The sequence below is a fragment of the Osmia lignaria genome, unplaced genomic scaffold (genome assembly GCF_051020975.1).
Source record: "Osmia lignaria lignaria isolate PbOS001 unplaced genomic scaffold, iyOsmLign1 scaffold0005, whole genome shotgun sequence".
In the NCBI taxonomy this organism is placed as follows: domain Eukaryota; kingdom Metazoa; phylum Arthropoda; class Insecta; order Hymenoptera; family Megachilidae; genus Osmia; species Osmia lignaria.
In genome coordinates this window covers 12,251,429-12,395,607 of record NW_027478162.1, presented here as the reverse complement: position 1 = coordinate 12,395,607, position 144,179 = coordinate 12,251,429, and positions in this window count along the sequence as shown.

Here is a 144,179-nt window from a genome sequence, read left to right as displayed (position 1 = left end):
GTAGGAAACCTAATTTTCTACAGAAAAAGGTCTCTTAACATTTTGCCGTAGCTCTCTTCGTTTCCGAGATATTTGCAGATTTATCTCAAGGGCAGGGGCCTGACGGACATATTTCGAGATATTTCTTCTTCTTGTTGTTCTTCTTCTGCACAGCTAAGCTGGAAGTGGCATTTGCAGCTCGCAATAGTGCAGAGTTATCTCAAAGAAAGGGGCCACGGTGTTTCTGTATCTCTATTATGTTGGTGCGGCTTCGGAACTTTTAAATATCTTGATATATCTCGAGAACTACGCATCTGATCAAAAAATATCATAGAACATAAAAAGTAGGAAACTTAATTCTCTACAAAAAAGGTCTCTTAACATTTTGCCATAGCTCGCTTCGTTTCCGAGATATTTGCAGATTTATCTCAAGGGAAGGGGCCTAACGGACATATTTCGAGATATTTCTTCTTCTTGTTGTTCTTCTTCTGCACAGCTAAACTGGAAGTGGCATTTCCAGCTCGCAATAGTGCAGAGTTATCTCAAAGAAAGGGGCCACGGTGTTTCTGTATCTCTATTATGTTGGTGCGGCTTCGGAACTTTTAAATATCTTGATATATCTCGAGAACTACGCATCTGATCAAAAAATGTCATACAACGTAAAAAGTAGGAAACTTAATTCTCTACAAAAAAGGTCTCTTAACATTTTGCCATAGCTCTCTTCGTTTCCGAGATATTTCCAGATTTATCTCAAGGGAAGGGGCCTGACGGACATATTTCGAGATATTTCTTCTTCTTGTTGTTCTTCTTCTGCACAGCTAAGCTGGAAGTGGCATTTGCAGCTCGCAATAGTGCAGAGTTATCTCAAAGAAAGGGGCCACGGTGTTTCTGTATCTCTATTATGTTGGTGCGGCTTCGGAACTTTTAAATATCTTGATATATCTCGAGAACTACGCATCTGATCAAAAAATATCATAGAACATGAAAAGTAGGAAACTTAATTCTCTACAAAAAAGGTCTCTTAACATTTTGCCATAGCTCTCTTCGTTTCCGAGATATTTGCAGATTTATCTCAAGGGAAGGGGCCTGACGGACATATTTCGAGATATTTCTTCTTCTTGTTGTTCTTCTTCTGCACAGCTAAGCTGGAAGTGGCATTTGCAGCTCGCAATAGTGCAGAGTTATCTCAAAGAAAGGGGCCACGGTGTTTCTGTATCTCTATTATGTTGGTGCGGCTTCGGAACTTTTAAATATCTTGATATATCTCGAGAACTACGCATCTGATCAAAAAATATCATAGAACATAAAAAGTAGGAAACTTAATTCTCTACAAAAAAGGTCTCTTAACATTTTGCCATAGCTCGCTTCGTTTCCGAGATATTTGCAGATTTATCTCAAGGGAAGGGGCCTAACGGACATATTTCGAGATATTTCTTCTTCTTGTTGTTCTTCTTCTGCACGGCTAAACTGGAAGTGGTATTTCCAGCTCGCAATAGTGCAGAGTCATCTCAAAGAAAGGGGCCACGGTGTTTCTGTATCTCTATTATGTTGGTGCGGCTTCGGAACTTTTAAATATCTCGATATATCTCGAAAACTACGCTTCTGATCAAAAAATATCATAGAACATAAATTGTAGGAAACATAATTCTCGACAAAAAAGGTCTCTTAACATTTTGCCATAGCTCTCTTCGTTTCCGAGATATTTGGAGATTTATCTCAAGGGACGGGGGCCTGACGGACATATTTCGAGATATTTCTTCTTCTTGTTGTTCTTCTTCTGCACAGCTAAGCTGGAAGTGGCATTTGCAGCTCGCAATAGTGCAGAGTTATCTCAAAGAAAGGGGCCACGGTGTTTCTGTATCTCTATTATGTTGGTGCGGCTTCGGAACTTTTAAATATCTTGATATATCTCGAGAACTACGCATCTGATCAAAAAATATCATAGAACATAAAAAGTAGGAAACCTCATTTTCTACAAAAAAGGTCGCTTAACATTTTGCCGTAGCTCGCTTCGTTTCCGAGATATTTGCAGATTTATCTCAAGGGAAGGGGCCTGACGGACATATTTCGAGATATTTCTTCTTCTTGTTGTTCTTCTTCTGCACAGCTAAGCTGGAAGTGGCATTTGCGGCTCGTACTAGTGCAGAGTTATCTCAAAGAAAGGAGCCACGGTGTTTCTGTATCTCTATTATGTTGGTGCGGCTTCGGCACTTTTAAATATCTTGATATATCTCGAGAACTACGCATCTGATCAAAAAATATCATAGAACATGAAAAGTAGGAAACTTAATTCTCTACAAAAAAGGTCTCTTAACATTTTGCCATAGCTCTCTTCGTTTCCGAGATATTTGCAGATTTATCTCAAGGGAAGGGGCCTGACGGACATATTTCGAGATATTTCTTCTTCTTGTTGTTCTTCTTCTGCACAGCTAAGCTGGAAGTGGCATTTGCAGCTCGCAATAGTGCAGAGTTATCTCAAAGAAAGGGGCCACGGTGTTTCTGTATCTCTATTATGTTGGTGCGGCTTCGGAACTTTTAAATATCTTGATATATCTCGAGAACTACGCATCTGATCAAAAAATGTCATACAACGTAAAAAGTAGGAAACTTAATTCTCTACAAAAAAGGTCTCTTAACATTTTGCCATAGCTCTCTTCGTTTCCGAGATATTTCCAGATTTATCTCAAGGGAAGGGGCCTGACGGTCATATTTCGAGATATTTCTTCTTCTTATTGTTCTTCTTCTGCACAGCTAAGCTGGAAGTGGCATTTGCAGCTCGCAATAGTGCAGAGTTATCTCAAAGAAAGGGGCCACGGTGTTTCTGTATCTCTATTATGTTGGTGCGGCTTCGGAACTTTTAAATATCTTGATATATCTCGAGAACTACGCATCTGATCAAAAAATATCATAGAACATGAAAAGTAGGAAACTTAATTCTCTACAAAAAAGGTCTCTTAACATTTTGCCATAGCTCTCTTCGTTTCCGAGATATTTGCAGATTTATCTCAAGGGAAGGGGCCTGACGGACATATTTCGAGATATTTCTTCTTCTTGTTGTTCTTCTTCTGCACAGCTAAGCTGGAAGTGGCATTTGCAGCTCGCAATAGTGCAGAGTTATCTCAAAGAAAGGGGCCACGGTGTTTCTGTATCTCTATTATGTTGGTGCGGCTTCGGAACTTTTAAATATCTTGATATATCTCGAGAACTACGCATCTGATCAAAAAATATCATAGTACATAAAAAGTAGGAAACTTAATTCTCTACAAAAAAGGTCTCTTAACATTTTGCCATAGCTCTCTTCGTTTCCGAGATATTTGCAGATTTATCTCAAGGGAAGGGGCCTGACGGACATATTTCGAAATATTTCTTATTCTTGTTGTTCTTCTTCTGCACAGCTAAGCTGGAAGTGGCATTTGCAGGTCGCAATAGTGCAGAGTTATCTCAAAGAGAGGGGCCACGGTGTTTCTGTATCTCTATTATGTTGGTGCGGCTTCGGAACTTTCAAATATCTTGATATATCTCGAGAACTACGCATCTGATCAAAAAATATCGTAGAACATAAAAAGTAGGAAACCTAATTTTCTACAAAAAAGGTCTCTTAACATTTTGCCGTAGCTCTCTTCGTTTCCGAGATATTTGCAGATTTATCTCAAGGGAAGGGGCCTGACGGACATATTTCGAGATATTTCTTCTTCTTGTTGTTCTTCTTCTGCACAGCTAAGCTGGAAGTGGCATTTGCAGGTCGCAATAGTGCAGAGTTATCTCAAAGAGAGGGGCCACGGTGTTTCTGTATCTCTATTATGTTGGTGCGGCTTCGGAACTTTCAAATATCTTGATATATCTCGAGAACTACGCATCTGATCAAAAAATATCGTAGAACATAAAAAGTAGGAAACCTAATTTTCTACAAAAAAGGTCTCTTAACATTTTGCCGTAGCTCTCTTCGTTTCCGAGATATTTGCAGATTTATCTCAAGGGAAGGGGCCTGACGGACATATTTCGAGATATTTCTTCTTCTTGTTGTTCTTCTTCTGCACAGCTAAGCTGGAAGTGGCATTTGCAGCTCGCAATAGTGCAGAGTTATCTCAAAGAAAGGGGCCACGGTGTTTCTGTATCTCTATTATGTTGGTGCGGCTTCGGAACTTTTAAATATCTTGATATATCTCGAGAACTACGCATCTGATCAAAAAATATCATAGAACATAAAAAGTAGGAAACTTAATTCTCTACAAAAAAGGTCTCTTAACATTTTGCCATAGCTCGCTTCGTTTCCGAGATATTTGCAGATTTATCTCAAGGGAAGGGGCCTAACGGACATATTTCGAGATATTTCTTCTTCTTGTTGTTCTTCTTCTGCACAGCTAAACTGGAAGTGGTATTTCCAGCTCGCAATAGTGCAGAGTCATCTCAAAGAAAGGGGCCACGGTGTTTCTGTATCTCTATTATGTTGGTGCGGCTTCGGAACTTTTAAATATCTCGATATATCTCGAAAACTACGCTTCTGATCAAAAAATATCATAGAACATAAATTGTAGGAAACATAATTCTCGACAAAAAAGGTCTCTTAACATTTTGCCATAGCTCTCTTCGTTTCCGAGATATTTGCAGATTTATCTCAAGGGAAGGGGCCTGACGGACATATTTCGAGATATTTCTTCTTCTTGTTGTTCTTCTTCTGCACAGCTAAGCTGGAAGTGGCATTTGCGGCTCGTACTAGTGCAGAGTTATCTCAAAGAAAGGAGCCACGGTGTTTCTGTATCTCTATTATGTTGGTGCGGCTTCGGCACTTTTAAATATCTTGATATATCTCGAGAACTACGCATCTGATCAAAAAATATCATAGAACATGAAAAGTAGGAAACTTAATTCTCTACAAAAAAGGTCTCTTAACATTTTGCCATAGCTCTCTTCGTTTCCGAGATATTTGCAGATTTATCTCAAGGGAAGGGGCCTGACGGACATATTTCGAGATATTTCTTCTTCTTGTTGTTCTTCTTCTGCACAGCTAAGCTGGAAGTGGCATTTGCAGCTCGCAATAGTGCAGAGTTATCTCAAAGAAAGGGGCCACGGTGTTTCTGTATCTCTATTATGTTGGTGCGGCTTCGGAACTTTTAAATATCTTGATATATCTCGAGAACTACGCATCTGATCAAAAAATGTCATACAACGTAAAAAGTAGGAAACTTAATTCTCTACAAAAAAGGTCTCTTAACATTTTGCCATAGCTCTCTTCGTTTCCGAGATATTTCCAGATTTATCTCAAGGGAAGGGGCCTGACGGACATATTTCGAGATATTTCTTCTTCTTATTGTTCTTCTTCTGCACAGCTAAGCTGGAAGTGGCATTTGCAGCTCGCAATAGTGCAGAGTTATCTCAAAGAAAGGGGCCACGGTGTTTCTGTATCTCTATTATGTTGGTGCGGCTTCGGAACTTTTAAATATCTTGATATATCTCGAGAACTACGCATCTGATCAAAAAATATCATAGAACATGAAAAGTAGGAAACTTAATTCTCTACAAAAAAGGTCTCTTAACATTTTGCCATAGCTCTCTTCGTTTCCGAGATATTTGCAGATTTATCTCAAGGGAAGGGGCCTGACGGACATATTTCGAGATATTTCTTCTTCTTGTTGTTCTTCTTCTGCACAGCTAAGCTGGAAGTGGCATTTGCAGCTCGCAATAGTGCAGAGTTATCTCAAAGAAAGGGGCCACGGTGTTTCTGTATCTCTATTATGTTGGTGCGGCTTCGGAACTTTTAAATATCTTGATATATCTCGAGAACTACGCATCTGATCAAAAAATATCATAGTACATAAAAAGTAGGAAACTTAATTCTCTACAAAAAAGGTCTCTTAACATTTTGCCATAGCTCTCTTCGTTTCCGAGATATTTGCAGATTTATCTCAAGGGAAGGGGCCTGACGGACATATTTCGAAATATTTCTTATTCTTGTTGTTCTTCTTCTGCACAGCTAAGCTGGAAGTGGCATTTGCAGGTCGCAATAGTGCAGAGTTATCTCAAAGAGAGGGGCCACGGTGTTTCTGTATCTCTATTATGTTGGTGCGGCTTCGGAACTTTCAAATATCTTGATATATCTCGAGAACTACGCATCTGATCAAAAAATATCATAGAACATAAAAAGTAGGAAACCTAATTTTCTACAAAAAAGGTCTCTTAACATTTTGCCGTAGCTCTCTTCGTTTCCGAGATATTTGCAGATTTATCTCAAGGGAAGGGGCCTGACGGACATATTTCGAGATATTTCTTCTTCTTGTTGTTCTTCTTCTGCACAGCTAAGCTGGAAGTGGCATTTGCAGCTCGCAATAGTGCAGAGTTATCTCAAAGAAAGGGGCCACGGTGTTTCTGTATCTCTATTATGTTGGTGCGGCTTCGGAACTTTTAAATATCTTGATATATCTCGAGAACTACGCATCTGATCAAAAAATATCATAGAACATAAAAAGTAGGAAACTTAATTCTCTACAAAAAAGGTCTCTTAAAATTTTGCCATAGCTCGCTTCGTTTCCGAGATATTTGCAGATTTATCTCAAGGGAAGGGGCCTAACGGACATATTTCGAGATATTTCTTCTTCTTGTTGTTCTTCTTCTGCACAGCTAAGCTGGAAGTGGCATTTGCAGCTCGCAATAGTGCAGAGTTATCTCAAAGAAAGGGGCCACGGTGTTTCTGTATCTCTATTATGTTGGTGCGGCTTCGGAACTTTTAAATATCTTGATATATCTCGAGAACTACGCATCTGATCAAAAAATATCATAGAACATGAAAAGTAGGAAACTTAATTCTCTACAAAAAAGGTCTCTTAACATTTTGCCATAGCTCTCTTCGTTTCCGAGATATTTGCAGATTTATCTCAAGGGAAGGGGCCTGACGGACATATTTCGAGATATTTCTTCTTCTTGTTGTTCTTCTTCTGCACAGCTAAGCTGGAAGTGGCATTTGCAGCTCGCAATAGTGCAGAGTTATCTCAAAGAAAGGGGCCACGGTGTTTCTGTATCTCTATTATGTTGGTGCGGCTTCGGAACTTTTAAATATCTTGATATATCTCGAGAACTACGCATCTGATCAAAAAATATCATAGAACATAGAAAGTAGGAAACTTAATTCTCTACAAAAAAGGTCTCTTAACATTTTGCCATAGCTCGCTTCGTTTCCGAGATATTTGCAGATTTATCTCAAGGGAAGGGGCCTAACGGACATATTTCGAGATATTTCTTCTTCTTGTTGTTCTTCTTCTGCACAGCTAAACTGGAAGTGGTATTTCCAGCTCGCAATAGTGCAGAGTCATCTCAAAGAAAGGGGCCACGGTGTTTCTGTATCTCTATTATGTTGGTGCGGCTTCGGAACTTTTAAATATCTCGATATATCTCGAAAACTACGCTTCTGATCAAAAAATATCATAGAACATAAATTGTAGGAAACATAATTCTCGACAAAAAAGGTCTCTTAACATTTTGCCATAGCTCTCTTCGTTTCCGAGATATTTGGAGATTTATCTCAAGGGACGGGGGCCTGACGGACATATTTCGAGATATTTCTTCTTCTTGTTGTTCTTCTTCTGCACAGCTAAGCTGGAAGTGGCATTTGCAGCTCGCAATAGTGCAGAGTTATCTCAAAGAAAGGGGCCACGGTGTTTCTGTATCTCTATTATGTTGGTGCGGCTTCGGAACTTTTAAATATCTTGATATATCTCGAGAACTACGCATCTGATCAAAAAATATCATAGAACATAAAAAGTAGGAAACCTCATTTTCTACAAAAAAGGTCGCTTAACATTTTGCCGTAGCTCGCTTCGTTTCCGAGATATTTGCAGATTTATCTCAAGGGAAGGGGCCTGACGGACATATTTCGAGATATTTCTTCTTCTTGTTGTTCTTCTTCTGCACAGCTAAGCTGGAAGTGGCATTTGCGGCTCGTACTAGTGCAGAGTTATCTCAAAGAAAGGAGCCACGGTGTTTCTGTATCTCTATTATGTTGGTGCGGCTTTGGCACTTTTAAATATCTTGATATATCTCGAGAACTACGCATCTGATCAAAAAATATCATAGAACATGAAAAGTAGGAAACTTAATTCTCTACAAAAAAGGTCTCTTAACATTTTGCCATAGCTCTCTTCGTTTCCGAGATATTTGCAGATTTATCTCAAGGGAAGGGGCCTGACGGACATATTTCGAGATATTTCTTCTTCTTGTTGTTCTTCTTCTGCACAGCTAAGCTGGAAGTGGCATTTGCAGCTCGCAATAGTGCAGAGTTATCTCAAAGAAAGGGGCCACGGTGTTTCTGTATCTCTATTATGTTGGTGCGGCTTCGGAACTTTTAAATATCTTGATATATCTCGAGAACTACGCATCTGATCAAAAAATATCATAGAACATAAAAAGTAGGAAACTTAATTCTCTACAAAAAAGGTCTCTTAACATTTTGCCATAGCTCGCTTCGTTTCCGAGATATTTGCAGATATATCTCAAGGGAAGGGGCCTAACGGACATATTTCGAGATATTTCTTCTTCTTGTTGTTCTTCTTCTGCACAGCTAAACTGGAAGTGGCATTTCCAGCTCGCAATAGTGCAGAGTCATCTCAAAGAAAGGGGCCACGGTGTTTCTGTATCTCTATTATGTTGGTGCGGCTTCGGAACTTTTAAATATCTCGATATATCTCGAAAACTACGCTTCTGATCAAAAAATATCAGAGAACCTAAATTGTAGGAAACATAATTCTCTACAAAAAAGGTCTCTTAACATTTTGCCATAGCTCGCTTCGTTTCCGAGATATTTGCAGATTTATCTCAAGGGAAGGGTCCTGACGGACATATTTCGAGATATTTCTTCTTCTTGTTGTTCTTCTTCTGCACAGCTAAACTGGAAGTGGCATTTCCAGCTCGCAATCGTGCAGAGTTATCTCAAAGAGAGGGGCCACGGTGTTTCTGTATCTCTATTATGTTGGTGCGGCTTCGGAACTTTTAAATATCTTGATATATCTCGAGAACTACGCATCTGATCAAAAAATATCATAGAACATAAAAAGTAGGAAACCTAATTTTCTACAAAAAAGGTCTCTTAACATTTTGCCGTAGCTCGCTTCGTTTCCGAGATATTTGCAGATTTATCTCAAGGGAACGGGCCTGACGGACATATTTCGAAATATTTCTTATTCTTGTTGTTCTTCTTCTGCACAGCTAAGCTGGAAGTGGCATTTGCGGCTCGCACTAGTGCAGAGTTAGCTCAAAGGAAGGGGCCACGGTGTTTCTGTATCTCTATTATGTTGGTGCGGCTTCGGAACTTTTAAATATCTTGATATATCTCGAGAACTACGCATCTGATCAAAAAATATCATAGAACATAAAAAGTAGGAAACTTAATTCTCTACAAAAAAGGTCTCTTAACATTTTGCCATAGCTCGCTTCGTTTCCGCGATATTTGCAGATTTATCTCAAGGGAAGGGGCCTAACGGACATATTTCGAGATATTTCTTCTTCTTGTTGTTCTTCTTCTGCACAGCTAAACTGGAAGTGGTATTTCCAGCTCGCAATAGTGCAGAGTCATCTCAAAGAAAGGGGCCACGGTGTTTCTGTATCTCTATTATGTTGGTGCGGCTTCGGAACTTTTAAATATCTTGATATATCTCGAGAACTACGCATCTGATCAAAAAATATCATAGTACATAAAAAGTAGGAAACTTAATTCTCTACAAAAAAGGTCTCTTAACATTTTGCCATAGCTCTCTTCGTTTCCGAGACATTTCCAGATTTATCTCAAGGGAAGGGGCCTGACGGACATATTTCGAGATATTTCTTCTTCTTGTTGTTCTTCTTCTGCACAGCTAAGCTGGAAGTGGCATTTGCTGCTCGCAATAGTGCAGAGTTATCTCAAAGAAAGGGGCCACGGTGTTTCTGTATCTCTATTATGTTGGTGCGGCTTCGGAACTTTTAAATATCTTGATATATCTCGAGAACTACGCATCTGATCAAAAAATATCATAGAACATGAAAAGTAGGAAACTTAATTCTCTACAAAAAAGGTCTCTTAACATTTTGCCATAGCTCTCTTCGTTTCCGAGATATTTGCAGATTTATCTCAAGGGAAGGGGCCTGACGGATATATTTCGAGATATTTCTTCTTCTTGTTGTTCTTCTTCTGCACAGCTAAGCTGGAAGTGGCATTTGCAGCTCGCAATAGTGCAGAGTTATCTCAAAGAAAGGGGCCACGGTGTTTCTGTATCTCTATTATGTTGGTGCGGCTTCGGAACTATTAAATATCTTGATATATCTCGAGAACTACGCATCTGATCAAAAAATATCATAGAACATAAAAAGTAGGAAACTTAATTCTCTACAAAAAAGGTCTCTTAACATTTTGCCATAGCTCGCTTCGTTTCCGAGATATTTGCAGATTTATCTCAAGGGAAGGGGCCTAACGGACATATTTCGAGATATTTCTTCTTCTTGTTGTTCTTCTTCTGCACAGCTAAGCTGGAAGTGGCATTTCCAGCTCGCAATAGTGCAGAGTCATCTCAAAGAAAGGGGCCACGGTGTTTCTGTATCTCTATTATGTTGGTGCGGCTTCGGAACTTTTAAATATCTTGATATATCTCGAGAACTACGCATCTGATCAAAAAATATCATAGAACATAAAAAGTAGGAAACCTAATTCTCTACAAAAAAGGTCTCTTAACATTTTGCCATAGCTCGCTTCGTTTCCGAGATATTTGCAGATTTATCTCAAGGGAAGGGGCCTGACGGACATATTTCGAGATATTTCTTCTTCTTGTTGTTCTTCTTCTGCACAGCTAAACTGGAAGTGGCATTTCCAGCTCGCAATCGTGCAGAGTTATCTCAAAGAGAGGGGCCACGGTGTTTCTGTATCTCTATTATCTTGGTGCCGCTTCGGAACTTTTAAATATCTGGATATATCTCGAGAACTACGCATCTGATCAAAAAATATCATAGAACATAAAAAGTAGGAAACTTAATTCTCTACAAAAAAGGTCTCTTAACATTTTGCCATAGCTCGCTTCGTTTCCGAGATATTTGCAGATTTATCTCAAGGGAAGGGGCCTGAGGGACATATTTCGAGATGTTTCTTCTTCTTGTTGTTCTTCTTCTGCACAGCTAAGCTGGAAGTGGCATTTGCAGCTCGCAATAGTGCAGAGTTATCTCAAAGAAAGGGGCCACGGTGTTTCTGTATCTCTATTATGTTGGTGCGGCTTCGGAACTTTTAAATATCTTGATATATCTCGAGAACAACGCATCTGATCAAAAAATATCATAGAACATAAAAAGTAGGAAACCTCATTTTCTACAAAAAAGGTCGCTTAACATTTTGCCGTAGCTCGCTTCGTTTCCGAGATATTTGCAGATTTATCTCAAGGGAAGGGGCCTGACGGACATATTTCGAAATATTTCTTATTCTTGTTGTTCTTCTTCTGCACAGCTAAGCTGGAAGTGGCATTTGCAGGTCGCAATAGTGCAGAGTTATCTCAAAGAAAGGGGCCACGGTGTTTCTGTATCTCTATTATGTTGGTGCGGCTTCGGAACTTTTAAATATCTCGATATATCTCGAAAACTACGCTTCTGATCAAAAAATATCAGAGAACCTAAATTGTAGGAAACATAATTCTCTACAAAAAAGTTCTCTTAACATTTTGCCATAGCTCGCTTCGTTTCCGAGATATTTGCAGATTTATCTCAAGGGAAGGGTCCTGACGGACATATTTCGAGATATTTCTTCTTCTTGTTGTTCTTCTTCTGCACAGCTAAACTGGAAGTGGCATTTCCAGCTCGCAATCGTGCAGAGTTATCTCAAAGAGAGGGGCCACGGTGTTTCTGTATCTCTATTATGTTGGTGCGGCTTCGGAACTTTTAAATATCTTGATATATCTCGAGAACTACGCATCTGATCAAAAAATATCATAGAACATAAAAAGTAGGAAACCTAATTTTCTACAAAAAAGGTCTCTTAACATTTTGCCGTAGCTCGCTTCGTTTCCGAGATATTTGCAGATTTATCTCAAGGGAACGGGCCTGACGGACATATTTCGAAATATTTCTTATTCTTGTTGTTCTTCTTCTGCACAGCTAAGCTGGAAGTGGCATTTGCAGCTCGCAATAGTGCAGAGTTATCTCAAAGAAAGGGGCCACGGTGTTTCTGTACCTCTATTATGTTGGTGCAGCTTCGGAGCTTTTAAATATCTTGATATATCTCGAGAACTACGCATCTGATCAAAAAATATCATAGAACATAAAAAGTAGGAAACTTAATTCTCTACAAAAAAGGTCTCTTAACATTTTGCCATAGCTCGCTTCGTTTCCGAGATATTTGCAGATTTATCTCAAGGGAAGGGGCCTGACGGACATATTTCGAGATATTTCTTCTTCTTGTTGTTCTTCTTCTGCACAGCTAAGCTGGAAGTGGCATTTGCGGCTCGCACTAGTGCAGAGTTAGCTCAAAGGAAGGGGCCACGGTGTTTCTGTATCTCTATTATGTTGGTGCGGCTTCGGAACTTTTAAATATCTTGATATATCTCGAGAACTACGCCTCTGATCGAAAAATATCATAGAACATAAAAAGTAGGAAACCTAATTTTCTACAAAAAAGGTCTCTTAACATTTTGCCGTAGCTCGCTTCGTTTCCGAGATATATGCAGATTTAGCTCAAGGGAAGGGGCCTGACGGACATATTCCGAGATATTTCTTCTTCTTGTTGTTCCTCTTCTGCACAGCTAAGCTGGAAGTGGCATTTGCAGGTCGCAATAGTGCAGAGTTATCGCAAAGAAAGGGGCCACGGTGTTTCTGTATCTCTATTATGTTGGTGCGGCTTCGGAACTTTTAAATATCTCGATATATCTCGAAAACTACGCTTCTGATCAAAAAATATCAGAGAACCGAAATTGTAGGAAACATAATTCTCTACAAAAAAGGTCTCTTAACATTTTGCCATAGCTCGCTTCGTTTCCGAGATATTTGCAGATTTATCTCAAGGGAAGGGTCCTGACGGACATATTTCGAGATATTTCTTCTTCTTGTTGTTCTTCTTCTGCACAGCTAAACTGGAAGTGGCATTTCCAGCTCGCAATCGTGCAGAGTTATCTCAAAGAGAGGGGCCACGGTGTTTCTGTATCTCTATTATGTTGGTGCGGCTTCGGAACTTTTAAATATCTTGATATATCTCGAGAACTACGCCTCTGATCGAAAAATATCATAGAACATAAAAAGTAGGAAACTTAATTCTCTACAAAAAAGGTCTCTTAACATTTTGCCATAGCTCGCTTCGTTTCCGAGATATTTGCAGATTTATCTCAAGGGAAGGGGCCTGACGGACATATTTCGAGATATTTCTTCTTCTTGTTGTTCTTCTTCTGCACAGCTAAGCTGGAAGTGGCATTTGCAGCTCGCAATAGTGCAGAGTTATCTCAAAGAAAGGGGCCACGGTGTTTCTGTATCTCTATTATGTTGGTGCGGCTTCGGAACTTTTAAATATCTTCATATATCTCGAGAACTACGCATCTGATCAAAAAATATCGTAGAACATAAAAAGTAGGAAACTTAATTCTCTACAAATAAGGTCTCTTAACATTTTGCCATAGCTCGCTTAGTTTCCGAGATATTTGCAGATTTATCTCAAGGGAAGGGGCCTGAGGGACATATTTCGAGATGTTTCTTCTTCTTGTTGTTCTTCTTCTGCACAGCTAAGCTGGAAGTGGCATTTGCAGCTCGCAATAGTGCAGAGTTACCTCAAAGAAAGGGGCCACGGTGTTTCTGTATCTCTATTATGTTCGTGCCGCTTCGGAACTTTTAAATATCTGGATATATCTCGAGAACTACGCATCTGATCAAAAAATATCATAGAACATAAAAAGTAGGAAACTTAATTCTCTACAAAAAAGGTCTCTTAACATTTTGCCATATCTCCCTTCGTTTCCGAGATATTTGCAGATTTATCTCAAGGGAAGGGGCCTGACGGACATATTTCGAGATATTTCTTCTTCTTGTTGTTCTTCTTCTGCACAGCTAAGCTGGAAGTGGCATTTGCAGCTCGCAGTAGTGCAGAGTTATCTCAAAGAAAGGGGCCACGGTGTTTCTGTATCTCTATTATGTTGGTGCGGCTTCGGAACTTTTAAATATCTTGATATATCTCGAGAACTACGCATCTGATCAAAAAATATCGTAGAACACAAAAAGTAGGAAACTTAATTCTCTACAAATAAGGTCTCTTAACATTTTGCCATAGCTCGCTTGGTTTCCGAGATATTTGCAGATTTATCTCAAGGGAAGGGGCCTGAGGGACATATTTCGAGATGTTTCTTCTTCTTGTTGTTCTTCTTCTGCACAGCTAAGCTGGAAGTGGCATTTGCAGCTCGCAATAGTGCAGAGTTATCTCAAAGAAAGGGGCCACGGTGTTTCTGTATCTCTATTATGTTGGTGCGGCTTCGGAACTTTTAAATATCTTGATATATCTCGAGAACAACGCATCTGATCAAAAAATATCATAGAACATAAAAAGTAGGAAACCTCATTTTCTACAAAAAAGGTCGCTTAACATTTTGCCGTAGCTCGCTTCGTTTCCGAGATATTTGCAGATTTATCTCAAGGGAAGGGGCCTGACGGACATATTTCGAAATATTTCTTATTCTTGTTGTTCTTCTTCTGCACAGCTAAGCTGGAAGTGGCATTTGCAGGTCGCAATAGTGCAGAGTTATCTCAAAGAAAGGGGCCACGGTGTTTCTGTATCTCTATTATGTTGGTGCGGCTTCGGAACTTTTAAATATCTCGATATATCTCGAAAACTACGCTTCTGATCAAAAAATATCAGAGAACCTAAATTGTAGGAAACATAATTCTCTACAAAAAAGGTCTCTTAACATTTTGCCATAGCTCGCTTCGTTTCCGAGATATTTGCAGATTTATCTCAAGGGAAGGGTCCTGACGGACATATTTCGAGATATTTCTTCTTCTTGTTGTTCTTCTTCTGCACAGCTAAACTGGAAGTGGCATTTCCAGCTCGCAATCGTGCAGAGTTATCTCAAAGAGAGGGGCCACGGTGTTTCTGTATCTCTATTATGTTGGTGCGGCTTCGGAACTTTTAAATATCTCGATATATCTCGAAAACTACGCTTCTGATCAAAAAATATCAGAGAACCTAAATTGTAGGAAACATAATTCTCTACAAAAAAGGTCTCTTAAGATTTTGCCATAGCTCGCTTCGTTTCCGAGATATTTGCAGATATATCTCAAGGGAAGGGGCCTGACGGACATATTTCGAGATATTTCTTCTTCTTGTTGTTCTTCTTCTGCACAGCTAAGCTGGAAGTGGCATTTGCGGCTCGCAATCGTGCAGAGTTAGCTCAAAGGAAGGGGCCACGGTGTTTCTGTATCTCTATTATGTTGGTGCGGCTTCGGAACTTTTAAATATCTTGATATATCTCGAGAACTACGCATCTGATCAAAAAATATCATAGAACATAAAAAGTAGGAAACCTAATTCTCTACAAAAAAGGTCTCTTAACATTTTGCCATAGCTCGCTTCGTTTCCGAGATATTTGCAGATTTATCTCAAGGGAAGGGGCCTGACGGACATATTTCGAGATATTTCTTCTTCTTGTTGTTCTTCTTCTGCACAGCTAAGCTGGAAGTGGCATTTGCGGCTCGCACTAGTGCAGAGTTATCTCAAAGAAAGGGGCCACGGTGTTTCTGTATCTCTATTATGTTGGTGCGGCTTCGGAACTTTTAAATATCTTGATATATCTCGAGAACTACGCCTCTGATCGAAAAATATCATAGAACATAAAAAGTAGGAAACCTAATTTTCTACAAAAAAGGTCTCTTAACATTTTGCCGTAGCTCGCTTCGTTTCCGAGATATATGCAGATTTAGCTCAAGGGAAGGGGCCTGACGGACATATTCCGAGATATTTCTTCTTCTTGTTGTTCCTCTTCTGCACAGCTAAGCTGGAAGTGGCATTTGCAGGTCGCAATAGTGCAGAGTTATCGCAAAGAAAGGGGCCACGGTGTTTCTGTATCTCTATTATGTTGGTGCGGCTTCGGAACTTTTAAATATCTCGATATATCTCGAAAACTACGCTTCTGATCAAAAAATATCAGAGAACCGAAATTGTAGGAAACATAATTCTCTACAAAAAAGGTCTCTTAACATTTTGCCATAGCTCGCTTCGTTTCCGAGATATTTGCAGATTTATCTCAAGGGAAGGGTCCTGACGGACATATTTCGAGATATTTCTTCTTCTTGTTGTTCTTCTTCTGCACAGCTAAACTGGAAGTGGCATTTCCAGCTCGCAATCGTGCAGAGTTATCTCAAAGAGAGGGGCCACGGTGTTTCTGTATCTCTATTACGTTGGTGCGGCTTCGGAACTTTTAAATATCTTGATATATCTCGAGAACTACGCCTCTGATCGAAAAATATCATAGAACATAAAAAGTAGGAAACTTAATTCTCTACAAAAAAGGTCTCTTAACATTTTGCCATAGCTCGCTTCGTTTCCGAGATATTTGCAGATTTATCTCAAGGGAAGGGGCCTGACGGACATATTTCGAGATATTTCTTCTTCTTGTTGTTCTTCTTCTGCACAGCTAAGCTGGAAGTGGCATTTGCAGCGCGCAATAGTGCAGAGTTATCTCAAAGAAAGGGGCCACGTTGTTTCTGTATCTCTATTACGTTGGTGCGGCTTCGGAACTTTTAAATATCTTGATATATCTCGAGAACTACGCATCTGATCAAAAAATATCATAGAACATAAAAAGTAGGAAACTTAATTCTCTACAAAAAAGGTCTCTTAACATTTTGCCATAGCTCGCTTCGTTTCCGAGATATTTGCAGATTTATCTCAAGGGAAGGGGCCTGACGGACATATTTCGAGATATTTCTTCTTCTTGTTGTTCTTCTTCTGCACAGCTAAGCTGGAAGTGGCATTTGCAGCGCGCAATAGTGCAGAGTTATCTCAAAGAAAGGGGCCACGGTGTTTCTGTATCTCTATTATGTTGGTGCGGCTTCGGAACTTTTAAATATCTTGATATATCTCGAAAACTACGCTTCTGATCAAAAAATATCAGAGAACGTAAATTGTAGGAAACATAATTCTCTACAAAAAAGGTCTCTTAACATTTTGCCATAGCTCGCTTCGTTTCCGAGATATTTGCAGATTTATCTCAAGGGAAGGGGCCTGACGGACATATTTCGAGATATTTCTTCTTCTTGTTGTTCTTCTTCTGCACAGCTAAGCTGGAAGTGGCATTTGCAGCTCGCAATAGTGCAGAGTTATCTCAAAGAAAGGGGCCACGGTGTTTCTGTATCTCTATTATGTTGGTGCGGCTTCGGAACTTTTAAATATCTTGATATATCTCGAGAACTACGCATCTGATCAAAAAATATCGTAGAACACAAAAAGTAGGAAACTTAATTCTCTACAAATAAGGTCTCTTAACATTTTGCCATAGCTCGCTTGGTTTCCGAGATATTTGCAGATTTATCTCAAGGGAAGGGGCCTGAGGGACATATTTCGAGATGTTTCTTCTTCTTGTTGTTCTTCTTCTGCACAGCTAAGCTGGAAGTGGCATTTGCAGCTCGCAATAGTGCAGAGTTATCTCAAAGAAAGGGGCCACGGTGTTTCTGTATCTCTATTATGTTGGTGCGGCTTCGGAACTTTTAAATATCTTGATATATCTCGAGAACAACGCATCTGATCAAAAAATATCATAGAACATAAAAAGTAGGAAACCTCATTTTCTACAAAAAAGGTCGCTTAACATTTTGCCGTAGCTCGCTTCGTTTCCGAGATATTTGCAGATTTATCTCAAGGGAAGGGGCCTGACGGACATATTTCGAAATATTTCTTATTCTTGTTGTTCTTCTTCTGCACAGCTAAGCTGGAAGTGGCATTTGCAGGTCGCAATAGTGCAGAGTTATCTCAAAGAAAGGGGCCACGGTGTTTCTGTATCTCTATTATGTTGGTGCGGCTTCGGAACTTTTAAATATCTCGATATATCTCGAAAACTACGCTTCTGATCAAAAAATATCAGAGAACCTAAATTGTAGGAAACATAATTCTCTACAAAAAAGGTCTCTTAACATTTTGCCATAGCTCGCTTCGTTTCCGAGATATTTGCAGATTTATCTCAAGGGAAGGGTCCTGACGGACATATTTCGAGATATTTCTTCTTCTTGTTGTTCTTCTTCTGCACAGCTAAACTGGAAGTGGCATTTCCAGCTCGCAATCGTGCAGAGTTATCTCAAAGAGAGGGGCCTCGGTGTTTCTGTATCTCTATTATGTTGGTGCGGCTTCGGAACTTTTAAATATCTCGATATATCTCGAAAACTACGCTTCTGATCAAAAAATATCAGAGAACCTAAATTGTAGGAAACATAATTCTCTACAAAAAAGGTCTCTTAAGATTTTGCCATAGCTCGCTTCGTTTCCGAGATATTTGCAGATATATCTCAAGGGAAGGGGCCTGACGGACATATTTCGAGATATTTCTTCTTCTTGTTGTTCTTCTTCTGCACAGCTAAGCTGGAAGTGGCATTTACAGCTCGCAATAGTGCAGAGTTATCTCAAAGAAAGGGACCACGGTGTTTCTGTATCTCTATTATGTTGGTGCGGCTTCGGAACTTTTAAATATCTTGATATATCTCGAGAACTACGCATCTGATCAAAAAATATCATAGAACATAAAAAGTAGGAAACCTAATTCTCTACAAAAAAGGTCTCTTAACATTTTGCCATAGCTCGCTTCGTTTCCGAGATATTTGCAGATTTATCTCAAGGGAAGGGGCCTGACGGACATATTTCGAGATATTTCTCCTTCTTGTTGTTCTTCCTCTGCACAGCTAAGCTGGAAGTGGCATTTGCGGCTCGCACTAGTGCAGAGTTATCTCAAAGAAAGGGGCCACGGTGTTTCTGTATCTCTATTATGTTGGTGCGGCTTCGGAACTTTTAAATATCTTGATATATCTCGAGAACTACGCCTCTGATCGAAAAATATCATAGAACATAAAAAGTAGGAAACCTAATTTTCTACAAAAAAGGTCTCTTAACATTTTGCCGTAGCTCGCTTCGTTTCCGAGATATATGCAGATTTAGCTCAAGGGAAGGGGCCTGACGGACATATTCCGAGATATTTCTTCTTCTTGTTGTTCCTCTTCTGCACAGCTAAGCTGGAAGTGGCATTTGCAGGTCGCAATAGTGCAGAGTTATCTCAAAGAAAGGGGCCACGGTGTTTCTGTATCTCTATTATGTTGGTGCGGCTTCGGAACTTTTAAATATCTCGATATATCTCGAAAACTACGCTTCTGATCAAAAAATATCAGAGAACCTAAATTGTAGGAAACATAATTCTCTACAAAAAAGGTCTCTTAACATTTTGCCATAGCTCGCTTCGTTTCCGAGATATTTGCAGATTTATCTCAAGGGAAGGGTCCTGACGGACATATTTCGAGATATTTCTTCTTCTTGTTGTTCTTCTTCTGCACAGCTAAACTGGAAGTGGCATTTCCAGCTCGCAATCGTGCAGAGTTATCTCAAAGAGAGGGGCCACGGTGTTTCTGTATCTCTATTATGTTGGTGCGGCTTCGGAACTTTTAAATATCTTGATATATCTCGAGAATTACGCCTCTGATCGAAAAATATCATAGAACATAAAAAGTAGGAAACTTAATTCTCTACAAAAAAGGTCTCTTAACATTTTGCCATAGCTCGCTTCGTTTCCGAGATATTTGCAGATTTATCTCAAGGGAAGGGGCCTGACGGACATATTTCGAGATATTTCTTCTTCTTGTTGTTCTTCTTCTGCACAGCTAAGCTGGAAGTGGCATTTGCAGCTCGCAATAGTGCAGAGTTATCTCAAAGAAAGGGGCCACGGTGTTTCTGTATCTCTATTATGTTGGTGCGGCTTCGGAACTTTTAAATATCTTGATATATCTCGAGAACTACGCATCTGATCAAAAAATATCGTAGAACATAAAAAGTAGGAAACTTAATTCTCTACAAATAAGGTCTCTTAACATTTTGCCATAGCTCGCTTGGTTTCCGAGATATTTGCAGATTTATCTCATGGGAAGGGGCCTGAGGGACATATTTCGAGATGTTTCTTCTTCTTGTTGTTCTTCTTCTGCACAGCTAAGCTGGAAGTGGCATTTGCAGCTCGCAATAGTGCAGAGTTATCTCAAAGAAAGGGGCCACGGTGTTTCTGTATCTCTATTATGTTGGTGCGGCTTCGGAACTTTTAAATATCTTGATATATCTCGAGAACTGCGCATCTGATCAAAAAATATCATAGAACATAAAAAGTAGGAAACTTAATTCTCTACAAAAAAGGTCTCTAAACATTTTGCCATAGCTCGCTTCGTTTCCGAGATATTTGCAGATTTATCTCAAGGAAAGGGTCCTGACGGACATATTTCAAGATATTTCTTCTTCTTGTTGTTCTTCTTCTGCACAGCTAAACTGGAAGTGGCATTTCCAGCTCGCAATCGTGCAGAGTTATCTCAAAGAGAGGGGCCACGGTGTTTCTGTATCTCTATTATGTTGGTGCGGCTTCGGAACTTTTAAATATCTTGATATATCTCGAGAACTACGCATCTGATCAAAAAATATCATAGAACATAGAAAGTAGGAAACCTAATTTTCTACAAAAAAGGTCTCTTAACATTTTGCCGTAGCTCGCTTCGTTTCCGAGATATTTGCAGATTTATCTCAAGGGAACGGGCCTGACGGACATATTTCGAAATATTTCTTATTCTTATTGTTCTTCTTCTGCACAGCTAAGCTGGAAGTGGCATTTGCAGCTCGCAATAGCGCAGAGTTATCTCAAAGAAAGGGGCCACGGTGTTTCTGTACCTCTATTATGTTGGTGCAGCTTCGGAGCTTTTAAATATCTTGATATATCTCGAGAACTACGCATCTGATCAAAAAATATCATAGAACATAAAAAGTAGGAAACTTAATTCTCTACAAATAAGGTCTCTTAACATTTTGCCATAGCTCGCTTGGTTTCCGAGATATTTGCAGATTTATCTCAAGGGAAGGGGCCTGAGGGACATATTTCGAGATGTTTCTTCTTCTTGTTGTTCTTCTTCTGCACAGCTAAGCTGGAAGTGGCATTTGCAGCTCGCAATAGTGCAGAGTTACCTCAAAGAAAGGGGCCACGGTGTTTCTGTATCTCTATTATGTTGGTGCCGCTTCGGAACTTTTAAATATCTGGATATATCTCGAGAACTACGCATCTGATCAAAAAATATCATAGAACATAAAAAGTAGGAAACTTAATTCTCTACAAAAAAGGTCTCTTAACATTTTGCCATAGCTCGCTTCGTTTCCGAGATATTTGCAGATTTATCTCAAGGGAAGGGGCCTGACGGACATATTTCGAGATATTTCTTCTTCTTGTTGTTCTTCTTCTGCACAGCTAAGCTGGAAGTGGCATTTGCAGCTCGCAATAGTGCAGAGTTATCTCAAAGAAAGGGGCCACGGTGTTTCTGTATCTCTATTATGTTGGTGCGGCTTCGGAACTTTTAAATATCTTGATATATCTCGAAAACTACGCTTCTGATCAAAAAATATCAGAGAATGTAAATTGTAGGAAACATAATTCTCTACAAAAAAGGTCTCTTAACATTTTGCCATAGCTCGCTTCGTTTCCGAGATATTTGCAGATTTATCTCAAGGGAAGGGGCCTGACGGACATATTTCGAGATATTTCTTCTTCTTGTTGTTCTTCTTCTGCACAGCTAAGCTGGAAGTGGCATTTGCAGCTCGCAATAGTGCAGAGTTATCTCAAAGAAAGGGGCCACGGTGTTTCTGTATCTCTATTATGTTGGTGCGGCTTCGGAACTTTTAAATATCTTGATATATCTCGAGAACTACGCATCTGATCAAAAAATATCGTAGAACATAAAAAGTAGGAAACTTAATTCTCTACAAATAAGGTCTCTTAACATTTTGCCATAGCTCGCTTGGTTTCCGAGATATTTGCAGATTTATCTCAAGGGAAGGGGCCTGAGGGACATATTTCGAGATGTTTCTTCTTCTTGTTGTTCTTCTTCTGCACAGCTAAGCTGGAAGTGGCATTTGCAGCTCGCAATAGTGCAGAGTTATCTCAAAGAAAGGGGCCACGGTGTTTCTGTATCTCTATTATGTTGGTGCGGCTTCGGAACTTTTAAATATCTTGATATATCTCGAGAACTGCGCATCTGATCAAAAAATATCATAGAACATAAAAAGTAGGAAACTTAATTCTCTACAAAAAAGGTCTCTTAACATTTTGCCATAGCTCGCTTCGTTTCCGAGATATTTGCAGATTTATCTCAAGGAAAGGGTCCTGACGGACATATTTCGAGATATTTCTTCTTCTTGTTGTTCTTCTTCTGCACAGCTAAACTGGAAGTGGCATTTCCAGCTCGCAATCGTGCAGAGTTATCTCAAAGAGAGGGGCCACGGTGTTTCTGTATCTCTATTATGTTGGTGCGGCTTCGGAACTTTTAAATATCTTGATATATCTCGAGAACTACGCATCTGATCAAAAAATATCATAGAACATAAAAAGTAGGAAACCTAATTTTCTACAAAAAAGGTCTCTTAACATTTTGCCGTAGCTCGCTTCGTTTCCGAGATATTTGCAGATTTATCTCAAGGGAACGGGCCTGACGGACATATTTCGAAATATTTCTTATTCTTATTGTTCTTCTTCTGCACAGCTAAGCTGGAAGTGGCATTTGCAGCTCGCAATAGTGCAGAGTTATCTCAAAGAAAGGGGCCACGGTGTTTCTGTACCTCTATTATGTTGGTGCAGCTTCGGAGCTTTTAAATATCTTGATATATCTCGAGAACTACGCATCTGATCAAAAAATATCATAGAACATAAAAAGTAGGAAACTTAATTCTCTACAAATAAGGTCTCTTAACATTTTGCCATAGCTCGCTTGGTTTCCGAGATATTTGCAGATTTATCTCAAGGGAAGGGGCCTGAGGGACATATTTCGAGATGTTTCTTCTTCTTGTTGTTCTTCTTCTGCACAGCTAAGCTGGATGTGGCATTTGCAGCTCGCAATAGTGCAGAGTTACCTCAAAGAAAGGGGCCACGGTGTTTCTGTATCTCTATTATGTTGGTGCCGCTTCGGAACTTTTAAATATCTGGATATATCTCGAGAACTACGCATCTGATCAAAAAATATCATAGAACATAAAAAGTAGGAAACTTAATTCTCTACAAAAAAGGTCTCTTAACATCTTGCCATAGCTCGCTTCGTTTCCGAGATATTTGCAGATTTATCTCAAGGGAAGGGGCCTGACGGACATATTTCGAGATATTTCTTCTTCTTGTTGTTCTTCTTCTGCACAGCTAAGCTGGAAGTGGCATTTGCAGCTCGCAGTAGTGCAGAGTTATCTCAAAGAAAGGGGCCACGGTGTTTCTGTATCTCTATTATGTTGGTGCGGCTTCGGAACTTTTAAATATCTTGATATATCTCGAGAACTACGCATCTGATCAAAAAATATCGTAGAACACAAAAAGTAGGAAACTTAATTCTCTACAAATAAGGTCTCTTAACATTTTGCCATAGCTCGCTTGGTTTCCGAGATATTTGCAGATTTATCTCAAGGGAAGGGGCCTGACGGACATATTTCCAGATATTTCTTCTTCTTGTTGTTCTTCTTCTGCACAGCTAAGCTGGAAGTGGCATTTGCAGCTCGCAATAGTGCAGAGTTATCTCAAAGAAAGGGGCCACGGTGTTTCTGTATCTCTATTATGTTGGTGCGGCTTCGGAACTTTTAAATATCTTGATATATCTCGAGAACAACGCATCTGATCAAAAAATATCATAGAACATAAAAAGTAGGAAACCTCATTTTCTACAAAAAAGGTCGCTTAACATTTTGCCGTAGCTCGCTTCGTTTCCGAGATATTTGCAGATTTATCTCAAGGGAAGGGGCCTGACGGACATATTTCGAGATATTTCTTCTTCTTGTTGTTCTTCTTCTGCACAGCTAAGCTGGAAGTGGCATTTGCAGCGCGCAATAGTGCAGAGTTATCTCAAAGAAAGGGGCCACGTTGTTTCTGTATCTCTATTATGTTGGTGCGGCTTCGGAACTTTTAAATATCTTGATATATCTCGAGAACTACGCATCTGATCAAAAAATATCATAGAACATAAAAAGTAGGAAACTTAATTCTCTACAAAAAAGGTCTCTTAACATTTTGCCATAGCTCGCTTCGTTTCCGAGATATTTGCAGATTTATCTCAAGGGAAGGAGCCTGACGGACATATTTCGAGATATTTCTTCTTCTTGTTGTTCTTCTTCTGCACAGCTAAGCTGGAAGTGGCATTTCCAACTCGCAATAGTGCAGAGTTATCTCGAAGAGAGGGGCCACGGTGTTTCTGTATCTCTATTATGTTGGTGCGGCTTCGGAACTTTTAAATATCTTGATATATCTCGAGAACTACGCGTCTGATCAAAAAATATCATAGAACATGAATTGTAGGAAACATAATTCTCTACAAAAAAGGTCTCTTAACATTTTGCCATAGCTCACTTCGTTTCCGAGATATTTGCAGATATATCTCAAGGGAAGGGGCCTGACGGACATATTTCGAGATATTTCTTCTTCTTGTTGTTCTTCTTCTGCACAGCTAAGCTGGAAGTGGCATTTGCAGCTCGCAATAGTGCAGAGTTATCTCAAAGAAAGGGGCCACGGTGTTTCTGTATCTCTATTATGTTGGTGCGGCTTCGGAACTTTTAAATATCTTGATATATCTCGAGAACTACGCATCTGATCAAAAAATATCGTAGAACATAAAAAGTAGGAAACTTAATTCTCTACAAATAAGGTCTCTTAACATTTTGCCATAGCTCGCTTGGTTTCCGAGATATTTGCAGATTTATCTCAAGGGAAGGGGCCTGAGGGACATATTTCGAGATGTTTCTTCTTCTTGTTGTTCTTCTTCTGCACAGCTAAGCTGGAAGTGGCATTTGCAGCTCGCAATAGTGCAGAGTTATCTCAAAGAAAGGGGCCACGGTGTTTCTGTATCTCTATTATGTTGGTGCGGCTTCGGAACTTTTAAATATCTTGATATATCTCGAGAACTACGCATCTGATCAAAAAATATCATAGAACATAAAAAGTAGGAAACCTAATTTTCTACAAAAAAGGTCTCTTAACATTTTGCCGTAGCTCGCTTCGTTTCCGAGATATTTGCAGATTTATCTCAAGGGAACGGGCCTGACGGACATATTTCGAAATATTTCTTCTTCTTGTTGTTCCTCTTCTGCACAGCTAAGCTGGAAGTGGCATTTGCAGCTCGCAATAGTGCAGAGTTATCTCAAAGAAAGGGGCCACGGTGTTTATGTATCTCTATTATGTTGGTGCGGCTTCGGAACTTTTAAATATCTTGATATATCTCGAGAACTACGCGTCTGCTCAAAAAATATCATAGAACATAAAAAGTAGGAAACATAATTCTCTACAAAAACGGTCTCTTAACATTTTGCAATAGCTCGCTTCGTTTCCGAGATATTTGCAGATATATCTCAAGGGAAGGGGCCTGACGGACATATTTCGAGATATTTCTTCTTCTTGTTGTTCTTCTTCTGCACAGCTAAGCTGGAAGTGGCATTTGCGGCTCGCACTAGTGCAGAGTTATCTCAAAGAAAGGGGCCACGGTGTTTCTGTATCCCTATTATGTTGGTGCGGCTTCGGAACTTTTAAATATCTTGATATATCTCGAGAACTACGCATCTGATCAAAAAATATCATAGAACATAAAAAGTAGGCAACTTAATTCTCTACAAAAAAGGTCTCTTATCATTTTGCCATAGCTCTCTTCGTTTCCGAGATATTTGCAGATTTATCTCAAGGGAAGGGGCCTGACGGACATATTTCGAGATATTTCTTCTTCTTGTTGTTCTTCTTCTGCACAGCTAAGCTGGAAGTGGCATTTGCAGCTCGCAATAGTGCAGAGTTATCTCAAAGAAAGGGGCCACGGTGTTTCTGTATCTCTATTATGTTGGTGCGGCTTCGGAACTTTTAAATATCCTGATATATCTCGAGAACTACGCATCTGATCAAAAAATATCATAGAACATAAAAAGTAGGAAACTCAATTCTCTACAAAAAAGGTCTCTTAACATTTTGCCATAGCTCGCTTCGTTTCCGAGATATTTGCAGATTTATCTCAAGGGAAGGGGCCTAACGGACATATTTCGTGATATTTCTTCTTCTTGTTGTTCTTCTTCTGCACAGCTAAGCTGGAAGTGGCATTTCCAACTCGCAATAGTGCAGAGTTATCTCGAAGAGAGGGGCCACGGTGTTTCTGTATCTCTATTATGTTGGTGCGGCTTCGGAACTTTTAAATATCTCGATATATCTCGAAAACTACGCTTCTGATCAAAAAACATCATAGAACATAAATTGTAGGAAACATAATTCTCTACAAAAAAGGTCTCTTAACATTTTGCCATAGCTCGCTTTGTTTCCGAGATATTTGCAGATATATCTCAAGGGAAGGGGCCTGACGGACATATTCCGAGATATTTCTTCATCTTGTTGTTCCTCTTCTGCACAGCTAAGCTGGAAGTGGCATTTGCAGCTCGCAATAGTGCGGAGTTATCTCAAAGAAAGAGGCCACGGTGTTTCTGTATCTCTATTATGTTGGTGCGGCTTCGGAACTTTTAAATATCTTGATATATCTCGAGAACTACGAATCTGGTCAGAAAATATCATAGAAGATAAAAAGTAGGAATCTCAATTCTCTACAAAAAAGGTCTCTTAACATTTTGCCATAGCTCGCTTCGTTTCCGAGATATTTGCAGATTTATCTCGAGGGAAGGGGCCTGACGGACATATTTCGAGATATTTCTTCTTCTTGTTGTTCTTCTTCTGCACAGCTAAGCTGGAAGTGGCATTTGCAGCTCGCAATAGTGCATAGTTATCTGAAAGAAAGGGGCCACGGTGTTTCTGTATCTCTATTATGTTGGTGCGGCTTCGGAACTTTTAAATATCTCAATATATCTCGAAAACTACGCTTCTGATCAAAAAATATCATAGAACATAAATTGTAGGAAACATAATTCATTACAAAAAAGGTCTCTCAACATTTTGCCATAGCTCGCTTCGTTTCCGAGATATTTGCAGATTCAGCTCAAAGGAACTGGCCTGACGGACATATTTCGAGATATTTCTTCTTCTTGTTGTTCTTCCTCTGCACAGCTAAGCTGGAAGTGGCATTTGCAGCTCGCAAAAGTGCAGAGTTATCTCAAAGAAAGGGGCCACGGTGTTTCTGAATCTCTATTATGTTGGTGCGGCTTCGGAACGTTTAAATATCTTGATATATCTCGAGAACTACGCATCTGATCAAAAAATATCATAGAACATAAAAAGTAGGCAACTTAATTCTCTACAAAAAAGGTCTCTTATCATTTTGCCATAGCTCTCTTCGTTTCCGAGATATTTGCAGATTTATCTCAAGGGAAGGGGCCTGACGGACATATTTCGAGATATTTCTTCTTCTTGTTGTTCTTCTTCTGCACAGCTAAGCTGGAAGTGGCATTTACAGCTCGCAATAGTGCAGAGTTATCTCAAAGAAAGGGGCCACGGTGTTTCTGTATCTCTATTATGTTGGTGCGGCTTCGGAACTTTTAAATATCTTGATATATCTCGAGAACTACGCATCTGATCAAAAAATATCATAGAACATAAAAAGTAGGAAACTCAATTCTCTACAAAAAAGGTCTCTTAACATTTTGCCATAGCTCGCTTCGTTTCCGAGATATTTGCAGATTTATCTCAAGGGAAGGGGCCTAACGGACATATTTCGTGATATTTCTTCTTCTTGTTGTTCTTCTTCTGCACAGCTAAGCTGGAAGTGGCATTTGCAGCTCGCAATAGTGCAGAGTTATCTCAAAGAAAGAGGCCACGGTGTTTCTGCACCTCTATTATGTTGGTGCAGCTTCGGAACTTTTAAATATCTTGATATATCTCGAGAACTACGCATCTGATCAAAAAATATCATAGAACATAAAAAGTAGGAAACTTAATTGTCTACAAATAAGGTCTCTTAACATTTTGGCATAGCTCGCTTCTTTCCGAGATACTTGCCGATTTATCTCAAGGGAAGGGGCCTGACGGACATATTTCGAGATATTTCTTCCTCTTGTTGTTCTTCTTCTGCACAGCTAAGCTGGAAGTGGCATTTGCAGCTCGCAATAGTGCAGAGTTATCTGAAAGAAAGGGGCCACGGTGTTTCTGTATCTCTATTATGTTGGTGCGGCTTCGGAACTTTTAAATATCTCAATATATCTCGAAAACTACGCTTCTGACCAAAAAATATCATAGAACATAAATTGTAGGAAACATAATTCATTACAAAAAAGGTCTCTCAACATTTTGCCATAGCTCGCTTCGTTTCCGAGATATTTGCAGATTCAGCTCAAAGGAACTGGCCTGACGGACATATTTCGAGATATTTCTTCTTCTTGTTGTTCTTCTTCTGCACAGCTAAACCGGAAGTGGCATTTCCAGCTCGCAATAGTGCAGAGTTATCTCAAAGAGAGGGCCCACGGTGTTTCTGTATCTCTATTATGTTGGTGCGGCTTCGGAACTTTTAAATATCTCGATATATCTCGAAAACTACGCTTCTGATCAAAAAATATCATAGAACATAAATTGTAGGAAACATAATTCTCTACAAAAAAGGTCTCTTAAAAGCTTGCCATAGCTCGCTTCGTTTCCGAGATATTTGCAGATATATCTCAAGGGAAGGGGCCTGACGGACATATTTCGAGATATTTCTTCTTCTTGTTGTTCTTCTTCTGCACAGCTAAGCTGGAAGTGGCATTTACAGCTCGCAATAGTGCATAGTTATCTGAAAGAAAGGGGCCACGGTGTTTCTGTATCTCTATTATGTTGATGCGGATTCGGAACTTTTAAATATCTTGATATATCTCGAGAACTACGCATCTGATCAAAAAATATCATACAAGATAAAAAGTAGGAAACTTAATTCTCTACAAAAAAGGTTTCTTAACATTTTCCCATAGCTGGCATCGTTTCCGAGATATTTGCAGATTTATCTCAAGGGAAGGGGCCTGACGGACATATTCCGAGATATTTCTTCTTCTTGTTGTTCCTCTTCTGCACAGCTAAGCTGGAAGTGGCATTTGCAGCTCGCAATAGTGCAGAGTTATCTCAAAGAAAGAGGCCACGGTGTTTCTGCACCTCTATTATGTTGGTGCAGCTTCGGAACTTTTAAATATCTTGATATATCTCGAGAACTACGCATCTGATCAAAAAATATCATAGAACATAAAAAGTAGGAAACTTAATTGTCTACAAATAAGGTCTCTTAACATTTTGGCATAGCTCGCTTCTTTCCGAGATACTTGCCGATTTATCTCAAGGGAAGGGGCCTGACGGACATATTTCGTGATATTTCTTCCTCTTGTTGTTCTTCTTCTGCACAGCTAAGCTGGAAGTGGCATTTGCAGCTCGCAATAGTGCAGAGTTATCTCAAAGAGAGGGGCCACGGTGTTTCTGTATCTCTATTATGTTGGTGCGGCTTCGGAGCTTTTAAATATCTTGATATATCTCGAGAACTACGAATCTGGTCAGAAAATATCATAGAAGATAAAAAGTAGGAAACTTAATTCTCTACAAAAACGGTCTCTTAACATTTTGCCATAGCTCGCTTCGTTTCCGAGATATTTGCAGATTTATCTCAAGGTAAGGGGCCTGACGGACATATTTCGAGATATTTCTTCTTCTTGTTGTTCTTCTTCTGCACAGCTAAGCTGGAAGTGGCATTTGCAGCTCGCAATAGTGCATAGTTATCTGAAAGAAAGGGGCCACGGTGTTTCTGTATCTCTATTATGTTGGTGCGGCTTCGGAACTTTTAAATATCTCGATATATCTCGAAAACTACGCTTCTGATCAAAAAATATCATAGAACATAAATTGTAGGAAACATAATTCTCTACAAAAAAGGTCTCTTAACATTTTGCCATAGCTCGCTTTGTTTCCGAGATATTTGCAGATATATCTCAAGGGAAGGGGCCCGACGGACATATTTCGAGATATTTCTTCTTCTTGTTGTTCCTCTTCTGCACAGCTAAGCTGGAAGTGGCATTTACAGCTCGCAATAGTGCAGAGTTATCTCAAAGAAAGGGGCCACGGCGTTTCTGTATCTCTATTATGTTGGTGCGGCTTCGGGACTTTTAAATATCTTGATATATCTCGAGAACTACGCATCTGATCAAAAAATATCATAGAAGATAAAAAGTAGGAAACTTAATCCTCTACAAAAAAGGTTTCTTAACATTTTCCCATAGCTGGCATCGTTTCCGTGATATTTGCAGATTTATCTCAAGGGAAGGGGCCTGACGGACATATTTCGAGATATTTCTTCTTCTTGTTGTTCTTCTTCTGCACAGCTAAGCTGGAAGTGGCATTTGCAGCTCGCAATAGTGCAGAGTTATCTCAAAGAAAGGGGCCACGGTGTTTCTGTATCTCTATTATGTTGGTGCGGCTTCGGAACTTTTAAATATCTTGATATATCTCGAGAACTACGCCTCTGATCGAAAAATATCATAGAGCATAAAAAGTAGGAAACTTAATTCGCTACAAAAAAGGTCTCTTAACGTTTTGCAATAGCTCGCTTCGTTTCCGAGATATTTGCAGATTTATCTCAAGGGAAGGGGCCTGACGGACATACTTCCAGATATTTCTTCTTCTTGTTGTTCTTCTTCTGCACAGCTAAGCTGGAAGTGGCATTTGCAGCTCGCAATAGTGCAGAGTTATCTCAAAGAAAGGGGCCACGGTGTTTCTGTATCTCTATTATGTTGGTGCGGCTTCGGAACTTTTAAATATCTCGATATATCTCGAAAACTACGCTTCTGATCAAAAAATATCAGAGAACGTAAATTGTAGGAAACATAATTCTCTACAAAAAAGGTCTCTTAACATTTTGCCATAGCTCGCTTCGTTTCCGAGATATTTGCAGATTTATCCCAAGGGAAGGGGCCTGACGGACATATTTCGAGATATTTCTTCTTCTTGTTGTTCTTCTTCTGCACAGCTAAGCTGGGAGTGGCATTTGCCGCGCGCAATAGTGCAGAGTTATCTCAAAGAAAGGGGCCACGGTGTTTCTGTATCTCTATTATGTTGGTGCGGCTTCGGAACTTTTAAATATCTTGATATATCTCGAGAACTACGCATCTGTTCAAAAAATATCATAGAACATAAAAAGTAGGAATCCTAATTTTCTACAAAAAAGGTCTCTTAACATTTTGCCGTAGCTCGCTTCGTTTCCGAGATATTTGCAGATTTATCTCAAGGGAAGGGGCCTGACGGACATATTTCCAGATATTTCTTCTTCTTGTTGTTCTTCTGCACAGCTAAGCTGGAAGTGGCATTTGCAGCTCGTAATAGTGCAGAGTTATCTCAAAGAAAGGGGCCACGGTGTTTCTGTATCTCTATTATGTTGTTGCGGCTTCGGAACTTTTAAATATCTTGATATATCTCGAGAACTACGCATCTGATCAAAAAATATCATAGAAGATAAAAAGTAGGAAACTTAATCCTCTACAAAAAAGGTTTCTTAACATTTTCCCATAGCTGGCATCGTTTCCGAGATATTTGCAGATTTATCTCAAGGGAAGGGGCCTGACGGACATATTCCGAGATATTTCTTCTTCTTGTTGTTCCTCTTCTGCACAGCTAAGCTGGAAGTGGCATTTGCAGCTCGCAATAGTGCAGAGTTATCTCAAAGAAAGAGGCCACGGTGTTTCGGCACCTCTATTATGTTGGTGCAGCTTCGGAACTTTTAAATATCTTGATATATCTCGAGAACTACGCATCTGATCAAAAAATATCATAGAACATAAAAAGTAGGAAACTTAATTGTCTACAAATAAGGTCTCTTAACATTTTGGCATAGCTCGCTTCGTTTCCGAGATATTTGCAGATTTATCTCAAGGGAAGGGGCCTGACGGACATATTTCGAGATATTTCTTCTTCTTGTTGTTCTTCTTCTGCACAGCTAAGCTGGAAGTGGCATTTGCAGCTCGCAATAGTGCAGAGTTATCGCAAAGAAAGGGGCCACGGTGTTTCTGTATCTCTATTATGTTGGTGCGGCTTCGGAAATTTTAAATATCTTGCTATATCTCGAGAACTACGCATCTGATCAAAAAATATCATAGAACATAAATTGTAGGGAACATAATTCTCTACAAAAAAGGTCTCTTAACATTTTGCCATAGCTCGCTTCGTTTCCGAGATATTTGCAGATTTATCTCAAGGGAAGGGTCCTGATGGACATATTTCGAGATATTTCTTCTTCTTGTTGTTCTTCTTCTGCACAGCTAAACTGGAAGTGGCATTTCCAGCTCGCAATCGTGCAGAGTTATCTCAAAGAAAGGGGCCACGGTGTTTCTGTATCTCTATTATATTGGTGCGGCTTCGGAACTTTTAAATATCTTGATATATCTCGAGAACTACGCCTCTGATCGAAAAATATCATAGAACATATAAAGTAGGAAACTTAATTCTCTACAAAAAAGGTCTCTTAACATTTTGCCATAGCTCGCTTGGTTTCCGAGGTATTTGCAGATTTATCTCAAGGGAAGGGGCCTGACGGACATATTTCGAGATATTTCTTCTTCTTGTTGTTCTTCTTCTGCACAGCTAAGCTGGAAGTGGCATTTGCAGCTCGCAATAGTGCAGAGTTATCTCAAAGAAAGGGGCCACGGTGTTTCTGTACCTCTATTATGTTGGTGCAGCTTCGGAGCTTTTAAATATCTTGATATATCTCGAGAACTACGCATCTGATCAAAAAATATCATACAACATAAAAAGTAGGAAACTTAATTCTCTACAAAAAAGGTCTCTTAACATTTTGCCGTAGCTCGCTTCGTTTCCGAGATATTTGCAGATTTATCTCAAGGGAAGGGGCCTGACGGACATATTTCCAGATATTTCTTCTTCTTGTTGTTCTTCTTCTGCACAGCTAAGCTGGAAGTGGCATTTGCAGCTCGCAATAGTGCAGAGTTATCTCAAAGAAAGGGGCCACGGTGTTTCTGTATCTCTATTATGTTGTTGCGGCTTCGGAACTTTTAAATATCTTGATATATCTCGAGAACTACGCATCTGATCAAAAAATATCATAGAACATAAAAAGTAGGAAACTTAATTCTCTACAAAAAAGGTCTCTTAACGTTTTGCAATAGCTCGCTTCGTTTCCGAGATGTTTGCAGATTTATCTCAAGGGAAGGGGCCTGACGGACATATTTCGAGATATTTCTTCTTCTTGTTGTTCTTCTTCTGCACAGCTAAGCTGGAAGTGGCATTTGCAGGTCGCAATAGTGCAGAGTTATCTCAAAGAAAGGGGCCACGGTGTTTCTGTATCTCTATTATGTTGGTGCGGCTTCGGAACTTTTAAATATCTTGATATATCTCGAGAACTACGCATCTGTTCAAAAAATATCATAGAACATAAAAAGTAGGAATCCTAATTTTCTACAAAAAAGGTCTCTTAAGATTTTGCCGTAGCTCGCTTCGTTTCCGAGATATTTGCAGATTTATCTCAAGGGAAGGGGCCTGACGGACATATTTCCAGATATTTCTTCTTCTTGTTGTTCTTCTTCTGCACAGCTAAGCTGGAAGTGGCATTTGCAGCTCGCAATAGTGCAGAGTTATCTCAAAGAAAGGGGCCACGGTGTTTCTGTATCTCTATTATGTTGGTGCGGCTTCGGAACTTTTAAATATCTTGATATATCTCGAGAACTACGCATCTGATCAAAAAATATCGTAGAACATAAAAAGTAGGAAACTTAATTCTCTACAAAAAAGGTCTCTTAACGTTTTGCAATAGCTCGCTTCGTTTCCGAGATATTTGCAGATTTATCTCAAGGGAAGGGGCCTGACGGACATATTTCGAGATATTTCTTCTTCTTGTTGTTCTTCTTCTGCACAGCTAAGCTGGAAGTGGCATTTGCAGCTCGCAATAGTGCAGAGTTATCTCAAAGAAAGGGGCCACGGTGTTTCTGTATCTCTATTATGTTGGTGCGGCTTCGGAACTTTTAAATATCTTGATATATCTCGAGAACTACGCATCTGTTCAAAAAATATCATAGAACATAAAAAGTAGGAATCCTAATTTTCTACAAAAAAGGTCTCTTAACATTTTGCCGTAGCTCGCTTCGTTTCCGAGATATTTGCAGATTTATCTCAAGGGAAGGGGCCTGACGGACATATTTCCAGATATTTCTTCTTCTTGTTGTTCTTCTTCTGCACAGCTAAGCTGGAAGTGGCATTTGCAGCTCGCAATAGTGCAGAGTTATCTCAAAGAAAGGGGCCACGGTGTTTCTGTATCTCTATTATGTTGTTGCGGCTTCGGAACTTTTAAATATCTTGATATATCTCGAGAACTACGCATCTGATCAAAAAATATCATACAACATAAAAAGTACGAAACTTAATTCTCTACAAAAAAGGTCTCTTAACGTTTTGCAATAGCTCGCTTCGTTTCCGAGATGTTTGCAGATTTATCTCAAGGGAAGGGGCCTGACGGACATATTTCGAGATATTTCTTCTTCTTGTTGTTCTTCTTCTGCACAGCTAAGCTGGAAGTGGCATTTGCAGCGCGCAATAGTGCAGAGTTATCTCAAAGAAAGGGACCACGGTGTTTCTGTATCTCTATTATGTTGGTGCGGCTTCGGAACTTTTAAATATCTCGATATATCTCGAAAACTACGCTTCTGATCAAAAAATATCATAGAACATAAATTGTAGGAAACATAATTCTCTACAAAAAACGTCTCTTAACATTTTGCCATAGCTCGCTTCGTTTCCGAGATATTTGCAGATTTATCTCAAGGGAAGGGGCCTGACGGACATATTTCGAGATATTTCTTCTTCTTGTTGTTCTTCCTCTGCACAGCTAAGCTGGAAGTGGCATTTGCAGCGCGCAATAGTGCAGAGTTATCTCAAAGAAAGGGGCCACGGTGTTTCTGTATCTCTATTATGTTGTTGCGGCTTCGGAACTTTTAAATATCTTGATATATCTCGAGAACTACGCCTCTGATCGAAAAATATCATAGAACATAAAAAGTAGGAAACTTAATTCTCTACAAAAAAGGTCTCTTAACATTTTGCCATAGCTCGCTTCGTTTCCGAGATATTTGCAGATTTATTTCAAGGGAAGGGGCCTGACGGACATATTTCGAGATATTTCTTCTTCTTGTTGTTCTTCTTCTGCACAGCTAAGCTGGAAGTGGCATTTGCAGCTCGCAATAGTGCAGAGTTATCTCAAAGAAAGGGGCCACGGTGTTTCTGTATCTCTATTATGTTGATGCGGCTTCGGAACATTTAAATATCTTGATATATCTCGAGAACTACGCATCTGATCAAAAAATATCGTAGAACATAAAAAGTAGGAAACTTAATTCTCTACAAATAAGGTCTCTTAACATTTTGCCATAGCTCGCTTGGTTTCCGAGATATTTGCAGATTTATCTCAAGGGAAGGGGCCTGACGGACATATTTCGAGATATTTCTTCTTCTTGTTGTTCTTCTTCTGCACAGCTAAGCTGGAAGTGGCATTTGCAGCGCGCAATAGTGCAGAGTTATCTCAAAGAAAGGGGCCACGGTGTTTCTGTATCTCTATTATGTTGGTGCGGCTTCGGAACTTTTAAATATCTCGATATATCTCGAAAACTACGCTTCTGATCAAAAAATATCATAGAACATAAATTGTAGGAAACATAATTCTCTACAAAAAACGTCTCTTAACATTTTGCCATAGCTCGCTTCGTTTCCGAGATATTTGCAGATTTATCTCAAGGGAAGGGGCCTGACGGACATATTTCGAGATAGTTCTTCTTCTTGTTGTTCTTCCTCTGCACAGCTAAGCTGGAAGTGGCATTTGCAGCGCGCAATAGTGCAGAGTTATCTCAAAGAAAGGAGCCACGGTGTTTCTGTATCTCTATTATGTTGGTGCGGCTTCGGAACTTTTAAATATCTTGATATATCTCGAGAACTACGCATATGATCAAAAAATATCATAGAACATAAATTGTAGGAAACATAATTCTCTACAAAAAACGTCTCATAACATTTTGCCATAGCTCGCTTCGTTTCCGAGATATTTGCAGATTTATCTCAAGGGAAGGGGCCTGACGGACATATTTCGAGATATTTCTTCTTCTTGTTGTTCTTCCTCTGCACAGCTAAGCTGGAAGTGGCATTTGCAGCTCGCAATAGTGCAGAGTTATCTCAAAGAAAGGGGCCACGGTGTTTCTGTATCTCTATTATGTTGGTGCGGCTTCGGAACTCTTAAATATCTTGATATATCTCGAGAACTACGCCTCTGATCGAAAAATATCATAGAACATAAAAAGTAGGAAACTTAATTCTCTACAAAAAAGGTCTCTTAACATTTTGCCATAGCTCGCTTCGTTTCCGAGATATTTGCAGATTTATCTCAAGGGAAGGGGCCTGACGGACATATTTCGAGATATTTCTTCTTCTTGTTGTTCTTCTTCTGCACAGCTAAGCTGGAAGTGGCATTTGCAGCTCGCAATAGTGCAGAGTTATCTCAAAGAAAGGGGCCACGGTGTTTCTGTATCTCTATTATGTTGATGCGGCTTCGGAACTTTTAAATATCTTGATATATCTCGAGAACTACGCATCTGATCAAAAAATATCGTAGAACATAAAAAGTAGGAAACTTAATTCTCTACAAATAAGGTCTCTTAACATTTTGCCATAGCTCGCTTGGTTTCCGAGATATTTGCAGATTTATCTCAAGGGAAGGGGCCTGACGGACATATTTCGAGATATTTCTTCTTCTTGTTGTTCTTCTTCTGCACAGCTAAGCTGGAAGTGGCATTTGCAGCGCGCAATAGTGCAGAGTTATCTCAAAGAAAGGGGCCACGGTGTTTCTGTATCTCTATTATGTTGGTGCGGCTTCGGAACTTTTAAATATCTCGATATATCTCGAAAACTACGCTTCTGATCAAAAAATATCATAGAACATAAATTGTAGGAAACATAATTCTCTACAAAAAACGTCTCTTAACATTTTGCCATAGCTCGCTTCGTTTCCGAGATATTTGCAGATTTATCTCAAGGGAAGGGGCCTGACGGACATATTTCGAGATATTTCTTCTTCTTGTTGTTCTTCCTCTGCACAGGTAAGCTGGAAGTGGCATTTGCAGCGCGCAATAGTGCAGAGTTATCTCAAAGAAAGGGGCCACGGTGTTTCTGTATCTCTATTATGTTGGTGCGGCATCGGAACTTTTAAATATCTTGATATATCTCGAGAACTACGCATATGATCAAAAAATATCATAGAACATAAATTGTAGGAAACATAATTCTCTACAAAAAACGTCTCTTAACATTTTGCCATAGCTCGCTTCGTTTCCGAGATATTTGCAGATTTATCTCAAGGGAAGGGGCCTGACGGACATATTTCGAGATATTTCTTCTTCTTGTTGTTCTTCCTCTGCACAGCTAAGCTGGAAGTGGCATTTGCAGCTCGCAATAGTGCAGAGTTATCTCAAAGAAAGGGGCCACGGTGTTTCTGTATCTCTATTATGTTGGTGCGGCTTCGGAACTCTTAAATATCTTGATATATCTCGAGAACTACGCTTCTGACCAAAAAATATCATACAACATAAAAAGTAGGAAACTTAATTCTCTACAAAAAAGGTCTCTTAACATTTTGCCATAGCTCGCTTCGTTTCCGAGATATTTGCAGATTTATCTCAAGGGAAGGGGCCTGACGGACATATTTCGAGATATTTCTTCTTCTTGTTGTTCTTCTTCTGCACAGCTAAGCTGGAAGTGGCATTTGCGGCTCGCACTAGTGCACAGTTATCTCAAAGAAAGGGGCCACGGTGTTTCTGTATCTCTATTATGTTGGTGCGACTTCGGAACTTTTAAATATCTCGATATATCTCGAGAACTACGCATCTGATCAAAAAATATCATAGAACATAAAAAGTAGGAAACTTAATTCTCTACAAAAAACGTCTCTTAACATTTTGCCATAGCTCGCTTCGTTTCCGAGATATTTGCAGATTTATCTCAAGGGAAGGGGCCAGACGGACATATTTCGAGATATTTTTTCTTCTTGTTGTTCTTCTTCTGCACAGCTAAGCTGGAAGTGGCATTTGCGGCTCGCACTAGTGCAGAGTTATCTCAAAGAAAGGGGCCACGATGTTTCTGTATCCCTATTATGTTGGTGCGGCTTCGGAACTTTTAAATATCTCGATATATCTCGAGAACTATGCTTCTGATCAAAAAATATCATAGAACATAAATTGTAGGAAACATAATTCTCTACAAAAAACGTCTCTTAACATTCTGCCATAGCTCGCTTCGTTTCCGAGATATTTGCAGATTTATCTCAAGGGAAGGGGCCTGACGGACATATTTCGAGATATTTCTTCTTCTTGTTGTTCTTCTTCTGCACAGCTAAGCTGGAAGTGGCATTTGCGGCTCGCACTAGTGCAGAGTTATCTCAAAGAAAGGGGCCACGGTGTTTCTGTATCCCTATTATGTTGGTGCGGCTTCGGAACTTTTAAATACCTCGATATATCTCGAAAACTACGCTTCTGATCAAAAAATATCATAGAACATAAATTGTAGGAAACATAATTCTCTACAAAAAACGTCTCTTAACATTTTGCCATAGCTCGCTTCGTTTCCGAGATATTTGCAGATTCATTTCAAAGGAACTGGCCTGACGGACATATTTCGAGATATTTCTTCTTCTTGTTGTTCTTCCTCTGCACAGCTAAGCTGGAAGTGGCATTTGCAGCTCGCAATAGTGCAGAGTTATCTCAAAGAAAGGGGCCACGGTGTTTCTGTATCTCTATTATGTTGGTGCGGCTTCGGAACTTTTAAATATCTTGATATATCTCGAGAACTACACATCTGACCAAAAAATATCATACAACATAAAAAGTAGGAAACTTAATTCTCTACAAAAAAGGTCTCTTAACATTTTGCCATAGCTCGCTTCGTTTCCGAGATATTTGCAGATTTATCTCAAGGGAAGGGGCCTGACGGACATATTTCGAGATATTTCTTCTTCTTGTTGTTCTTCTTCTGCACAGCTAAGCTGGAAGTGGCATTTGCAGCGCGCAATAGTGCAGAGTTATCTCAAAGAAAGGGGCCACGGTGTTTCTGTATCTCTATTATGTTGGTGCGGCTGCGGAACTTTTAAATATCTCGATATATCTCGAAAACTACGCTTCTGATCAAAAAATATCATAGAACATAAATTGTAGGAAACATAATTCTCGACAAAAAAGGTCTCTTAACATTTTGCCATAGCCCGCTTCGTTTCCGAGATATTTGCAGATATATCTCAAGGGAAGGGGCCTGACGGACATATTTCGAGATATTTCTTCTTCTTGTTGTTCTTCTTCTGCACAGCTAAGCTGGAAGTGGCATTTGCGGCTCGCACTAGTGCACAGTTATCTCAAAGAAAGGGGCCACGGTGTTTCTGTATCTCTATTATGTTGGTGCGACTTCGGAACTTTTAAATATCTCGATATATCTCGAGAACTACGCATCTGATCAAAAAATATCATAGAACATAAAAAGTAGGAAACTTAATTCTCTACAAAAAACGTCTCTTAACATTTTGCCATAGCTCGCTTCGTTTCCGAGATATTTGCAGATTTATCTCAAGGGAAGGGGCCAGACGGACATATTTCGAGATATTTTTTCTTCTTGTTGTTCTTCTTCTGCACAGCTAAGCTGGAAGTGGCATTTGCGGCTCGCACTAGTGCAGAGTTATCTCAAAGAAAGGGGCCACGATGTTTCTGTATCCCTATTATGTTGGTGCGGCTTCGGAACTTTTAAATATCTCGATATATCTCGAGAACTATGCTTCTGATCAAAAAATATCATAGAACATAAATTGTAGGAAACATAATTCTCTACAAAAAACGTCTCTTAACATTCTGCCATAGCTCGCTTCGTTTCCGAGATATTTGCAGATTTATCTCAAGGGAAGGGGCCTGACGGACATATTTCGAGATATTTCTTCTTCTTGTTGTTCTTCTTCTGCACAGCTAAGCTGGAAGTGGCATTTGCGGCTCGCACTAGTGCAGAGTTATCTCAAAGAAAGGGGCCACGGTGTTTCTGTATCCCTATTATGTTGGTGCGGCTTCGGAACTTTTAAATACCTCGATATATCTCGAAAACTACGCTTCTGATCAAAAAATATCATAGAACATAAATTGTAGGAAACATAATTCTCTACAAAAAACGTCTCTTAACATTTTGCCATAGCTCGCTTCGTTTCCGAGATATTTGCAGATTCAGTTCAAAGGAACTGGCCTGACGGACATATTTCGAGATATTTCTTCTTCTTGTTGTTCTTCCTCTGCACAGCTAAGCTGGAAGTGGCATTTGCAGCTCGCAATAGTGCAGAGTTATCTCAAAGAAAGGGGCCACGGTGTTTCTGTATCTCTATTATGTTGGTGCGGCTTCGGAACTTTTAAATATCTTGATATATCTCGAGAACTACACATCTGATCAAAAAATATCATAGAACATAAAAAGTAGGAAACTTAATTCTCTACAAAAAAGGTCTCTTAACATTTTGCCATAGCTCGCTTCGTTTCCGAGATATTTGCATATTTATCTCAAGGGAAGGGGCCTGACGGACATATATCGAGATATTGCTTCTTCTTCTTGTTCTTCTTCTGCACAGCTAAGCTGGAAGTGGCATTTGCGGCTCGCACTAGTGCAGAGTTATCTCAAAGAAAGGGGCCACGGTGTTTCTGTATCTCTATTATGTTGGTGCGGCTTCGGAACTTTTAAATATCTCGATATATCTCGAAAACTACGCTTCTGATCAAAAAATATCATAGAGCATAAATTGTAGGAAACAGAATTCTCTACAAAAAAGGTCTCTTAACGTTTTGCCATAGCTCGCTTCGTTTCCGAGATATTTGCAGATATATCTCAAGGGAAGGGGCCTGACGGACATATTTCGAGATATTTCTTCTCCTTGTTGTTCTTCTTCTGCACAGCTAAGCTGGAAGTGGCATTTACAGCTCGCAACAGTGCAGAGTTATCTCAAAGAAAGGGGCCACGGTGTTTCTGTATCTCTATTATGTTGGTGCGGCTTCGGAACTTTTAAATATCTTGATATATCTCGAGAACTACGCATCTGATCAAAAAATATCATAGAACATAAAAAGTAGGAAACTTAATTCTCTACAAAAAAGTCTGCTAACATTTTGCCATAGCTCGCTTCGTTTCCGAGATATTTGCAGATTTATCTCAAGGGAAGGGGCCTAACGGACATATTTCGAGATATTTCTTCTTCTTGTTGTTCTTCTTCTGCACAGCTAAACTGGAAGTGGCATTTCCAGCTCGCAATAGTGCAGAGTTATCTCAAAGAGAGGGGCCACGGTGTTTCTGTATCTCTATTATGTTGGTGCGGCTTCGGAACTTTTAAATATCTCGATATATCTCGAAAACTACGCTTCGGATCAAAAAATATCATAGAACATAAATTGTAGGAAACATAATTCTCTACAAAAAACGTCTCTTAACATTTTGCCATAGCTCGCTTCGTTTCCGAGATATTTGCAGATTCAGCTCAAAGGAACTGGCCTGACGGACATATTTCGAGATATTTCTTCTTCTTGTTGTTCTTCCTCTGCACAGCTAAGCTGGAAGTGGCATTTGCAGCTCGCAATAGTGCAGAGTTAACTCAAAGAAAGGGGCCACGGTGTTTCTGTATCTCTATTATGTTGGTGCGGCTTCGGAACTTTTAAATATCTTGATATATCTCGAGAACTACGCATCTGATCAAAAAATATCATAGAACATAAAAAGTAGGAAACTTAATTCTCTACAAAAAAGGTCGCTTAACATTTTGCCATAGCTCGCTTCGTTTCCGAGATATTTGCAGATTTATCTCAAGGGAAGGGGCCTGACGGACATATTTCGAGATATTTCTTCTTCTTGTTGTTCTTCTTCTGCACAGCTAAACTGGAAGTGACATTTCCAGCTCGCAATCGTGCAGAGTTATCTCAAAGAAAGGGGCCACGGTGTTTCTGTATCTCTATTATGTTGGTGCGGCTTCGGAACTTTTAAATATCTTGATATATCTCGAGAACTACGCCTCTGATCGAAAAATATCATAGAACATAAAAAGTAGGAAACTTAATTCTCTACAAAAAAGGTCTCTTTACATTTTCCCATAGCTCGCTTCGTTTCCGAGATATTTGCAGATTTATCTCAAGGGAAGGGGCCTGACGGACATATTTCGAGATATTTCTTCTTCCTGTTGTTCTTCTTCTGCACAGCTAAGCTGGAAGTGGCATTTGCAGCGCGCAATAGTGCAGAGTTATCTCAAAGAAAGGGGCCACGGTGTTTCTGTATCTCTATTATATTGGTGCGGCTTCGGAACTTTTAAATATCTTGATATATCTCGAGAACTACGCATCTGATCAAAAAATATCATACTACATAAAAAGTAGGAAACTTAATTCTCTACAAGAAAGGTCTCTAAAGATTTTGCCATAGCTCGCTTCGTTTCCGAGATATTTGCAGATTTATCTCAAGGGAAGGGGCCTGACGGACATATTTCGAGATATTTCTTCTTCTTGTTGTTCTTCTTCTGCACAGCTAAGCTGGAAGTGGCATTTGCAGCTCGCAATAGTGCAGAGTTATCTCAAAGAGAGGGGCCACGGTGTTTCTGTATCTCTATTATGTTGGTGCGGCTTCGGAACTTTTAAATATCTTGATATATCTCGAGAACTACGCATCTGATCAAAAAATATCATAGAAGATAAAAAGTAGGAAACTTAATTCTCTACAAAAAAGGTCTCTTAACATTTCGCCATAGCTCGCTTCGTTTCCGAGATATTTGCAGATTTATCTCAAGGGAAGGGGCCTGTCGGACATATTTCGAGATATTTCTTCTTCTTGTTGTTCTTCTTCTGCACAGCTAAGCTGGAAGTGGCATTTGCGGCTCGCACTAGTGCAGAGTTATCTCAAAGGAAGGGGCCACGGTGTTTCTGTATCTCTATTATGTTGGTGCGGCTTCGGAACTTTTAAATATCTCGATATATCTCGAAAACTACGCTTCTGATCAAAAAATATCATAGAACATAAATTGTAGGAAACTTAATTCTCTACAAAAAGGTCTCTTAACATTTTGCCATAACTCGCTTCGTTTCCGAGATATTTGCAGATTTATCTCAAGGGAAGGGGCCTGACGGACATATTTCGAGATATTTCTTCTTCTTGTTGTTCTTCTTCTGCACAGCTAAGCTGGAAGTGGCATTTGCGGCTCGCACTAGTGCAGAGTTATCTCAAAGAAAGGGGCCACGGTGTTTCTGTATCTCTATTATGTTGGTGCGGCTTCGGAACTTTTAAATATCTCGATATATCTCGAAAACTACGCTTCTGATCAAAAAATATCATAGAACATAAATTGTAGGAAACAGAATTCTCTACAAAAAAGGTCTCTTAACGTTTTGCCATAGCTCGCTTCGTTTCCGAGATATTTGCAGATATATCTCAAGGGAAGGGGCCTGACGGACATATTTCGAGATATTTCTTCTCCTTGTTGTTCTTCTTCTGCACAGCTAAGCTGGAAGTGGCATTTACAGCTCGCAACAGTGCAGAGTTATCTCAAAGAAAGGGGCCACGGTGTTTCTGTATCTCTATTATGTTGGTGCGGCTTCGGAACTTTTAAATATCTTGATATATCTCGAAAACTACGCTTCTGATCAAAAAATATCATAGAACATAAATTGTAGGAAACATAATTCTCTACAAAAAAGGTCTCTAAACATTTTGCCATAGCTCGCTTCGTTTCCGAGATATTTGCAGATATATCTCAAGGGAAGGGGCCTGACGGACATATTTCGAGATATTTCTTCTTCTTGTTGTTCTTCTTCTGCACAGCTAAGCTGGAAGTGGCATTTGCGGCTCGTACTAGTGCAGAGTTATCTCAAAGAAAGGGGCCACGGTGTTTCTGTATCCCTATTATGTTGGTGCGGCTTCGGAACTTTTAAATATCTCGATATATCTCGAAAACTACGCTTCTGATCAAAAAATATCATAGAACATAAATTGTAGGAAACATAATTCTCTATAAAAAACGTCTCTTAACATTTTGCCATAGCTCGCTTCGTTTCCGAGATATTTGCAGATTCAGCTCAAAGGAACTGGCCTGACGGACATATTTCGAGATATTTCTTCTTCTTGTTGTTCTTCCTCTGCACAGCTAAGCTGGAAGTGGCATTTGCAGCTCGCAATAGTGCAGAGTTATCTCAAAGAAAGGGGCCACGGTGTTTCTGTATCTCTATTATGTTGGTGCGGGTTCGGAACTTTTAAATATCTTGATATATCTCGAGAACTACGCATCTGATCAAAAAATATCATAGTACATAAAAAGTAGGAAACTTAATTCTCTACAAAAAAGGTCTCTTAACATTTTGCCATAACTCGCTTCGTTTCCGAGATATTTGCAGATTTATCTCAAGGGAAGGGGCCTGACGGACATATTTCGAGATATTTCTTCTTCTTGTTGTTCTTCTTCTGCACAGCTAAGCTGGAAGTGGCATTTGCGGCTCGCACTAGTGCAGAGTTATCTCAAAGAAAGGGGCCACGGTGTTTCTGTATCCCTATTATGTTGGTGCGGCTTCGGAACTTTTAAATATCTCGATATATCTCGAAAACTACGCTTCGGATCAAAAAATATCATAGAACATAAATTGTAGGAAACATAATTCTCTACAAAAAACGTCTCTTAACATTTTGCCATAGCTCGCTTCGTTTCCGAGATATTTGCAGATTCAGCTCAAAGGAACTGGCCTGACGGACATATTTCGAGATATTTCTTCTTCTTGTTGTTCTTCCTCTGCACAGCTAAGCTGGAAGTGGCATTTGCAGCTCGCAATAGTGCAGAGTTAACTCAAAGAAAGGGGCCACGGTGTTTCTGTATCTCTATTATGTTGGTGCGGCTTCGGAACTTTTAAATATCTTGATATATCTCGAGAACTACGCATCTGATCAAAAAATATCATAGAACATAAAAAGTAGGAAACTTAATTCTCTACAAAAAAGGTCGCTTAACATTTTGCCATAGCTCGCTTCGTTTCCGAGATATTTGCAGATTTGTCTCAAGGGAAGGGGCCTGACGGACATATTTCGAGATATTTCTTCTTCTTGTTGTTCTTCTTCTGCACAGCTAAGCTGGAAGTGGCATTTGCGGCTCGCACTAGTGCAGAGTTATCTCAAAGAAAGGGGCCACGGTGTTTCTGTATCTCTATTATGTTGGTGCGGCTTCGGAACTTTTAAATATCTCGATACATCTCGAAAACTACGCTTCTGATCAAAAAATATCATAGAACCTAAATTGTAGGAAACATAATTCTCTACAAAAAAGGTCTCTTAACATTTTGCCATAGCTCGCTTCGTTTCCGAGATATTTGCAGATATATCTCAAGGGAAGGGGCCTGACGGACATATTTCGAGATATTTCTTCTTCTTGTTATCCTTCTTCTGCACAGCTAAGCTGGAAGTGGCATTTACAGCTCGCAATAGTGCAGAGTTATCTCAAAGAAAGGGGCCACGGTGTTTCTGTATCTCTATTATGTTGGTGCGGCTTCGGAACTTTTAAATATCTCGATATATCTCGAAAACTACGCTTCTGATCAATAAATATCATAGAACATAAATTGTAGGAAACATAATTCTCTACAAAAAAGGTCTCTTAACGTTTTGCCATAGCTCGCTTCGTTTCCGAGATATTTGCAGATATATCTCAAGGGAAGGGTCCTGATGGACATATTTCGAGATATTTCTTCTTCTTGTTGTTCTTCTTCTGCACAGCTAAACTGGAAGTGGCATTTCCAGCTCGCAATCGTGCAGAGTTATCTCAAAGAAAGGGGCCACGGTGTTTCTGTATCTCTATTATGTTGTTGCGGCTTCGGAACTTTTAAATATCTTGATATATCTCGAGAACTACGCCTCTGATCGAAAAATATCATAGCACATAAAAAGTAGGAAACATAATTCTCTACAAAAAAGGTCTCTTAACATTTTGCCATAGCTCGCTTCGTTTCCGAGATATTTGCAGATTTATCTCAAGGGAAGGGTCCTGACGGACATATTTCGAGATTTTTCTTCTTCTTGTTGTTCTTCTTCTGCACAGCTAAGCTGGAAGTGGCATTTGCAGGTCGCAATAGTGCAGAGTTATCTCAAAGAAAGGGGCCACGGTGTTTCTGTATCTCTATTATGTTGGTGCGGCTTCGGAACTTTTAAATATCTCGATATATCTCGAAAACTACGCTTCTGATCAAAAAATATCGGAGAACGTAAATTGTAGGAAAGATAATTCTGTACAAAAAAGGTCTCTTAACATTTTGCCATAGCTCGCTTCGTTTCCGAGATATTTGCAGATTTATCTCAAGGGAAGGGGCCTGACGGACATATTTCGAGATATTTCTTCTTCTTGTTGTTCTTCTTCTGCACAGCTAAGCTGGAAGTGGCATTTGCAGCTCGCAATAGTGCAGAGTTATCTCAAAGAAAGGGGCCACGGTGTTTCTGTATCTCTATTATGTTGATGCGGCTTCGGAACTTTTAAATATCTTGATATATCTCGAGAACTACGCATCTGATCAAAAAATATCGTAGAACATAAAAAGTAGGAAACTTAATTCTCTACAAATAAGGTCTCTTAACATTTTGCCATAGCTCGCTTGGTTTCCGAGATATTTGCAGATTTATCTCAAGGGAAGGGGCCTGACGGACATATTTCGAGATATTTCTTCTTCTTGTTGTTCTTCTTCTGCACAGCTAAGCTGGAAGTGGCATTTGCAGCGCGCAATAGTGCAGAGTTATCTCAAAGAAAGGGGCCACGGTGTTTCTGTATCTCTATTATGTTGGTGCGGCTTCGGAACTTTTAAATATCTCGATATATCTCGAAAACTACGCTTCTGATCAAAAAATATCATAGAACATAAATTGTAGGAAACATAATTCTCTACAAAAAACGTCTCTTAACATTTTGCCATAGCTCGCTTCGTTTCCGAGATATTTGCAGATTTATCTCAAGGGAAGGGGCCTGACGGACATATTTCGAGATATTTCTTCTTCTTGTTGTTCTTCCTCTGCACAGCTAAGCTGGAAGTGGCATTTGCAGCGCGCAATAGTGCAGAGTTATCTCAAAGAAAGGGGCCACGGTGTTTCTGTATCTCTATTATGTTGGTGCGGCTTCGGAACTTTTAAATATCTTGATATATCTCGAGAACTACGCATCTGATCAAAAAATATCATAGAACATAAATTGTAGGAAACATAATTCTCTACAAAAAACGTCTCTTAACATTTTGCCATAGCTCGCTTCGTTTCCGAGATATTTGCAGATTTATCTCAAGGGAAGGGGCCTGACGGACGTATTTCGAGATATTTCTTCTTCTTGTTGTTCTTCCTCTGCACAGCTAAGCTGGAAGTGGCATTTGCAGCACGCAATAGTGCAGAGTTATCTCAAAGAAAGGGGCCACGGTGTTTCTGTATCTCTATTATGTTGGTGCGGCTTCGGAACTCTTAAATATCTTGGTATATCTCGAGAACTACGCTTCTGACCAAAAAATATCATACAACATAAAAAGTAGGAAACTTAATTCTCTACAAAAAAGGTCTCTTAACATTTTGCCATAGCTCGCTTCGTTTCCGAGATATTTGCAGATATATCTCAAGGGAAGGGGCCTGACGGACATATTTCGAGATATTTCTTCTTCTTGTTGTTCTTCTTCTGCACAGCTAAGCTGGAAGTGGCATTTGCGGCTCGCACTAGTGCACAGTTATCTCAAAGAAAGGGGCCACGGTGTTTCTGTATCTCTATTATGTTGGTGCGACTTCGGAACTTTTAAATATCTCGATATATCTCGAGAACTACGCATCTGATCAAAAAATATCATAGAACATAAAAAGTAGGAAACTTAATTCTCTACAAAAAACGTCTCTTAACATTTTGCCATAGCCCGCTTCGTTTCCGAGATATTTGCAGATATATCTCAAGGGAAGGGGCCAGACGGACATATTTCGAGATATTTTTTCTTCTTCTTGTTCTTCTTCTGCACAGCTAAGCTGGAAGTGGCATTTGCGGCTCGCACTAGTGCAGAGTTATCTCAAAGAAAGGGGCCACGATGTTTCTGTATCCCTATTATGTTGGTGCGGCTTCGGAACTTTTAAATATCTCGATATATCTCGAGAACTATGCTTCTGATCAAAAAATATCATAGAACATAAATTGTAGGAAACTTAATTCTCTACAAGAAAGGTCTCTAAACATTTTGCCATAGCTCCCTTCGTTTCCGAGATATTTGCAGATTTATCTCAAGGGAAGGGGCCTGACGGACATATTTCGAGATATTTCTTCTTCTTGTTGTTCTTCTTCTGCACAGCTAAGCTGGAAGTGGCATTTGCAGCTCGCAATAGTGCAGAGTTATCTCAAAGAAAGGGGCCACGGTGTTTCTGTATCTCTATTATGTTGGTGCGGCTTCGGAACTTTTAAATATCTTGATATATCTCGAGAACTACGCATCTGATCAAAAAATATCATAGAACATAAAAAGTAGGAAACTTAATTCTCTACAAAAAAGGTCTCTTAACATTTTGCCATAGCTCGCTTCGTTTCCGAGATATTTGCAGATCTATCTCAAGGGAAGGGGCCTGACGGACATATTTCGAGATATTTCTTCTTCTTGTTGTTCTTCTTCTGCACAGCTGAGCTGGAAGTGGCATTTGCAGGTCGCAATAGTGCAGAGTTAACTCAAAGAAAGGGGCCACGGTGTTTCTGTATCTCTATTATGTTGGTGCGGCTTCGGAACTTTTAAATATCTCGATATATCTTGAAAACTACGCTTCTGATCAAAAAATATCATAGAACGTAAATTGTAGGAAACATTATTCTCTACAAAAAAGGTCTCTTAACATTTTGCCATAGCTCGCTTCGTTTCCGAGATATTTGCAGATTTATCTCAAGGGAAGGGGTCTGACGGACATATTTCGAGATATTTCTTCTTCTTGTTGTTCTTCTTCTGCACAGCTGAGCTGGAAGTGGCATTTGCAGGTCGCAATAGTGCAGAGTTATCTCAAAGAAAGTGGCCACGGTGTTTCTGTATCTCTATTATGTTGGTGCGGCTTCGGAACTTTAAAATATTTCGATATATCTCGAAAACTACGCTTCTGATCAAAAAATATCATAAAACATAAAAAGTAGGAAACTTAATTCTCTACAAAAAAGGTCTCTTAACATTTTCCCATAGCTGGCATCGTTTCCGAGATATTTGCAGATTTAGCTCAAGGGAAGGGGCCTGACGACATATTCCGAGATATTTCTTCTTCTTGTTGTTCCTCTTCTGCACAGCTAAGCTGGAAGTGGCATTTGCAGGTCGCAATAGTGCAGAGTTATCTCAAAGAAAGGGGCCACGGTGTTTCTGTATCTCTATTATGTTGGTGCGGATTCGGAACTTTTAAATATCTCGATATATCTCGAAAACTACGCTTCTGATCAAAAAATATCATAGAACATAAAAAGTAGGAAACTTAATTCTCTACAAAAAACGTCTCTTAACATTTTGCCATAGCCCGCTTGGTTTCCGAGATATTTGCAGATATATCTCAAGGGAAGGGGCCAGACGGACATATTTCGAGATATTTTTTCTTCTTCTTGTTCTTCTTCTGCACAGCTAAGCTGGAAGTGGCATTTGCGGCTCGCACTAGTGCAGAGTTATCTCAAAGAAAGGGGCCACGATGTTTCTGTATCCCTATTATGTTGGTGCGGCTTCGGAACTTTTAAATATCTCGATATATCTCGAGAACTATGCTTCTGATCAAAAAATATCATAGAACATAAATTGTAGGAAACATAATTCTCTACAAAAAACGTCTCTTAACATTCTGCCATAGCTCGCTTCGTTTCCGAGATATTTGCAGATTTATCTCAAGGGAAGGGGCCTGACGGACATATTTCGAGATATTTCTTCTTCTTGTTGTTCTTCTTCTGCACAGCTAAGCTGGAAGTGGCATTTGCGGCTCGCACTAGTGCAGAGTTATCTCAAAGAAAGGGGCCACGGTGTTTCTGTATCCCTATTATGTTGGTGCGGCTTCGGAACTTTTAAATATCTCGATATATCTCGAAAACTACGCTTCTGATCAAAAAATATCATAGAACATAAATTGTAGGAAACAATTCTCTACAAAAAACGTCTCTTAACATTTTGCCATAGCTCGCTTCGTTTCCGAGATATTTGCAGATTCAGTTCAAAGGAACTGGCCTGACGGACATATTTCGAGATATTTCTTCTTCTTGTTGTTCTTCCTCTGCACAGCTAAGCTGGAAGTGGCATTTGCAGCTCGCAATAGTGCCGAGTTATCTCAAAGAAAGGGGCCACGGCGTTTCTGTATCTCTATTATGTTGGTGCGACTTCCGAACTTTTAAATATCTTGATATATCTCGAGAACTACGCATCTGATCAAAAAATATCATAGAACATAAAAAGTAGGAAACTTAATTCTCTACAAAAAAGGTCTCTTAACATTTTGCCATAGCTCGCTTCGTTTCCGAGATATTTGCATATTTATCTCAAGGGAAGGGGCCTGACGGACATATTTCGAGATATTTCTTCTTCTTCTTGTTCTTCTTCTGCACAGCTAAGCTGGAAGTGGCATTTGCGGCTCGCACTAGTGCAGAGTTATCTCAAAGAAAGGGGCCACGGTGTTTCTGTATCTCTATTATGTTGGTGCGGCTTCGGAACTTTTAAATATCTCGATATATTTCGAGAACTACGCCTCTGATCGAAAAATATCATAGAACATAAAAAGTAGGAAACTGAATTCTCTACAAAAAAGGTCTCTTAACATTTTGCCATAGCTCGCTTCGTTTCCGAGATATTTGCAGATTTATCTCAAGGGAAGGGGCCTGACGGACATATTTCGAGATATTTCTTCTTCTTGTTGGTCTTCTTCTGCACAGCTAAGCTGGAAGTGGCATTTGCAGCGCGCAATAGTGCAGAGTTATCTCAAACAAAGGGGCCACGGTGTTTCTGTATCTCTATTATGTTGGTGCGGCTTCGGAACTTTTAAATATCATGATATATCTCGAGAACTACGCATCTGATCAGAAAATATCATACTACATAAAAAGTAGGAAACTTAATTCTCTACAAGAAAGGTCTCTAAACATTTTGCCATAGCTCCCTTCGTTTCCGAGATATTTGCAGATTTATCTCAAGGGAAGGGGCCTGACGGACATATTTCGAGATATTTCTTCTTCTTGTTGTTCTTCTTCTGCACAGCTAAGCTGGAAGTGGCATTTGCAGCTCGCAATAGTGCAGAGTTATCTCAAAGAAAGGGGCCACGGTGTTTCTGTATCTCTATTATGTTGGTGCGGCTTCGGAACTTTTAAATATCTTGATATATCTCGAGAACTACGCATCTGATCAAAAAATATCATAGAACATAAAAAGTAGGAAACTTAATTCTCTACAAAAAAGGTCTCTTAACATTTTGCCATAGCTCGCTTCGTTTCCGAGATATTTGCAGATCTATCTCAAGGGAAGGGGCCTGACGGACATATTTCGAGATATTTCTTCTTCTTGTTGTTCTTCTTCTGCACAGCTGAGCTGGAAGTGGCATTTGCAGGTCGCAATAGTGCAGAGTTAACTCAAAGAAAGGGGCCACGGTGTTTCTGTATCTCTATTATGTTGGTGCGGCTTCGGAACTTTTAAATATCTCGATATATCTTGAAAACTACGCTTCTGATCAAAAAATATCATAGAACGTAAATTGTAGGAAACATTATTCTCTACAAAAAAGGTCTCTTAACATTTTGCCATAGCTCGCTTCGTTTCCGAGATATTTGCAGATTTATCTCAAGGGAAGGGGTCTGACGGACATATTTCGAGATATTTCTTCTTCTTGTTGTTCTTCTTCTGCACAGCTGAGCTGGAAGTGGCATTTGCAGGTCGCAATAGTGCAGAGTTATCTCAAAGAAAGTGGCCACGGTGTTTCTGTATCTCTATTATGTTGGTGCGGCTTCGGAACTTTAAAATATTTCGATATATCTCGAAAACTACGCTTCTGATCAAAAAATATCATAGAACATAAAAAGTAGGAAACTTAATTCTCTACAAAAAAGGTCTCTTAACATTTTCCCATAGCTGGCATCGTTTCCGAGATATTTGCAGATTTAGCTCAAGGGAAGGGGCCTGACGACATATTCCGAGATATTTCTTCTTCTTGTTGTTCCTCTTCTGCACAGCTAAGCTGGAAGTGGCATTTGCAGGTCGCAATAGTGCAGAGTTATCTCAAAGAAAGGGGCCACGGTGTTTCTGTATCTCTATTATGTTGGTGCGGATTCGGAACTTTTAAATATCTCGATATATCTCGAAAACTACGCTTCTGATCAAAAAATATCATAGAACATAAAAAGTAGGAAACTTAATTCTCTACAAAAAACGTCTCTTAACATTTTGCCATAGCCCGCTTCGTTTCCGAGATATTTGCAGATATATCTCAAGGGAAGGGGCCAGACGGACATATTTCGAGATATTTTTTCTTCTTCTTGTTCTTCTTCTGCACAGCTAAGCTGGAAGTGGCATTTGCGGCTCGCACTAGTGCAGAGTTATCTCAAAGAAAGGGGCCACGATGTTTCTGTATCCCTATTATGTTGGTGCGGCTTCGGAACTTTTAAATATCTCGATATATCTCGAGAACTATGCTTCTGATCAAAAAATATCATAGAACATAAATTGTAGGAAACATAATTCTCTACAAAAAACGTCTCTTAACATTCTGCCATAGCTCGCTTCGTTTCCGAGATATTTGCAGATTTATCTCAAGGGAAGGGGCCTGACGGACATATTTCGAGATATTTCTTCTTCTTGTTGTTCTTCTTCTGCACAGCTAAGCTGGAAGTGGCATTTGCGGCTCGCACTAGTGCAGAGTTATCTCAAAGAAAGGGGCCACGGTGTTTCTGTATCCCTATTATGTTGGTGCGGCTTCGGAACTTTTAAATATCTCGATATATCTCGAAAACTACGCTTCTGATCAAAAAATATCATAGAACATAAATTGTAGGAAACATAATTCTCTACAAAAAACGTCTCTTAACATTTTGCCATAGCTCGCTTCGTTTCCGAGATATTTGCAGATTCAGTTCAAAGGAACTGGCCTGACGGACATATTTCGAGATATTTCTTCTTCTTGTTGTTCTTCCTCTGCACAGCTAAGCTGGAAGTGGCATTTGCAGCTCGCAATAGTGCCGCGTTATCTCAAAGACAGGGGCCACGGCGTTTCTGTATCTCTATTATGTTGGTGCGGCTTCCGAACTTTTAAATATCTTGATATATCTCGAGAACTACGCATCTGATCAAAAAATATCATAGAACATAAAAAGTAGGAAACTTATTCTCTACAAAAAAGGTCTCTTAACATTTTGCCATAGCTCGCTTCGTTTCCGAGATATTTGCATATTTATCTCAAGGGAAGGGGCCTGACGGACATATTTCGAGATATTTCTTCTTCTTCTTGTTCTTCTTCTGCACAGCTAAGCTGGAAGTGGCATTTCCGGCTCGCACTAGTGCAGAGTTATCTCAAAGAAAGGGGCCACGGTGTTTCTGTATCCCTATTATGTTGGTGCGGCTTCGGAACTTTTAAATATCTCGATATATCTCGAAAACTACGCTTCTGATCAAAAAATATCATAGAACATAAATTGTAGGAAACATAATTCTCTACAAAAAACGTCTCTTAACATTTTGCCATAGCTCGCTTCGTTTCCGAGATATTTGCAGATTCAGTTCAAAGGAACTGGCCTGACGGACATATTTCGAGATATTTCTTCTTCTTGTTGTTCTTCCTCTGCACAGCTAAGCTGTAAGTGGCATTTGCAGCTCGCAATAGTGCCGAGTTATCTCAAAGAAAGGGGCCACGGCGTTTCTGTATCTCTATTATGTTGGTGCGGCTTCCGAACTTTTAAATATCTTGATATATCTCGAGAACTACGCATCTGATCAAAAAATATCATAGAACATAAAAAGTAGGAAACTTAATTCTCTACAAAAAAGGTCTCTTAACATTTTGCCATAGCTCGCTTCGTTTCCGAGATATTTGGATATTTATCTCAAGGGAAGGGGCCTGACGGACATATTTCGAGATATTTCTTCTTCTTCTTGTTCTTCTTCTGCACAGCTAAGCTGGAAGTGGCATTTGCGGCTCGCACTAGTGCAGAGTTATCTCAAAGAAAGGGGCCACGGTGTTTCTGTATCTCTATTATGTTGGTGCGGCTTCGGAACTTTTAAATATCTCGATATATTTCGAGAACTACGCCTCTGATCGAAAAATATCATAGAACATAAAAAGTAGGAAACTGAATTCTCTACAAAAAAGGTCTCTTAACATTTTGCCATAGCTCGCTTCGTTTCCGAGATATTTGCAGATTTATCTCAAGGGAAGGGGCCTGACGGACATATTTCGAGATATTTCTTCTTCTTGTTGGTCTTCTTCTGCACAGCTAAGCTGGAAGTGGCATTTGCAGCGCGCAATAGTGCAGAGTTATCTCAAACAAAGGGGCCACGGTGTTTCTGTATCTCTATTATGTTGGTGCGGCTTCGGAACTTTTAAATATCATGATATATCTCGAGAACTACGCATCTGATCAGAAAATATCATACTACATAAAAAGTAGGAAACTTAATTCTCTACAAGAAAGGTCTCTAAACATTTTGCCATAGCTCGCTTCGTTTCCGAGATATTTGCAGATTTATCTCAAGGGAAGGGGCCTGACGGACATATTTCGAGATATTTCTTCTTCTTGTTGTTCTTCTTCTGCACAGCTAAGCTGGAAGTGGCATTTGCAGCTCGCAATAGTGCAAAGTTATCTCAAAGAAAGGGGCCACGGTGTTTCTGTATCTCTATTATGTTGGTGCGGCTTCGGAACTTTTAAATATCTTGATATATCTCGAGAACTACGCATCTGATCAAAAAATATCATAGAACATAAAAAGTAGGAAACTTAATTCTCTACAAAAAAGGTCTCTTAACCTTTTCCCATAGCTGGCATCGTTTCCGAGATATTTGCAGATTTAGCTCAAGGGAAGGGGCCTGACGACATATTCCGAGATATTTCTTCTTCTTGTTGTTCCTCTTCTGCACAGCTAAGCTGGAAGTGGCATTTGCAGGTCGCAATAGTGCAGAGTTATCTCAAAGAAAGGGGCCACGGTGTTTCTGTATCTCTATTATGTTGGTGCGGATTCGGAACTTTTAAATATCTCGATATATCTCGAAAACTACGCTTCTGATCAAAAAATATCAGAGAACGTAAATTGTAGGAAACATAATTCTCTACAAAAAAGGTCTCTTAACATTTTGCCATAGCTCGCTTCGTTTCCGAGATATTTGCAGATTTATCTCAAGGGAAGGGGCCTGACGGACATATTTCGAGATATTTCTTGTTCTTGTTGTTCTTCTTCTGCACAGCTAAGCTGGAAGTGGCATTTGCAGCTCGCAGTAGTGCAGAGTTATCTCAAAGAAAGGGGCCACGGTGTTTCTGTATCTCTATTATGTTGGTGCGGCTTCGGAACTTTTAAATATCTTGCTATATCTCGAGAACTACGCATCTGATCAAAAAATATCATAGAACCTAAAAAGTAGGAAACTTAATTCTCTACAAAAAAGGTCTCTTAACATTTTGCCATAGCCCGCTTCGTTTCCGAGATATTTGCAGATTTATCTCAAGGGAAGGGGCCTGACGGACATATTTCGAGATATTTCTTCTTCTTGTTGTTCTTCTTCTGCACAGCTAAGCTGGAAGTGGCATTTGCAGCGCGCAATAGTGCAGAGTTATCTCAAAGAAAGGGGCCACGGTGTTTCTGTATCTCTATTATGTTGGTGCGGCTTCGGAACTTTTAAATATCTTGATATATCTCGAGAACTACGCATCTGATCAAAAAATATCGTAGAGCATAAAAAGTAGGAAACCTAATTTTCTACAAAAAAGGTCGCTTAATATTTTGCCGTAGCTCGCTTCGTTTCCGAGATATTTGCAGATTTATCTCAAGGGAAGGGTCCTGATGGACATATTTCGAGATATTTCTTCTTCTTGTTGTTCTTCTTCTGCACAGCTAAACTGGAAGTGGCATTTGCAGCTCGCACTAGTGCAGAGTTATCTCAAAGAAAGGGGCCACGGTGTTTCTGTACCTCTATTATGTTGGTGCAGCTTCGGAGCTTTTAAATATCTTGATATATCTCGAGAACTACGCATCTGATCAAAAAATATCATAGAACATAAAAAGTGGGAAACTTAATTCTCTACAAAAAAGGTCTCTTAACATTTTCCCATAACTGGCATCGTTTCCGAGATATTTGCAGATTTAGCTCAAGGGAAGGGGCCTGACGGACATATTCCGAGATATTTCTTCTTCTTGTTGTTCCTCTTCTGCACAGCTAAGCTGGAAGTGGCATTTGCAGGTCGCAATAGTGCAGAGTTATCTCAAAGAAAGGGGCCACGGTGTTTCTGTATCTCTATTATGTTGGTGCGGCTTCGGAACTTTTAAATATCTCGATATATCTCGAAAACTACGCTTCTGATCAAAAATATCAGAGAACATAAATTGTAGGAAACATGATTCTCTACAAAAAAGGTCTCTTAACATTTTGCGATAGCTCGCTTCGTTTCCGAGATATTTGCAGATTTATCTCAAGGCAAGGGTCCTGACGGACATATTTCGAGATATTTCTTCTTCTTGTTGTTCTTCTTCTGCACAGCTAAACTGGAAGTGGCATTTCCAGCTCGCAATCGTGCAGAGTTATCTCAAAGAGAGGGGCCACGGTGTTTCTGTATCCCTATTATGTTGGTGCGGCTTCGGAACTTTTAAATATCTCGATATATCTCGAAAACCACGCATCTGATCAAAAAATATCATAGAACATAAAAAGTAGGAAACTTAATTCTCTACAAAAAAGGTCTCTTAACATTTTCCCATAGCTGGCATCGTTTCCGAGATATTTGCAGATTTAGCTCAAGGGAAGGGGCCTGACGACATATTCCGAGATATTTCTTCTTCTTGTTGTTCCTCTTCTGCACAGCTAAGCTGGAAGTGGCATTTGCAGGTCGCAATAGTGCAGAGTTATCTCAAAGAAAGGGGCCACCGTGTTTCTGTATCTCTATTATGTTGGTGCGGCTTCGGAACTTTTAAATATCTCGATATATCTCGAAAACTACGCTTCTGATCAAAAAATATCAGAGAACGTAAATTGTAGGAAACATAATTCTCTACAAAAAAGGTCTCTTAACATTTTGCCATAGCTCGCTTCGTTTCCGAGATATTTGCAGATTTATCTCAAGGGAAGGGGCCTGACGGACATATTTCGAGATATTTCTTGTTCTTGTTGTTCTTCTTCTGCACAGCTTAGCTGGAAGTGGCATTTGCAGCTCGCAATAGTGCAGAGTTATCTCAAAGTAAGGGGCCACGGTGTTTCTGTATCTCTATTATGTTTGTGCCGCTTCGGAACTTTTAAATATCTGGATATATCTCGAGAACTACGCATCTGATCAAAAAATATCATAGAACATAAAAAGTAGGAAACTTAATTCTCTACAAAAAAGGTCTCTTAACATTTTCCCATAGCTGGCATCGTTTCCGAGATATTTGCAGATTTAGCTCAAGGGAAGGGGCCTGACGACATATTCCGAGATATTTCTTCTTCTTGTTGTTCCTCTTCTGCACAGCTAAGCTGGAAGTGGCATTTGCAGGTCGCAATAGTGCAGAGTTATCTCAAAGAAAGGGGCCACGGTGTTTCTGTATCTCTATTATGTTGGTGCGGATTCGGAACTTTTAAATATCTCGATATATCTCGAAAACTACGCTTCTGATCAAAAAATATCAGAGAACGTAAATTGTAGGAAACATAATTCTCTACAAAAAAGGTCTCTTAACATTTTGCCATAGCTCGCTTCGTTTCCGAGATATTTGCAGATTTATCTCAAGGGAAGGGGCCTGACGGACATATTTCGAGATATTTCTTGTTCTTGTTGTTCTTCTTCTGCACAGCTAAGCTGGAGGTGGCATTTGCAGCTCGCAGTAGTGCAGAGTTATCTCAAAGAAAGGGGCCACGGTGTTTCTGTATCTCTATTATGTTGGTGCGGCTTCGGAACTTTTAAATATATTGCTATATCTCGAGAACTACGCATCTGATCAAAAAATATCATAGAACATAAAAAGTAGGAAACTTAATTCTCTACAAAAAAGGTCTCTTAACATTTTGCCATAGCCCGCTTCGTTTCCGAGATATTTGCAGATTTATCTCAAGGGAAGGGGCCTGACGGACATATTTCGAGATATTTCTTCTTCTTGTTGTTCTTCTTCTGCACAGCTAAGCTGGAAGTGGCATTTGCAGCGCGCAATAGTGCAGAGTTATCTCAAAGAAAGGGGCCACGGTGTTTCTGTATCTCTATTATGTTGGTGCGGCTTCGGAACTTTTAAATATCTCGATATATCTCGAAAACTACGCTTCTGATCAAAAAATATCAGAGAACCTAAATTGTAGGAAACATGATTCTCTACAAAAAAGGTCTCTTAACATATTGCCATAGCTCGCTTCGTTTCCGAGATATTTGCAGATTTATCTCAAGGGAAGGGTCCTGACGGACATATTTCGAGATATTTCTTCTTCTTGTTGTTCTTCTTCTGCACAGCTAAACTGGAAGTGGCATTTCCAGCTCGCAATCGTGCAGCGTTATCTCAAAGAGAGGGGCCACGGTGTTTCTGTATCCCTATTATGTTGGTGCGGCTTCGGAACTTTTAAATATCTTGATATATCTCGAGAACTACGCATCTAATCGAAAAATATCATAGAACATAAAAAGTAGGAAACTTAATTCTCTACAAAAAAGGTCTCTTAACATTTTGCCATAGCTCGCTTCGTTTCCGAGATATTTGCAGATTTATCTCAAGGGAAGGGGCCTGACGGACATATTTCGAGATATTTCTTGTTCTTGTTGTTCTTCTTCTGCACAGCTAAGCTGGAAGTGGCATTTGCAGCTCGCAATAGTGCAGAGTTATCTCAAAGAAAGGGGCCACGGTGTTTCTGTATCTCTATTATGTTTGTGCCGCTTCGGAACTTTTAAATATCTGGATATATCTCGAGAACTACGCATCTGATCAAAAAATATCATAGAACATAAAAAGTAGGAAACTTAATTCTCTACAAAAAAGGTCTCTTAACATTTTCCCATAGCTGGCATCGTTTCCGAGATATTTGCAGATTTAGCTCAAGGGAAGGGGCCTGACGACATATTCCGAGATATTTCTTCTTCTTGTTGTTCCTCTTCTGCACAGCTAAGCTGGAAGTGGCATTTGCAGGTCGCAATAGTGCAGAGTTATCTCAAAGAAAGGGGCCACGGTGTTTCTGTATCTCTATTATGTTGGTGCGGATTCGGAACTTTTAAATATCTCGATATATCTCGAAAACTACGCTTCTGATCAAAAAATATCAGAGAACGTAAATTGTAGGAAACATAATTCTCTACAAAAAAGGTCTCTTAACATTTTGCCATAGCTCGCTTCGTTTCCGAGATATTTGCAGATTTATCTCAAGGGAAGGGGCCTGACGGACATATTTCGAGATATTTCTTGTTCTTGTTGTTCTTCTTCTGCACAGCTAAGCTGGAAGTGGCATTTGCAGCTCGCAGTAGTGCAGAGTTATCTCAAAGAAAGGGGCCACGGTGTTTCTGTATCTCTATTATGTTGGTGCGGCTTCGGAACTTTTAAATATATTGCTATATCTCGAGAACTACGCATCTGATCAAAAAATATCATAGAACATAAAAAGTAGGAAACTTAATTCTCTACAAAAAAGGTCTCTTAACATTTTGCCATAGCCCGCTTCGTTTCCGAGATATTTGCAGATTTATCTCAAGGGAAGGGGCCTGACGGACATATTTCGAGATATTTCTTCTTCTTGTTGTTCTTCTTCTGCACAGCTAAGCTGGAAGTGGCATTTGCAGCGCGCAATAGTGCAGAGTTATCTCAAAGAAAGGGGCCACGGTGTTTCTGTATCTCTATTATGTTGGTGCGGCTTCGGAACTTTTAAATATCTCGATATATCTCGAAAACTACGCTTCTGATCAAAAAATATCAGAGAACCTAAATTGTAGGAAACATGATTCTCTACAAAAAAGGTCTCTTAACATATTGCCATAGCTCGCTTCGTTTCCGAGATATTTGCAGATTTATCTCAAGGGAAGGGTCCTGACGGACATATTTCGAGATATTTCTTCTTCTTGTTGTTCTTCTTCTGCACAGCTAAACTGGAAGTGGCATTTCCAGCTCGCAATCGTGCAGAGTTATCTCAAAGAGAGGGGCCACGGTGTTTCTGTATCCCTATTATGTTGGTGCGGCTTCGGAACTTTTAAATATCTTGATATATCTCGAGAACTACGCCTCTAATCGAAAAATATCATAGAACATAAAAAGTAGGAAACTTAATTCTCTACAAAAAAGGTCTCTTAACATTTTGCCATAGCTCGCTTCGTTTCCGAGATATTTACAGATTTATCTCAAGGGAAGGGGCCTGACGGACATATTTCGAGATATTTCTTCTTCTTGTTGTTCTTCTTCTGCACAGCTAAGCTGGAAGTGGCATTTGCAGCTCGCAATAGTGCAGAGTTATCGCAAAGAAAGGGGCCACGGTGTTTCTGTATCTCTATTATGTTGGTGCGGCTTCGGACCTTTTAAATATCTTGATATATCTCGAGAACTACGCATCTGATCAAAAAATATCATAGAACATAAAAAGTAGGAAACCTAATTTTCTACAAAAAAGGTCTCTTAACATTTTGCCGTAGCTCGCTTCGTTTCCGAGATATTTGCAGATTTATCTCAAGGGAAGGGGCCTGACGGACATATTTCGAAATATTTCTTATTCTTGTTGTTCTTCTTCTGCACAGCTAAGCTGGAAGTGGCATTTGCAGCTCGCAATAGTGCAGAGTTATCTCAAAGAAAGGGGCCACGGTGTTTCTGTATCTCTATTATGTTGGTGCGGCTTCGGAACTTTTAAATATCTTGCTATATCTCGAGAACTACGCATCTGATCAAAAAATATCGTAGAACATAAAAAGTAGGAAACTTAATTCTCTACAAATAAGGTCTCTTAACATTTTGCCATAGCTCGCTTGGTTTCCGAGATAGTTGCAGATTTATCTCAAGGGAAGGGGCCTGACGGACATATTTCCAGATATTTCTTCTTCTTGTTGTTCTTCTTCTGCACAGCTAAGCTGGAAGTGGCATTTGCAGCTCGCAATAGTGCAGAGTTATCTCAAAGAATGGGGCCACGGTGTTTCTGTATCTCTATTATGTTGGTGCGGCTTCGGAACTTTTAAATATCTTGATATATCTCGAGAACTACGCATCTGATCAAAAAATATCATAGAACATAAAAAGTAGGAAACCTAATTTTCTACAAAAAAGGTCGCTTAACATTTTGCCGTAGCTCGCTTCGTTTCCGAGATATTTGCAGATTTATCTCAAGGGAAGGGGCCTGACGGACATATTTCGAGATATTTCTTCTTCTTGTTGTTCTTCTTCTGCACAGCTAAGCTGGAAGTGGCATTTGCAGCTCGCAATAGTGCAGAGTTATCGCAAAGAAAGGGGCCACGGTGTTTCTGTATCTCTATTATGTTGGTGCGGCTTCGGACCTTTTAAATATCTTGATATATCTCGAGAACTACGCATCTGATCAAAAAATATCATAGAACATAAAAAGTAGGAAACCTAATTTTCTACAAAAAAGGTCTCTTAACATTTTGCCGTAGCTCGCTTCGTTTCCGAGATATTTGCAGATTTATCTCAAGGGAAGGTGCCTGTCGGACATATTTCGAAATATTTCTTATTCTTGTTGTTCTTCTTCTGCACAGCTAAGCTGGAAGTGGCATTTACAGCTCGCAATAGTGCAGAGTTATCTCAAAGAAAGGGGCCACGGTGTTTCTGTATCTCTATTATGTTGGTGCGGCTTCGGAACTTTTAAATATCTTGATATATCTCGAGAACTACGCATCTGATCAAAAAATATCATAGAACATAAAAAGTAGGAAACTTAATTCTCTACAAAAAAGGTCTCTTAACATTTTGCCATAGCTCGCTTCGTTTCCGAGATATTTGCAGATTTATCTCAAGGGAAGGGGCCTGACGGACATATTTCGAGATATTTCTTCTTCTTGTTGTTCTTCTTCTGCACAGCTAAGCTGGAAGTGGCATTTGCAGCGCGCAATAGTGCAGAGTTATCTCAAAGAAAGGGGCCACGGTGTTTCTGTATCTCTATTATGTTGGTGCGGCTTCGGAACTTTTAAATATCTTGATATATCTCGAAAACTACGCTTCTGATCAAAAAATATCAGAGAACGTAAATTGTAGGAAACATAATTCTCTACAAAAAAGGTCTCTTAACATTTTGCCATAGCTCGCTTCGTTTCCGAGATATTTGCAGATTTATCTCAAGGGAAGGGGCCTGACGGACATATTTCGAGATATTTCTTCTTCTTGTTGTTCTTCTTCTGCACAGCTAAGCCGGAAGTGGCATTTGCAGCTCGCAATAGTGCAGAGTTATCTCAAAGAAAGGGGCCACGGTGTTTCTGTATCTCTATTATGTTGGTGCGGCTTCGGAACTTTTAAATATCTTGATATATCTCGAGAACTACGCATCTGATCAAAAAATATCGTAGAACATAAAAAGTAGGAAACTTAATTCTCTACAAATAAGGTCTCTTAACATTTTGCCATTGCTCGCTTGGTTTCCGAGATATTTGCAGATTTATCTCAAGGGAAGGGGCCTGAGGGACATATTTCGAGATATTTCTTCTTCTTGTTGTTCTTCTTCTGCACAGCTAAGCTGGAAGTGGCATTTGCAGCTCGCAATAGTGCAGAGTTACCTCAAAGAAAGGGGCCACGGTGTTTCTGTATCTCTATTATGTTGGTGCCGCTTCGGAACTTTTAAATATCTGGATATATCTCGAGAACTACGCATCTGATCAAAAAATATCATAGAACATAAAAAGTAGGAAACTTAATTCTCTACAAAAAAGGTCGCTTAACATTTTGCCATAGCTCGCTTCGTTTCCGAGATATTTGCAGATTTATCTCAAGGGAAGGGGCCTGACGGACATATTTCGAGATATTTCTTCTTCTTGTTGTTCTTCTTCTGCACAGCTAAGCCGGAAGTGGCATTTGCAGCTCGCAATAGTGCAGAGTTATCTCAAAGAAAGGGGCCACGGTGTTTCTGTATCTCTATTATGTTGGTGCGGCTTCGGAACTTTTAAATATCTTGATATATCTCGAGAACTACGCATCTGATCAAAAAATATCGTAGAACATAAAAAGTAGGAAACTTAATTCTCTACAAATAAGGTCTCTTAACATTTTGCCATTGCTCGCTTGGTTTCCGAGATATTTGCAGATTTATCTCAAGGGAAGGGGCCTGAGGGACATATTTCGAGATATTTCTTCTTCTTGTTGTTCTTCTTCTGCACAGCTAAGCTGGAAGTGGCATTTGCAGCTCGCAGTAGTGCAGAGTTATCTCAAAGAAAGGGGCCACGGTGTTTCTGTATCTCTATTATGTTGGTGCGGCTTCGGAACTTTTAAATATCTTGATATATCTCGAGAACTACGCATCTGATCAAAAAATATCGTAGATCATAAAAAGTAGGAAACTTAATTCTCTACAAATAAGGTCTCTTAACATTTTGCCATAGCTCGCTTGGTTTCCGAGATAGTTGCAGATTTATCTCAAGGGAAGGGGCCTGACGGACATATTTCCAGATATTTCTTCTTCTTGTTGTTCTTCTTCTGCACAGCTAAGCTGGAAGTGGCATTTGCAGCTCGCAATAGTGCAGAGTTATCTCAAAGAAAGGGGCCACGGTGTTTCTGTATCTCTATTATGTTGGTGCGGCTTCGGAACTTTTAAATATCTTGATATATCTCGAGAACTACGCATCTGATCAAAAAATATCATAGAACATAAAAAGTAGGAAACCTAATTTTCTACAAAAAAGGTCGCTTAACATTTTGCCGTAGCTCGCTTCGTTTCCGAGATATTTGCAGATTTATCTCAAGGGAAGGGGCCTGACGGACATATTTCGAAATATTTCTCATTCTTGTTGTTCTTCTTCTGCACAGCTAAGCTGGAAGTGGCATTTGCAGCTCGCAATAGTGCCGAGTTATCTCAAAGAAAGGGGCCACGGTGTTTCTGTACCTCTATTATGTTGGTGCAGCTTCGTAGCTTTTAAATATCTTGATATATCTCGAGAACTACGCATCTGATCAAAAAATATCATAGAACATAAAAAGTAGGAAACCTAATTTCCTACAAAAAAGGTCTCTTAACATTTTGCCGTAGCTCGCTTCGTTTCCGAGATATTTGCAGATTTATCTCAAGGGAAGGGGCCTGACGGACATATTTCGAAATATTTCTTATTCTTGTTGTTCTTCTTCTGCACAGCTAAGCTGGAAGTGGCATTTGCAGCTCGCAATAGTGCCGAGTTATCTCAAAGAAAGGGGCCACGGTGTTTCTGTACCTCTATTATGTTGGTGCAGCTTCGGAGCTTTTAAATATCTTGATATATCTCGAGAACTACGCATCTGATCAAAAAATATCATAGAACATAAAAAGTAGGAAACCTAATTTTCTACAAAAAAGGTCTCTTAACATTTTGCCGTAGCTCGCTTCGTTTCCGAGATATTTGCAGATTTATCTCAAGGGAAGGGGCCTGACGGACATATTTCGAAATATTTCTTATTCTTGTTGTTCTTCTTCTGCACAGCTAAGCTGGAAGTGGCATTTGCAGCTCGCAATAGTGCAGAGTTATCTCAAAGAAAGGGGCCACGGTGTTTCTGTACCTCTATTATGTTGGTGCAGCTTCGGAGCTTTTAAATATCTTGATATATCTCGAGAACTACGCATCTGATCAAAAAATATCATAGAACATAAAAAGTAGGAAACTTAATTCTCTACAAAAAAGGTCTCTTAACATTTTGCCATAGCACGCTTCTTTTCCGAGATATTTGCAGATTTATCTCAATGGAAGGGGCCTGACGGACATATTTCGAGATATTTCTTCTTCTTGTTGTTCTTCTTCTGCACAGCTAAGCTGGAAGTGGCATTTGCAGCGCGCAATAGTGCAGAGTTATCTCAAAGAAAGGGGCCACGGTGTTTCTGTATCTCTATTATGTTGGTGCGGCTTCGGAACTTTTAAATATCTTGATATATCTCGAAAACTACGCTTCTGATCAAAAAATATCAGAGAACGTAAATTGTAGGAAACATAATTCTCTACAAAAAAGGTCTCTTAACATTTTGCCATAGCTCGCTTCGTTTCCGAGATATTTGCAGATTTATCTCAAGGGAAGGGGCCTGACGGACATATTTCGAGATATTTCTTCTTCTTGTTGTTCTTCTTCTGCACAGCTAAGCCGGAAGTGGCATTTGCAGCTCGCAATAGTGCAGAGTTATCTCAAAGAAAGGGGCCACGGTGTTTCTGTATCTCTATTATGTTGGTGCGGTTTCGGAACTTTTAAATATCTTGATATATCTCGAGAACTACGCATCTGATCAAAAAATATCGTAGAACATAAAAAGTAGGAAACTTAATTCTCTACAAATAAGGTCTCTTAACATTTTGCCATAGCTCGCTTGGTTTCCGAGATATTTGCAGATTTATCTCAAGGGAAGGGGCCTGAGGGACATATTTCGAGATATTTCTTCTTCTTGTTGTTCTTCTTCTGCACAGCTAAGCTGGAAGTGGCATTTGCAGCTCGCAATAGTGCAGAGTTACCTCAAAGAAAGGGGCCACGGTGTTTCTGTATCTCTATTATGTTGGTGCCGCTTCGGAACTTTTAAATATCTGGATATATCTCGAGAACTACGCATCTGATCAAAAAATATCATTGAACATAAAAAGTAGGAAACTTAATTCTCTACAAAAAAGGTCTCTTAACATTTTGCCATAGCTCGCTTCGTTTCCGAGATATTTGCAGATTTATCTCAAGGGAAGGGGCCTGACGGACATATTTCGAGATATTTCTTCTTCTTGTTGTTCTTCTTCTGCACAGCTAAGCTGGAAGTGGCATTTGCAGCTCGCAGTAGTGCAGAGTTATCTCAAAGAAAGGGGCCACGGTGTTTCTGTATCTCTATTATGTTGGTGCGGCTTCGGAACTTTTAAATATCTTGATATATCTCGAGAACTACGCATCTGATCAAAAAATATCGTAGAACATAAAAAGTAGAAAACTTAATTCTCTACAAATAAGGTCTCTTAACATTTTGCCATAGCTCGCTTGGTTTCCGAGATAGTTGCAGATTTATCTCAAGGGAAGGGGCCTGACGGACATATTTCCAGATATTTCTTCTTCTTGTTGTTCTTCTTCTGCACAGCTAAGCTGGAAGTGGCATTTGCAGCTCGCAATAGTGCAGAGTTATCTCAAAGAAAGGGGCCACGGTGTTTCTGTATCTCTATTATGTTGGTGCGGCTTCGGAACTTTTAAATATCTTGATATATCTCGAGAACTACGCATCTGATCAAAAAATATCATAGAACATAAAAAGTAGGAAACCTAATTTTCTACAAAAAAGGTCGCTTAACATTTTGCCGTAGCTCGCTTCGTTTCCGAGATATTTGCAGATTTATCTCAAGGGAAGGGGCCTGACGGACATATTTCGAAATATTTCTTATTCTTGTTGTTCTTCTTCTGCACAGCTAAGCTGGAAGTGGCATTTGCAGCTCGCAATAGTGCAGAGTTATCTCAAAGAAAGGGGCCACGGTGTTTCTGTACCTCTATTATGTTGGTGCAGCTTCGGAGCTTTTAAATATCTTGATATATCTCGAGAACTACGCATCTGATCAAAAAATATCAAAGAACATAAAAAGTAGGAAACTTAATTCTCTACAAAAAAGGTCTCTTAACATTTTGCCATAGCTCGCTTCGTTTCCGAGATATTTGCAGATTTATCTCAACGGAAGGGGCCTGACGGACATATTTCGAGATATTTCTTCTTCTTGTTGTTCTTCTTCTGCACAGCTAAACTGGAAGTGGCATTTCCAGCTCGCAATCGTGCAGAGTTATCTCAAAGAGAGGGGCCACGGTGTTTCTGTATCTCTATTATGTTGGTGCGGCTTCGGAACTTTTAAATATCTTGATATATCTCGAGAACTACGCCTCTGATCGAAAAATATCATAGAACATAAAAAGTAGGAAACTTAATTCTCTACAAAAAAGGTCTCTTAACATTTTGCCATAGCTCGCTTCGTTTCCGAGATATTTACAGATTTATCTCAAGGGAAGGGGCCTGACGAACATATTTCGAGATATTTCTTCTTCTTGTTGTTCTTCTTCTGCACAGCTAAGCTAGAAGTGGCATTTGCAGCTCGCAATAGTGCAGAGTTATCGCAAAGAAAGGGGCCACGGTGTTTCTGTATCTCTATTATGTTGGTGCGGCTTCGGAACTTTTAAATATCTTGATATATCTCGAGAACTACGCATCTGATCAAAAAATATCATAGAACATAAAAAGTAGGAAACCTAATTTTCTACAAAAAAGGTCTCTTAACATTTTGCCGTAGCTCGCTTCGTTTCCGAGATATTTGCAGATTTATCTCAAGGGAAGGGGCCTGACGGACATATTTCGAAATATTTCTCATTCTTGTTGTTCTTCTTCTGCACAGCTAAGCTGGAAGTGGCATTTGCAGCTCGCAATAGTGCCGAGTTATCTCAAAGAAAGGGGCCACGGTGTTTCTGTACCTCTATTATGTTGGTGCAGCTTCGGAGCTTTTAAATATCTTGATATATCTCGAGAACTACGCATCTGATCAAAAAATATCATAGAACATAAAAAGTAGGAAACCTAATTTTCTACAAAAAAGGTCTCTTAACATTTTGCCGTAGCTCGCTTCGTTTCCGAGATATTTGCAGATTTATCTCAAGGGAAGGGGCCTGACGGACATATTTCGAAATATTTCTTATTCTTGTTGTTCTTCTTCTGCACAGCTAAGCTGGAAGTGGCATTTGCAGCTCGCAATAGTGCAGAGTTATCTCAAAGAAAGGGGCCACGGTGTTTCTGTACCTCTATTATGTTGGTGCAGCTTCGGAGCTTTTAAATATCTTGATATATCTCGAGAACTACGCATCTGATCAAAAAATATCATAGAACATAAAAAGTAGGAAACTTAATTCTCTACAAAAAAGGTCTCTTAACATTTTGCCATAGCACGCTTCTTTTCCGAGATATTTGCAGATTTATCTCAATGGAAGGGGCCTGACGGACATATTTCGAGATATTTCTTCTTCTTGTTGTTCTTCTTCTGCACAGCTAAGCTGGAAGTGGCATTTGCAGCGCGCAATAGTGCAGGGTTATCTCAAAGAAAGGGGCCACGGTGTTTCTGTATCTCTATTATGTTGGTGCGGCTTCGGAACTTTTAAATATCTTGATATATCTCGAAAACTACGCTTCTGATCAAAAAATATCAGAGAACGTAAATTGTAGGAAACATAATTCTCTACAAAAAAGGTCTCTTAACATTTTGCCATAGCTCGCTTCGTTTCCGAGATATTTGCAGATTTATCTCAAGGGAAGGGGCCTGACGGACATATTTCGAGATATTTCTTCTTCTTGTTGTTCTTCTTCTGCACAGCTAAGCCGGAAGTGGCATTTGCAGCTCGCAATAGTGCAGAGTTATCTCAAAGAAAGGGGCCACGGTGTTTCTGTATCTCTATTATGTTGGTGCGGCATCGGAACTTTTAAATATCTTGATATATCTCGAGAACTACGCATCTGATCAAAAAATATCGTAGAACATAAAAAGTAGGAAACTTAATTCTCTACAAATAAGGTCTCTTAACATTTTGCCATAGCTCGCTTGGTTTCCGAGATATTTGCAGATTTATCTCAAGGGAAGGGGCCTGAGGGACATATTTCGAGATATTTCTTCTTCTTGTTGTTCTTCTTCTGCACAGCTAAGCTGGAAGTGGCATTTGCAGCTCGCAATAGTGCAGAGTTACCTCAAAGAAAGGGGCCACGGTGTTTCTGTATCTCTATTATGTTGGTGCCGCTTCGGAACTTTTAAATATCTGGATATATCTCGAGAACTACGCATCTGATCAAAAAATATCATAGAACATAAAAAGTAGGAAACTTAATTCTCTACAAAAAAGGTCTCTTAACATTTTGCCATAGCTCGCTTGGTTTCCGAGATATTTGCAGATTTATCTCAAGGGAAGGGGCCTGAGGGACATATTTCGAGATATTTCTTCTTCTTGTTGTTCTTCTTCTGCACAGCTAAGCTGGAAGTGGCATTTGCAGCTCGCAATAGTGCCGAGTTATCTCAAAGAAAGGGGCCACGGTGTTTCTGTACCTCTATTATGTTGGTGCAGCTTCGGAGCTTTTAAATATCTTGATATATCTCGAGAACTACGCATCTGATCAAAAAATATCATAGAACATAAAAAGTAGGAAACTTAATTCTCTACAAAAAAGGTCTCTTAACATTTTGCCATAGCACGCTTCTTTTCCGAGATATTTGCAGATTTATCTCAATGGAAGGGGCCTGACGGACATATTTCGAGATATTTCTTCTTCTTGTTGTTCTTCTTCTGCACAGCTAAGCTGGAAGTGGCATTTGCAGCGCGCAATAGTGCAGAGTTATCTCAAAGAAAGGGGCCACGGTGTTTCTGTATCTCTATTATGTTGGTGCGGCTTCGGAACTTTTAAATATCTTGATATATCTCGAAAACTACGCTTCTGATCAAAAAATATCAGAGAACGTAAATTGTAGGAAACATAATTCTCTACAAAAAAGGTCTCTTAACATTTTGCCATAGCTCGCTTCGTTTCCGAGATATTTGCAGATTTATCTCAAGGGAAGGGGCCTGACGGACATATTTCGAGATATTTCTTCTTCTTGTTGTTCTTCTTCTGCACAGCTAAGCCGGAAGTGGCATTTGCAGCTCGCAATAGTGCAGAGTTATCTCAAAGAAAGGGGCCACGGTGTTTCTGTATCTCTATTATGTTGGTGCGGCTTCGGAACTTTTAAATATCTTGATATATCTCGAGAACTACGCATCTGATCAAAAAATATCGTAGAACATAAAAAGTAGGAAACTTAATTCTCTACAAATAAGGTCTCTTAACATTTTGCCATAGCTCGCTTGGTTTCCGAGATATTTGCAGATTTATCTCAAGGGAAGGGGCCTGAGGGACATATTTCGAGATATTTCTTCTTCTTGTTGTTCTTCTTCTGCACAGCTAAGCTGGAAGTGGCATTTGCAGCTCGCAATAGTGCAGAGTTACCTCAAAGAAAGGGGCCACGGTGTTTCTGTATCTCTATTATGTTGGTGCCGCTTCGGAACTTTTAAATATCTGGATATATCTCGAGAACTACGCATCTGATCAAAAAATATCATAGAACATAAAAAGTAGGAAACTTAATTCTCTACAAAAAAGGTCTCTTAACATTTTGCCATAGCTCGCTTCGTTTCCGAGATATTTGCAGATTTATCTCAAGGGAAGGGGCCTGACGGACATATTTCGAGATATTTCTTCTTCTTGTTGTTCTTCTTCTGCACAGCTAAGCTGGAAGTGGCATTTGCAGCTCGCAATAGTGCCGAGTTATCTCAAAGAAAGGGGCCACGGTGTTTCTGTACCTCTATTATGTTGGTGCAGCTTCGGAGCTTTTAAATATCTTGATATATCTCGAGAACTACGCATCTGATCAAAAAATATCATAGAACATAAAAAGTAGGAAACCTAATTTTCTACAAAAAAGGTCTCTTAACATTTTGCCGTAGCTCGCTTCGTTTCCGAGATATTTGCAGATTTATCTCAAGGGAAGGGGCCTGACGGACATATTTCGAAATATTTCTTATTCTTGTTGTTCTTCTTCTGCACAGCTAAGCTGGAAGTGGCATTTGCAGCTCGCAATAGTGCAGAGTTATCTCAAAGAAAGGGGCCACGGTGTTTCTGTACCTCTATTATGTTGGTGCAGCTTCGGAGCTTTTAAATATCTGGATATATCTCGAGAACTACGCATCTGATCAAAAAATATCATAGAACATAAAAAGTAGGAAACTTAATTCTCTACAAAAAAGGTCTCTTAACATTTTGCCATAGCTCGCTTCGTTTCCGAGATATTTGCAGATTTATCTCAAGGGAAGGGGCCTGACGGACATATTTCGAGATATTTCTTCTTCTTGTTGTTCTTCTTCTGCACAGCTAAGCTGGAAGTGGCATTTGCTGCTCGCAGTAGTGCAGAGTTATCTCAAAGAAAGGGGCCACGGTGTTTCTGTATCTCTATTATGTTGGTGCGGCTTCGGAACTTTTAAATATCTTGATATATCTCGAGAACTACGCATCTGATTAAAAAATATCGTAGAACATAAAAAGTAGGAAACTTAATTCTCTACAAATAAGGTCTCTTAACATTTTGCCATAGCTCGCTTGGTTTCCGAGATAGTTGCAGATTTATCTCAAGGGAAGGGGCCTGACGGACATATTTCGAAATATTTCTTATTCTTGTTGTTCTTCTTCTGCACAGCTAAGCTGGAAGTGGCATTTGCAGCTCGCAATAGTGCAGAGTTATCTCAAAGAAAGGGGCCACGGTGTTTCTGTACCTCTATTATGTTGGTGCAGCTTCGGAGCTTTTAAATATCTTGATATATCTCGAGAACTACGCATCTGATCAAAAAATATCATAGAACATGAAAAGTAGGAAACTTAATTCTCTACAAAAAAGGTCTCTTAACATTTTGCCATAGCTCGCTTCGTTTCCGAGATATTTGCAGATTTATCTCAAGGGAAGGGGCCTGACGGACATATTTCGAGATATTTCTTCTTCCTGTTGTTCTTCTTCTGCACAGCTAAGCTGGAAGTGGCATTTGCAGCACGCAATAGTGCAGAGTTATCTCAAAGAAAGGGGCCACGGTGTTTCTGTATCTCTATTATGTTGGTGCGGCTTCGGAACTTTTAAATATCTTGATATATCTCGAGAACTACGCATCTGATCAAAAAATATCATAGAACATAAAAAGTAGGAAACCTAATTTTCTACAAAAAAGGTCGCTTAACATCTTGCCGTAGCTCGCTTCGTTTCCGAGATATTTGCAGATTTATCTCAAGGGAAGGGGCCTGACGGACATATTTCGAGATATTTCTTCTTCTTGTTGTTCTTCTTCTGCACAGCTAAGCCGGAAGTGGCATTTGCAGCTCGCAATAGTGCAGAGTTATCTCAAAGAAAGGGGCCACGGTGTTTCTGTATCTCTATTATGTTGGTGCGGTTTCGGAACTTTTAAATATCTTGATATATCTCGAGAACTACGCATCTGATCAAAAAATATCGTAGAACATAAAAAGTAGGAAACTTAATTCTCTACAAATAAGGTCTCTTAACATTTTGCCATAGCTCGCTTGGTTTCCGAGATATTTGCAGATTTATCTCAAGGGAAGGGGCCTGAGGGACATATTTCGAGATATTTCTTCTTCTTGTTGTTCTTCTTCTGCACAGCTAAGCTGGAAGTGGCATTTGCAGCTCGCAATAGTGCAGAGTTACCTCAAAGAAAGGGGCCACGGTGTTTCTGTATCTCTATTATGTTGGTGCCGCTTCGGAACTTTTAAATATCTGGATATATCTCGAGAACTACGCATCTGATCAAAAAATATCATTGAACATAAAAAGTAGGAAACTTAATTCTCTACAAAAAAGGTCTCTTAACATTTTGCCATAGCTCGCTTCGTTTCCGAGATATTTGCAGATTTATCTCAAGGGAAGGGGCCTGACGGACATATTTCGAGATATTTCTTCTTCTTGTTGTTCTTCTTCTGCACAGCTAAGCTGGAAGTGGCATTTGCAGCTCGCAGTAGTGCAGAGTTATCTCAAAGAAAGGGGCCACGGTGTTTCTGTATCTCTATTATGTTGGTGCGGCTTCGGAACTTTTAAATATCTTGATATATCTCGAGAACTACGCATCTGATCAAAAAATATCGTAGAACATAAAAAGTAGAAAACTTAATTCTCTACAAATAAGGTCTCTTAACATTTTGCCATAGCTCGCTTGGTTTCCGAGATAGTTGCAGATTTATCTCAAGGGAAGGGGCCTGACGGACATATTTCCAGATATTTCTTCTTCTTGTTGTTCTTCTTCTGCACAGCTAAGCTGGAAGTGGCATTTGCAGCTCGCAATAGTGCAGAGTTATCTCAAAGAAAGGGGCCACGGTGTTTCTGTATCTCTATTATGTTGGTGCGGCTTCGGAACTTTTAAATATCTTGATATATCTCGAGAACTACGCATCTGATCAAAAAATATCATAGAACATAAAAAGTAGGAAACCTAATTTTCTACAAAAAAGGTCGCTTAACATTTTGCCGTAGCTCGCTTCGTTTCCGAGATATTTGCAGATTTATCTCAAGGGAAGGGGCCTGACGGACATATTTCGAAATATTTCTTATTCTTGTTGTTCTTCTTCTGCACAGCTAAGCTGGAAGTGGCATTTGCAGCTCGCAATAGTGCAGAGTTATCTCAAAGAAAGGGGCCACGGTGTTTCTGTACCTCTATTATGTTGGTGCAGCTTCGGAGCTTTTAAATATCTTGATATATCTCGAGAACTACGCATCTGATCAAAAAATATCAAAGAACATAAAAAGTAGGAAACTTAATTCTCTACAAAAAAGGTCTCTTAACATTTTGCCATAGCTCGCTTCGTTTCCGAGATATTTGCAGATTTATCTCAACGGAAGGGGCCTGACGGACATATTTCGAGATATTTCTTCTTCTTGTTGTTCTTCTTCTGCACAGCTAAACTGGAAGTGGCATTTCCAGCTCGCAATCGTGCAGAGTTATCTCAAAGAGAGGGGCCACGGTGTTTCTGTATCTCTATTATGTTGGTGCGGCTTCGGAACTTTTAAATATCTTGATATATCTCGAGAACTACGCCTCTGATCGAAAAATATCATAGAACATAAAAAGTAGGAAACTTAATTCTCTACAAAAAAGGTCTCTTAACATTTTGCCATAGCTCGCTTCGTTTCCGAGATATTTACAGATTTATCTCAAGGGAAGGGGCCTGACGAACATATTTCGAGATATTTCTTCTTCTTGTTGTTCTTCTTCTGCACAGCTAAGCTAGAAGTGGCATTTGCAGCTCGCAATAGTGCAGAGTTATCGCAAAGAAAGGGGCCACGGTGTTTCTGTATCTCTATTATGTTGGTGCGGCTTCGGAACTTTTAAATATCTTGATATATCTCGAGAACTACGCATCTGATCAAAAAATATCATAGAACATAAAAAGTAGGAAACCTAATTTTCTACAAAAAAGGTCTCTTAACATTTTGCCGTAGCTCGCTTCGTTTCCGAGATATTTGCAGATTTATCTCAAGGGAAGGGGCCTGACGGACATATTTCGAAATATTTCTCATTCTTGTTGTTCTTCTTCTGCACAGCTAAGCTGGAAGTGGCATTTGCAGCTCGCAATAGTGCCGAGTTATCTCAAAGAAAGGGGCCACGGTGTTTCTGTACCTCTATTATGTTGGTGCAGCTTCGGAGCTTTTAAATATCTTGATATATCTCGAGAACTACGCATCTGATCAAAAAATATCATAGAACATAAAAAGTAGGAAACCTAATTTTCTACAAAAAAGGTCTCTTAACATTTTGCCGTAGCTCGCTTCGTTTCCGAGATATTTGCAGATTTATCTCAAGGGAAGGGGCCTGACGGACATATTTCGAAATATTTCTTATTCTTGTTGTTCTTCTTCTGCACAGCTAAGCTGGAAGTGGCATTTGCAGCTCGCAATAGTGCAGAGTTATCGCAAAGAAAGGGGCCACGGTGTTTCTGTATCTCTATTATGTTGGTGCGGCTTCGGAACTTTTAAATATCTTGATATATCTCGAGAACTACGCATCTGATCAAAAAATATCATAGAACATAAAAAGTAGGAAACCTAATTTTCTACAAAAAAGGTCTCTTAACATTTTGCCGTAGCTCGCTTCGTTTCCGAGATATTTGCAGATTTATCTCAAGGGAAGGGGCCTGACGGACATATTTCGAAATATTTCTTATTCTTGTTGTTCTTCTTCTGCACAGCTAAGCTGGAAGTGGCATTTGCAGCTCGCAATAGTGCCGAGTTATCTCAAAGAAAGGGGCCACGGTGTTTCTGTACCTCTATTATGTTGGTGCAGCTTCGGAGCTTTTAAATATCTTGATATATCTCGAGAACTACGCATCTGATCAAAAAATATCATAGAACATAAAAAGTAGGAAACCTAATTTTCTACAAAAAAGGTCTCTTACCATTTTGCCGTAGCTCGCTTCGTTTCCGAGATATTTGCAGATTTATCTCAAGGGAAGGGGCCTGACGGACATATTTCGAAATATTTCTTATTCTTGTTGTTCTTCTTCTGCACAGCTAAGCTGGAAGTGGCATTTGCAGCTCGCAATAGTGCAGAGTTATCTCAAAGAAAGGGGCCACGGTGTTTCTGTACCTCTATTATGTTGGTGCAGCTTCGGAGCTTTTAAATATCTTGATATATCTCGAGAACTACGCATCTGATCAAAAAATATCATAGAACATAAAAAGTAGGAAACTTAATTCTCTACAAAAAAGGTCTCTTAACATTTTGCCATAGCACGCTTCTTTTCCGAGATATTTGCAGATTTATCTCAATGGAAGGGGCCTGACGGACATATTTCGAGATATTTCTTCTTCTTGTTGTTCTTCTTCTGCACAGCTAAGCTGGAAGTGGCATTTGCAGCGCGCAATAGTGCAGAGTTATCTCAAAGAAAGGGGCCACGGTGTTTCTGTATCTCTATTATGTTGGTGCGGCTTCGGAACTTTTAAATATCTTGATATATCTCGAAAACTACGCTTCTGATCAAAAAATATCAGAGAACGTAAATTGTAGGAAACATAATTCTCTACAAAAAAGGTCTCTTAACATTTTGCCATAGCTCGCTTCGTTTCCGAGATATTTGCAGATTTATCTCAAGGGAAGGGGCCTGACGGACATATTTCGAGATATTTCTTCTTCTTGTTGTTCTTCTTCTGCACAGCTAAGCCGGAAGTGGCATTTGCAGCTCGCAATAGTGCAGAGTTATCTCAAAGAAAGGGGCCACGGTGTTTCTGTATCTCTATTATGTTGGTGCGGCTTCGGAACTTTTAAATATCTTGATATATCTCGAGAACTACGCATCTGATCAAAAAATATCGTAGAACATAAAAAGTAGGAAACTTAATTCTCTACAAATAAGGTCTCTTAACATTTTGCCATAGCTCGCTTGGTTTCCGAGATATTTGCAGATTTATCTCAAGGGAAGGGGCCTGAGGGACATATTTCGAGATATTTCTTCTTCTTGTTGTTCTTCTTCTGCACAGCTAAGCTGGAAGTGGCATTTGCAGCTCGCAATAGTGCAGAGTTACCTCAAAGAAAGGGGCCACGGTGTTTCTGTATCTCTATTATGTTGGTGCCGCTTCGGAACTTTTAAATATCTGGATATATCTCGAGAACTACGCATCTGATCAAAAAATATCATAGAACATAAAAAGTAGGAAACTTAATTCTCTACAAAAAAGGTCTCTTAACATTTTGCCATAGCTCGCTTGGTTTCCGAGATATTTGCAGATTTATCTCAAGGGAAGGGGCCTGAGGGACATATTTCGAGATATTTCTTCTTCTTGTTGTTCTTCTTCTGCACAGCTAAGCTGGAAGTGGCATTTGCAGCTCGCAATAGTGCCGAGTTATCTCAAAGAAAGGGGCCACGGTGTTTCTGTACCTCTATTATGTTGGTGCAGCTTCGGAGCTTTTAAATATCTTGATATATCTCGAGAACTACGCATCTGATCAAAAAATATCATAGAACATAAAAAGTAGGAAACCTAATTTTCTACAAAAAAGGTCTCTTAACATTTTGCCGTAGCTCGCTTCGTTTCCGAGATATTTGCAGATTTATCTCAAGGGAAGGGGCCTGACGGACATATTTCGAAATATTTCTTATTCTTGTTGTTCTTCTTCTGCACAGCTAAGCTGGAAGTGGCATTTGCAGCTCGCAATAGTGCAGAGTTATCTCAAAGAAAGGGGCCACGGTGTTTCTGTACCTCTATTATGTTGGTGCAGCTTCGGAGCTTTTAAATATCTTGATATATCTCGAGAACTACGCATCTGATCAAAAAATATCATAGAACATAAAAAGTAGGAAACTTAATTCTCTACAAAAAAGGTCTCTTAACATTTTGCCATAGCACGCTTCTTTTCCGAGATATTTGCAGATTTATCTCAATGGAAGGGGCCTGACGGACATATTTCGAGATATTTCTTCTTCTTGTTGTTCTTCTTCTGCACAGCTAAGCTGGAAGTGGCATTTGCAGCGCGCAATAGTGCAGAGTTATCTCAAAGAAAGGGGCCACGGTGTTTCTGTATCTCTATTATGTTGGTGCGGCTTCGGAACTTTTAAATATCTTGATATATCTCGAAAACTACGCTTCTGATCAAAAAATATCAGAGAACGTAAATTGTAGGAAACATAATTCTCTACAAAAAAGGTCTCTTAACATTTTGCCATAGCTCGCTTCGTTTCCGAGATATTTGCAGATTTATCTCAAGGGAAGGGGCCTGACGGACATATTTCGAGATATTTCTTCTTCTTGTTGTTCTTCTTCTGCACAGCTAAGCCGGAAGTGGCATTTGCAGCTCGCAATAGTGCAGAGTTATCTCAAAGAAAGGGGCCACGGTGTTTCTGTATCTCTATTATGTTGGTGCGGCTTCGGAACTTTTAAATATCTTGATATATCTCGAGAACTACGCATCTGATCAAAAAATATCGTAGAACATAAAAAGTAGGAAACTTAATTCTCTACAAATAAGGTCTCTTAACATTTTGCCATAGCTCGCTTGGTTTCCGAGATATTTGCAGATTTATCTCAAGGGAAGGGGCCTGAGGGACATATTTCGAGATATTTCTTCTTCTTGTTGTTCTTCTTCTGCACAGCTAAGCTGGAAGTGGCATTTGCAGCTCGCAATAGTGCAGAGTTACCTCAAAGAAAGGGGCCACGGTGTTTCTGTATCTCTATTATGTTGGTGCCGCTTCGGAACTTTTAAATATCTGGATATATCTCGAGAACTACGCATCTGATCAAAAAATATCATAGAACATAAAAAGTAGGAAACTTAATTCTCTACAAAAAAGGTCTCTTAACATTTTGCCATAGCTCGCTTCGTTTCCGAGATATTTGCAGATTTATCTCAAGGGAAGGGGCCTGACGGACATATTTCGAGATATTTCTTCTTCTTGTTGTTCTTCTTCTGCACAGCTAAGCTGGAAGTGGCATTTGCAGCTCGCAATAGTGCCGAGTTATCTCAAAGAAAGGGGCCACGGTGTTTCTGTACCTCTATTATGTTGGTGCAGCTTCGGAGCTTTTAAATATCTTGATATATCTCGAGAACTACGCATCTGATCAAAAAATATCATAGAACATAAAAAGTAGGAAACCTAATTTTCTACAAAAAAGGTCTCTTAACATTTTGCCGTAGCTCGCTTCGTTTCCGAGATATTTGCAGATTTATCTCAAGGGAAGGGGCCTGACGGACATATTTCGAAATATTTCTTATTCTTGTTGTTCTTCTTCTGCACAGCTAAGCTGGAAGTGGCATTTGCAGCTCGCAATAGTGCAGAGTTATCTCAAAGAAAGGGGCCACGGTGTTTCTGTACCTCTATTATGTTGGTGCAGCTTCGGAGCTTTTAAATATCTGGATATATCTCGAGAACTACGCATCTGATCAAAAAATATCATAGAACATAAAAAGTAGGAAACTTAATTCTCTACAAAAAAGGTCTCTTAACATTTTGCCATAGCTCGCTTCGTTTCCGAGATATTTGCAGATTTATCTCAAGGGAAGGGGCCTGACGGACATATTTCGAGATATTTCTTCTTCTTGTTGTTCTTCTTCTGCACAGCTAAGCTGGAAGTGGCATTTGCTGCTCGCAGTAGTGCAGAGTTATCTCAAAGAAAGGGGCCACGGTGTTTCTGTATCTCTATTATGTTGGTGCGGCTTCGGAACTTTTAAATATCTTGATATATCTCGAGAACTACGCATCTGATTAAAAAATATCGTAGAACATAAAAAGTAGGAAACTTAATTCTCTACAAATAAGGTCTCTTAACATTTTGCCATAGCTCGCTTGGTTTCCGAGATAGTTGCAGATTTATCTCAAGGGAAGGGGCCTGACGGACATATTTCGAAATATTTCTTATTCTTGTTGTTCTTCTTCTGCACAGCTAAGCTGGAAGTGGCATTTGCAGCTCGCAATAGTGCAGAGTTATCTCAAAGAAAGGGGCCACGGTGTTTCTGTACCTCTATTATGTTGGTGCAGCTTCGGAGCTTTTAAATATCTTGATATATCTCGAGAACTACGCATCTGATCAAAAAATATCATAGAACATGAAAAGTAGGAAACTTAATTCTCTACAAAAAAGGTCTCTTAACATTTTGCCATAGCTCGCTTCGTTTCCGAGATATTTGCAGATTTATCTCAAGGGAAGGGGCCTGACGGACATATTTCGAGATATTTCTTCTTCCTGTTGTTCTTCTTCTGCACAGCTAAGCTGGAAGTGGCATTTGCAGCACGCAATAGTGCAGAGTTATCTCAAAGAAAGGGGCCACGGTGTTTCTGTATCTCTATTATGTTGGTGCGGCTTCGGAACTTTTAAATATCTTGATATATCTCGAGAACTACGCATCTGATCAAAAAATATCATAGAACATAAAAAGTAGGAAACCTAATTTTCTACAAAAAAGGTCGCTTAACATCTTGCCGTAGCTCGCTTCGTTTCCGAGATATTTGCAGATTTATCTCAAGGGAAGGGGCCTGACGGACATATTTCGAAATATTTCTTATTCTTGTTGTTCTTCTTCTGCACAGCTAAGCTGGAAGTGGCATTTGCAGCTCGCAATAGTGCCGAGTTATCTCAAAGAAAGGGGCCACGGTGTTTCTGTACCTCTATTATGTTGGTGCAGCTTCGGAGCTTTTAAATATCTTGATATATCTCGAGAACTACGCATCTGATCAAAAAATATCATAGATCATAAAAAGTAGGAAACTTAATTCTCTACAAAAAAGGTCTCTTAACATTTTGCCATAGCTCGCTTCGTTTCCGAGATATTTGCAGATTTATCTCAAGGGAAGGGGCCTGACGGACATATTTCGAGATATTTCTTCTTCTTGTTGTTCTTCTTCTGCACAGCTAAGCTGGAAGTGGCATTTGCAGCGCGCAATAGTGCAGAGTTATCTCAAAGAAAGGGGCCACGGTGTTTCTGTATCTCTATTATGTTGGTGCGGCTTCGGAACTTTTAAATATCTTGATATATCTCGAGAACTACGCATCTGATCAAAAAATATCATAGAACATAAAAAGTAGGAAACTTAATTCTCTACAAAAAAGGTCTCTTAACATTTTCCCATAGCTGGCATCGTTTCCGAGATATTTGCAGATTTAGCTCAAGGGAAGGGGCCTGACGGACATATTCCGAGATATTTCTTCTTCTTGTTGTTCCTCTTCTGCACAGCTAAGCTGGAAGTGGCATTTGCAGGTCGCAATAGTGCAGAGTTATCTCAAAGAAAGGGGCCACGGTGTTTCTGTATCTCTATTATGTTGGTGCGGCTTCGGAACTTTTAAATATCTTGATATATCTCGAGAACTACGCATCTGATCAAAAAATATCATAGAACATGAAAAGTAGGAAACTTAATTCTCTACAAAAAAGGTCTCTTAACATTTTGCCATAGCTCTCTTCGTTTCCGAGATATTTCCAGATTTATCTCAAGGGAAGGGGCCTCACGGACATATTTCGAGATATTTCTTCTTCTTGTTGTTCTTCTTCTGCACAGCTAAACTGGAAGTGGCATTTCCAGCTCGCAATAGTGCAGAGTTATCTCAAAGAAAGGAGCCACGGTGTTTCTGTATCTCTATTATGTTGGTGCGGCTTCGGAACTTTTAAATATCTTGATATATCTCGAGAACTACGCGTCTGATCAAAAAATATCATAGAACATAAAAAGTAGGAAACATAATTCTGTACAAAAAAGGTCTCTTAACATTTTGCCATAGCTCGCTTCGTTTCCGAGATATTTGCAGATTTATCTCAAGGGAAGGGGCCTGACGGACATATTTCGAGATATTTCTTCTTCTCGTTGTTCTTCTTCTGCACAGCTAAGCTGTAAGTGGCATTTGCGGCTCGCGCTAGTGCAGAGTTATCTCAAAGAAAGGGGCCACGGTGTTTCTGTATCTCTATTATGTTGGTGCGGCTTCGGAACTTTTAAGTATCTTGCTATATCTCGAGAACTACGCGTCTGATCAAAAAATATCATAGAACATAAAAAGTAGGAAACATAATTCTGTACAAAAAAGGTCTCTTAACATTTTGCCATAGCTCGCTTCGTTTCCGAGATATTTGCAGATTTATCTCAAGGGAGGGGGCCTGACGGACATATTTCGAGATATTTCTTCTTCTTGTTGTTCTTCTTCTGCACAGCTAAGCTGTAAGTGGCATTTGCGGCTCGCACTAGTGCAGAGTTATCTCAAAGAAAGGGGCCACGGTGTTTCTGTATCTCTATTATGTTGGTGCGGCTTCGGAACCTTTAAATATCTCGATATATCTCGAAAACTACGCTTCTGATCAAAAAATATCATAGAACATAAATTGTAGGAAACATAATTCTCTACAAAAAAGGTCTCTTAACATTTTGCCATAGCTCGCTTCGTGTCCGAGATATTTGCAGATTTATCTCAAGGGAAGGGTCCTGATGGACATATTTCGAGATATTTCTTCTTCTTGTTGTTCTTCTTCTGCACAGCTAAACTGGAAGTGGCATTTCCAGCTCGCAATCGTGCAGAGTTATCTCAAAGAAAGGGGCCACGGTGTTTCTGTATCTCTATTATGTTGGTGCGGCTTCGGAACTTTTAAATATCTTGATATATCTCGAGAACTACGCCTCTGATCGAAAAATATCATAGAACATAAAAAGTAGGAAACTTAATTCTCTACAAAAAAGGTCTCTTAACATTTTGCCATAGCTCGCTTCGTTTCCGAGATATTTGCAGATTTATTTCAAGGGAAGGGGCCTGACGGACATATTTCGAGATATTTCTTCTTCTTGTTGTTCTTCTTCTGCACAGCTAAGCTGGAAGTGGCATTTGCAGCTCGCAATAGTGCAGAGTTATCTCTAAGAAAGGGGCCACGGTGTTTCTGTATCTCTATTATGTTGGTGCGGCTTCGGAACTTTTAAATATCTTGATATATCTCGAGAACCACGCATCTGATCAAAAAATATCATAGAACATAAAAAGTAGGAAACTTAATTCTCTACAAAAACGGTCTCTTAACATTTTGCCATAGCTCGCTTCGTTTCCGAGATATTTGCAGATTTATCTCAAGGGAAGGGGCCTGACGGACATATTTCGAGATATTTCTTCTTCTCGTTGTTCTTCTTCTGCACAGCTAAGCTGTAAGTGGCATTTGCGGCTCGCGCTAGTGCAGAGTTATCTCAAAGAAAGGGGCCACGGTGTTTCTGTATCTCTATTATGTTGGTGCGGCTTCGGAACTTTTAAGTATCTTGCTATATCTCGAGAACTACGCGTCTGATCAAAAAATATCATAGAACATAAAAAGTAGGAAACATAATTCTGTACAAAAAAGGTCTCTTAACATTTTGCCATAGCTCGCTTCGTTTCCGAGATATTTGCAGATTTATCTCAAGGGAGGGGGCCTGACGGACATATTTCGAGATATTTCTTCTTCTTGTTGTTCTTCTTCTGCACAGCTAAGCTGGAAGTTGCATTTGCGGCTCGCACTAGTGCACAGTTATCTCAAAGAAAGGGGCCACGGTGTTTCTGTATCTCTATTATGTTGGTGCGGCTTCGGAACTTTTAAGTATATCGATATATCTCGAGAACTACGCATCTGATCAAAAAATATCATAGAACATAAAATGTAGGAAACTTAATTCTCTACAAAAAAGGTCTCTTAACATTTTGCCATAGCTCGCTTCGTTTCCGAGATATTTGCAGATTTATCTCAAGGGAAGGGGCCTGGCGGACATATTTCGAGATATTTCTTCTTCTCGTTGTTCTTCTTCTGCACAGCTAAGCTGTAAGTGGCATTTGCGGCTCGCACTAGTGCAGAGTTATCTCAAAGAAAGGGGCCACGGTGTTTCTGTATCTCTATTATGTTGGTGCGGCTTCGGAACCTTTAAATATCTCGATATATCTCGAAAACTACGCTTCTGATCAAAAAATATCATAGAACATAAATTGTAGGAAACATAATTCTCTACAAAAAAGGTCTCTTAACATTTTGCCATAGCTCGCTTCGTTTCCGAGATATTTGCAGATTTATCTCAAGGGAAGGGTCCTGATGGACATATTTCGAGATATTTCTTCTTCTTGTTGTTCTTCTTCTGCACAGCTAAACTGGAAGTGGCATTTCCAGCTCGCAATCGTGCAGAGTTATCTCAAAGAAAGGGGCCACGGTGTTTCTGTATCTCTATTATGTTGGTGCGGCTTCGGAACTTTTAAATATCTTGATATATCTCGAGAACTACGCCTCTGATCGAAAAATATCATAGAACATAAAAAGTAGGAAACTTAATTCTCTACAAAAAAGGTCTCTTAACATTTTGCCATAGCTCGCTTCGTTTCCGAGATATTTGCAGATTTATTTCAAGGGAAGGGGCCTGACGGACATATTTCGAGATATTTCTTCTTCTTGTTGTTCTTCTTCTGCACAGCTAAGCTGGAAGTGGCATTTGCAGCTCGCAATAGTGCAGAGTTATCTCTAAGAAAGGGGCCACGGTGTTTCTGTATCTCTATTATGTTGGTGCGGCTTCGGAACTTTTAAATATCTTGATATATCTCGAGAACCACGCATCTGATCAAAAAATATCATAGAACATAAAAAGTAGGAAACTTAATTCTCTACAAAAACGGTCTCTTAACATTTTGCCATAGCTCGCTTCGTTTCCGAGATATTTGCAGATTTATCTCAAGGGAAGGGGCCTGACGGACATATTTCGAGATATTTCTTCTTCTTGTTGTTCTTCTTCTGCACAGCTGAGCTGGAAGTGGCATTTGCAGGTCGCAATAGTGCAGAGTTATCTCAAAGAAAGGGGCCACGGTGTTTCTGTATCTCTATTATGTTGGTGCGGCTTCGGAACTTTTAAATATCTCGATATATCTCGAAAACTACGCTTCTGATCAAAAAATATCATAGAACGTAAATTGTAGGAAACATTATTCTCTACAAAAAAGGTCTCTTAACATTTTGCCATAGCTCGCTTCGTTTCCGAGATATTTGCAGATTTATCTCAAGGGAAGGGTCCTGATGGACATATTTCGAGATATTTCTTCTTCTTGTTGTTCTTCTTCTGCACAGCTAAACTGGAAGTGGCATTTCCAGCTCGCAATCGTGCAGAGTTATCTCAAAGAAAGGGGCCACGGTGTTTCTGTATCTCTATTATGTTGGTGCGGCTTCGGAACTTTTAAATATCTTGATATATCTCGAGAACTACGCCTCTGATCGAAAAATATCATAGAACATAAAAAGTAGGAAACTTAATTCTCTACAAAAAAGGTCTCTTAACATTTTGCCATAGCTCGCTTCGTTTCCGAGATATTTGCAGATATATCTCAAGGGAAGGGGCCTGACGGACATATTTCGAGATATTTCTTCTTCTTGTTGTTCTTCTTCTGCACAGCTAAGCTGGAAGTGGCATTTGCAGCGCGCAATAGTGCAGAGTTATCTCAAAGAAAGGGGCCACGGTGTTTCTGTATCTCTATTATATTGGTGCGGCTTCGGAACTTTTAAATATCTTGATATATCTCGAGAACTACGCATCTGATCAAAAAATATCATAGAAGATAAAAAGTAGGAAACTTAATTCTCTACAAAAAAGGTCTCTTAACATTTCGCCATAGCTCGCTTCGTTTCCGAGATATTTGCAGATTTATCTCAAGGGAAGGGGCCTGTCGGACATATTTCGAGATATTTCTTCTTCTTGTTGTTCTTCTTCTGCACAGCTAAGCTGGAAGTGGCATTTGCGGCTCGCACTAGTGCAGAGTTATCTCAAAGAAAGGGGCCACGGTGTTTCTGTATCCCTATTATGTTGGTGCGGCTTCGGAACTTTTAAATATCTCGATATATCTCGAAAACTACGCTTCTGATCAAAAAATATCATAGAACATAAATTGTAGGAAACATAATTCTCTACAAAAAACGTCTCTTAAGATTTTGCCATAGCTCGCTTCGTTTCCGAGATATTTGCAGATTCAGCTCAAAGGAACTGGCCTGACGGACATATTTCGAGATATTTCTTCTTCTTGTTGTTCTTCTTCTGCACAGCTGAGCTGGAAGTGGCATTTGCAGGTCGCAATAGTGCAGAGTTATCTCAAAGAAAGGGGCCACGGTGTTTCTGTATCTCTATTATGTTGGTGCGGCTTCGGAACTTTTAAATATCTCGATATATCTCGAAAACTACGCTTCTGATCAAAAAATATCATAGAACGTAAATTGTAGGAAACATTATTCTCTACAAAAGGGTCTCTCAACATTTTGCCATAGCTCGCTTCGTTTCCGAGATATTTGCAGATTTATCTCAAGGGAAGGGTCCTGATGGACATATTTCGAGATATTTCTTCTTCTTGTTGTTCTTCTTCTGCACAGCTAAACTGGAAGTGGCATTTCCAGCTCGCAATCGTGCAGAGTTATCTCAAAGAAAGGGGCCACGGTGTTTCTGTATCTCTATTATGTTGGTGCGGCTTCGGAACTTTTAAATATCTTGATATATCTCGAGAACTACGCCTCTGATCGAAAAATATCATAGAACATAAAAAGTAGGAAACTTAATTCTCTACAAAAACGGTCTCTTAACATTTTGCCATAGCTCGCTTCGTTTCCGAGATATTTGCAGATTTATCTCAAGGGAAGGGGCCTGACGGACATATTTCGAGATATTTCTTCTTCTTGTTGTTCTTCTTCTGCACAGCTAAGCTGGAAGTGGCATTTGCAGCTCGCAATAGTGCAGAGTTACCTCTAAGAAAGGGGCCACGGTGTATCTGTATCTCTATTATGTTGGTGCGGCTTCGGAACTTTTAAATATCTTGATATATCTCGAGAACCACGCATCTGATCAAAAAATATCATAGAACATAAAAAGTAGGAAACTTAATTCTCTACAAAAACGGTCTCTTAACATTTTGCCATAGCTCGCTTCGTTTCCGAGATATTTGCAGATTTATCTCAAGGGAAGGGGCCTGACGGACATATTTCGAGATATTTCTTCTTCTTGTTGTTCTTCTTCTGCACAGCTGAGCTGGAAGTGGCATTTGCAGGTCGCAATAGTGCAGAGTTATCTCAAAGAAAGGGGCCACGGTGTTTCTGTATCTCTATTATGTTGGTGCGGCTTCGGAACTTTTAAATATCTCGATATATCTCGAAAACTACGCTTCTGATCAAAAAATATCATAGAACGTAAATTGTAGGAAACATTATTCTCTACAAAAAAGGTCTCTTAACATTTTGCCATAGCTCGCTTCGTTTCCGAGATATTTGCAGATTTATCTCAAGGGAATGGGCCTGTCGGACATATTTCGAGATATTTCTTCTTCTTGTTGTTCTTCTTCTGCACAGCTAAGCTGGAAGTGGCATTTGCGGCTCGCACTAGTGCAGAGTTATCTCAAAGAAAGGGGCCACGGTGTTTCTGTATCTCTATTATGTTGGTGCGGCTTCGGAACTTTTAAATATCTCGATATATCTCGAAAACTACGCGTCCGATCAAAAAATATCATAGAACATAAATTGTAGGAAATTTAATTCTCTACAAAAAACGTCTCTTAACATTTTGCCATAGCTCGCTTCGTTTCCGAGATATTTGCAGATTCAGCTCAAAGGAACGGGCCTGACGGACATATTTCGAGATACTTCTTCTTCTTGTTGTTCTTCCTCTGCACAGCTAAGCTGGAAGTGGCATTTGCAGCTCGCAATAGTGCAGAGTTATCTCAAAGAAAGGGGCCACGGTGTTTCTGTATCTCTATTATGTTGGTGCGGCTTCGGAACTTTTAAATATCTTGATATATCTCGAGAACTACGCATCTGATCAAAAAATATCATAGAACATAAAAAGTAGGAAACTTAATTCTCTACAAAAAGGTCTGTTAACATTTTGCCATAGCTCGCTTCGTTTCCGAGATATTTGCAGATTTATCTCAAGGGAAGGGGCCTGACGGACATATTTCGAGATATTTCTTCTTCTTGTTGTTCTTCTTCTGCACAGCTGAGCTGGAAGTGGCATTTGTAGGTCGCAATAGTGCAGAGTTATCTCAAAGAAAGGGGCCACGGTGTTTCTGTATCTCTATTATGTTGGTGCGGCTTCGGAACTTTTAAATATCTTGATATATCTCGAGAACTACGCATCTGATCAAAAAATATCATACCACATAAAAAGTAGGAAACTTAATTCTCTACAAGAAAGGTCTGTAAACATTTTGCCATAGCTCGCTTCGTTTCCGAGATATTTGCTGATTTATCTCAAGGGAAGGGGCCCGACGGACATATTTCGAGATATTTCTTCTTCTTGTTGTTCTTCTTCTGCACAGCTAAGCTGGAAGTGGCATTTGCAGCTCGCAATCGTGCAGAGTTATCTCAAAGAAAGGGGCCACGGTGTTTCTGTATCTCTATTATGTTGGTGCGGCTTCGGAACTTTTAAATATCTTGATATATCTCGAGAACTACGCATCTGATCAAAAAATATCATACTACATAAAAAGTAGGAAACTTAATTCTCTACAAGAAAGGTCTGTAAACATTTTGCCATAGCTCGCTTCGTTTCCGAGATATTTGCAGATTTATCTCAAGGGAAGGGGCCTGACGGACATATTTCGAGATATTTCTTCTTCTTGTTGTTCTTCTTCTGCACAGCTAAGCTGGAAGTGGCATTTGCAGCTCGCAATAGTGCAGAGTTATCTCAAAGAGAGGGGCCACGGTGTTTCTGTATCTCTATTATGTTGGTGCGGCTTCGGAACTTTTAAATATCTTGATATATCTCGAGAACCACGCATCTGATCAAAAAATATCATAGAACATAAAAAGTAGGAAACTTAATTCTCTACAAAAAGGGTCTCTTAACATTTTGCCATAGCTCGCTTCGTTTCCGAGATATTTGCAGATTTATCTCAAGGGAAGGGGCCTGACGGACATATTTCGAGATATTTCTTCTTCTTGTTGTTCTTCTTCTGCACAGCTAAGCTGGAAGTGGCATTTACAGCTCGCACTAGTGCAGAGTTATCTCAAAGAAAGGGGCCACGGTGTTTCTGTATCTCTATTATGTTGGTGCGGCTTCGGAACTTTTAAATATCTCGATATATCTCGAAAACTACGCTTCTGATCAAAAAATATCATAGAACATAAATTGTAGGAAACATAATTCTCTACAAAAAAGGTCTCTTAACATTTTGCCATAGCTCGCTTCGTTTCCGAGATATTTGCAGATATATCTCAAGGGAAGGGGCCTGACGGACATATTTCGAGATATTTCTTCTTCTTGTTGTTCTTCTTCTGCACAGCTAAGCTGGAAGTGGCATTTACAGCTCGCAATAGTGCAGAGTTATCTCAAAGAAAGGGGCCACGGTGTTTCTGTATCTCTATTATGTTGGTGCGGCTTCGGAACTTTTAAATATCTTGATATATCTCGAGAACTACGCATCTGATCAAAAAATATCATAGAACATAAAAAGTAGGAAACTTAATTCTCTACAAAAAAGGTCTCTTAACATTTTGCCATAGCTCGCTTCGTTTCCGAGATATTTGCAGATTTATCTCAAGGGAAGGGGCCTGACGGACATATTTCGAGATATTTCTTCTTCTTGTTGTTCTTCTTCTGCACAGCTGAGCTGGAAGTGGCATTTGCAGGTCGCAATAGTGCAGAGTTATCTCAAAGAAAGGGGCCACGGTGTTTCTGTATCTCTATTATGTTGGTGCGGCTTCGGAACTTTTAAATATCTTGATATATCTCGAGAACTACGCATCTGATCAAAAAATATCATACTACATAAAAAGTAGGACACTTAATTCTCTACAAGAAAGGTCTGTAAACATTTTGCCATAGCTCGCTTCGTTTCCGAGATATTTGCTGATTTATCTCAAGGGAAGGGGCCCGACGGACATATTTCGAGATATTTCTTGTTCTTGTTGTTCTTCTTCTGCACAGCTAAGCTGGAAGTGGCATTTGCAGCTCGCAATCGTGCAGAGTTATCTCAAAGAAAGGGGCCACGGTGTTTCTGTATCTCTATTATGTTGGTGCGGCTTCGGAACTTTTAAATATCTTGATATATCTCGAGAACTACGCATCTGATCAAAAAATATCATACTACATAAAAAGTAGGAAACTTAATTCTCTACAAGAAAGGTCTGTAAACATTTTGCCATAGCTCGCTTCGTTTCCGAGATATTTGCAGATTTATCTCAAGGGAAGGGGCCTGACGGACATATTTCGAGATATTTCTTCTTCTTGTTGTTCTTCTTCTGCACAGCTAAGCTGGAAGTGGCATTTGCAGCTCGCAATAGTGCAGAGTTATCTCAAAGAGAGGGGCCACGGTGTTTCTGTATCTCTATTATGTTGGTGCGGCTTCGGAACTTTTAAATATCTTGATATATCTCGAGAACCACGCATCTGATCAAAAAATATCATAGAACATAAAAAGTAGGAAACTTAATTCTCTACAAAAAGGGTCTCTTAACATTTTGCCATAGCTCGCTTCGTTTCCGAGATATTTGCAGATTTATCTCAAGGGAAGGGGCCTGACGGACATATTTCGAGATATTTCTTCTTCTTGTTGTTCTTCTTCTGCACAGCTAAGCTGGAAGTGGCATTTGCGGCTCGCACTAGTGCAGAGTTATCTCAAAGAAAGGGGCCACGGTGTTTCTGTATCTCTATTATGTTGGTGCGGCTTCGGAACTTTTAAATATCTCGATATATCTCGAAAACTACGCGTCCGATCAAAAAATATCATAGAACATAAATTGTAGGAAACATAATTCTCTACAAAAAACGTCTCTTAACATTTTGCCATAGCTCGCTTCGTTTCCGAGATATTTGCAGATTCAGCTCAATGGAACTGGCCTGACGGACATATTTCGAGATATTTCTTCTTCTTGTTGTTCTTCCTCTGCACAGCTAAGCTGGAAGTGGCATTTGCAGCTCGCAATAGTGCAGAGTTATCTCAAAGAAAGGGGCCACGGTGTTTCTGTATCTCTATTATGTTGGTGCGGCTTCGGAACTTTTAAATATCTTGATATATCTCGAGAACTACGCATCTGATCAAAAAATATCATAGAACATAAAAAGTAGGAAACTTAATTCTCTACAAAAAGGTCTGTTAACATTTTGCCATAGCTCGCTTCGTTTCCGAGATATTTGCAGATTTATCTCAAGGGAAGGGGCCTGACGGACATATTTCGAGATATTTCTTCTTCTTGTTGTTCTTCTTCTGCACAGCTGAGCTGGAAGTGGCATTTGCAGGTCGCAATAGTGCAGAGTTATCTCAAAGAAAGGGGCCACGGTGTTTCTGGATCTCTATTATGTTGGTGCGGCTTCGGAACTTTTAAATATCTTGATATATCTCGAGAACTACGCATCTGATCAAAAAATATCATACTACATAAAAAGTAGGAAACTTAATTCTCTACAAGAAAGGTCTGTAAACATTTTGCCATAGCTCGCTTCGTTTCCGAGATATTTGCAGATTTATCTCAAGGTAAGGGGCCTGACGGACATATTTCGAGATATTTCGTCTTCTTGTTGTTCTTCTTCTGCACAGCTAAGCTGGAAGTGGCATTTACAGCTCGCACTAGTGCAGAGTTATCTCAAAGAAAGGGGCCACGGTGTTTCTGTATCTCTATTATGTTGGTGCGGCTTCGGAACTTTTAAATATCTCGATATATCTCGAAAACTACGCTTCTGATCAAAAAATATCATAGAACATAAATTGTAGGAAACATAATTCTCTACAAAAAACGTCTCTTAACATTTTGCCATTGCTCGCTTCGTTTCCGAGATATTTGCAGATTCAGCTCAAAGGAACTGGCCTGACGGACATATTTCGAGATATTTCTTCTTCTTGTTGTTCTTCTTCTGCACAGCTAAGCTGGAAGTGGCATTTACAGCTCGCAATAGTGCAGAGTTATCTCAAAGAAAGGGGCCACGGTGTTTCTGTATCTCTATTATGTTGGTGCGGCTTCGGAACTTTTAAATATCTCGATATATCTCGAAAACTACGCTTCTGATCAAAAAATATCATAGAACATAAATTGTAGGAAACAGAATTCTCTACAAAAAAGGTCTCTTAACATTTTGCCATAGCTCGCTTCGTTTCCGAGATATTTGCAGATATATCTCAAGGGAAGGGGCCTGACGGACATATTTCGAGATATTTCTTCTTCTTGTTGTTCTTCTTCTGCACAGCTAAGCTGGAAGTGGCATTTACAGCTCGCAATAGTGCAGAGTTATCTCAAAGAAAGGGGCCACGGTGTTTCTGTATCTCTATTATGTTGGTGCGGCTTCGGAACTTTTAAATATCTTGATATATCTCGAGAACTACGCATCTGATCAAAAAATATCATAGAACATAAAAAGTAGGAAACTTAATTCTCTACAAAAAAGGTCTCTTAACATTTTGCCATAGCTCGCTTCGTTTCCGAGATATTTGCAGATTTATCTCAAGGGAAGGGGCCTGACGGACATATTTCGAGATATTTCTTCTTCTTGTTGTTCTTCTTCTGCACAGCTAAGCTGGAAGTGGCATTTGCGGCTCGCACTAGTGCAGAGTTATCTCAAAGAAAGGGGCCACGGTGTTTCTGTATCTGTATTATGTTGGTGCGGCTTCGGAACTTTTAAATATCTCGATATATCTCGAAAACTACGCTTCTGATCAAAAAATATCATAGAACATAAATTGTAGGAAACATAATTCTCTACAAAAAACGTCTATAAGATTTTGCCATAGCTCGCTTCGTTTCCGAGATATTTGCAGATTCAGCTCAAAGGAATTGGCCTGACGGACATATTTCGAGATATTTCTTCTTCTTGTTGTTCTTCCTCTGCACAGCTAAGCTGGAAGTGACATTTGCAGCTCGCAATAGTGCAGAGTTATCTCAAAGAAAGGGGCCACGGTGTTTCTGTATCTCTATTATGTTGGTGCGGCTTCGGAACTTTTAAATATCTTGATATATCTCGAGAACTACGCATCTGATCAAAAAATATCATAGAACATAAAAAGTAGCAAACTTAATTCTCTACAAAAAAGGTCTCTTAACATTTTGCCATAGCTCGCTTCGTTTCCGAGATATTTGCAGATTTATCTCAAGGGAAGGGGCCTGACGGACATATTTCGAGTTATTTCTTCTTCTTGTTGTTCTTCTTCTGCACAGCTAAGCTGGAAGTGGCATTTGCGGCTCGCACTAGTGCAGAGTTATCTCAAAGAAAGGGGCCACGGTGTTTCTGTATCTCTATTATGTTGGTGCGGCTTCGGAACTTTTAAATATCTCGATATATCTCGAAAACTACGCTTCTGATCAAAAAATATCATAGAACGTAAATTGTAGGAAACATTATTCTCTACAAAAAAGGTCTCTTAACATTTTGCCATAGCTCGCTTCGTTTCCGAGATACTTGCAGATTTATCTCAAGGGAAGGGTTCGTGATGGACATATTTCGAGATATTTCTTCTTCTTGTTGTTCTTCTTCTGCACAGCTAAGCTGGAAGTGGCATTTGCAGCTCGCAATCGTGCAGAGTTATCTCAAAGAAAGGGGCCACGGTGTTTCTGTATCTCTATTATGTTGGTGCGGCTTCGGAACTTTTAAATATCTCGATATATCTCGAAAACTACGCTTCTGATCAAAAAATATCATAGAACATAAATTGTAGGAAACATAATTCTCTACAAAAAACGTCTCTTAACATTTTGCCGTTGCTCGCTTCGTTTCCGAGATATTTGCAGATTCAGCTCAAAGGAACTGGCCTGACGGACATATTTCGAGATATTTCTTCTTCTTGTTGTTCTTCCTCTGCACAGCTAAGCTGGAAGTGACATTTGCAGCTCGCAATAGTGCAGAGTTATCTCAAAGAAAGGGGCCACGGTGTTTCTGTATCTCTATTATGTTGGTGCGGCTTCGGAACTTTTAAATATCTTGATATACCTCGAGAACCACGCATCTGATCAAAAAATATCATAGAACATAAAAAGTAGGAAACTTAATTCTCTACAAAAAAGGTCTCTTAACATTTTGCCATAGCTCGCTTCGTTTCCGAGATATTTGCAGATTTATCTCAAGGGAAGGGGCCTGACGGACATATTTCGAGATATTTCTTCTTCTTGTTGTTCTTCTTCTGCACAGCTAAGCTGGAAGTGGCATTTGCGGCTCGCACTAGTGCAGAGTTATCTCAAAGAAAGGGGCCACGGTGTTTCTGTATCTCTATTATGTTGGTGCGGCTTCGGAACTTTCAAATATCTCGATATATCTCGAAAACTACGCTTCTGATCAAAAAATATTATAGAACATAAATTGTAGGAAACATAATTCTCTACAAAAAACGTCTCTTAACATTTTGCCATAGCTCGCTTCGTTTCCGAGATATTTGCAGATATATCTCAAGGGAAGGGGCCTGACGGACATATTTCGAGATATTTCTTCTTCTAGTTGTTCTTCTTCTGCACAGCTAAGCTGGAAGTGGCATTTGCAGCTCGCAATCGTGCAGAGTTATCTCAAAGAAAGGGGCCACGGTGTTTCTGTATCTCTATTATGTTGGTGCGGCTTCGGAACTTTTAAATATCTCGATATATCTCGAAAACTACGCTTCTGATCAAAAAATATCATAGAACATAAATTCTAGGAAACAGAATTCTCTACAAAAAAGGTCTCTTAACATTTTGCCATAGCTCGCTTCGTTTCCGAGATATTTGCAGATATATCTCAAGGGAAGGGGCCTGACGGACATATTTCGAGATATTTCTTCTTCTTGTTGTTCTTCTTCTGCACAGCTAAGCTGGAAGTGGCATTTGCGGCTCGCACTAGTGCAGAGTTATCTCAAAGAAAGGGGCCACGGTGTTTCTGTATCTCTATTATGTTGGTGCGGCTTCGGAACTTTTAAATATCTCGATATATCTCGAAAACTACGCTTCTGATCAAAAAATATCATAGAACATAAATTGTAGGAAACAGAATTCTCTACAAAAAAGGTCTCTTAACATTTTGCCATAGCTCGCTTCGTTTCCGAGATATTTGCAGATATATCTCAAGGGAAGGGGCCTGACGGACATATTTCGAGATATTTCTTCTTCTTGTTGTTCTTCTTCTGCACAGCTAAGCTGGAAGTGGCGTTTGCGGCTCGCACTAGTGCAGAGTAATCTCAAAGAAAGGGGCCACGGTGTTTCTGTATCCCTATTATGTTGGTGCGGCTTCGGAACTTTTAAATATCTCGATATATCTCGAAAACTACGCTTCTGATCAAAAAATATCATAGAACATAAATTGTAGGAAACATAATTCTCTACAAAAAACGTCTCTTAACATTTTGCCATAGCTCGCTTCGTTTCCGAGATATTTGCAGATTCAGCTCAAAGGAACTGGCCTGACGGACATATTTCGAGATATTTCTTCTTCTTGTTGTTCTTCCTCTGCACAGCTAAGCTGGAAGTGGCATTTGCAGCTCGCAATAGTGCAGAGTTATCTCAAAGAAAGGGGCCACGGTGTTTCTGTATCTCTATTATGTTGGTGCGGCTTCGGAACTTTTAAATATCTTGATATATCTCGAGATCTACGCATCTCATCAAAAAATATCATAGAACATAAAAAGTAGGAAACAGAATTCTCTACAAAAAAGGTCTCTTAAGATTTTGCCATAGCTCGCTTCGTTTCCGAGATATTTGCAGATTCAGCTCAAAGAAACTGGCCTGACGGACATATTTCGAGATATTTCTTCTTCTTGTTGTTCTTCCTCTGCACAGCTAAGCTGGAAGTGGCATTTGCAGCTCGCAATAGTGCAGAGTTATCTCAAAGAAAGGGGCCACGGTGTTTCTGTATCTCTATTATGTTGGACGGCTTCGGAACTTTTAAATATCTCGATGTATCTCGAAAACTACGCTTCTGATCAAAAAATATCATAGAACATAAATTGTAGGAAGCATAATTCTCTACAAAAAAGGTCTCTTAACATTTTGCCATAGCTCGCTTCGTTTCCGAGATATTTGCAGATTCAGCTCAAAGGAACTGGCCTGACGGACATATTTCGAGATATTTCTTCTTCTTGTTGTTCTTCTTCTGCACAGCTAAGCTGGAAGTGGCATTTACAGCTCGCAATAGTGCAGAGTTATCTCAAAGAAAGGGGCCACGGTGTTTCTGTATCTCTATTATGTTGGTGCGGCTTCGGAACTTTTAAATATCTCGATATATCTCGAAAACTACGCTTCTGATCAAAAAATATCATAGAACATAAATTGTAGGAAACATAATTCTCTACAAAAAACGTCTCTTAACATTTTGCCATAGCTCGCTTCGTTTCCGAGATATTTGCAGATTCAGCTCAAAGGAACTGGCCTGACGGACATATTTCGAGATATTTCTTCTTCTTGTTGTTCTTCTTCTGCACAGCTAAGCTGGAAGTGGCATTTACAGCTCGCAATAGTGCAGAGTTATCTCAAAGAAAGGGGCCACGGTGTTTCTGTATCTCTATTATGTTGGTGCGGCTTCGGAACTTTTAAATATCTTGATATATCTCGAGAACTACGCATCTGATCAAAAAATATCATAGAACATAAAAAGTAGGAAACTTAATTCTCTACAAAAAAGGTCTCTTAACATTTTGCCATAGCTCGCTTCGTTTCCGAGATATTTGCAGATTTATCTCAAGGGAAGGGGCCTGACGGACATATTTCGAGATATTTCTTCTTCTTGTTGTTCTTCTTCTGCACAGCTAAGCTGGAAGTGGCATTTGCGGCTCGCACTAGTGCAGAGTTATCTCAAAGAAAGGGGCCACGGTGTTTCTGTATCCCTATTATGTTGGTGCGGCTTCGGAACTTTTAAATATCTCGATATATCTCGAAAACTACGCTTCTGATCAAAAAATATCATAGAACATAAATTGTAGGAAACATAATTCTCTACAAAAAACGTCTCTTAACATTTTGCCATAGCTCGCTTCGTTTCCGAGATATTTGCAGATTCAGCTAAAAGGAACTGGCCTGACGGACATATTTCGAGATATTTCTTCTTCTTGTTGTTCTTCTTCTGCACAGCTAAGCTGGAAGTGGCATTTACAGCTCGCAATAGTGCAGAGTTATCTCAAAGAAAGGGGCCACGGTGTTTCTGTATCTCTATTATGTTGGTGCGGCTTCGGAACTTTTAAATATCTTGATATATCTCGAGAACTACGCATCTGATCAAAAAATATCATAGAACATAAAAAGTAGGAAATTTAATTCTCTACAAAAAAGGTCTCTTAACATTTTGCCATAGCTCGCTTCGTTTCCGAGATATTTGCAGATTTATCTCAAGGGAAGGGGCCTAACGGACATATTTCGAGATATTTCTTCTTCTTGTTGTTCTTCTTCTGCACAGCTAAGCTGGAAGTGGCATTTGCGGCTCGCACTAGTGCAGAGTTATCTCAAAGAAAGGGGCCACGGTGTTTCTGTATCCCTATTATGTTGGTGCGGCTTCGGAACTTTTAAATATCTCGATATATCTCGAAAACTACGCTTCTGATCAAAAAATATCATAGAACATAAATTGTAGGAAACATAATTCTCTACAAAAAACGTCTCTTAACATTTTGCCATAGCTCGCTTCGTTTCCGAGATATTTGCAGATTCAGCTCAAAGGAACTGGCGTGACGGACATATTTCGAGATATTTCTTCTTCTTCTTGTTCTTCCTCTGCACAGCTAAGCTGGAAGTGGCATTTGCAGCTCGCAATAGTGCAGAGTTATCTCAAAGAAAGGGGCCACGGTGTTTCTGTATCTCTATTATGTTGGTGCGGCTTCGGAACTTTTAAATATCTTGATATATCTCGAGAACTACGCATCTGATCAAAAAATATCATAGAACATAAAAAGTAGGAAACTTAATTCTCTACAAAAAAGGTCTCTTAACATTTTGCCATAGCTCGCTTCGTTTCCGAGATATTTGCAGATTTATCTCAAGGGAAGGGGCCTGACGGACATATTTCGAGATATTTCTTCTTCTTGTTGTTCTTCTTCTGCACAGCTAAGCTGGAAGTGGCATTTGCGGCTCGCACTAGTGCAGAGTTATCTCAAAGAAAGGGGCCACGGTGTTTCTGTATCTCTATTATGTTGGTGCGGCTTCGGAACTTTTAAATATCTCGATATATCTCGAAAACTACGCTTCTGATCGAAAAATATCATAGAACATAAATTGTAGGAAACAGAATTCTCTACAAAAAAGGTCTCTTAACATTTTGCCATAGCTCGCTTCGTTTCCGAGATATTTGCAGATATATCTCAAGGGAAGGGGCCTGACGGACATATTTCGAGATATTTCTTCTTCTTGTTGTTCTTCTTCTGCACAGCTAAGCTGGAAGTGGCATTTACAGCTCGCAATAGTGCAGAGTTATCTCAAAGAAAGGGGCCACGGTGTTTCTGTATCTCTATTATGTTGGTGCGGCTTCGGAACTTTTAAATATCTTGATATATCTCGAGAACTACGCATCTGATCAAAAAATATCATAGAACATAAAAAGTAGGAAACCTAATTCTCTACAAAAAAGGTCTCTTAACATTTTGCCATAGCTCGCTTCGTTTCCGAGATATTTGCAGATTTATCTCAAGGGAAGGGGCCTGACGGACATATTTCGAGATATTTCTTCTTCTTGTTGTTCTTCTTCTGCACAGCTAAGCTGGAAGTGGCATTTGCGGCTCGCACTAGTGCAGAGTTATCTCAAAGAAAGGGGCCACGGTGTTTCTGTATCTCTATTATGTTGGTGCGGCTTCGGAACTTTTAAATATCTCGATATATCTCGAAAACTACGCTTCTGATCAAAAAATATCATAGAACATAAATTGTAGGAAACAGAATTCTCTACAAAAAAGGTCTCTTAACATTTTGCCATAGCTCGCTTCGTTTCCGAGATATTTGCAGATATATCTCAAGGGAAGGGGCCTGACGGACATATTTCGAGATATTTCTTCTTCTTGTTGTTCTTCTTCTGCACAGCTAAGCTGGAAGTGGCATTTACAGCTCGCAATAGTTCAGAGTTATCTCAATGAAAGGGGCCACGGTGTTTCTGTATCTCTATTATGTTGGTGCGGCTTCGGAACTTTTAAATATCTTGATATATCTCGAGAACCACGCATCTGATCAAAAAATATCATAGAACATAAAAAGTAGGAAACTTAATTCTCTACAAAAAAGGTCTCTTAACATTTTGCCATAGCTCGCTTCGTTTCCGAGATATTTGCAGATTTATCTCAAGGGAAGGGGCCTGACGGACATATTTCGAGATATTTCTTCTTCTTGTTGTTCTTCTTCTGCACAGCTAAGCTGGAAGTGGCATTTGCGGCTCGCACTAGTGCAGAGTTATCTCAAAGAATAGGGCCACGGTGTTTCTGTATCCCTATTATGTTGGTGCGGCTTCGGAACTTTTAAACATCTCGATATATCTCGAAAACTACGCTTCTGATCAAAAAATATCATAGAAGATAAATTGTAGGAAACATAATTCTCTACAAAAAACGTCTCTTAACATTTTGCCATAGCTCGCTTCGTTTCCGAGATACTTGCAGATTTATCTCAAGGGAAGGGTTCGTGATGGACATATTTCGAGATATTTCTTCTTCTTGTTGTTCTTCTTCTGCACAGCTAAGCTGGAAGTGGCATTTGCAGCTCGCAATCGTGCAGAGTTATCTCAAAGAAAGGGGCCACGGTGTTTCTGTATCTCTATTATGTTGGTGCGGCTTCGGAACTTTTAAACATCTCGATATATCTCGAAAACTACGCTTCTGATCAAAAAATATCATAGAAGATAAATTGTAGGAAACATAATTCTCTACAAAAAACGTCTCTTAACATTTTGCCATAGCTCGCTTCGTTTCCGAGATATTTGCAGATTCAGCTCAAAGGAACTGGCCTGACGGACATATTTCGAGATATTTCTTCTTCTTGTTGTTCTTCTTCTGCACAGCTAAGCTGGAAGTGGCATTTACAGCTCGCAATAGTGCAGAGTTATCTCAAAGAAAGGGGCCACGGTGTTTCTGTATCTCTATTATGTTGGTGCGGCTTCGGAACTTTTAAATATCTTGATATATCTCGAGAACTACGCATCTGATCAAAAAATATCATAGAACATAAAAAGTAGGAAACTTAATTCTCTACAAAAAAGGTCTCTTAACATTTTGCCATAGCTCGCTTCGTTTCCGAGATATTTGCAGATTTATCTCAAGGGAAGGGGCCTGACGGACATATTTCGAGATATTTCTTCTTCTTGTTGTTCTTCTTCTGCACAGCTAAGCTGGAAGTGGCATTTGCGGCTCGCACTAGTGCAGAGTTATCTCAAAGAAAGGGGCCACGGTGTTTCTGTATCTCTATTATGTTGGTGCGGCTTCGGAACTTTTAAATATCTCGATATATCTCGAAAACTACGCTTCTGATCAAAAAATATCATAGAACATAAATTGTAGGAAACAGAATTCTCTACAAAAAAGGTCTCTTAACATTTTGCCATAGCTCGCTTCGTTTCCGAGATATTTGCAGATATATCTCAAGGGAAGGGGCCTGACGGACATATTTCGAGATATTTCTTCTTCTTGTTGTTCTTCTTCTGCACAGCTAAGCTGGAAGTGGCGTTTGCGGCTCGCACTAGTGCAGAGTAATCTCAAAGAAAGGGGCCACGGTGTTTCTGTATCCCTATTATGTTGGTGCGGCTTCGGAACTTTTAAATATCTCGATATATCTCGAAAACTACGCTTCTGATCAAAAAATATCATAGAACATAAATTGTAGGAAACATAATTCTCTACAAAAAACGTCTCTTAACATTTTGCCATAGCTCGCTTCGTTTCCGAGATATTTGCAGATTCAGCTCAAAGGAACTGGCCTGACGGACATATTTCGAGATATTTCTTCTTCTTGTTGTTCTTCCTCTGCACAGCTAAGCTGGAAGTGGCATTTGCAGCTCGCAATAGTGCAGAGTTATCTCAAAGAAAGGGGCCACGGTGTTTCTGTATCTCTATTATGTTGGTGCGGCTTCGGAACTTTTAAATATCTTGATATATCTCGAGATCTACGCATCTCATCAAAAAATATCATAGAACATAAAAAGTAGGAAACAGAATTCTCTACAAAAAAGGTCTCTTAAGATTTTGCCATAGCTCGCTTCGTTTCCGAGATATTTGCAGATTCAGCTCAAAGAAACTGGCCTGACGGACATATTTCGAGATATTTCTTCTTCTTGTTGTTCTTCCTCTGCACAGCTAAGCTGGAAGTGGCATTTGCAGCTCGCAATAGTGCAGAGTTATCTCAAAGAAAGGGGCCACGGTGTTTCTGTATCTCTATTATGTTGGACGGCTTCGGAACTTTTAAATATCTCGATGTATCTCGAAAACTACGCTTCTGATCAAAAAATATCATAGAACATAAATTGTAGGAAGCATAATTCTCTACAAAAAAGGTCTCTTAACATTTTGCCATAGCTCGCTTCGTTTCCGAGATATTTGCAGATATATCTCAAGGGAAGGGGCCTGACGGACATATTTCGAGATATTTCTTCTCCTTGTTGTTCTTCTTCTGCACAGCTAAGCTGGAAGTGGCATTTGCGGCTCGCACTAGTGCAGAGTTATCTCAAAGAAAGGGGCCACGGCGTTTCTGTATCCCTATTATGTTGGTGCGGCTTCGGAACTTTTAAATATCTCGATATATCTCGAAAACTACGCTTCTGATCAAAAAATGTCATAGAACATAAATTGTAGGAAACATAATTCTCTATAAAAAACGTCTCTTAACATTTTGCCATAGCTCGCTTCGTTTCCGAGATATTTGCAGATTCAGCTCAAAGGAACTGGCCTGACGGACATATTTCGAGATATTTCTTCTTCTTGTTGTTCTTCTTCTGCACAGCTAAGCTGGAAGTGGCATTTGCGGCTCGCACTAGTGCAGAGTTATCTCAAAGAAAGGGGCCACGGTGTTTCTGTATCCCTATTATGTTGGTGCGGCTTCGGAACTTTTAAATATCTCGATATATCTCGAAAAGTACGCTTCTGATCAAAAAATATCATAGAACATAAATTGTAGGAAACATAATTCTCTATAAAAAACGTCTCTTAACATTTTGCCATAGCTCGCTTCGTTTCCGAGATATTTGCAGATTCAGCTCAAAGGAACTGGCCTGACGGACATATTTCGAGATATTTCTTCTTCTTGTTGTTCTTCCTCTGCACAGCTAAGCTGGAAGTGGCATTTGCAGCTCGCGATAGTGCAGAGTTATCTCAAAGAAAGGGGCCACGGTGTTTCTGTATCTCTATTATGTTTGTGCGGCTTCGGAACTTTTAAATATCTTGATATATCTCGAGAACTACGCATCTGATCAAAAAATATCATAGAACATAAAAAGTAGGAAACTTAATTCTCTACAAAAAAGGTCTCTTAACATTTTGCCATAGCTCGCTTCGTTTCCGAGATATTTGCAGATTTATCTCAAGGGAAGGGGCCTGACGGACATATTTCGAGATATTTCTTCTTCTTGTTGTCCTTCTTCTGCACAGCTAAGCTGGAAGTGGCATTTACAGCTCGCAATCGTGCAGAGTTATCTCAAAGAAAGGGGCCACGGTGTTTCTGTATCTCTATTATGTTGGTGCGGCTTCGGAACTTTTAAATACCTCGATATATCTCGAAAACTACGCTTCTGATCAAAAAATATCATAGAACATAAATTGTAGGAAACATAATTCTCTACAAAAAACGTCTCTTAACATTTTGCCATAGCTCGCTTCGTTTCCGAGATATTTGCAGATTCAGCTCAAAGGAACTGGCCTGACGGACATATTTCGAGATATTTCTTCTTCTTGTTGTTCTTCCTCTGCACAGCTAAGCTGGAAGTGGCATTTGCAGCTCGCAATAGTGCAGAGTTATCTCAAAGAAAGGGGCCACGGTGTTTCTGTATCTCTATTATGTTGGTGCGGCTTCGGAACTTTTAAATATCTTGATATATCTCGAGAACTACGCATCTGATCAAAAAATATCATACAACATAAAAAGTAGGAAACTTAATTCTCTACAAAAAAGGTCTCTTAACATTTTGCCATAGCTCGCTTCGTTTCCGAGATATTTGCAGATTTATCTCAAGGGAAGGGGCCTGACGGACATATTTCGAGATATTTCTTCTTCTTGTTGTTCTTCTTCTGCACAGCTAAGCTGGAACTGGCATTTGCGGCTCGCACTAGTGCAGAGTTATCTCAAAGAAAGGGGCCACGGTGTTTCTGTATCTCTATTATGTTGGTGCGGCTTCGGAACTTTTAAATATCTCGATGTATCTCGAAAACTACGCTTCTGATCAAAAAATATCATAGAACATAAATTGTAGGAAGCATAATTCTCTCCAAAAATGTCTCTTAACATTTCGCCATAGCTCGCTTCGTTTCCGAGATATTTGCAGATTTATCTCAAGCGAAGGGGCCTGACGGACAAATTTCGAGATATTTCTTCTTCTTGTTGTTCTTCTTCTGCACAGCTAAGCTGGAAGTGGCATTTGCGGCTCGCACTAGTGCAGAGTTATCTCAAAGAAAGGGGCCACGGTGTTTCTGTATCCCTATTATGTTGGTGCGGCTTCGGAACTTTTAAATACCTCGATATATCTCGAAAGCTACGCTTCTGATCAAAAAATATCATAGAACATAAATTGTAGGAAACATAATTCTCTACAAAAAACGTCTCTTAAGATTTTGCCATAGCTCGCTTCGTTTCCGAGATATTTGCAGATTTATCTCAAGGGAAGGGGCCTGACGGACATATTTCGAGATATTTCTTCTTCTTGTTGTTCTTCCTCTGCACAGCTAAGCTGGAAGTGGCATTTGCAGCTCGCAATAGTGCAGAGTTATCTCAAAGAAAGGGGCCACGGTGTTTCTGTATCTCTATTATGTTGGTGCGGCTTCGGAACTTTTAAATATCTTGATATATCTCGAGAACTACGCATCTGATCAAAAAATATCATAGAACATAAAAAGTAGGAAACTTAATTCTCTACAAAAAAGGTCTCTTAACATTTTGCCATAGCTCGCTTCGTTTCCGAGATATTTGCAGATTTATCTCAGGGGAAGGCGCCTGACGGACATATTTCGAGATATTTCTTCTTCTTGTTGTTCTTCTTCTGCACAGCTAAGCTGGAAGTGGCATTTACAGCTCGCAATACTGCAGAGTTATCTCAAAGAAAGGGGCCACGGTGTTTCTGTATCCCTATTATGTTGGTGCGGCTTCGGAACTTTTAAATATCTCGATACATCTCGAAAACTACGCTTCTGATCAAAAAATATCATAGAACATAAATTGTAGGAAGCATAATTCTCTACAAAAAACGTCTCTTAACATTTTGCCATAGCTCGCTTCGTTTCCGAGATATTTGCAGATTCAGCTCAAAGGAACTGGCCTGACGGACATATTTCGTGATATTTCTTCTTCTTGTTGTTCTTCTTCTGCACAGCTAAGCTGGAAGTGGCATTTGCGGCTCGCACTAGTGCAGAGTTATCTCAAAGAAAGGGGCCACGGTGTTTCTGTATCTCTATTATGTTGGTGCGGCTTCGGAACTTTTAAATATCTCGATATATCTCGAAAACTACGCTTCTGATCAAAAAATATCATAGAACATAAATTGTAGGAAACAGAATTCTCTACAAAAAAGGTCTCTTAACATTTTGCCATAGCTCGCTTCGTTTCCGAGATATTTGCAGATATATCTCAAGGGAAGGGGCCTGACGGACATATTTCGAGATATTTCTTCTTCTTGTTGTTCTTCTTCTGCACAGCTAAGCTGGAAGTGGCGTTTGCGGCTCGCACTAGTGCAGAGTAATCTCAAAGAAAGGGGCCACGGTGTTTCTGTATCCCTATTATGTTGGTGCGGCTTCGGAACTTTTAAATATCTCGATATATCTCGAAAACTACGCTTCTGATCAAAAAATATCATAGAACATAAATTGTAGGAAACATAATTCTCTACAAAAAACGTCTCTTAACATTTTGCCATAGCTCGCTTCGTTTCCGAGATATTTGCAGATTCAGCTCAAAGGAACTGGCCTGACGGACATATTTCGAGATATTTCTTCTTCTTGTTGTTCTTCCTCTGCACAGCTAAGCTGGAAGTGGCATTTGCAGCTCGCAATAGTGCAGAGTTATCTCAAAGAAAGGGGCCACGGTGTTTCTGTATCTCTATTATGTTGGTGCGGCTTCGGAACTTTTAAATATCTTGATATATCTCGAGATCTACGCATCTCATCAAAAAATATCATAGAACATAAAAAGTAGGAAACAGAATTCTCTACAAAAAAGGTCTCTTAAGATTTTGCCATAGCTCGCTTCGTTTCCGAGATATTTGCAGATTCAGCTCAAAGAAACTGGCCTGACTGACATATTTCGAGATATTTCTTCTTCTTGTTGTTCTTCCTCTGCACAGCTAAGCTGGAAGTGGCATTTGCAGCTCGCAATAGTGCAGAGTTATCTCAAAGAAAGGGGCCACGGTGTTTCTGTATCTCTATTATGTTGGACGGCTGCGGAACTTTTAAATATCTCGATGTATCTCGAAAACTACGCTTCTGATCAAAAAATATCATAGAACATAAATTGTAGGAAGCATAATTCTCTACAAAAAAGGTCTCTTAACATTTTGCCATAGCTCGCTTCGTTTCCGAGATATTTGCAGATATATCTCAAGGGAAGGGGCCTGACGGACATATTTCGAGATATTTCTTCTCCTTGTTGTTCTTCTTCTGCACAGCTAAGCTGGAAGTGGCATTTGCGGCTCGCACTAGTGCAGAGTTATCTCAAAGAAAGGGGCCACGGCGTTTCTGTATCCCTATTATGTTGGTGCGGCTTCGGAACTTTTAAATATCTCGATATATCTCGAAAACTACGCTTCTGATCAAAAAATGTCATAGAACATAAATTGTAGGAAACATAATTCTCTATAAAAAACGTCTCTTAACATTTTGCCATAGCTCGCTTCGTTCCCGAGATATTTGCAGATTCAGCTCAAAGGAACTGGCCTGACGGACATATTTCGAGATATTTCTTCTTCTTGTTGTTCTTCTTCTGCACAGCTAAGCTGGAAGTGGCATTTGCGGCTCGCACTAGTGCAGAGTTATCTCAAAGAAAGGGGCCACGGTGTTTCTGTATCCCTATTATGTTGGTGCGGCTTCGGAACTTTTAAATATCTCGATATATCTCGAAAAGTACGCTTCTGATCAAAAAATATCATAGAACATAAATTGTAGGAAACATAATTCTCTATAAAAAACGTCTCTTAACATTTTGCCATAGCTCGCTTCGTTTCCGAGATATTTGCAGATTCAGCTCAAAGGAACTGGCCTGACGGACATATTTCGAGATATTTCTTCTTCTTGTTGTTCTTCCTCTGCACAGCTAAGCTGGAAGTGGCATTTGCAGCTCGCGATAGTGCAGAGTTATCTCAAAGAAAGGGGCCACGGTGTTTCTGTATCTCTATTATGTTGGTGCGGCTTCGGAACTTTTAAATATCTTGATATATCTCGAGAACTACGCATCTGATCAAAAAATATCATAGAACATAAAAAGTAGGAAACTTAATTCTCTACAAAAAAGGTCTCTTAACATTTTGCCATAGCTCGCTTCGTTTCCGAGATATTTGCAGATATATCTCAAGGGAAGGGGCCTGACGGACATATTTCGAGATATTTCTTCTTCTTGTTGTTCTTCTTCTGCACAGCTAAGCTAGAAGTGGCATTTACAGCTCGCAATAGTGCAGAGTTATCTCAAAGAAAGGGGCCACGGTGTTTCTGTATCTCTATTATGTTGGTGCGGCTTCGGAACTTTTAAATATCTTAATATATCTCGAGAACTACGCATCTGATCAAAAAATATCATAGAAGATAAAAAGTAGGAAACTTAATTCTCTACAAAAAAGGTCTCTTAACATTTTGCCATAGCTCGCTTCGTTTCCGAGATATTTGCAGATTTATCTCAAGGGAAGGGGCCTGACGGACATATTTCGAGATATTTCTTCTTCTTGTTGTTCTTCTTCTGCACAGCTAAGCTGGAAGTGGCATTTGCGGCTCGCACTAGTGCAGAGTTATCTCAAAGAAAGGGGCCACCGTGTTTCTGTATCTCTATTATGTTGGTGCGGTTTCGGAACTTTTAAATATCTTGATATATCTCGAGAACTACGCTTCTGATCAAAAAATATCATAGAACTGTAAAGTCGCGGAGTTCTCTCTCTCACTGAGTCCTCGGCGTACTTTATGAAATGTGATCTGCGTTGTCAGGTAGATAGAGGTTCTCACTTACCTTTCGCTGGGTTGGGTAGAACCTATCTATGGACTGAACCTGTGGTGTGTGTGTCGTCCAAGTGTTGGAGCGGTAGGGTAGATGTTCGAGTGAAGATCACGCACTTTCGATCACAATGAATGTTTATTCGTAACTGGTACAGTTCTTGATTCGCGCGCGGTTACAATCGAGTCTTACAGAATCTTGCTCTGTCGAAGCCCTGAGCTTCGTAGCAGAGTCATAAACGCTAGACTTAGTTAATTTATCGATATTACCGGAATCTTGCTCTGTCGAAGTCCTGAGCTTCGTAGCAGAGTCGTGTAGATTCTAGAGTATCGAACTCTGAACGGTACTTCGCGGATTATATTCGCGGATTTTGGTACTTGTACTTGAATTTCGAACTGCGCCTACGAGAACTTCTTACGAGAACTATTGGTAATATTGACTGTGTACGGGCGGGCCCGGTCGCGTTATTTTATATTGACAAATGAGGTCGACATTTGATTTGGCAATTCGGGTGAACCACCTCATTCGGATCGTCAGCGTTCTCGCCGTACGACGACCCGGCTGAGTTGCTCACTCAGAATTTGCGGAACGATGAATTTGGATGGTGCAATGGAAGTTTAAAGAATTTAGTTGATGAAATAGGAGTTCCAAGAATGCGTCGTAGGACGTGACAATACATATGTTGTCCTGATTTGAATTGTGAAATCGATTGCAAAATTAAGGAAGTTTATGTTTATTTATATGTATATAGAATGCGTCACAGGACGTGACACCTGGCCGCCTAGATTGTTGCATATCGGTACGATATCAACAAGTAGATTTGAAAAGAAAAAAAAAAGATTTTGAGCAGTTATATTTGTCCAAATTCATAGTTTCTACCTTTATGAGTTAGATGAGGTTTTACAGATTTGAGGTGAGTGTAATTACAATATTTTATTAGTTGGTGTGGATTTGTTGCGCTGAGTAATTTTGTTGCTGGTGTTTCTTTGCGTTCGCGGATCGGTGTATTGCAAAGAGTAAATGGTTTTTGGCTGACCATTTACTTCCCTCCCCGCTGAGATTGAAGCGGTAGGGGTGCGTAACGTAACTCTAGTGCGTGTACTAAATAATCTTGTAGACCGACACTTCTGGGCTTCTTTCATTAATTTTAATTTTAAGGTTTGTAGAATGAAGTTGGTAATTCTTGGAATTTCTATTGTGACGGGTACGCGCTGGGACAGCAAGTGTCTTGCATGCGCTGGTTCCTAGTATTATTGATGCTTCGTCGGTTAATGTCCCGTCTTTACTTGGAAATTTTTGCGCACCTGGTGGGGTGTTTGATATATATTTCGGTCGATCGGATGGTACCGTCACTTTGAATGATTTATTCAGTTTTTATTGTTCGTTTTGATATTACTCGCTTGATCACTATGTCGTCTTTTATACCATTCCCAGTATTTATGGATTTGTCCAGGCCACGGAAGGAGATCTTTATCTCTTGGGTGAGTAGGTTTGATTTTATTTTATTTTATTTTATTATTGGTTTTTTTTTTTTTTTTTTTTTTTTTATCTTGTTTTTCCGTGTTATCTTTTTAGCGCACTGATGGTCGATTTATATGGTGCCCGGGAATGATAAACTTGTCCTACCGGCGCACGGTGCGTGAGTACCGTCGGAACTTCCGACGGTACTTAGAGGAACTGTATATTTGGGATGAAGACCGGATACTGGACATCGCCCCTCTTTTCGGGGAGAAGTAGGCCATGAACACGCTGCTCAGGTTTCCCTTTAGGAGAGGAGAAGAAGAGAAAAAAATATTTTCCTCTTTAAATTTATATATCTTTTTTGTGTTTTTTGATTATATTGATTATATTATTTCTTCTTGAATAAATTCCTTTTATCGTACATTGTTATATAGTGAATCTTCCCCTTCCTTTGGTTTTACTTGTTTTGAATAAATTTTTATTTTTTTTTTCCTGAATTTGCATGTGTTTATTTATGCGTATTCCCTGATTTCCTTATTTTTAGTTCGATTATTCCAACGTAAACACCTGTATTTGTTTCTGCATTATTGGTTGCGGTATAGGTGGTTTAATTGCAGGTGGTCGTAGTGGAACGGGTGGTAGCGTTCTCCAATTGAAGGTGTTTGGTCGTTCTATTTTTATTTCGTTCAATTCGATGTCCTCGTTTCTGGCTAAGTTTCCTTTCTTTGGGAGTTTTTTGATGGTTTTGTTGTTTTTTAGTGTCACTAGTAAGTATGTAATTGAGCTGAAGATGGCTGCCAATAGATGTATGGACCATCCATATAGTGTATGTAATGTATATCCCCTTATGATCGTGTCAATTATTAGCTTGCAGATATGAATGATTATGAAAATCATTATTACTGCAGAGCTAATAGAGCCAAACTTGATGAATTTTTCCACGAATTTATTCCACGTATTTTCTGCGATATGGGATAGCGTGTTCTCTGTAAAAAGATTGTTGATTAGTCCTCCTTGTACGCTTTCTTCTCCTAGCATGCCCCTCGCTATTGTGTTCAGCAAGGCTGATTTTTCTAGGGGGAACATAATGTGCTGTTGGAGTTCTTGGAGGTCTTCTTGTGAATAAATTCCGCTTGATGCTAATGAATTTATTTCCTTGTATTCCCAGGAGATGTTCGTATTTGGCTTTAGAATTCCTGGGTTTTGCGCTTTCCTTGGTGTTGGTGTTAGTGCTATCCAATTGTTGTTCAATTTGTAATATTGCGGAATAATTGTATTGCATTCTATCTGCGTTCCTGCTTTCATTAGTATGTGTGTTTTAGGCGTTAGAAATCGTGTTTTGTTCCCGGAGGTTACTGGTAGTTGCGTGTAGCACTTGTCTGTGTGAAATAGTTGTACTTCCTTGGGTGTGCATTTTATGATGTGCACTACTTCTCCTGCAATTCTAGCAATGTATCCTGGTTTTTCCATTAGGTTGTACGCGAATTCGTCTGGTGAAATAGAGGCTATGGATAGGGAATTATAGATTGTTCTTTTTTCTAGTTTGCATCTTTCGTTTAAAATGTCTAAGTATAGATTTTGTATTTGAGCCCTGAAGTGTTTTTCTACGTATACGAATTTTGAGTTAGTGTATGTAAGAATGTCTAGGTTTAATATTTCCTTTGACGGTTGTACGTCGTTATCGAATAGTATATTGTTTTGTGTTCTTTCGTATATAATTAATTTTGGGTGTTCGGTTTTTGTTAGTATTCTATTGCAAGTTTTGATGTCTCCTTTCGCTGCTAGCGCGAATGAGATGTCGGTTGTTTCTATTGTGTATAATGTTTCGCGATTTTTAGATGTTAGTTTTGTTACCGGACCTCGGTATAGTACGTCGTATCTAGTTTTTAAACAGTCTTCTCTCGGTAGCGCTGACCAGAAGGTGTGTCCTCCTTCCATGTCGATACAATGTTCATCCGAAAATTTACAAACTGTTCCTGATGCTAAGCGTAATTTATCGCTGTTAAGACTAACTTGCGCGGTGTATTCTATTAACGTGATTTTTATAAGGCCCTGTACGTATACTTTATTCCATGTTCCGTAGCTATCAGAATAGGACGCTCCTGTACATGAGCTTTCTATTGCGTTTCCCGCGAGACTTATTCCTACGGATTTTGTAGAGTTTACTTTTAAATTCGCGATTGTATGAAAGTTGTCGTATCTAAATATTCCGGTATTATGTATGGATTTACAGTTTTCATGGCTTATGTCTAAAAGGTATTCTTGTATCGCGTTTTCTACTGGTACTAAGTGACTGAACATTCCACATCGGAAAATTGTGCGTTGAATTTCTATTTTGCATTGTATGATTGGGACCGTTCTGAATTCTGCTAATTGTAGTAGCCGTATTGTGGTGTTGGTTACGCTAACGTCTGCATGGTGGAAGTCGCATTCCCCGGTGTCCAGTAAAGAATATGTCGATACGATCGGGTTGGTTGCGCCGCAATCGAATCCGATTATTGCTTGGCTAATTTTGAATGTGCTGATATAAATTAATAGAATTAACTTCATTGTCGGCTCTTTTCCTAGAAAGAAGGCTTATGTTATTTTCTGTGCTGCTAAATGCTTAGTTTGTTCGCATGAACTGTTTTTGGCTTTCCTTTGTAATTGATTGTTATATTATTGTTATCCCCTATTTTTAGTATTTCATATGGCCCTAGATACCAATCTTTTTCTAATTTTCCCGGTTTGGGTTCTTTGAGTAACCATACTTTGTCTCCGGTTTTGAATTCTACCGATTTAATGAATCTATCGTAGTATTCTTTTGATTTCATTTTTGAGTCAATTAGATTTTCGCGTGCCATACTAGCTATATCTCTCATGTTTTTTATTAAATTTTCCAAATAATCGCTGTGTGTAGGTAGTTGTTCTGATTTCTTTAGGGGTTCAGTCGAAGGTAGCCTAGCTGGATAAGCGAAAACCAGTTCATGTGGTGTGAATTTATGACTGGAATGAATGCTTGTGTTATAATTGAATTGTGCTAGCTCTAGAAGTTCATCCCATTCACATTTTTTTGTTGAAAAGTTTTTTAAATATTCGCAAAGTGGATGGTGTGCTCTTTCTAATGATCCATTTGATTGGGGTGAAAAAGCTGTTGTTTCGATTTTTGAGAATTTAAATCTTTTTGCAACTTGTTTCATTATTTTGCTAGTGAAATTTGTTCCTCTATCTGTGAGTACTATTTTAGGTGAGCCGAAAGTGCATATAAATTTTTTTACAAAAGCGTCTGCGACTGATTCTGCTGTCTGATCTTTTAGAGGTACTGCTACTAAGAATTTCGATAATTGGTCTTGTATGGTTAAGATGTATTTATTATTATTTTTTGTAACGTTGAGTGGACCAACTACGTCCATCGCGATTTTATCGAAAGTTTTTATTGGTGTGTCTGTTATAACCATCGGTTGTCTAGTTTTAACTCTTTTTAATTTATTTCTTTGACATTCCTCGCACTTTTTTATTTTGTTTTGAATGTCTTGTTTTAGGTTTTCCCAAAAGAATTTGTCTTTTATTCTATTGTATGTTCTATTTACGCCTGAGTGACCTCCTAGTTTTGTGGAGTGGAATTGGTCAAATATTTTATCTCTGTTTTCAGGTTTTACGTATTCGATACTGTTTAGGCATATTATTATTTTAATGTTTGTTTTATTGAAGGTGTTTTTTAATATTTCCTCTATTTCGTGCCAGTTTATATTTAATATTTTAATGTCTTTTGAAATACTGAAGATTTTTATATTTTTCCGTATAAGTAAGTCTTTTAATGTATTAAATAATTTTATCAGATTTTGTTTTATTTTTTCCGATGATGTTGCTACGTTTAAGCATAAGATAAAGAGTTTTTTGTTATTTACTTCTATTAATTCAATTTCGTTTTCGGATAGCTTGGGATTTACTTTTATATTCTTGATTTCCATTAACGCGTTGGTGTTTTTGTCTAGAGGTATGCCTTGTTGAGTAATTATTTGTACGATGTTATCGTTTCTAAATTGAATTGAGTTTTTTGTGTAAATTAAATTTTCCTGTTCCTGTTCTTCTATATTGTCTTTTTTTCCTTTATTTTCCTGTTTCTTGCGCTTAGTCGTTTTTCCCTTATTATTGCTATTCAGAGTTGCCTCTTGGTTTAACGGTTCTTGGATCTTTTTTCTTGGTCTACCCCTTCCTCTTTTGATTTTGGTGTGATTGTCGTTTGGGGCTTCTACTTTATTTTGACTTGGAATTTTTACGGGTGTCGATTTTTCGCTGATTTTTTTCTTTCCTTGCGCTCTTGTTGTAACGGAAACGTGTACGTTGTCTACTGGATTTCTCGATAATGCATCGGCGTTCACGTTTTGCTTACCCGGTTTATATACTATATTGTATTCGTAATCCGATAATTTTAGTCTCCATTTTTGTACTCTGGTATTATTGTCAGCTGTTTTTAGCCAAAGTAATGGTTTATGATCTGTGACTATTGTAAATTTATTCCCGTAAATGTAGTTTCGGAATGTTTTTATCGCGAACATTATTGCCAGAGCTTCTTTTTCGTAGGTGTCGTATTTAATTTCGGCTTCTTGCAATACACGTGATGCGTATGCAATTGGTTTATCTTTCCCGATTTCTCCTTGTGATAATACTGCACCTAGAGCGTATTTAGATGCGTCTGTCGTAATAACGTATGGTTTCTCGAATTGTGGATACTGTAGGATGGGTGCGTTGCATAATATTTCCTTGAGTTTTACAAAAGCGTCTTGCTGTTCCGTGTTCCAGGAAAATTTCGTGTCTTTTTGCAGTAAACTCGTTAGAGGTTTTGCAATTTTTGCAAAATTATTTATGAATCGTCTATAGTATCCTGCGAGTCCCAAGAATTCTCTTATGTTCTTGACGTTCTTGGGAGTAGGAAATTTTTGGACAGCTTCCGTTTTTGCTGGGTCGGGTTTTATCCCTTCCCCACTTATTATATGACCTAGGAAGCATACTTCTGCTTTAAGAAATTCGCATTTTTCGGGTTCGAGTTTTAATTTTACTTTTCTTAATTTCTGAGCGACTATGTTGAATCTCATATTGAGTTCTTCTAGGTTTTCTCCAAATACTATAATATCGTCAATGAAGACAAAGCAGATTTTTCCAATTGAGTCTCCTAAGGTTGTATTTATTACTCTCTGAAAGGTTCGTGGTGAATTTCTTAATCCGAAAGGTAGGACGTTGAATTCGAATCGTCCTAGTGGATGTATGCTGAAAGCTGTCTTATGTATATCCCTTGGGTTCATTTTGATTTGATGGAAGCCTGATTTTAGATCTATTACGTGATATAGTTTTGCTTGTCCTAACTGGTCGAAAATTTCGGTTATGTTTGGAAGTAGATATGGGTCTGGAATCGTTTTTTCATTTAGTTTCCTGTAGTCTATCACTAGTCTCCATCTTTTTTTTCCTTCAGCTGTTTCTTTCTTTTTGACTACCCAAGTTGGAGCGTTAAAAGCACTTTTTGAATGTCTGACAAAACCGTTTGCAATTAATTTTTCTGTTTCCTTTACTGCCGTTTCTTTTAGCCTATGTGGTAAAGGGAATTGTTTTACGTATACAGGTTTTTCGTCCGTTAGGTTAATTTCGTGTTGTTCTGTATTATATGATTCTATTTTATCTCCTTCTACCCAAAATATATCGTTATTATCCTCAATTAGTTCCTTCATTATAGTTCTGTTTCCTTCTGATAGATTTCCTAATCGAATTTTTCCTAATAGTTTGTCTCGTCGATTTTCCGTTTCTTTGCTTTCCATTGCAATATTATCTTCCTTGTTTTCGGCAAAACTGATTTTTCCTACTTCTAATATTTCGCTTTCGTTTATTTTTGGTAGATTTCCTGTTTCTTGAAATCCTTCCAGTATATCTTCTACATCGTACGAAGCATAGTTATATTTGTTTTCTAAAGGGTCGGTTTCGTTTTTGAATTTGATGTTTGTATTCTCGTCCACTTTGGTTAGAAATTCTGTATAGTCGTAAGAGTCTATTTCACATTTTTCTTCTTGATTGTCGAGTACTGTATTTATACTGTTTATTATCTGTTCTATGTATTTGTTATCTGTTTCTAAATGTTCCTCGGGATTTGATGACGTCGTCTTTTCTGTATCTATTGTCACGTTACCTGGTTCGTTATTTAATTTGTCCACTATGTTTAATAAATGTAGTGTGTCGTTATTGAGGCTAACGTCCCAGTTTCCTGTCATATTATCCGGTTGCGGAAGGTCTTGGCTTGCACTGTCTTTGTCGCTCGTGTTTTCGCTGATTTCTGTTTGGTGCAAGGTTCCTGCGTCCGTATGTACAGGGGTCAGTGTCTCGTTCGCGTGAGTCGTGTCTTGAAGTATTTTGTTGAGGAAGCATTTTTGCTCGTCTGTTAGTTTTGGTAACTGATGTAAAGCTAATGTTTGACTTGTTATATTTGCCTCTCCTGATTTTAGTTCGAATTTTCCATTATTTATTTCTACGTATCCCTCGTCTAATCTTAATTTTTGTTCCAGGAGTACTTTTATTCCTAATATTCCGTCATATGGTATTGAAAAGTCCTGTGGTGCTACATGAAAATCGAAATATTGGTAGTTTATCGGTATTCTTACTGCTCCTAAAGTTTGCAATGGTTTGTCTGTAATGCCTGAGAGTAATATTTTTCTGTCTTGTAATATTGCGTTTATAGGAATTTGGTCTTTTTTTATAATATTTAGTTGTGCACCGCTGTCAATAAGGAGGTTGCATTCCTTTCTTGTGTAAGGATTTTCTATTGTAATGTATTGTAATAGGTTCTCCAATCTCAGTGAATACGTTGCCATTCTTGTTGTTATTCTTTCTTCTTTTATGATTTGATCATCGGGCAAGTTGGGTCCTAGCGTTTTTTCTTGTTCTGATTCCTTTGGCTTCGTACTGTCGTTAATTTTATGTGTTTTGAGCGGCTCATCCTTGCTCCTCCCTATGCGCTCTCTCCAGGAGGAGTTTATTCGTTTCCCGATCTGTACTGTTGATGGTTTTGCCCTCTGTAGCATTCTTCTGTTGTGTGATTCGTACTTTTGCATAGGTTGCAGATTTTTCCGGCGCTGTTTTCCAGGCTTTTTAGTTTCCTGCATGCGTCTATTTGGTGTCCTGGCTCTTTGCAGTAGGAACAGATATCTCTTTTTTGTGCTCGTAGTTCGATGGCTTTTAGTTTCCTACATTCCTCTATTGTGTGATTTGGGGTTTTACAATACTCGCAGAATCTTCGTAGTTCGCTTGTGTGTTTCTGATTGGCCCTATTGTCATTACTATTTTTAAAATAATTACTATCGTTGTGATTGTATTTTCTGTGGTAGTTACTCCTATATGAATCATTTGATTTTTGTTGAGGTTTCCTTGGCTCGTGGCAGTCTTCTGCCGAGTGTCCTAGTCGCTTACAAAGTTGGCATTTAATTTGATTTGTTCTGGTTTGGAAAACTCTTGCTTCCTCGCAATTTGCCGCGCTGTGGCCTTCTTCCTTACAGATTGTACACATGACTAATTGGAGATCGTTGGGTTTTGTTGTTGGGCAAGTTTTTGCTGTGTGGCCCGCTTCGTCGCACAGTTGGCACGTAGGTGTTGGACAATCTTTTGTTGTATGATACCTGCTATTACAGATTTCGCAAAGTTCTGTAATTTTTGGGAATTTCGTGCAGGTGTTTGGTTCGTGACCGGTTCCTCCGCATTTCCAACATGTCTCGTATTCGATTATAAACGGGCATTCGCTGACCGTGTGCCCCTTTATTTGGCAGTATTGGCAGTGCTGTCCCTTTACTTTGTTCATCTTACATGCATCTGTTGAATGTCCTGGAGTGTTGCAATGTTTGCAAATGAGTTCTATTTTCTTTTTGGCCAGTTTGCAGTTATACGATATGTGATCCTTGCTTTTGCAATATACGCATGCCGCGTTCTTGCAAAATAAGGCTTCATGATTTAGGTCTTGGCATATTTGACACATATATATTGCTGAGTTTGCGTCGTGTTTCCCGAGACTGTACAGTATGTTAGCCGGTTTGTTTCTCAATATGTCCTGTTTTCCTAACTTTGTTTCTACTTCGATTGCTTCCTTTATAAGGGCAGCTATATTGTCTTTTTGTTTTAGTTCTAATCTGATTTCTTGCCTTAGTCCGTTTTTAAAGCTTTTTTCTGCATCGGTTTTTATGGCTTTGTCGAATTCTTGTATAGCTTGCTGGGTTATACCTGCTTCTGTTTTCTTTAGTTCTTTGATCTGGATTACTAGTTCTTGTAGTCTGTTCCCGTAACTGAGCACTGTTTCGTCCGGTCTTTGCGTTAGTTCTGTTAATTTTCCATATAGGGTGTGTATATTTTCAGTGGATGGAAATAGTATTCTTATTGCTGTGATAAAATCATTTAAGTTATCTAAGGGTGTATTTATTAATGCTTTGTATACTTCGCCTTTTAGTTTTACTTTCACAATTTGAATTAGGGCTGGTTCGTCTGTGGGTGTTATGGTGTTTTTGGCGTGCTTTAATTTTTCTATGTATTCTGTGACTGACATATTTTTCCCGTCGAATTCGGGTACTAGGGTTGCTACGTATTTTAGGGGTAATCTTAGGGGTTGGATTTGAATTTGTTGGTCTGTCATTTTCTTTTTCGGACTTGCGCAGATGAGTGTTAAATTTTCTTTGCTATTCTCTCCGTCCAGATTTCCTATTAGGCTTGGTTGCTCTGTGATTCCTTCGATTTCGAGTAGGGATATGTCGTTTTTGTAGCTATTGTTTATTGTTTCGTTTAATGTTTCGGTATTATTTCTGTTATCCTGGGGACTTATTCGGATTAGTGGGGATGCGAAACTTCCTGTTTGTTTGTTATTATCGGCTTCGTTACTTGGATTAATTGTAAATCCTATATTCTTGTTTTGCCAGTTGGCACTTTCGTTTTCTGTTTGGTTAGTGTTTATTGCTAGATTTTTAACGTTCTTTGTTTTGGGTATTGCACCTAGATTTGTATTCGCGTTTGACACCTCGGCTGTGACTTCTGGTGTGAAGTCGAATGTTCTTCGTTCTGTTGGTGAACGCGGTGTTTTACGGCTTTGTAAAAAAGCTGATGCGTAATTACGATCTTCTACGATACTTTTAAGTTCAGGATTTTCTTGTGTCCTGCTTCTTGTTAATCTATTTCCGTCCGTAGTATTTTTGTTATCCGTTGGTTTAAAATTTTTATTATTCATTTGAAATTTTCATTATTTGTGATTATTTAGAGAGTAAGTGAGTTCGTTTTATGTTTAAGTATTTCTTTATGTATGCTTTGTAGCAGTATTTCAATAAATTGCTTGTGTTGTATATAAAATTGATTCGAAAGTGAATGACTTGGATTCTTCTAAAGTTGCAGGCAAAGATTTATATTCTCTAGCTAGATTTTTTTCTTGAATTTACCCTATATTACAGGTTAGTAGCGTTCGTTGGCGTTCGATTCGTACCGGAACCACTGTAAAGTCGCGGAGTTCTCTCTCTCACTGAGTCCTCGGCGTACTTTATGAAATGTGATCTGCGTTGTCAGGTAGATAGAGGTTCTCACTTACCTTTCGCTGGGTTGGGTAGAACCTATCTATGGACTGAACCTGTGGTGTGTGTGTCGTCCAAGTGTTGGAGCGGTAGGGTAGATGTTCGAGTGAAGATCACGCACTTTCGATCACAATGAATGTTTATTCGTAACTGGTACAGTTCTTGATTCGCGCGCGGTTACAATCGAGTCTTACAGAATCTTGCTCTGTCGAAGCCCTGAGCTTCGTAGCAGAGTCATAAACGCTAGACTTAGTTAATTTATCGATATTACCGGAATCTTGCTCTGTCGAAGTCCTGAGCTTCGTAGCAGAGTCGTGTAGATTCTAGAGTATCGAACTCTGAACGGTACTTCGCGGATTATATTCGCGGATTTTGGTACTTGTACTTGAATTTCGAACTGCGCCTACGAGAACTTCTTACGAGAACTATTGGTAATATTGACTGTGTACGGGCGGGCCCGGTCGCGTTATTTTATATTGACAAATGAGGTCGACATTTGATTTGGCAATTCGGGTGAACCACCTCATTCGGATCGTCAGCGTTCTCGCCGTACGACGACCCGGCTGAGTTGCTCACTCAGAATTTGCGGAACGATGAATTTGGATGGTGCAATGGAAGTTTAAAGAATTTAGTTGATGAAATAGGAGTTCCAAGAATGCGTCGTAGGACGTGACAATACATATGTTGTCCTGATTTGAATTGTGAAATCGATTGCAAAATTAAGGAAGTTTATGTTTATTTATATGTATATAGAATGCGTCACAGGACGTGACAGAACATAAAAAGTAGGAAACTTAATTCTCTGCAAATAAGTTCTCTTAACATTTTGCCATAGCTGGCTTCGTTTCCGAGATATTTGCAGATTTATCTCAAGGGAAGGGGCCTGACGGACATATTTCGAGATATTTCTTCTTCTTGTTGTCCTTCTTCTGCACAGCTAAGCTGGAAGTGGCATTTACAGCTCGCAATCGTGCAGAGTTATCTCAAAGAAAGGGGCCACGGTGTTTCTGTATCTCTATTATGTTGGTGCGGCTTCGGAACTTTTAAATACCTCGATATATCTCGAAAACTACGCTTCTGATCAAAAAATATCATAGAACATAAATTGTAGGAAACATAATTCTCTACAAAAAACGTCTCTTAACATTTTGCCATAGCTCGCTTCGTTTCCGAGATATTTGCAGATTCAGCTCAAAGGAACTGGCCTGACGGACATATTTCGAGATATTTCTTCTTCTTGTTGTTCTTCCTCTGCACAGCTAAGCTGGAAGTGGCATTTGCAGCTCGCAATAGTGCAGAGTTATCTCAAAGAAAGGGGCCACCGTGTTTCTGTATCTCTATTATGTTGGTGCGGCTTCGGAACTTTTAAATATCTTGATATATCTCGAGAACTACGCATCTGATCAAAAAATATCATACAACATGAAAAGTAGGAAACTTAATTCTCTACAAAAAAGGTCTCTCAACATTTTGCCATAGCTCGCTTCGTTTCCGAGATATTTGCAGATTTATCTCAAGGGAAGGGGCCTGACGGACATATTTCGAGATATTCCTTCTTCTTGTTGTTCTTCTTCTGCACAGCTAAGGTGGAAGTGGCATTTGCGGCTCGCACTAGTGCAGAGTTATCTCAAAGAAAGGGGCCACGGTGTTTCTGTATCCCTATTATGTTGGTGCGGCTTCGGAACTTTTAAATATCTCGATATATCTCGAAAACTACGCTTCTGATCAAAAAATATCCTAGAACATAAATTGTAGGAAACATAATTCTCTACAAAAAACGTCTCTTAACATTTTGCCATAGCTCGCTTCGTTTCCGAGATATTTGCAGATTTATCTCAAGGGAAGGGGCCTGACGGACATATTTCGAGATATTTCTTCTTCTTGTTGTTCTTCTTCTGCACAGCTAAACTGGAAGTGGCATTTCCAGCTCGCAATAGTGCAGAGTTATCTCAAAGAGAGGGGCCACGGTGTTTCTGTATCTCTATTATGTTGGTGCGGCTTCGGAACTTTTAAATATCTTGATATATCTCGAGAACTACGCATCTGATCAAAAAATATCATAGAACATAAAAAGTAGGAAACTTAATTCTCTACAAAAAAGGTCTCTCAACATTTTGCCATAGCTCGCTTCGTTTCCGAGATATTTGCAGATTTATCTCAAGGGAAGGGGCCTGACGGACATATTTCGAGATATTTCTTCTTCTTGTTGTTCTTCTTCTGCACAGCTAAGCTGGAAGTGGCATTTGCGGCTCGCACTAGTGCAGAGTTATCTCAAAGAAAGGGGCCACGGTGTTTCTGTATCCCTATTATGTTGGTGCGGCTTCGGAACTTTTAAATATCTCGATATATCTCGAAAACTACGCTTCTGATCAAAAAATATCATAGAACATAAATTGTAGGAAACATAATTCTCTACAAAAAACGTCTCTTAACATTTTGCCATAGCTCGCTTCGTTTCCGAGATATTTGCAGATTTATCTCAAGGGAAGGGGCCTGACGGACATATTTCGAGATATTTCTTCTTCTTGTTGTTCTTCTTCTGCACAGCTAAGCTGGAAGTGGCATTTGCGGCTCGCACTAGTGCAGAGTTATCTCAACGAAAGGGGCCACGGTGTTTCTGTATCTCTATTATGTTGGTGCGGCTTCGGAACTTTTAAATATCTCGATATATCTCGAAAACTACGCTTCTGATCAAAAAATATCATAGAACATAAATTGTAGGAAACATAATTCTCTACAAAAAAGGTCTCTTAACATTTTGCCATAGCTCTCTTCGTTTCCGAGATATTTGCAGATTCAGCTCAAAGGAACTGGCCTGACGGACATATTTCGAGATATTTCTTCTTCTTGTTGTTCTTCCTCTGCACAGCTAAGCTGGAAGTGGCATTTGCAGCTCGCAATAGTGCAGAGTTATCTCAAAGAAAGGGGCCACGGTGTTTCTGTATCTCTATTATGTTGGTGCGGCTTTGGAACTTTTAAATATCTCGATATATCTCGAAAACTACGCTTCTGGTCAAAAAATATCATAGAACATAAATTGTAGAAAACATAATTCTCTACAAAAAAGGTCTCTTAACATTTTGCCATAGCTCGCTTCGTTTCCGAGATATTTGCAGATATATCTCAAGGGAAGGGGCCTGACGGACATATTTCGAGATATGTCTTCTTCTTGTTGTTCTTCTTCTGCACAGCTAAGCTGGAAGTGGCATTTACAGCTCGCAATAGTGCAGAGTTATCTCAAAGAGAGGGGCCACGGTGTTTCGGTATCTCTATTATGTTGGTGCGGCTTCGGAACTTTTAAATATCTTGATATATCTCGAGAACTACGCATCTGATCAAAAAATATCATAGAACATGAAAAGTAGGAAACTTAATTCTCTACAAAAAAGGTCTCTCAACATTTTGCCATAGCTCGCTTCGTTTCCGAGATATTTGCAGATTTATCTCAAGGGAAGGGGCCTGACGGACATATTTCGAGATATTCCTTCTTCTTGTTGTTCTTCTTCTGCACAGCTAAGGTGGAAGTGGCATTTGCGGCTCGCACTAGTGCAGAGTTATCTCAAAGAAAGGGGCCACGGTGTTTCTGTATCCCTATTATGTTGGTGCGGCTTCGGAACTTTTAAATATCTCGATATATCTCGAAAACTACGCTTCTGATCAAAAAATATCCTAGAACATAAATTGTAGGAAACATAATTCTCTACAAAAAACGTCTCTTAACATTTTGCCATAGCTCGCTTCGTTTCCGAGATATTTGCAGATTTATCTCAAGGGAAGGGGCCTGACGGACATATTTCGAGATATTTCTTCTTCTTGTTGTTCTTCTTCTGCACAGCTAAACTGGAAGTGGCATTTCCAGCTCGCAATAGTGCAGAGTTATCTCAAAGAGAGGGGCCACGGTGTTTCTGTATCTCTATTATGTTGGTGCGGCTTCGGAACTTTTAAATATCTTGATATATCTCGAGAACTACGCATCTGATCAAAAAATATCATAGAACATAAAAAGTAGGAAACTTAATTCTCTACAAAAAAGGTCTCTCAACATTTTGCCATAGCTCGCTTCGTTTCCGAGATATTTGCAGATTTATCTCAAGGGAAGGGGCCTGACGGACATATTTCGAGATATTTCTTCTTCTTGTTGTTCTTCTTCTGCACAGCTAAGCTGGAAGTGGCATTTGCGGCTCGCACTAGTGCAGAGTTATCTCAAAGAAAGGGGCCACGGTGTTTCTGTATCCCTATTATGTTGGTGCGGCTTCGGAACTTTTAGATATCTCGATATATCTCGAAAACTACGCTTCTGATCAAAAAATATCATAGAACATAAATTGTAGGAAACATAATTCTCTACAAAAAACGTCTCTTAACATTTTGCCATAGCTCGCTTCGTTTCCGAGATATTTGCAGATTTATCTCAAGGGAAGGGGCCTGACGGACATATTTCGAGATATTTCTTCTTCTTGTTGTTCTTCTTCTGCACAGCTAAGCTGGAAGTGGCATTTGCGGCTCGCACTAGTGCAGAGTTATCTCAACGAAAGGGGCCACGGTGTTTCTGTATCTCTATTATGTTGGTGCGGCTTCGGAACTTTTAAATATCTCGATATATCTCGAAAACTACGCTTCTGATCAAAAAATATCATAGAACATAAATTGTAGGAAACATAATTCTCTACAAAAAAGGTCTCTTAACATTTTGCCATAGCTCTCTTCGTTTCCGAGATATTTGCAGATTTATCTCAAGGGAAGGGGCCTGACGGACATATTTCGAGATATTTCTTCTTCTTGATGTTCTTCTTCTGCACAGCTAAGCTGGAAGTGGCATTTGCAGCTCGCAATAGTGCAGAGTTATCTCAAAGAAAGGGGCCACGGTGTTTCTGTATCTCTATTATGTTGGTGCGGCTTCGGAACTTTTAAATATCTTGATATATCTCGAGAACTACGCATCTGATCAAAAAATATCATAGAACATAAAACGTAGGAAACTTAATTCTCTACAAAAAAGGTCTCTCAACATTTTGCCATAGCTCGCTTCGTTTCCGAGATATTTGCAGATTTATCTCAAGGGAAGGGGCCTGACGGACATATTTCGAGATACTTCTTCTTCTTGTTGTTCTTCTTCTGCACAGCTAAGCTGGAAGTGGCATTTGCGGCTCGCACTAGTGCAGAGTTATCTCAACGAAAGGGGCCACGGTGTTTCTGTATCTCTATTATGTTGGTGCGGCTTCGGAACTTTTAAATATCTCGATATATCTCGAAAACTACGCTTCTGATCAAAAAATATCATAGAACATAAATTGTAGGAAACTTAATTCTCTACAAAAAAGGTCTCTTAACATTTTGCCATAGCTCTCTTCGTTTCCGAGATATTTGCAGATTTATCTCAAGGGAAGGGGCCTGACGGACATATTTCGAGATATTTCTTCTTCTTGTTGTTCTTCTGCACAGCTAAGCTGGAAGTGGCATTTGGAGCTCGCAATAGTGCATAGTTATCTGAAAGAAAGGGGCCACGGTGTTTCTGTATCTCTATTATGTTGGTGCGGCTTCGGAACTTTTAAATATCTTGATATATCTCGAGAACTACGCATCTAATCAAAAAATATCATAGAACATAAAAAGTAGGAAACTTAATTCTCTACAAAAAAGGTCTCTTAACATTTTGCCATAGCTCGCTTCGTTTCCGAGATATTTGCAGATTTATCTCAAGGGAAGGGGCCTGACGGACATATTTCGAGATATTTCTTCTTCTTGTTGTTCTTCTGCACAGCTAAGCTGGAAGTGGCATTTGGAGCTCGCAATAGTGCATAGTTATCTGAAAGAAAGGGGCCACGGTGTTTCTGTATCTCTATTATGTTGGTGCGGCTTCGGAACTTTTAAATATCTTGATATATCTCGAAAACTACGCTTCCGATCAAAAAATATCATAGAACATAAATTGTAGGAAACATAATTCTCTACAAAAAAGGTCTCTTAACATTTTGCCATAGCTCGCTTCGTTTGCGAGATATTTGCAGATATATCTCAAGGGAAGGGGCCTGACGGACATATTTCGAGATATGTCTTCTTCTTGTTGTTCTTCTTCTGCACAGCTAAGCTGGAAGTGACATTTACAGCTCGCAATAGTGCAGAGTTATCTCAAAGAAAGGGGCCACGGTGTTTCTGTATCTCTATTATGTTGGTGCGGCTTCGGAACTTTTAAATATCTTGATATATCCCGAGAACTACGCATCTGATCAAAAAATATCATAGAACATAAAAAGTAGGAAACTTAATTCTCTACAAAAAACGTCTCTTAACATTTTGCCATAGCTCGCTTCGTTTCCGAGATATTTGCAGATTTATCTCAAGGGAAGGGGCCTGACGGACATATTTCGAGATATTTCTTCTTCTTGTTGTTCTTCTTCTGCACAGCTAAACTGGAAGTGGCATTTCCAGCTCGCAATAGTGCAGAGTTATCTCAAAGAGAGGGGCCACGGTGTTTCTGTATCTCTATTATGTTGGTGCGGCTTCGGAACTTTTAAATATCTTGATATATCTCGAGAACTACGCATCTGATCAAAAAATATCATAGAACATAAAAAGTAGGAAACTTAATTCTCTACAAAAAAGGTCTCTCAACATTTTGCCATAGCTCGCTTCGTTTCCGAGATATTTGCAGATTTATCTCAAGGGAAGGGGCCTGACGGACATATTTCGAGATATTTCTTCTTCTTGTTGTTCTTCTTCTGCACAGCTAAGCTGGAAGTGGCATTTGCGGCTCGCACTAGTGCAGAGTTATCTCAAAGAAAGGGGCCACGGTGTTTCTGTATCCCTATTATGTTGGTGCGGCTTCGGAACTTTTAAATATCTCGATATATCTCGAAAACTACGCTTCTGATCAAAAAATATCATAGAACATAAATTGTAGGAAACATAATTCTCTACAAAAAACGTCTCTTAACATTTTGCCATAGCTCGCTTCGTTTCCGAGATATTTGCAGATTTATCTCAAGGGAAGGGGCCTGACGGACATATTTCGAGATATTTCTTCTTCTTGTTGTTCTTCTTCTGCACAGCTAAGCTGGAAGTGGCATTTGCGGCTCGCACTAGTGCAGAGTTATCTCAACGAAAGGGGCCACGGTGTTTCTGTATCTCTATTATGTTGGTGCGGCTTCGGAACTTTTAAATATCTCGATATATCTCGAAAACTACGCTTCTGATCAAAAAATATCATAGAACATAAAAAGTAGGAAACTTAATTCTCTACAAAAAAGGTCTCTTAACATTTTGCCATAGCTCTCTTCGTTTCCGAGATATTTGCAGATTTATCTCAAGGGAAGGGGCCTGACGGACATATTTCGAGATATTTCTTCTTCTTGTTGTTCTTCTTCTGCACAGCTAAGCTGGAAGTGGCATTTGCAGCTCGCAATAGTGCAGAGTTATCTCAAAGAAAGGGGCCACGGTGTTTCTGTATCTCTATTATATTGGTGCGGCTTCGGAACTTTTAGATATCTTGATATATCTCGAGAACTACGCATCTGATCAAAAAATATCATAGAACATAAAAAGTAGGAAACTTAATTCTCTACAAAAAAGGTCTCTTAACATTTTGCCATAGCTCGCTTCGTTTCCGAGATATTTGCAGATTTATCTCAAGGGAAGGGGCCTGACGGACATATTTCGAGATATTTCTTCTTCTTGTTGTTCTTCTTCTGCACAGCTAAGCTGGAAGTGGCATTTACAGCGCCCAATAGTGCAGAGTTATCTCAAAGAAAGGGGCCACGGTGTTTCTGTATCTCTATTATGTTGGTGCGGCTTCGGAACTTTTAAATATCTTGATATATCTCGAGAACTACGCATCTGATCAAAAAATATCATAGAACATAAAAAGTAGGAAGCTTAATTCTCTACAAAAGAGGTCTCTTAACATTTTGCCATAGCTCGCTTCGTTTCCGAGATATTTGCAGATTTATCTCAAGGGAAGGGGCCTAACGGACATATTTCGAGATATTTCTTCTTCTTGTTGTTCTTCTTCTGCACAGCTAAACTGGAAGTGGCATTTCCAGCTCGCAGTAGTGCAGAGTTATCTCAAAGAGAGGGGCCACGGTGTTTCTGTATCTCTATTATGTTGGTGCGGCTTCGGAACTTTTAAATATCTCGATATATCTCGAAAACTACGCTTCTGATCAAAAAATATCATACAACATAAATTGTAGGAAACATAATTCTCTACAAAAAAGGTCTCTTAACATTTTGCCATAGCTCGCTTCGTTTCCGAGATATTTGCAGATATATCTCAAGGGAAGGGGCCTGACGGACATATTTCGAGATATTTCTTCTTCTTGTTGTTCTTCCTCTGCACAGCTAAGCTGGAAGTGGCATTTTCAGCTCGCAATAGTGCAGAGTTATCTCAAAGAAAGGGGCCACGGTGTTTCTGTATCTCTATTATGTTGGTGCGGCTTCGGAACTTTTAAATATCTTGATATATCTCGAGAACTACGCATCAGATCAAAAAATATTATAGAACATAAAAAGTAGGAAACTTAATTCTCTACAAAAAAGGTCTCTTAACATTTTGCCATAGCTCTCTTCGTTTCCGAGATATTTGCAGATTTATCTCAAGGGAAGGGGCCTGACGGACATATTTCGAGATATTTCTTCTTCTTGTTGTTCTTCTTCTGCACAGCTAAGCTGGAAGTGGCATTTACAGCTCGCAATACTGCAGAGTTATCTCAAAGAAAGAGGCCACGGTGTTTCTGTATCCCTATTATGTTGGTGCGGCTTCGGAACTTTTAAATATCTCGATACTTCTCGAAAACTACGCTTCTGATCAAAAAATATCATAGAACATAAATTGTAGGAAACATAATTCTCTACAAAAAACGTCTCTTAACATTTTGCCATAGCTCGCTTCGTTTCCGAGATATTTGCAGATTCAGCTCAAAGGAACTGGCCTGACGGACATATTTCGAGATATTTCTTCTTCTTGTTGTTCTTCTTCTGCACAGCTAAGCTGGAAGTGGCATTTGCGGCTCGCACTAGTGCAGAGTTATCTCAAAGAAAGGGGCCACGGTGTTTCTGTATCCCTATTATGTTGGTGCGGCTTCGGAACTTTTAAATATCTCGATATATCTCGAAAACTACGCTTCTGATCAAAAAATATCATAGAACATAAATTGTAGGAAACATAATTCTCTACAAAAAACGTCTCTTAACATTTTGCCATAGCTCGCTTCGTTTCCGAGATATTTGCAGATTTATCTCAAGGGAAGGGGCCTGACGGACATATTTCGAGATATTTCTTCTTCTTGTTGTTCTTCTTCTGCACAGCTAAGCTGGAAGTGGCATTTGCGGCTCGCACTAGTGCAGAGTTATCTCAACGAAAGGGGCCACGGTGTTTCTGTATCTCTATTATGTTGGTGCGGCTTCGGAACTTTTAAATATCTTGATATATCTCGAGAACTACGCATCTGATCAAAAAATATCATAGAACATAAAAAGTAGGAAGCTTAATTCTCTACAAAAGAGGTCTCTTAACATTTTGCCATAGCTCGCTTCGTTTCCGAGATATTTGCAGATTTATCTCAAGGGAAGGGGCCTAACGGACATATTTCGAGATATTTCTTCTTCTTGTTGTTCTTCTTCTGCACAGCTAAACTGGAAGTGGCATTTCCAGCTCGCAGTAGTGCAGAGTTATCTCAAAGAGAGGGGCCACGGTGTTTCTGTATCTCTATTATGTTGGTGCGGCTTCGGAACTTTTAAATATCTCGATATATCTCGAAAACTACGCTTCTGATCAAAAAATATCATACAACATAAATTGTAGGAAACATAATTCTCTACAAAAAAGGTCTCTTAACATTTTGCCATAGCTCGCTTCGTTTCCGAGATATTTGCAGATATATCTCAAGGGAAGGGGCCTGACGGACATATTTCGAGATATTTCTTCTTCTTGTTGTTCTTCCTCTGCACAGCTAAGCTGGAAGTGGCATTTTCAGCTCGCAATAGTGCAGAGTTATCTCAAAGAAAGGGGCCACGGTGTTTCTGTATCCCTATTATGTTGGTGCGGCTTCGGAACTTTTAAATATCTCGATATATCTCGAAAACTACGCTTCTGATCAAAAAATATCATAGAACATAAATTGTAGGAAACATAATTCTCTACAAAAAAGGTCTCTTAACATTTTGCCATAGCTCTCTTCGTTTCCGAGATATTTGCAGATTTATCTCAAGGGAAGGGGCCTGACGGACATATTTCGAGATATTTCTTCTTCTTGTTGTTCTTCTTCTGCACAGCTAAGCTGGAAGTGGCATTTACAGCTCGCAATACTGCATAGTTATCTCAAAGAAAGGGGCCACGGTGTTTCTGTATCCCTATTATGTTGGTGCGGCTTCGGAACTTTTAAATATCTCGATATATCTCGAAAACTACGCTTCTGATCAAAAAATATCATAGAACATAAATTGTAGGAAACATAATTCTCTACAAAAAACGTCTCTTAACATTTTGCCATAGCTCGCTTCGTTTCCGAGATATTTGCAGATTCAGCTCAAAGGAACTGGCCTGACGGACATATTTCGAGATATTTCTTCTTCTTGTTGTTCTTCCTCTGCACAGCTAAGCTGGAAGTGGCATTTGCAGCTCGCAATAGTGCAGAGTTATCTCAAAGAAAGGGGCCACGGTGTTTCTGTATCTCTATTATGTTGGTGCGGCTTTGGAACTTTTAAATATCTCGATATATCTCGAAAACTACGCTTCTGATCAAAAAATATCATAGAACATAAATTGTAGGAAACATAATTCTCTACAAAAAAGGTCTCTTAACATTTTGCCATAGCTCGCTTCGTTTCCGAGATATTTGCAGATATATCTCAAGGGAAGGGGCCTGACGGACATATTTCGAGATATGTCTTCTTCTTGTTGTTCTTCTTCAGCACAGCTAAGCTGGAAGTGGCATTTACAGCTCGCAATAGTGCAGAGTTATCTCAAAGAAAGGGGCCACGGTGTTTCTGTATCTCTATTATGTTGGTGCGGCTTTGGAACTTTTAAATATCTCGATATATCTCGAAAACTACGCTTCTCACCAAAAAATATCATAGAACATAAATTGTACGAAACATAATTCTCTACAAAAAAGGTCTCTTAACATTTTCCCATAGCTCGCTTCGTTTCCGAGATATTTGCAGATATATCTCAAGGGAAGGGGCCTGACGGACATATTTCGAGATATTTCTTCTTCTTGTTGTTCTTCTTCTGCACAGCTAAGCTGGAAGTGGCATTTACAGCTCGCAATACTGCATAGTTATCTCAAAGAAAGGGGCCACGGTGTTTCTGTATCCCTATTATGTTGGTGCGGCTTCGGAACTTTTAAATATCTCGATATATCTCGAAAACTACGCTTCTGATCAAAAAATATCATAGAACATAAATTGTAGGAAACATAATTCTCTACAAAAAACGTCTCTTAACATTTTGCCATAGCTCGCTTCGTTTCCGAGATATTTGCAGATTCAGCTCAAAGGAACTGGCCTGACGGACATATTTCGAGATATTTCTTCTTCTTGTTGTTCTTCCTCTGCACAGCTAAGCTGGAAGTGGCATTTGCAGCTCGCAATAGTGCAGAGTTATCTCAAAGAAAGGGGCCACGGTGTTTCTGTATCTCTATTATGTTGGTGCGGCTTTGGAACTTTTAAATATCTCGATATATCTCGAAAACTACGCTTCTGATCAAAAAATATCATAGAACATAAATTGTAGGAAACATAATTCTCTACAAAAAAGGTCTCTTAACATTTTGCCATAGCTCGCTTCGTTTCCGAGATATTTGCAGATATATCTCAAGGGAAGGGGCCTGACGGACATATTTCGAGATATGTCTTCTTCTTGTTGTTCTTCTTCAGCACAGCTAAGCTGGAAGTGGCATTTACAGCTCGCAATAGTGCAGAGTTATCTCAAAGAAAGGGGCCACGGTGTTTCTGTATCTCTATTATGTTGGTGCGGCTTTGGAACTTTTAAATATCTCGATATATCTCGAAAACTACGCTTCTCACCAAAAAATATCATAGAACATAAATTGTACGAAACATAATTCTCTACAAAAAAGGTCTCTTAACATTTTCCCATAGCTCGCTTCGTTTCCGAGATATTTGCAGATATATCTCAAGGGAAGGGGCCTGACGGACATATTTCGAGATATTTCTTCTTCTTGTTGTTCTTCTTCTGCACAGCTAAGCTGGAAGTGGCATTTACAGCTCGCAATAGTGCAGAGTTATCTCAAAGAAAGGGGCCACGGTGTTTCTGTATTTCTATTATGTTGGTGCGGCTTCGGAACTTTTAAATATCTTGATATATCTCGAGAACTACGCATCTGATCAAAAAATATCATAGAACATAAAAAGTAGGAAACTTAATTCTCTACAAAAAAGGTCTCTTAACATTTTGCCATAGCTCGCTTCGTTTCCGAGATATTTGCAGATATATCTCAAGGGAAGGGGCCTGACGGACATATTTCGAGATATTTCTTCTTCTTGTTGTTCTTCTTCTGCACAGCTAAGCTGGAAGTGGCATTTGCGGCTCGCACTAGTGCAGAGTTATCTCAAAGAAAGGGGCCACGGTGTTTCTGTATCCCTATTATGTTGGTGCGGCTTCGGAACTTTTAAATATCTTGATATATCTCGAGAACTACGCATCTGATCAAAAAATATCATACAACATAAAAAGTAGGAAACTTAATTCTCTACAAAAAAGGTCTCTTAACAATTGGCCATAGCTCGCTTCGTTTCCGAGATATTTGCAGATTTATCTCAAGGGAAGGGGCCTGGCGGACATATTTCGAGATATTTCTTCTTCTTGTTGTTCTTCTTCTGCACAGCTAAGCTGGAAGTGGCATTTGCGGCTCGCACTAGTGCAGAGTTATCTCAAAGAAAGGGGCCACGGTGTTTCTGTATCCCTATTATGTTGGTGCGGCTTCGGAACTTTTAAATATCTCGATATATCTCGAAAACTACGCTTCTGATCAAAAAATATCATAGAACATAAATTGTAGGAAACATAATTCTCTACAAAAAACGTCTCTTAACATTTTGCCATAGCTCGCTTCGTTTCCGAGATATTTGCAGATTCAGCTCAAAGGAACTGGCCTGACGGACATATTTCGAGATATTTCTTCTTCTTGTTGTTCTTCCTCTGCACAGCTAAGCTGGAAGTGGCATTTGCAGCTCGCAATAGTGCAGAGTTATCTCAAAGAAAGGGGCCACGGTGTTTCTGTATCCCTATTATGTTGGTGCGGCTTCGGAACTTTTAAATATCTCGATATATCTCGAAAACTACGCTTCTGATCAAAAAATATCATAGAACATAAATTGTAGGAAACATAATTCTCTACAAAAAACGTCTCTTAACATTTTGCCATAGCTCGCTTCGTTTCCGAGATATTTGCAGATTTATCTCAAGGGAAGGGGCCTGACGGACATATTTCGAGATATTTCTTCTTCTTGTTGTTCTTCTTCTGCACAGCTAAACTGGAAGTGGCATTTCCAGCTCGCAATAGTGCAGAGTTATCTCAAAGAGAGGGGCCACGGTGTTTCTGTATCTCTATTATGTTGGTGCGGCTTCGGAACTTTTAAATATCTTGATATATCTCGAAAACTACGCATCTGATCAAAAAATATCATAGAACATAAATTGTATGAAACATAATTCTCTACAAAAAAGGTCTCTTAACATTTTCCCATAGCTCGCTTCGTTTCCGAGATATTTGCAGATATATCTCAAGGGAAGGGGCCTGACGGACATATTTCGAGATATTTCTTCTTCTTGTTGTTCTTTTTCTGCACAGCTAAGCTGGAAGTGGCATTTACAGCTCGCAATAGTGCAGAGTTATCTCAAAGAAAGGGGCCACGGTGTTTCTGTATCTCTATTATGTTGGTGCGGCTTCGGAACTTTTAAATATCTTGATGTATCTCGAGAACTACGCATCTGATCAAAAAATATCATAGAACATAAAAAGTAGGAAACTTAATTCTCTACAAAAAAGGTCTCTCAACATTTTGCCATAGCTCGCTTCGTTTCCGAGATATTTGCAGATTTATCTCAAGGGAAGGGGCCTGACGGACATATTTCGAGATATTCCTTCTTCTTGTTGTTCTTCTTCTGCACAGCTAAGGTGGAAGTGGCATTTGCGGCTCGCACTAGTGCAGAGTTATCTCAAAGAAAGGGGCCACGGTGTTTCTGTATCCCTATTATGTTGGTGCGGCTTCGGAACTTTTAAATATCTCGATATATCTCGAAAACTACGCTTCTGATCAAAAAATATCATAGAACATAAATTGTAGGAAACATAATTCTCTACAAAAAACGTCTCTTAACATTTTGCCATAGCTCGTTTCGTTTCCGAGATATTTGCAGATTTATCTCAAGGGAAGGGGCCTGACGGACATATTTCGAGATATTTCTTCTTCTTGTTGTTCTTCTTCTGCACAGCTAAACTGGAAGTGGCATTTCCAGCTCGCAATAGTGCAGAGTTATCTCAAAGAGAGGGGCCACGGTGTTTCTGTATCTCTATTATGTTGGTGCGGCTTCGGAACTTTTAAATATCTTGATATATCTCGAGAACTACGCATCTGATCAAAAAATATCATAGAACATAAAAAGTAGGAAACTTAATTCTCTACAAAAAAGGTCTCTCAACATTTTGCCATAGCTCGCTTCGTTTCCGAGATATTTGCAGATTTATCTCAAGGGAAGGGGCCTGACGGACATATTTCGAGATATTTCTTCTTCTTGTTGTTCTTCTTCTGCACAGCTAAGCTGGAAGTGGCATTTGCGGCTCGCACTAGTGCAGAGTTATCTCAACGAAAGGGGCCACGGTGTTTCTGTATCTCTATTATGTTGGTGCGGCTTCGGAACTTTTAAATATCTCGATATATCTCGAGAACTACGCATCTGATCAAAAAATATCATAGAACATAAAAAGTAGGAAACATAATTCTCTACAAAAAAGGTCTCCTAACATTTTGCCATAGCTCGCTTCGTTTCCGAGATATTTGCAGATTTATCTCAAGGGAAGGGGCCTGACGGACATATTTCGAGATATTTCTTCTTCTTGTTGTTCTTCTTCTGCACAGCTAAACTGGAAGTGGCATTTCCAGCTCGCAATAGTGCAGAGTTATCTCAAAGAGAGGGGCCACGGTGTTTCTGTATCTCTATTATGTTGGTGCGGCTTCGGAACTTTTAAATATCTTGATATATCTCGAGAACTACGCATCTGATCAAAAAATATCATAGAACATAAAAAGTAGGAAACTTAAGTCTCTACAAAAAAGGTCTCTCAACATTTTGCCATAGCTCGCTTCGTTTCCGAGATATTTGCAGATTTATCTCAAGGGAAGGGGCCTGACGGACATATTTCGAGATATTTCTTCTTCTTGTTGTTCTTCTTCTGCACAGCTAAGCTGGAAGTGGCATTTGCGGCTCGCACTAGTGCAGAGTTATCTCAAAGAAAGGGGCCACGGTGTTTCTGTATCCCTATTATGTTGGTGCGGCTTCGGAACTTTTAAATATCTCGATATATCTCGAAAACTACGCTTCTGATCAAAAAATATCATAGAACATAAATTGTAGGAAACATAATTCTCTACAAAAAACGTCTCTTAACATTTTGCCATAGCTCGCTTCGTTTCCGAGATATTTGCAGATTTATCTCAAGGGAAGGGGCCTGACGGACATATTTCGAGATATTTCTTCTTCTTGTTGTTCTTCTTCTGCACAGCTAAGCTGGAAGTGGCATTTGCGGCTCGCACTAGTGCAGGGTTATCTCAACGAAAGGGGCCACGGTGTTTCTGTATCTCTATTATGTTGGTGCGGCTTCGGAACTTTTAAATATCTTGATATATCTCGAGAACTACGCATCAGATCAAAAAATATCATAGAACATAAATTGTAGGAAACATAATTCTCTACAAAAAAGGTCTCTTAACATTTTGCCATAGCTCGCTTCGTTTCCGAGATATTTGCAGATTCAGCTCAAAGGAACTGGCCTGACGGACATATTTCGAGATATTTCTTCTTCTTGTTGTTCTTCCTCTGCACAGCTAAGCTGGAAGTGGCATTTGCAGCTCGCAATAGTGCAGAGTTATCTCAAAGAAAGGGGCTACGGTGTTTCTGTATCTCTATTATGTTGGTGCAGCTTCGGAACTTTTAAATATCTTGATATATCTCGAGAACTACGCATCTGATCGAAAAATATCATAGAACATAAAAAGTAGGAAACTTAATTCTCTACAAAAAAGGTCTCTTAACATTTTGCCATAGCTCGCTTCGTTTCCGAGATATTTGCAGATTTATCTCAAGGGAAGGGGCCTGACGGACATATTTCGAGATATTTCTTCTTCTTGTTGTTCTTCTTCTGCACAGCTAAGCTGGAAGTGGCATTTGCGGCTCGCACTAGTGCAGAGTTATCTCAAAGAAAGGGGCCACGGTGTTTCTGTATCTCTATTATGTTGGTGCGGCTTTGGAACTTTTAAATATCTCGATATATCTCGAAAACTACGCTTCTGATCAAAAAATATCATAGAACATAAATTGTAGGAAACATAATTCTCTACAAAAATGGTCTCTTAACATTTTGCCATAGCTCGCTTCGTTTCCGAGATATTTGCAGATATATCTCAAGGGAAGGGGCCTGACGGACATATTTCGAGATATTTCTTCTTCTTGTTGTTCTTCTCCTGCACAGCTAAGCTGGAAGTGGCATTTACAGCTCGCAATACTGCAGAGTTATCTCAAAGAAAGGGGCCACGGTGTTTCTGTATCTCTATTATGTTGGTGCGGCTTCGGAACTTTTAAATATCTTGATATATTTCGAGAACTACGCATCTGATCAAAAAATATCATAGAACATAAAAAGTAGGAAACTTAATTCTCTACAAAAAAGGTCTCTTAACATTTTGCCATAGCTCGCTTCGTTTCCGAGATATTTGCAGATTTATCTCAAGGGAAGTGGCCTGACGGACATATTTCGAGATATTTCTTCTTCTTGTTGTTCTTCTTCTGCACAGCTAAGCTGGAAGTGGCATTTACAGCTCGCAATAGTGCAGAGTTATCTCAAAGAAAGGGGCCACGCTGTTTCTGTATCTCTATTATGTTGGTGCGGCTTCGGAACTTTTAAATATCTTGATATATCTCGAGAACTACGCATCTGATCAAAAAATATCATAGAACATAAAAAGTAGGAAACTTAATTCTCTACAAAAAAGGTCTCTTAACATTTTGCCATAACTCGCTTCGTTTCCGAGATATTTGCAGATGTATCTCAAGGGAAGGGGCCTAACGGACATATTTCGAGATATTTCTTCTTCTTGTTGTTCTTCTTCTGCACAGCTAAACTGGAAGTGGCATTTCCAGCTCGCAATAGTGCAGAGTTATCACAAAGAGAGGGGCCACGGTGTTTCTGTATCTCTATTATGTTGGTGCGGCTTCGGAACTTTTAAATATCTTGATATATCTCGAGAACTACGCATCTGATCAAAAAATATCATAGAACATAAAAAGTAGGAAACTTAATTCTCTACAAAAAAGGTCTCTTAACATTTTGCCATAGCTCGCTTCGTTTCCGAGATATTTGCAGATTTATCTCAAGGTAAGGGGCCTGACGGACATATTTCGAGATATTTCTTCTTCTTGTTGTTCTTCTTCTGCACAGCTAAGCTGGAAGTGGCATTTGCGGCTCGCACTAGTGCAGAGTTATCTCAAAGAAAGGGGCCACGGTGTTTCTGTATCTCTATTATGTTGGTGCGGCTTCGGAACTTTTAAATATCTTGATATATCTCGAGAGCTACGCGTCTGATCAAAAAATATCATAGAACATAAAAAGTAGGAAACATAATTCTCTACAAAAAAGGTCTCTTAACATTTTGCCATAGCTCGCTTCGTTTCCGAGATATTTGGAGATTTATCTCAAGGGAAGTGGCCTGACGGACATATTTCGAGATATTTCTTCTTCTTGTTGTTCTTCTTCTGCACAGCTAAGCTGGAAGTGGCATTTGCGGCTCGCACTAGTGCAGAGTTATCTCAAAGAAAGGGGCCACGGTGTTTCTGTATCTCTATTATGTTGGTGCGGCTTCGGAACTTTTAAATATCTTGATATATCTCGAGAACTACGCATCTGATCAGAAAATATCATAGAAGATAAAAAGTAGGAAACTTAATTCTCTACAAAAAACGTCTCTTAACATTTTGCCATAGCTCCCTTCGTTTCCGAGATATTTGCAGATTTATCTCAAGGTAAGGGGCCTGACGGACATATTTCGAGATATTTCTTCTTCTTGTTGTTCTTCTTCTGCACAGCTAAGCTGGAAGTGGCATTTACAGCTCGCAATAGTGCATAGTTATCTGAAAGAAAGGGGCCACGGTGTTTCTGTATCTCTATTATGTTGGTGCGGCTTCGGAACTTTTAAATATCTTGATATATCTCGAGAACTACGCATCTGATCAAAAAATATCATAGAACATAAAAAGCAGGAAACTCAATTCTCTACAAAAAAGGTCTCTTAACATTTTGCAATACCTCGCTTCGTTTCCGAGATATTTGCAGATTTATCTCAAGGGAAGGAGCCTGACGGACATATTTCGAGATATTTCTTCTTCTTGTTGTTCTTCTTCTGCACAGCTAAGCTGGAAGTGGCATTTGCGGCTCGCACTAGTGCAGAGTTATCTCAAAGAAAGGGGCCACGGTGTTTCTGTATCTCTATTATGTTGGTGCTGCTTCGGAACTTTTAAATATCTCGACATATCTCGAAAACTACGCTTCTGATCAAAGAATATCATAGAACATAAATTGTAGGAAACATAATTCTCTACAAAAAACGTCTCTCAACATTTTGCCATAGCTCGCTTCGTTTCCGAGATATTTGCAGATTTATCTCAAGGGAAGGGGCCTAACGGACATATTTCGAGATATTTCTTCTTCTTGTTGTTCTTCTTCTGCACAGCTAAACTGGAAGTGGCATTTCCAGCTCGCAATAGTACAGAGTTATCTCAAAGAAAGGGGCCACGGTGTTTCTGTATCTCTATTATGTTGGTGCGGCTTCGGAACTTTTAAATATCTTGATATATCTCGAGAACTACGCGTCTGATCAAAAAATATCATAGAACATAAAAAGTAGGAAACTTAATTCTCTACAAAAAAGGTCTCTTAACATTTTGCCATAGCTCTCTTCGTTTCCGAGATATTTGCATATTTAGCTCCAGGTAAGGGGCCTGACGGACATATTTCGAGATATTTCTTCTTCTTGTTGTTCTTCTTCTGCACAGCTAAGCTGGAAGTGGCATTTACAGCTCGCAATAGTGCATAGTTATCTGAAAGAAAGGGGCCACGGTGTTTCTGTATCTCTATTATGTTGGTGCGGCTTCGGAACTTTTAAATATCTTGATATATCTCGAGAGCTACGCGTCTGATCAAAAAATATCATAGAACATAAAAAGTAGGAAACATAATTCTCTACAAAAAAGGTCTCTTAACATTTTGCCATAGCTCGCTTCGTTTCCAAGATATTTGCAGATTTATCTCAAGGGAAGTGGCCTGACGGACATATTTCGAGATATTTCTTCTTCTTGTTGTTCTTCTTCTGCACAGCTAAGCTGGAAGTGGCATTTGCGGCTCGCACTAGTGCAGAGTTATCTCAAAGAAAGGGGCCACGGTGTTTCTGTATCTCTATTATGTTGGTGCGGCTTCGGAACTTTTAAATATCTTGATATATCTCGAGAACTACGCATCTGATCAGAAAATATCATAGAAGATAAAAAGTAGGAAACTTAATTCTCTACAAAAAAGGTCTTTGAACATTTTGCCATAGCTCGCTTCGTTTCCGAGATATTTGCAGATTCAGCTCAAAGGAACTGGCCTGACGGACATATTTCGAGATATTTCTTCTTCTTGTTGTTCTTCCTCTGCACAGCTAAGCTGGAAGTGGCATTTGCAGCTCGCAATAGTGCAGAGTTATCTCAAAGAAAGGGGCTACGGTGTTTCTGTATCTCTATTATGTTGGTGCGGCTTCGGAACTTTTAAATATCTCGATATATCTCGAAAACTACGCTTCTGATCAAAAAATATCATAGAACATAAATTGTAGGAAACATAATTCTCTACAAAAAACGTCTCTTAACATTTTGCCATAGCTCGCTTCGTTTCCGAGATATTTGCAGATTCATCTCAAGGGAAGGGGCCTAACGGACATATTTCGAGATATTTCTTCTTCTTGTTGTTCTTCTTCTGCACAGCTAAACTGGAAGTGGCATTTCCAGCTCGCAATAGTACAGAGTTATCTCAAAGAAAGGGGCCACGGTGTTTCTGTATCTCTATTATGTTGGTGCGGCTTCGGAACTTTTAAATATCTTGATATATCTCGAGAACTACGCATCTGATCAAAAAATATCATAGAACATAAAAAGTAGGAAACTCAATTCTCTACAAAAAAGGTCTGTTAACATTTTGCAATAGCTCGCTTCGTTTCCGAGATATTTGCAGATTTATCTCAAGGGAAGGGGCCTGACGGACATATTTCGAGATATTTCTTCTTCTTGTTGTTCTTCTTCTGCACAGCTAAGCTGGAAGTGGCATTTGCGGCTCGCACTAGTGCAGAGTTATCTCAAAGAAAGGGGCCACGGTGTTTCTGTATCTCTATTATGTTGGTGCTGCTTCGGAACTTTTAAATATCTCGATATATCTCGAAAACTACGCTTCTGATCAAAAAATATCATAGAACATAAATTGTAGGAAACATAATTCTCTACAAAAAACGTCTCTTAACATTTTGCCATAGCTCGCTTCGTTTCCGAGATATTTGCAGATTTATCTCAAGGGAAGGGGCCTAACGGACATATTTCGAGATATTTCTTCTTCTTGTTGTTCTTCTTCTGCACAGCTAAACTGGAAGTGGCATTTCCAGCTCGCAATAGTACAGAGTTATCTCAAGGAAAGGGGCCACGGTGTTTCTGTATCTCTATTATGTTGGTGCGGCTTCGGAACTTTTAAATATCTTGATATATCTCGAGAACTACGCATCTGATCAAAAAATTTCATAGAACATAAAAGGTAGGAAACTTAATTCTCTACAAAAAAGGTCTCTTAACATTTTGCCATAGCTCTCTTCGTTTCCGAGATATTTGCAGATTTATCTCAAGGGAAGGGGCCTGACGGACACATTTCGAGATATTTCTTCTTCTTGTTGTTCTTCTTCTGCACAGCTAAGCTGGAAGTGGCATTTGCAGCTCGCAATAGTGCAGAGTTATCTCAAAGAAAGGGGCCACGGTGTTTCTGTATCTCTATTATGTTGGTGCGGCTTCGGAACTTTTAAATATCTCGATATATCTCGAAAACTACGCTTCTGAGCAAAAAATATCATAGAACATAAATTGTAGGAAACATAATTCTCTACAAAAAACGTCTCTTAACATTTTGCCATAGCTCGCTTCGTTTCCGAGATATTTGCAGATTTATCTCAAGGGAAGGGGCCTAACGGACATATTTCGAGATATTTCTTCTTCTTGTTGTTCTTCTTCTGCACAGCTAAACTGGAAGTGGCATTTCCAGCTCGCAATAGTACAGACTTATCTCAAAGAAAGGGGCCACGGTGTTTCTGTATCTCTATTATGTTGGTGCGGCTTCGGAACTTTTAAATATCTTGATATATCTCGAGAACTACGCATCTGATCAAAAAATATCATAGAACATAAAATGTAGGAAACTTAATTCTCTACAAAAAAGGTCTCTTAACATTTTGCCATAGCTCGCTTCGCTTCCGAGATATTTGCAGATATATCTCAAGGGCAGGGGCCTGACGGACATATTTCGAGATATTTCTTCTTCTTGTTGTTCTTCTTCTGCACAGCTAAGCTGGAAGTGGCATTTACAGCTCGCAATAGTGCAGAGTTATCTCAAAGAAAGGGGCCACGGTGTTTCTGTATCTCTATTATGTTGGTGCGGCTTCGGAACTTTTAAATATCTTGATATATCTCGAGAACTACGCATCTGATCAAAAAATATCATAGAACATAAAAAGTAGAAAACCTAATTTTCTACAAAAAAGGTCTCTTAACATTTCGCCATAGCTCGCTTCGTTTCCGAGATATTTGCAGACTTATCTCAAGGGAAGGCGCCTGACGGACATATTTCGAGATATTTCTTCTTCTTGTTGTTCTTCTTCTGCACAGCTAAGCTGGAAGTGGCATTTGCGGCTCGCACTAGTGCAGAGTTATCTCAAAGAAAGGGGCCACGGTGTTTCTGTATCCCTATTATGTTGGTGCGGCTTCGGAACTTTTAAATATCTCGATATATCTCGAAAACTACGCTTCTGATCAAAAAATATCATAGAACATAAATTGTAGGAAACATAATTCTCTACAAAAAACGTCTCTTAACATTTTGCCATAGCTCGCTTCGTTTCCGAGATATTTGCAGATTCAGCTCAAAGGAACTGGCCTGACGGACATATTTCGAGATATTTCTTCTTCTTGTTGTTCTTCTTCTGCACAGCTAAACTGGAAGTGGCATTTCCAGCTCGCAATCGTGCAGAGTTATCTCAAAGAAAGGGGCCACGGTGTTTCTGTATCTCTATTATGTTGGTGCGGCTTCGGAACTTTTAAATATCTCGATATATCTCGAAAACTACGCTTCTGATCAAAAAATATCAGAGAACGTAAATTGTAGGAAACATAATTCTCTACAAAAAAGGTCTCTTAACATTTTGCCATAGCTCGCTTCGTTTCCGAGATATTTGCAGATATATCTCAAGGGCAGGGGCCTGACGGACATATTTCGAGATATTTCTTCTTCTTGTTGTTCTTCTTCTGCACAGCTAAGCTGGAAGTGGCATTTACAGCTCGCAATAGTGCAGAGTTATCTCAAAGAAAGGGGCCACGGTGTTTCTGTATCTCTATTATGTTGGTGCGGCTTCGGAACTTTTAAATATCTTGATATATCTCGAGAACTACGCATCTGATCAAAAAATATCATAGAACATAAAAAGTAGGAAACTTAATTCTCTACAAAAAAGGTCGCTTAACATTTTGCCATAGCTCGCTTCGTTTCCGAGATATTTGCAGATTTATCTCAAGGGAAGGGGCCTGACGGACATATTTCGAGATACTTCTTCTTCTTGTTGTTCTTCTTCTGCACAGCTAAGCTGGAAGTGGCATTTGCAGCTCGCAATAGTGCAGAGTTATCTCAAAGAAAGGGGCCACGGTGTTTCTGTATCTCTATTATGTTGGTGCGGCTTCGGAACTTTTAAATATCTTAATATATCTCGAGAACTACGCATCTGATCAAAAAATATCATAGAACATAAAATGTAGGAAACTTAATTCTCTACAAAAAAGGTCTCTTAACATTTTGCCATAGCTCGCTTCGTTTCCGAGATATTTGCAGATATATCTCAAGGGAAGGGGCCTGACGGACATATTTCGAGATATTTCTTCTTCTTGTTGTTCTTCTTCTGCACAGCTAAGCTGGAAGTGGCATTTACAGCTCGCAATAGTGCAGAGTTATCTCAAAGGAAGGGGCCACGGTGTTTCTGTATCTCTATTATGTTGGTGCGGCTTCGGAACTTTTAAATATCTTGATATATCTCGAGAACTACGCATCTGATCAAAAAATATCATAGAACATAAAAAGTAGGAAACCTAATTTTCTACAAAAAAGGTCTCTTAACATTTCGCCATAGCTCGCTTCGTTTCCGAGATATTTGCAGACTTATCTCAAGGGAAGGCGCCTGACGGACATATTTCGAGATATTTCTTCTTCTTGTTGTTCTTCTTCTGCACAGCTAAGCTGGAAGTGGCATTTGCGGCTCGCACTAGTGCAGAGTTATCTCAAAGAAAGGGGCCACGGTGTTTCTGTATCCCTATTATGTTGGTGCGGCTTCGGAACTTTTAAATATCTCGATATATCTCGAAAACTACGCTTCTGATCAAAAAATATCATAGAACATAAATTGTAGGAAACATAATTCTCTACAAAAAACGTCTCTTAACATTTTGCCATAGCTCGCTTCGTTTCCGAGATATTTGCAGATTCAGCTCAAAGGAACTGGCCTGACGGACATATTTCGAGATATTTCTTCTTCTTGTTGTTCTTCTTCTGCACAGCTAAACTGGAAGTGGCATTTCCAGCTCGCAATCGTGCAGAGTTATCTCAAAGAAAGGGGCCACGGTGTTTCTGTATCTCTATTATGTTGGTGCGGCTTCGGAACTTTTAAATATCTTGATATATCTCGAGAACTACGCATCTGATCAAAAAATATCATAGAACATAAAAAGTAGGAAACCTAATTTTCTACAAAAAAGGTCTCTTAACATTTTGCCATAGCTCGCTTCGTTTCCGAGATATTTGCAGACTTATCTCAAGGGAAGGCGCCTGACGGACATATTTCGAGATATTTCTTCCTCTTGTTGTTCTTCTTCTGCACAGCTAAGCTGGAAGTGGCATTTGCGGCTCGCACTAGTGCAGAGTTATCTCAAAGAAAGGGGCCACGGTGTTTCTGTATCCCTATTATGTTGGTGCGGCTTCGGAACTTTTAAATATCTCGATATATCTCGAAAACTACGCTTCTGATCAAAAAATATCATAGAACATAAATTGTAGGAAACATAATTCTCTACAAAAAACGTCTCTTAACATTTTGCCATAGCTCGCTTCGTTTCCGAGATATTTGCAGATTTATCTCAAGGGAAGCGGCCTGACGGACATATTTCGAGATATTTCTTCTTCTTGTTGTTCTTCTTCTGCACAGCTAAACTGGAAGTGGCATTTCCAGCTCGCAATCGTGCAGAGTTATCTCAAAGAAAGGGGCAACGGTGTTTCTGTATCTCTATTATGTTGGTGCGGCTTCGGAACTTTTAAATATCTTGATATATCTCGAGAACTACGCCTCTGATCGAAAAATATCATAGAACATAAAAAGTGGGAAACTTAATTCTCTACAAAAAAGGTCTCTTAATATTTTGCCATAGCTCGCTTCGTTTCCGAGATATTTGCAGATATATCTCAAGGGCAGGGGCCTGACGGACATATATCGAGATATTTCTTCTTCTTGTTGTTCTTCTTCTGCACAGCTAAGCTGGAAGTGGCATTTACAGCTCGCAATAGTGCAGAGTTATCTCAAAGAAAGGGGCCACGGTGTTTCTGTATCTCTATTATGTTGGTGCGGCTTCGGAACCTTTAAATATCTCGATATATCTCGAAAACTACGCTTCTGATCAAAAAATATCATAGAACATAAATTGTAGGAAACATAATTCTCTACAAAAAAGGTCTCTTAACATTTTGCCATAGCTCGCTTCGTTTCCGAGATATTTGCAGATATATCTCAAGGGCAGGGGCCTGACGGACATATATCGAGATATTTCTTCTTCTTGTTGTTCTTCTTCTGCACAGCTAAGCTGGAAGTGGCATTTACAGCTCGCAATAGTGCAGAGTTATCTCAAAGAAAGGGGCCACGGTGTTTCTGTATCTCTATTATGTTGGTGCGGCTTCGGAACTTTTAAATATCTTGATATATCTCGAGAACTACGCATCTGATCAAAAAATATCATAGAACATAAAAAGTAGGAAACTTAATTCTCTACAAAAAAGGTCTCTTAACATTTTGCAATAGCTCGCTTCGTTTCCGAGATATTTGCAGATTTATCTCAAGGGAAGGGGCCTGACGGACATATTTCGAGATACTTCTTCTTCTTGTTGTTCTTCTTCTGCACAGCTAAGCTGGAAGTGGCATTTGCAGCTCGCAATAGTGCAGAGTTATCTCAAAGAAAGGGGCCACGGTGTTTCTGTATCTCTATTATGTTGGTGCGGCTTCGGAACTTTTAAATATCTTAATATATCTCGAGAACTACGTATCTGATCAAAAAATATCATAGAACATAAAATGTAGGAAACTTAATTCTCTACAAAAAAGCTCTCTTAACATTTTGCCATAGCTCGCTTCGTTTCCGAGATATTTGCAGATTTATCTCAAGGGAAGCGGCCTGACGGACATATTTCGAGATATTTCTTCTTCTTGTTGTTCTTCTTCTGCACAGCTAAACTGGAAGTGGCATTTCCAGCTCGCAATCGTGCAGAGTTATCTCAAAGAAAGGGGCAACGGTGTTTCTGTATCTCTATTATGTTGGTGCGGCTTCGGAACTTTTAAATATCTTGATATATCTCGAGAACTACGCCTCTGATCGAAAAATATCATAGAACATAAAAAGTGGAAAACTTAATTCTCTACAAAAAAGGTCTCTTAACATTTTGCCATAGCTCGCTTCGTTTCCGAGATATTTGCAGATATATCTCAAGGGCAGGGGCCTGACGGACATATATCGAGATATTTCTTCTTCTTGTTGTTCTTCTTCTGCACAGCTAAGCTGGAAGTGGCATTTACAGCTCGCAATAGTGCAGAGTTATCTCAAAGAAAGGGGCCACGGTGTTTCTGTATCTCTATTATGTTGGTGCGGCTTCGGAACTTTTAAATATCTTGATATATCTCGAGAACTACGCATCTGATCAAAAAATATCATAGAA